At 35.6% G+C, this 144179-nt stretch overlaps 3 protein-coding genes across 3 annotated transcripts; 2 read left to right on the forward strand and 1 right to left on the reverse strand.

The window, feature by feature from the left end:
* Positions 1–32076: 32076 nt before the first annotated feature.
* Positions 32077–35656, reverse strand: LOC122280735 (LOB domain-containing protein 4-like). The gene is made up of 2 exons (XM_043091742.1): positions 35200–35656; positions 32077–32726 (listed from the first exon to the last, which is right to left on the reverse strand). The coding sequence occupies exons 1-2, from the start codon at positions 35374–35376 to the stop codon at positions 32367–32369; spliced, it is 537 nt and encodes a 178-aa protein (XP_042947676.1). The 5' UTR covers positions 35377–35656; the 3' UTR covers positions 32077–32366.
* An 11236-nt stretch (positions 35657–46892) lies between these two features.
* LOC122282244 lies at positions 46893–47801 on the forward strand. Its single transcript, XM_043094196.1, has 2 exons — positions 46893–47463; positions 47569–47801. Exons 1-2 carry the CDS (start codon positions 46893–46895, stop codon positions 47799–47801), a joined length of 804 nt encoding a protein of 267 aa, XP_042950130.1.
* A 19619-nt stretch (positions 47802–67420) lies between these two features.
* LOC122282245 lies at positions 67421–67948 on the forward strand. The gene has a single exon (XM_043094197.1). It carries the CDS (start codon positions 67421–67423, stop codon positions 67946–67948), a length of 528 nt encoding a protein of 175 aa, XP_042950131.1.
* Positions 67949–144179: the final 76231 nt, after the last annotated feature.

Here is a 144179-nt window from a genome sequence, read left to right on the forward strand (position 1 = left end):
AGCTCTTTTGCCTTTTTTTGTTGCGCTATTACCATCCAACTCCGTCACCATCAACCTTTGTGCCTTCTAACCTGAAGGCCATACTAGCAAGCCTTCCTCTCGCACTTTAGTCCTCTATTATCCCTCTTGCTTCTTTGTCTCCCGCTTTCTGTCTCTGTCTCTTTTTTTTCTCCACTATGACTTTTTTGTTGATGTTCCCTACCGTCAAAACTCCTTGTCATCATCGGTTGCAATTTCATCATGCCAATAAATTCCCATTCTCCTTCTTAATGTCCTATCTCTCGACTCTCCTCTCCCTTGCTCACTCTCTATCTCTGCACCTACTCTCGTGGCTGTGCCTCTACACCGCTCTTACTGAGCACAAGTACTCTACCAAGCCACTCCATCATGGCATTGTAGCAAGTCACTGACATCGCCTTGCCTCACCGGTGATTCTCTTTCTCTGGTTACTCTTTCGATTTCTCTATCCCTCTCTATTATGTTCATTCTCTCTCATTGTGTGTATTGACTCTCAAACCAAAATTATTACTCCTGTTTGCAGTGTCCCAGAGCACCATGGTCCATCTCTAATAGCACCGCCTCAAAGATTTGTGAGGTACTATCAAGCCCTAGCCTCATAAGCACCCTTTAAACTTCATGACTTATATGTTTGTTGTCTATTGGAAGTTTGGGATGTCCATGTTTGGAGGTTGGATGAAATATGGTTGTTTGACAAATTGGAGGTAGAGGTGGGCAAGTCTAGAAGAAGTATTGGTGAGATAAGGTGGAGTACTTTTGAGTTAATTTGGTATAAAAACGTGGTTTTGAAATTTGGTTGGCTGGATGTATTATTACCAATTATGAAAATGAGTCTTCTACAGAGAGATTTGATTTGTTCGTTGATTAATTTATATGACCATTGAGTAACTTATTTATTTATTTATTTATTTATTTTATTCTGATATGTTCATAATTTGCTAAGCGATATTTGGGAATCACCATCAATACCTCGGTGTAGGTCTGAGATAATCCTTTTTTCCGCAGTTTGGGACTATTTACAACTAGCCATTAAGAATTCTCAAAATGATCACTATGAGTCAGACTCCACAGAATTTGATCAATCATTTTTTCCGTCGTTAAGGTGGATTTTTTTTCTAGGAATTCCAAGAATTATTGCTATGCGCTCATTCACATATGTTGAGCTACCAAGGAAGTAGTAACCCCTAAAAGGACATGAAGATGCTCAATTAATTCTTCAAAATACTGAAAAAAGATTATGTGATTTTCATGTTATTAATTTTAATAATTATTATTTTAACATGTAGATAATTTATTGTCAAGATAAATATTATATGATCCAATTGGAATCATATTGAATTGAATATATCTAGGGATCTACTTGGAGAGCTTTATGAAAATTGTCAACTTTTTGGAATAAGAGTTGGAAATGTATTGAAGATATCTGGTTAGTCATGAGAAAAATGGGTCAACTCTTTGGTAGTGAGTGTTTGTAAAATATTAGAATGAGTATATTCATAATTGTAGTAGTTTCAACCAGTCTTGGAAGTCATTTGGATGACTCAAAGTTGTGTAGTAACAGGCTAGAAGGCTAGGGATTTTGGAGTTGGCACATTTTTTTGTATTTTAGAGGTACTAGTTAAATTTCTAAACTTATAGATTTTACTAATTTTTTTTTTTTTTTAGGTTTTAATTGGTTTTGGCTAAGTCTTGTCGTGAGACAAGCTTCGATAATGCTAAAAAGTCCAGGAAAGTAATACTCCTATGCTAGACTTTGCCTAAAAACGGTATGAGCTTGATTTCATGAAAAACTTGTATAATTTGTTATGAAACATTGGAAACAACCTCAGTCATTTTTTTGCATAACTCACTATTCGAATAAGAAAGAAAATATTTTCCATCATGATTATTGTAGGCATGAGCATTCGGTTAATAACTATATAAAAAGGAGCATTTATAAAATCTAAAAATTTTCATATGATTATATGACATGTATCTGCTCAGCACTCTGCCTTTTATATTAAATGTTACACCAGAAGACCTCTAGTGTGAAATTTTGTTTATGCTTTCGTCTCGACCTTACAATGGGTATAAATTTGTTTCCCTTGTTATCATGTTTGGTACCAACATCTCTATTTCTGGTGCATCTACTTTGGTAATAAAGTAGTCTTCTGCGTAGTCTTTCCTGTGTGCACATTCTGGGCTTTAAGAATAATAAGGGAAATATTTCACATTTTGTTTATGCTCAGTTGGCTGCCAAGGTTTGCACAACCCTACCATGAGGGTTAAACATGGTATACACTCTGTTATGATGTTGTTCATAAATACTTTGTAGTTTGCTCTGATATTTTAATAATCTGTTTTATTTTGCACTCTATAACTGGCTCATGTTTACATACTTGTATATGTTCACTGTGTATTGAATTGTTGATAACTCAATCACCTTTAATATTTTCAGATGATTTTGATGGTTCAGTTAAGAACGAAGAATAGGAAGTATGAACAAGATTAGTTGGGCATAGTAGTTTAAGTACGCAATGGTAATATGGATTATCAGAGTCTTCTTTGGAAAGTTTGTTTCTTTAATTAGTATTGTGGAACCTTGATGACTGTCTTAGATTGTGTGAAGTTCTTTATTATTATTATATGTTGAGGATTTCAATGATAATTGTGGATGAATGTATACTTTTGATTAAAGGATTTTATGAGTTAGTTTTGTTTTCTTGTGTTACGTGGACTCTCTCTCTCTCTCTATATATATATATATACTGTTGGATGTGAATTTAGACGGCAAGAATTAATTCACTGACCCTTCGAGTACAGGGTGTTACAAGTCCCCTTCTCAATGCCTTGAGCTAGCTCGCTCAACGATCGGATGGGAGTCACGAAAGGCCCTACTTTACTCTCCAAACCAGAACAAGCTGAGCCTTCTCAACATCCTCAATTGTGAATCACCACAACATCCCTTAAATCTGTGGTATTATTTCTATCTCTTTATCTCAAGGACTATTTTGTTTACGTAGATGGAATGTGTAATTAAGTGTTGGGGCAGAGAAAGATCTTGGTTTGGAATGAAATCATGTATTTGTGTTGGGCTGTAACATGGAAATGTGGAGGTATGGCTAAAAGGGTTATTGATTAAGTAAAGGGTTTGTGAAGGTTGGTTGGACAAAACTATATGTATTAAATATGTGGTCTATGAATGAAGTTTGGAAATAGTGTCGGTGACTTGAATGGACTATATATAGATCTTAGGTGATAAGTAAGTATAAGTATATTTTGGTTGGTTATATATATTTATATATATGGTTTTCAAATTTAATGTATCATGTGTGGATCGAGTTTGTGGAATATATGGTTGTGTGGTGAATTTATGTTGAACTTGAATGATAGATTAATGGAATATGAGTTCTTTGAGTTGGTTGTATGTATTCAACAGATTTTAAGGCAAGTCCTTAGTTTTACTTGTACTTGATATTTGAGCTTGGGAGTGGATTGTAATTGGTTGATTATGTTAAATTTTGAACCATGTTACTTAATTTATTGATATTGAGATGCTTGATGAGAATGTATGAAGTTTGGATTGAGAAGGATTGTCTTGAAGTGTTGGGATTAAATGATGGAGTTGTAAGTGAAGTTGTAAAATGAAATGGTTGTGTTGGTTCCTAGATAATGGACATATTTATATATTGGGTGAGTAGTGAATGAATGGAAATCATAAAGGTATGTAATTGTATTGGATTGATTTACATGGACAACGAGTATGTTAGTGTGTTTTATAAACTTGAGTTGTGTATAAGGAAGGGTTAAATGGAATGATGTGAATTAGTACTAAATATTAAAGTGACATTATTGGGACTTTTATGGAGCCATCAAGGAAATATATAAAGTTTTGGGATTGTGCTTGTGTTTGTGCCGGAGCATAGATGCTATGGAAAGACTTTATATATTGATGGTGTGGTGTTGGATTTCATGGATCAAGGGAGGTCATGGTTTGAGCTTGTATGGCTATGTAATTATGGTAGTTTACTGTATGTTGAGTTAAGTATGTAAGCTTTTTATGGTATGGACAGATTTATGACTTTGATACCATGTGATTGTGTTGGTTTGTTGTGCGATGATTTAAGTGATATATGGATGGATATGATTATGAGATTAAATGGTATTGTATTTAATTGCTTGGGTAGAGAATGATATGAAATTATGCATCTGCGTTGGGCTCAAGCGATTAATGAATAGAGTATGTGTACCTTTGTGTTTATTGATTTTTTGGTCCAGATTTATGAGAGAATGATGGATTTAGGTTCTGTTTTATGTTTGTAATGAGTTAATGTTGATGGTTATGCAAGTTGTACATGAGAATAATGTTACATGAAAGAGAATATTTTTTTCATGTTGTTTTTATGGAAAATGGTTAAGGTTGAGGTCAAATTACAATAGTAAAAGGTATAGGAGTTATTGAGTGATTAGAAAAAGTTCAAGGACCATTCAACAGAAAAGTCTTAGATAATATTAGAAATGATATTGTTCATTTTTTATAAAAAGTTCTTAAGTTGAGTCCTAACTCTGCATTATGATTATGTAGATCCGTGAAGACGAAACACATGCCAACGAGAGTATATAAGTTAAGTTCCAACTTAACTTATTGTGATTTATGAAAATCTCACTGTGGTAGTTCCAACTACCATTCCGCTCTCTTTCTCTTTTGAGTCTGAGTAGGGTTTAGTGCCATCGTTTTACGACAAACGGTGTGGTCTCACTGGCTGTGAGGTTGGCTTCTTTATTTCTCTCTCCCTGCGACAATGGTGGAGGAAGAATTAACTAACCGATGGGAACGACTCCATCTATCAGATGAAGAAACGTTTGTTATTTAGATTCACTCCAAAGGGCCAAAAGTTGCAATTGTTCGAGGAAAGTATTGTGTCATTGGTCGTGTTCTCTCTGAGAAATGTGTCAACAATGAAGCTTTTTGAACAACAATGGCCCAGATCTGGCGACTTGAAGGGTGGGTTCATTTTAAGGACTTGAGTGACCAATGCTTCTTGATAGAATTCCAAAGTATACAAGATAAAGAAAAAATCTTGAGTGGAAGACAGTGGTGTTTTGATAGGAGCCTGCTTACCCTCCAAGAAGTAGACGAGAAAATGTCCATCAATGCAGCTCAGTTTCGGTATGAACCTTTTTAGGTTCAGTGTCACAACCTCCCCCTGGCAGCTATGAATGAAGATATAGGGGAGAAACTGGGTTCTTGCCTTGGACATGTGATACGAGTGGATGCAAAGTCAGATGGATCGGCATGGGGTCGATGCCTCCGCATCAGGGCAGGAGTTGATCTACACAAGCCCCTGCTAAGGGGAAAATGGCTAGAGTTTGATGAACAAAGGTACTGGATCTCTTCTAAGTATGAACGATTGCAAAACTTTTGCTTCCATTGTGGTGTTTTTTTTCATAAAGGGAAAACCTGCTCTAGACCACGATATGATTCCCAATCAGATGAGAAACAATAGCAATTTGGCCCGTGCCTCAGGGCCCAACCTATGAACACATCTATCTTTGATAGTAGGAAGTATGGAGGTAGTCAAACCATTGAAGAATGGAGGAGACAAAAACTTGCAGGCAAAGGAGGTAGTGGGGATGAGAGGACATGTAACCAGAGAGAAAATAAGGATGTAAGCTCTAATGTGGTAGTAGAGGCTGAAAGAGCAAAACATGAGTCACCTATACCCGTGGAGGAAGATTCTGTTTACAAACCTGTCACAATAAACTATGTGGATGAGGAAAACAAAGTCCTAGAACCTCTTAAAACCTCCTACACATGGGTAGGTATTACCAGGGGACAAAAACATAATGGCATTGAGAAGGTGGGACATCATGAAGGGGACATTATCACTCCAGAGCTATTTATAATGGATCCAAAAGTCCCAGTTTGCATGATGGATTTGGATATGAAAAAGGACCAGGGTGCTAGTAGAGCTGAAAGAGGATTGTCCTTAACAACTAGAAATTCTCAAACTACTAGTCAAAGGAGGGGAAATTGCATCTTGTGACCATAGAGTACCCAGCAAAAGTACAAGAATCTCTGCTCTGTGACAACCCCTTTATGATTGAAATGGCCCATACAATGTTTAGTAATGACAAAGGAGAGAAAACTAGAGGTGGTAGATGGAAGAGAAAGGCAAGGGGAACAATTATTTCCACTACTACTCTAAAAGATGTCACAAATGTCCAAAACCAAACTGGCTAAAAAAGGAGAGGGTTGAGAGGCAAAAAAGAGGTGATTCCCTTACAAAAGAGAATCAAGAACAATGGTACTGTTATTGAGACCCAAGAACAAAAGGCAGTTGCTAGTTTCCAGCACAACCCATCCACATAATATTTAATATGGAATTGTCGAGGGCTTGGGAACCCTCACACAATTCGAATCCTTAGGAAGTTGATTAAGGAAAAGTGCCCCAAACTAGTTTTCCTTGTGGAAACTAAATTCAATAAATTTAGAATGAAGGAAGTGAGGAGAACTTTAAAACTCGATGCTTGCTTTGATGTAGAAAGTGTGGGACTAAGTGGGGGCATAGTCTTATTGTGGAAGGAGGAGTGGAAGATCAAAGTTGTAAACTATACTGGTGGCATATAAGTGCTATGATCACTGAACATGATGCAAACAGTCCCTAGTTATTTACTGGCTTCTATGGACACCCTGACAAAATGAAAAGAAAAGGCAGCTGGGAGCTCCTCAAGATGATTAAACCTGAACCAAAGATCCCTTGGCTGTGTGCAGGAGATTTTAATGAAATATTACATTAAAAAGAAAAGGTTGGTGGCCCCAGTAGACCCTATAGGTAGATTGAAAGTTTTAGATTGGCACTAGAACAATGTGGAATCAGAGACATACCTAGTTTAGGATAAAGATACTCCTGGTCAAATAACAGAAGAGGTGAAGACTTTACTAAGGAGAGAATAGATAGGGCCATGGCAAACAAAGAATGGTTGGACCAGTTCAACTTAGCAACTTGTAATGTGATAGTAGTGGTGAAATCTGACCACTCACCCCTTCATGTCAGCATACCAGACCAAGCTGAAAGGGGACGTGGGAGGCATAGGGTTTTCAGGTTTGAGGCAGCATGGGAAGTCAGAGACGGCAGTGGTGCAGTGATAGAGACAGAATGGAATAAGATGGTAGTGGGTAAAAACCTTGCTGAAACCCTGAGGAAAAAGCTTGAACTATGTCAAAAGGGACTCACATCCTAGAAAAACGACTTAAGCCAGAAAGAACATCAGGGTCCTAATCAAATTTGGGCCAAAATTAGTCACCTGCAAGACACAGGAGATGGAGCTCACATAGCAGAGATGCAGGAATTGCAACAAAAAGCTGAGACCTCTCTTGTAGAAAATGACTTGAAATGGAAACAACGTGCAAAGCAACATTGGCTGAGAAATGGAGACAGAAACACCAGCTAGTTCCATTTGCAAGCAACTCAAAGAAGGAAGGTTAACACCATCAAGTCCATAATTGGCCCATCTAGAAGAATAGCTACTGAGCAAGAGGAGATTGGTGCAATCTTCACAGGTTATTTCTCAACTTTATTCAATTCCTCTTTGCCCACTAATATTGAGTCCTGCTTGTCTGCACTACAACCAAAATTCACTATTGAGATGGAGACTTGCCTAAATAAACCATTCACTTAGGAGGAAGTTAAAGTGGCCATGTTCCAAATGAACCCATTGCGGTCTCCTGGCCCTAATGGGTTCCCTGCACAATTCTACCAGAAAAACTGGGAAGTGTTGGGGAGAGAAGTGTGTTGTTTTGTCCTTCAAGTTTTGAATCAAAAGGGATCTATGGATGAGGTGAATGACACCTTCATTACCCTCATCCCTAAGGTCAAAAACCCAAGGAAGGTAGCTGAATACAGGCCTATAAGCCTATGCAATGTGCTGTATAAAGTGGCCTTGAAAACACTAGCAAATAGAATGAAACTGATCCTCCCCCAGCTCATCTCAATGAATCAAAGCGCCTTTGTGCCTGGAAGGCTCATCTCAGACAACACTCTTGTAGCCTATGAGGTTCTCCACTCAATGACTTCGAGGATCAAAGGCAAAAAAGGTTTCATGGTACTCAAATTGGACATGAGCAAGGCTTATGACAGGGTATAATGGGTCTTTGTGAGAGTTGTGATGACCAAAATAGGCTTCCCTGCTCACTGGGTTCACCTGGTTCAGAAGTGCCTTAATTCTATCTATTACTCAATTTTGGTTAATGGAAAACCTCAACAGAATTTTAAGCCTTCTAGAGGTATTCATCAAGGGGACCCAATTTCCCCATTCATCTTTATCCTATGTGCAGAAGCCCTATCAACAATGCTACACAAAGCTGAAGAGAGGGGCGACATCACTAGTGCCCATATTGGAAGAGGCCCTACTAAAGTGAGTAATTTGTTCTTTGCAAATGACAGCTTACTTTTCTGTCAAGCTTCTCCCAAGGAGCTCTCAAAAGTCATTGTCATCTTGGATACATATGAGCATGCCTTGGGCCAAGTGCTTAACAGGGACAAGTCCTCAGTATTCTTTAGCAAGAACACAACGAAAGAGATGCAGACACACATTCTAGAACTTCTTGGGATGAAATCCACAGGAACTTTTGAGAAATATCTTGGCCTACCTGCAATATTGGGAAGAACTAAAGTAGCTGCATTTCACTGTCTCATAGACAGAACCTGGTCTCGTGTGGCAAATTGGAAAACAAACTAGCTATCCTCTGCAAGCAAATAAATCCTTCTCAAAGCAGTGCTTCAAGCCATCTCCCTTTACTCAATGGGAATGTTTCTTCTCCCTGAGTCCATCACCCTAAAGCTCAACCAGTTACTAAGAAAATTTTGGTGGGGTTTCAATGAGGACTCCTCTAAAATTTAGTGGATCCCTTGGGACCAACTTAGCTCAGCTAAGGAGCATGGAGGCCTCGGTTTTAGGGACTTCAAAGCTTTCAACTTGTCAATGCTTGCCAAGCAAAGCTGGAGAATGCTCCAAGACCCTTCCTCTCTTGTATCAAGAGTCCTTAAAAAAAATAATTCAAAGCAGGGAAGTTATTGGATGCCAAGCTAGGCTTGGGTCCCTTATTTGCTTGGAGAAGCATTATAGCTAGAATGCCTATCCTCAAGTCAGGCCTAATGTGGAGAGTTGGAAAAGGGTGGAGCATCAACATCTGGACTGAAAAGTGGATACCCTCCCTACCCTCCTTCCAAGTGACTACCCTTAGAGAAACTGATTGCTGGTGTGAAAAAGAATGTGATTTAATTGATCCAAGATAGAGAAGATGGAAGGAGGATCTCCTAATGGAGATGTTTTTAGAAGATGAGATCAAGGCCATAATTTCCATCCCTATCAGTGCTAGAGGCAGGGAAGACAGACTAACTTGGCCTCTAACAACTAATGGACAATACTTTGTAAAAAGTGGATACCACCACCAGAAGCAACTAGAGGCATAAGAGAAAGGGGAGAATTCAAATAGGCAAATGGAAATATGAGTGTGGAAGAGACTATGGAAAATGGATGTGACCCCAGTAGTCAAACATTTCATTTGGAGGGCATGTAAAGAAGCTCTACCCACCCTAGCAAATCTGAAAAGAAGGAAAATTATAGAAGATAGTGTATGCCCTATTTGCAAACTCGAACCCGAGACTTCTGGTCATGTCCTATGGGGTTGTGTAGTAGCTAGGGATATGTGTAGCCAGGGATGTATCAAGGTCCAAAAAATGTCCTTCCAAAGTGACCTCTTTTTCAAAATATAGGCAATCCTAGATCTAAAACTCGACACAAGTGAACTTGAGGAAACTGCACTTATGATGAGGGGCTTATGGTCTAGGAGAAATGACCTAATTCATGGCAAAGGTTTTAAGCATCCAAATCACCTTCTGCAAGGGGCTAAAACAGAAGCTCTTGCCTACAAAGATGCAAATATGCCTCAACGAGACCCCCAGTAGAAAGCTAATCAGAGGGTACAGTCATGGCAAAAACCAGCAAGTGGATGATCATACAAGGTCAATTGGGATGCAACTCTAAAAGTAGAATAAGTAAAAATGGGATTGAGTGTTCTAGTCAGGGATCACTAAGGCCATGTTAGAGGAGCACTAAGAGCAAGGAGATCACTAGTAGGGAAAGCTTTTAAAGCAAAAGCACACGGGTTAGTAGTGGCAACCACTTTTTGTAAAGAGTTAGGCCTTAACCAGATCAATATAGAAGGGTACTCTAAGCATGTTTCCAACCTACTTCATGGATTGGAAAAGAACAGGAGCCTAGGAGGCCTATTAGTTGAAGATGCAAAGTACATTTTGGCAAGAATTGGTAACTGTAAAGCTTCACATGTTTTTCGAGAAGCAAACAAAGCTGCTCACAAACTAGCGATATCTGCTTTATCCTTAGATGAAGATGTATATGACATTGAAGAATGCCCCTTGTGCATTCAATCGATTGTAACTTCTGAGCTATTTTCAGCATGATCAATGAGATTAGTTATCCAACTTAAAAAAAAAAAAAAATAAGAAACTACCATTCTGACCCCGAAATAGTAGAATCTGTGAGAAGGTATGAAGAGTCAGATCTTAATAAAGAAGAGACCTCAAGATTGGATGGAGTTGACTGAAAAGAATCTTTGCTTGGATGGAGGAATGTTGTTGTATATATGTTGTCAGTTATTTATGGTTTATTATGTTAAGTATGTGTCATGGGAGTAATGTGATGGTTCAACTTTGAAATGAAAAAGTATGCTACTCCAAGACAATGTGTTGTGACTTTTTTTTTTGTTTGTATATTGTATTCACTAACTGTTCGTACAATGTGTTATGTGTTTATGGTTACTATCAAATATTTGGGATTATATATAGTTTATTTTGGTACAAATCATAGATTGAGTTAATATTTTCCGCTACAATTATTGCATATTGCTAAAAGTTTATTAGGTGCATTGCATTCTTATCTATCACGTACAGGGATATGTAAGCATGTGTTACATGTCCTGACCCTTCAATCATCATTAAATATCAAGCAACGGTTGGGGCTGTCACTCTTTATTGTAAATTCTATCATTTTTAGTCACACATGTCGTATGTCAAGTGTATTTTTCAATCAACTACTTAAATGACACCTACTTGAATTTTGACAAGTCACCATGTGTGATTGAGAATGATAAAGATTAGAATGAAAAATCAGATTACTAACCAGATAAAATATGCTTCCAGGCACTTAATAGGTTATTCACAAGAAAACCGTGTTTTAATTTATCTCACGTGAAAAATACTTTGAACTATCTTTGGTCAGTGAGAAAATATTACATGGATAAGCTTTTCTCCCAAGTTCTTTTGTGAACGGTGGTTGTAACACTTACACTCATTTTATTAGTTTGATTGCTAATAAAGTCTGTTAATATTGCATTGGGGTCTTATGAATCTTATAGGACTTTGTTATGGGGAAGAATGGCTCCTACAAAGCTTATGTAGTATGGACCAACAATACTCTGTAGGCTTTGCTCAGAAAAACCCATCAAGACTTGCTCCAGTCTCAATTCTCAATATAATTTGATGTATAGATGCATTCTAACCAGCTTTTCAACCTTTACTAAGTCCCCTACGGTAAATTTGGGAAGAAACTTTGAGTTTCTACGTAAGTTTGGACGTATAGAGAGAACTTGTGTTTTCTCTACACAAATAATAGGAACTTTGTTGTTTTTATGTAACATGGACCATATCTATCATATCTCTTTAGACCATTAATTGAAGAAACTCCTTAAAAAACTCCTCCTCTTGCTTGCTCCCTACTTGGGGTCTTACATTTCTTCCCTCATTAAAAACTGTCCTCAAGAATATTTACTAACATGAATGAGAGTAGATAATTGGTTAATTAACGTTTTACTTTGAGTCAGGTGCATTACAAGAGATTAGGTTTTTTGAGACAAAAAAATTTGTCTCAAAAAACCCAAATTTCTCTAAACATTTTTGGAGATTATTTCGTGTCTGAAAGACTGTCTTAGAAAGTATTTGGAGACAAAATATCTTTTTTAGGGACGAAATTGGGCAGAACCAATCGAAACCATTCGAACAGGATTTTTTTTTTTTTATGTATTCTCAAACAACCGTTCAAATGGAAAAAGTTCGGTTCGAACTGACACTTCCATTCGAACAATATGGAATATCTATTTGAACTAATAACCATATTTGATCCTGTTCGAATGAACAGAGTGTTCAAAATAAATTTATGTGTTTGAACCACTATATTTTTTAAGTGACTTTTGTTCGAACATAAATTATATTAGTTTGAACAGACATTTTATTTTTGGAAATTCTCTATTTGAATGGGGTTTTGCATAATAACGTTGTTTGAAGAAATATTTTATTGTTTGAACGGACGTACAGACTGCATTTCTCGCATACCATTCGAATGGGTGAGTTTTTGTTCAAATGGGTCTATTTTTGTTCGAATGGATTTGTAAATGGAATTTCACCATTCGAATGGATTATTTACCATTCAAACTATATTTATCAAACAGATTGAAATTTAATTAATATACCATACTAATATTACACAAGTTGTAATCATATACATCAATTGTTCAAATGTTTGCGAACATCATAACATTATGATTGTGGTGGTGGTGGTGGCATAGAGTTTTGGGACATCATTGATTGAAACTGTTTAAACATTTTTTTGCTATTCAATTGGAGCCTCTCTTCTAATCTTGCCTCTAAATCTGCTGCTTGATCTAATAAGGTCAGTAACTCTTTTTCCTTGGATCTCAGTCGTTCTCTCTCAAGTGCTACTTTCTCTAATTCCTTAGTCTTGTTGTCATTCTATCTGGCTTTAGAAGAGGATGATGATGTTGAGGATGACTTTACGCAATGTCCTAAGCTCCTCAAATATCTAGAACGTGATCCAAGAACTTGATAAAGGATTTGAGCATCGTTGACAGATGATTCATTAGATGGATCTGTAGCAATTCCCTTAAGAGATATCATCTTGTTCTAAAAAAAAAGCATTAAAGTTAGTATAAGTAACAAAAATATCTTTAGACAATGGAATTAAATAAACTTAAACTTACATAATTTGCCTCTGCCTCAGGATTGCTCCAAACATCATCACGATTTTTATGTGCTTTAACATACAACTGGGTTAGATCATAGTCAGCAGGACTTTCTTCTTGCTGCAAAATGAAAATCTATATTAGAACTTAAATAAGAAAAGTGTATATGTTAATATTTAACGAAGACTAGAATAACTTACCATTTTTTTAGACAAGCGATGAAAAGATTGAGAACCCGCATGATGATGTATCATTAAATTTGATCTATTTGCTTTGTTCACCGTACTTTGTTGCTAAAAAAAAATTATAACTATATGTTTAATACATCTATCATATACTATTAAATTTTTAAAAAGTAGTGAAATTACCTGATAATCAGAATCTTCAAACATATCACAAACTTTCTCCCATTCATTTGGTGGCATTGCTTGGAATGGACTTTGACACAGTTATGTCATAGTACTGAACTTCTGATAGTGTGCATGACATCGACCTTTATACCTATGGAATACATTCAACATCAATTCCTCAACCGTTAGTCGATTCTCTCGCCAGCCAAAATTTAGTTCAAACTCGTCCTTCAAAAAATTATAAACAATTAGTATAAATACAAAGGTTCTTTAAATTAACATGCTATACAAAGTAGCTTATTACCAGGCAACGATTTTTGATGTGGTCTTTCACATCTTGGGAAATTTTAGCCCAGGAGGATATAGTCATTGGTACATAGGTGCGAGTAAGAGTACCAACATAAGAAGCAAGCCAAGTTGCCGATTCCCCGGAGCCACCGGTGTGGTAATCAGGTATGTCGACTTTAATTTTACCCACTTTCCTTACTTTCTCTAAGTAGACACCCTTCATAGTGCCTCTACCTCAGTGCTGGTTTACAATAGCTATATATACAATAATTAAAGCATATGTTTTAATTAAATTATTTTATTTTATAGATATACAGTGATAAAGTACCTTGTTATGTTTCTGGTGATGTTGGCCCACTATTGTTGGCAGGTGAACCATACAGGAAATTAGTAAGGGGTAGGGATGGCTTACATGTTCTTTTGTGTTTATGAGGCATATTTGTTTGAAATTATAATAAATTATTATTAGAAAAAGGTACATTATGAATTTTTATAAGAATTATACCTACACAAATATCTGTTTGAAAATCATTCAGAATCTATTTTGCTGGACTAGTCGCTCTCATCCTCAGTAGACACTTTAGTTGATTCATGTTCTTTCGACACTTCAGGTTGAACATCTTCTCTGCGTAATGGGACCATGTCACATTGGCTTAGATCAACTAATAGATTAGTGCATGATTCTTTTTCTTGATATGCTTCTTCATGGTCTGGACTATCAACTTATTCATGTGGTTCGTCTGCCTCTGGAATTTAATCATATACATTTCTCGGTATAATCATATACTTTGGAATGTAATCATATAAATAAAAAACTTGATTTGCTTGGAAAGCGAGAACGAACGGATCGTCCTCATACTATTTGTGAGATGTATTGACACTCACAAAACATTCATCATTACGCACTTCCAACCTAAGATTTGAGACATCCTAGCAATTACATTTAAACAACCAGACCATGTATCCCTTCACATACTTTAATGTTATGATATCTTTCACAATTCTGTAAAAATCAATATTATCATCCCATGGTTTTCTTCGACTACTACTCCACAATTTTGAGTTTTCCTATATAATTTTTTTTCTGCTGTGTGAAATCTATATTCACGCACCAACATCCTGAGTGTTGGATGGCCGGCTTGGATGGACCACATGCCAAAGCATACAGTTCTGGTAATATTTCACCTGAATTTTCACTATATTTCGATACAACCTATATCAATAAATATTATTCTAATTATATAAATATCATATATAAATATGGTGACATTCAAGGTATGAAGTTTGAAGAAATTGTGCATATTTTTTTTAGTAATACCGTATGTTCAAACCACGAGGCAAATTCTTCTTTGTGTGTCTTTTCTACGTCAGTTACACCATTCGTGCGAAGTAGTTGTATATGTTCATTGTGTATGTTAATGTGAACTATTAATTTGTATCAAGTTATACTATATTATTATACATGCGCTTAAAGTACTATTAATTTAGATGATCATCACTAACCTCAAATAGTGGTCAATCTCTTCACAGTTATTCAAGACATACCATCGAGCTCTTTCAAACTCTCGCCCACATAGGTCATAGCCCCCTTGTGCCCCTATGGGACGTACTTTCTAGGAAAACACAGTAAATACTAATGAAACTCCCATTTTTCCACCATTCTAATTTCGATCTGGTCTCATAAATCTAGTATTAACTCCATGGAAATATATTGAAAAAAATGTATACCACTCATTATCAATGTATGACTCTGCGATCGAGCCTTCCGGATGAGCCTTATCCCCATAGATCGCTTAAGCTTTCCTAGAAATCGTTCAATATAATACATCCATCTATACTAAATAGGGTCAGCAACTAAAGCCACATGAGGTATGTGAATAGCCAAATGAACCATTACATCAAAGAATGAAGGTGGGTACAAACTCTCCAACTTGCACAACATCACTGTAATGTCAGCTTTCATTTTTAATAAGGCATCAAATTTCAATGTTCTACTACAAATACCCCTGAAAAATTGCCCTAATTCTATGAGAGCTGTATGAACATCTCGAGTAAGCTTTTCGCGCACACCAATCGACAACAATCCTTGCAGAAATATATGGCAGTCATGACTTTTAAGACGGTTTATCTTCCAATCATGAGTTTGAACATATCTTGACATGTTTGCAGCATAACCATCAGGTAATTTGATTGTCATGAACCAATCTCAGAATTTCTTTCTCTCATCACTTGAAAGTCTATACCATCCAATGGGCATATAGGCTGATGGCCCATTATTTTGCAAATGCAACTCTGATCTTATCTCCAACTCCATCAAATCTTTACGAGAGTTAACTGTATCTTTTGTCTTCCCTTATTTTGACATCAGAGTGACCAAAATATTCCCACATATATTTTTTTCAATGTGCATAACATCTAGATTGTGGCAGAGTGTCAAGGTAGACCAATATGGCAACTTAAAGAAAATACTTTTTTTTTTGTTCAATTCAATTCCATTGCTTGTCATTTCCCCTTTCGAGCTCTTGCATCCTTCCCAAATCTATTATTTGGAACATCTTCCAATTGCGTGAGAATATCAACACTAGAATACTCTAGCAATGATGACCTGCGCTCAACTCTTCCATCAAACATTGTTCTATTTGAATGCTATCTATGATCATGAGGTAGATATCGATGGTATCCCATGAAATATAATTTCCTGCCATTTGTTAACCACTGAGACTATGTATCTTTGTTACAAACAGGACAAACCATTTTACCTTTTTTGCTCCACCTAGACAAGTTCTCGTATGCTAGGAAATCATTTATCGTCCAAAGTACTACAGCATGCATCTTGAATTCATGCGACAAGGCCGCATCATATGTACTGACACCCTATTCCCACAACTCTTTCAACTCTGCTATCATTGGCTGTAGATATACGTCTATTTCATTCCCTGGTGACCTTGGCTCTGAGATCAGTAGAGTCATCATAAGATAAAGATCCTTTATACACTTCCATGGTGGCAAATTATAGGGCTTTTGACTAGCCAAGTGCTCTGAGAAGTGCTAATGTTGCCAAATGGATTAAAGCCATCAGTTGCTAAACCAAGGCGTACATTGCAACGTTCTCTGGAAAACCATGGATATTCATCACCAAATTTCTTCCATTGTAAGGAATCTACAGGATGTGAGAGGAATTGATCATTTTGGACTCTTTCTATGTGATGCCAAGTCATATCTGTCGCAGTCATCTTGTAAGTAAACAATCTTTGGAGTCGAGGAATCAACGGAAAATGTCTTAGAACTTTATGGGATACATTATGCTTATCTGATGTCCATCTTTACTCATGACACATTGGACATGAATCAAATTCTACATATTGCTTTTAGAAGAGAACACAATCATTCTTATATGCGTGGATGATATTATAATCAAATCCTAGCCCTCGCTTCAATTTTTTCGCTTTATAAAAATTATGAGGTACTACGTTATCCTGTGGGAGAGCCACTTTAAATAATTCTAGTAGCATGTCGATAGCCTTTGTAGAAATACGACAAATAGACTTAATATGGAGCAACCTAACAGTGAATGACAACTTGCTATGATGGGTGCACCCTTCATACAGTTCTCGTTGTGCATCCTCCCACAGTCTTTCAAAGTTTTCATTTCCCTCAAATGATTGTGTAGATGTTCCTTCTCCATCCTTGCCACCAAATATGGTTGTGCCAAGATCCCCTAACATCTCAATCATATCCTCTCCATTATCATTAGAAACATCAATATTTATGTTGTCCATGTCAATCTTGGTACATTCCTCCATCTGATGGAAGAGATTTCCAAATTTAACTCCTTAAGGAAATGGTTCGACATGAAAGACCTAAGGTGAGTATTTAGAATCGATTTCATTTATGAATAAATAATCCTCCACTATGACCAAATTATATGAACTAAGGTTTTTGCACTTCTTGCATGGGCATCTTATAAATCTTCAACTATCAACACTCCCGCGAGCAAATTCTATAAAAGACTTCACCACTTGTGCATACTCCATATAGTCTCGACCAAGTCTATGATCTCCCAACAACATCTAACTCTTATCCATCTATAGGGAATCCAATTCATGGGATAAACACTATCAAGAGTATATTACACTATAAGTGTTTAATTTGGATTATTTTTAATGTAGTTGGTCATATCTCATTCGAGAGACTATCATCTATATCGCATATATACTCAGTCCAAAATTCTAATATTAGTAAAAATTTCGGCAGCATTTCCCTACAATTATCCAAGTATACTAGTTACGATAAGTTGTCGACCCTATTCATGGGATGAGAAATTTACGAATCACATATCTGAAGAATGTAAGAAAATGCTAAACCAAAAGTTTAATTGACTAATACAGGAGTTTTAATTGAATATATATGCCATATAGATGATAGAATCCCAAACTGTCCACTTTAGACAATTCAAAGTTATACCCAAACATTCTTTAAGAGAATATTTGGCCACAACTCTTGAATGGGTCTAAGGTTTAACTACATGTAAAAATAACTCTAAAATCCAGCAGCTAAGTCGTAAACCAACCATCTTTTAAATCACAAATACATTGTTATAATCACATTCCAAATCATAAATACATTGCAAAATTCTTATGTTTATTATTATTTAAGTATTAATACTTTTAATTAGAGTGCAAAAAGAGTTATAATTCAACATTATAGTTTATTAATTAAATATTTTATAAGTATATTTTAAGTATTACTAATTCTTATGTTTATTATTATTTAAGTATTAATAATTTTAATTAGAGTGCAAAAGAGTTATAATTCTACATTATAGTTTTTTAATTAAATATTTTTATAAGTATATTTTAAGAATTACTAATTCTTATGTTTATTATTACTTAATTATTAATAATTTTAATAAGTATGTTGGAACAGAATTCTGTTTGAGTGAGAATTATGTTTGAACTGGGTTGGTTTTATTTGAACTAACATCATAGTGTTCAAACTGGGTTGGTCTTATTCTAACAAACATCATAGTGTTCAATCGGGACCAACCCAACTTCCAGCCACGAAACAAAGCAAAAAACTGAAGTGCAAAACCTAATTTTCACTTACATAATATGAAAAGATGCATATTTTAATAGAATACATTGCATACGAGATTACCTCAAATTATTGCAATCTAATAAAAAATATAAATTATTGCAAACACACTTAGAAAAATTACCTCAAATTTTTGCAATCCAATAAAAATATGAATCTACAATACCTATACATGCAAACAACACATTACGAGAAAATCCTAAATCAAATGCAACAAACAAAGCCAAATGTCTATTTGAAATTTGAAAAAAAAAATAACAAACAAATAATGGGCTACCTTACTCTCTCTCAAGAATCACTTCTCTCTTACTATCAATGTTCCTCTCTCTATCCACAACACTCTCTCAAGAATCTCCTCTCCTAAGAAATCGTCTGGAACTCTCTCTCTCTCTCTCTCTCTCTCTCTCTCTCTCTCTCTCTCTCAAACTTTAATCCGAATGAAAATTAAATGAAGGGACCAGCTCAATAATCTGTGAAGTTCCGTTCAAAATCAACAACCCACTAAATTTTTTATTATGCAAGTAGAACTTTAAATAGTACTCAAATGAATTATTCAACAACTGAAAAAGAGCTACTTGCAGTAATTTTTACACTTGACAAATTTCGCTCTTATTTGATTGGGTCTCAAATTATCATTTTTACTAATCATGCTGCGTTGAAGTACCTTTTAGTGAAAAAAGATGCAAAACCCAGATTGCTTAGATGGATCCTTTTGCTACAAGAATTTGATTTGATAATTAAAGATAAAAAAGGAGTTGAGAATATTGTTGCTGATCATCTGTCTAGACTTGTTCTTTTAGATTCTATAGAGACAGTTCCTATTAGAGGCACATTTCCAGATGAGAAACTTTTTGGTATATCTCAATTACCTTGGTATGCTAACATTGCTAATTTTCTTGCTACAGATGAAATTCCTCACATTTGGACTCAACAAGATCAGAGGAAATTTTTTGTAGTGGTAAAAAAATTCTTTTGGGGTGATCCATATTTATTTAAATATTGTCCAGATCAGATAATTAGATGATGTATTCCCAATAGCAAATTTCAAAGTGTGATGTCTTTTTGTCACTTTGGGGCATGTGGTGGCCATTTATCTAGAAAGAAAATTGTTTTTAAAATTTTGCAATGTGGTTTCTATTGGCCTACCATTTTCAAGGACACCCATGAATTTTGTAGAACTTGTGAGCGTTGTCAAAAATTTGGAGGGATTACCTGCCGGAATATGATGCTATTAAATCTAATCTTGGTCGTTGAAATATTTGATTGTTGGGGCATCGATTCCATGGGACCCTTTCTAGTTTCTTTTGGCAATCTCTGCATTTTGGTAGCTGTGGATTATGTGTCCAAATGGATTGAGGCCATTCCATGCAAGAACAATGATCACAAAGTTGTACTGAAATTTCTGAAAGAAAATATTTTATCAAGGTTTGGAACACCTCGAGCTATTATCATTGATGGGGGTAAACATTTTTGCAATAAGCCTTTCGAGACCTTAATACGAAAATATGGTATTACTCATAAGGTTGCTACCCCTTATCATCCACAAACAGGTGACCAAGTTGAGGTATCTAATCGGGGAGATCAAAAATTTTTAGAAAAGACAGTTAACCCAAATCGCAAAGATTGGTCTTTACGACTAACCGACGCACTTTGGGCATACCGTACGGCTTTTAAACCCTCGATTGGTATATCCCCATATTGACTCATTTTTGGAAAGGCGTGTCACTTACCTGTGGAATTGGAACACAAAGCTTATTGGGCAATTAAGCAATTTAATTTTTATGTGGATAAAGCTTACTCTCTTCGTAAGTTTCAGCTTAATGATTTAGAGGAAATCAAGAATGAAGTTTACGAAAACTCTTGTATTTCCAGGGAGAGAATGAAAATTTTTCATGATAAAAATATTTTTCGAAAATCTTTTGAGCCTTCCCAAATAGTTTTGTTGTATAATTCAAGACTCCATTTGTTTCCTGGCAAGCTTCGATCCCGATGGATTGGTCCATTTGTTGTAAAAACTATTTATCCTTTTGGGGCCATTGAGATAGAAAATCCAGAAAATGGTAATATATTTAAAGTTAATGGACAAAGGTTGAAACCATTTTTGGGTAATTTTACTCTAGAGGTTAAGTCCACTACTCTGGAGGATCCTGCTTATCAGAATTAATTTCTAATTCCTCATTATATATACCGTATTTGTTTATTTTGTTTTTCTTTCTTTTGCTTTTTTGTCTTCTAACTTTGACAGAAATCTACTCCTTATGTGCACTCGAGTATTTCAGGTGACTTCTTTCCTCTTTGTTTAATAATTTTTGTCTCAATATATGTTCTGTAGTATTTATCTTGCTTCAATTCATGCATGAATAGCATACATCATCGAACATTCATTTGCTGAACATTGAGAACAATGTCACATATAGTCGGGGGAAGGGTTTTCTATTGAAAATGTGTTAGTACCAAAAAAAAAAAAAAATTGTTGTGAGGTGCATTGAAATATAAATGATTAACACACATTCCTATCATTTTTGTGAGATTTGAGCATCTTGGTGGAGTAATTGAGCGGAATTATTTTGTGAAGATTTGTTTTCAACCCTAAGCATAGAGCATGACTTATGATACATCATATTTTGTTGAAGAATGACTTGAAACATTGGGATGCGATATTTACAGAAATGAGAATTAGTATGATTTATATAGAATGAAGGGTAAGTTTTGAAAGAATAATTTGCACATACTTATACTTGTAGTGTTCCTCATTAATATTCATTGATTTAAAACAGGAGAAGTAAACTGCAGGACTACCAAACCTTATATGAAAAAAAAAATAAAAAGAAAAAAAAAAGAAAAGAAAAGAAAAAGAAGCTGAAATCGTGTAAGTTTTCCTAAATAAAGGGCTAGAAACAGTTACCCAAAACTTTGGAAGTTGATTGTTCAACCTTTAAACAAAGTTGGCGTGAAAACTGCTAGTCACTTAGGCTTTGAGGTAGTTAGAATCAATAATGATTAATCTTAAGGTTGAAAAATCCTATGATAAAACATGCTTATTAATGAGGAACACACAGAGGTTATCCATACACACATATCCGAGTTCTAAGACATTTGTCCCAATTCTATGTGAACAATTGTTGAGACTTTCCTTGTGGATACAACTCCTGGTGTTGAGTAGTCACGAATCGATTTTTTGTAAGAATTCAAAATTATGTTTGATTGTTTTTGTTTGAATTTCGAGCTTTATGCAATGTTCATCTCAATTAATTTTTACTATTTTGCTCAAGGATTAGAAAAAAGCTAATTGGGGGGGTGTGATTGTGCTGAAATATTGCATATTTTATATATTTAAAACCAATGTATTTTAATTGCTTTGTGACATTATTATTGGTTTTAGATGAAAAAATGGTTAATATGCATAAATGCGAGTTGTGATTTTTAATTGATTAATATCATGTTTATGCTTAATTTTATAACTATAATTTAATTGGACAATATTTCCTCACATATATAACATATTTTTGATAATCTATTTTTTCTTTTAATTTATTTTTGAGTGTTATTTTTCTCTCTTTATTTTTAACTTAAATAAAATTCACATGGGATCCGGTTGAAACATTTGATCAAAAGCACATGCTAATTGAGAGGAAATATAAAGAAAGATGCAGAAGATAAGACAGAGAAGGAAGGAGGCCGTAGACTTGGGCAGCTGAAAAAGACACAAAATGTAGATGATTTTGAATGTAAAAGAATTTTCGGCAAGAAGGAATCACGGAGACACATTGAAAAAGGAGGATTACGGGGAGTATGGGAGGCTGAACGTGAAAGTCATAGAAGGGGGCCCAGAAAGTCGTAAGAGCAGTTTTTTTTCAAAAGAAGAACATGGGTCTCCTTTTGGTGGGAACGAAAATTATGGAGAGAGGCATGTTGTCAACATAAAAGGTGGTTTTATGAATAATAATAATAATAATAATAATAATAATAATAATAATAATAATAATAATAATAATAATAATAATAATAATAATAATAATAATAATAATAATAATAATAATAATAATAATAAATAAATGTTGGATCTACGAAAAGCCAAATAAGGAGGACGTTTTACGGAGGGTGAGAAAAAGGAGAGAGCTAGGACGCAACATGGAAGGGAGAGGGATTTAGAGCTGAAACGGAGAGGAAGCTTACGAAAAAAAAACACACTGGGACTGAGATCAAACGAAAAAATAAGAAGAGTTCTGGTTTTGGACGTGAAAACGAAGGCTTGGATGGAGAGCAGAAACAAAAAAAAAAAGTGAAGTTTTACGTAAAGCTGAGAGGGATTTACATTTGATTGGTGAGCTTGCTGCTTTCCAGGAAGGAGGAACTCACTCTCTCGCTGGCTCTCGATGCTTATTGCGTGACTGGAACTTACTAACCAAGGAGCTTTTGGAATAGAGAAAAATAGGACTAAGATGCTCTGTTTTTAGAGAAAGAAAACAGAGAACTAGCGGAGACAGTGTTGGCCTGATGTTCAGCTGTTTCAGCATGGTTCAGTGGCAAAGTATAAGTTTGTAGAAGGAGGAGGAAGTTGAACGAAGCAATGAAAGTTTTCCTCTAGTTTTTAACAGACTAAAAGTGAGAGAGTTACGTTTCATTCAGGCTTGTATTCTTCTTCATTTGGGACGGCAGGGACTTTCCAAGCATTTGAGACTTGAACAAAAAAGATCTAGAGCGTCTTGGGTTGAGAGAAACCAAAGAGCTACGGACAGCAGAGAAATTTGAGATTTGAACATAAAGGGATGGTCTAAACTTCGAGTGGGGGTTTCTCTTTTGTTTGATCAAGGAATGTTGGACGACATGGGGTACGAGGGAGAGAGTTTGACCGAATGGACAGGGACTTTTATTTTCGTTTGTTGTTCTCATCTTTTCTTCACTTTTGCTTTATGTTTTAGATTATTTGTTTTAGTGTTAATTTGTGTATTTTATTTTTATAATTTTCAAAGCTCTTATGATGAACATGATTGGCTAAATTCTCGTACTAAGGTTAGAGGTGAAATTTAATGATTTAAACATTGTTTTCGGATCAACGTAAAATTTATTTTGTGAGTTTGATCGATTGAATGAATTTATTATTGGATATTTTGATTATTTATATATTTATCTTGATTCATTGTGATTTTCGAATACAGTGAATGTTTGAAAAAAATTCCTGTGATGTTCAAATGAGTTTGTAAAGGTTATAATCATCAATCATTCATGCTTAATCATTAGTAACTATTTTTTCTTGACTTTAAATGCTAAATCTTCTAATTAAACGGAATTATTATTCTAGTTTAATTGAAGTAAATCGATCGGGAACAACATTATAAATTATTAGACGAATCCTCGAAACCTTAGTCTTTCTCTATATCAATTCATTTTATCATTTTAGTTTTATTCAGTTATTTCAAAAATCTTTATCTCAGTAATTTTATTTTATATTCGATCACACGTTTCTTTTAGTAATTTCTTTTCATTGTGTGAGTTTATTTTATATATCACATAAGTCAATCCCTGTGGATTCGACCCTATGAGGTACTACAGCACCTGTATACTTGCAGGTAAAACTATACTAAATTTTTAGTTCATTAGTTTGAGTTAAAGTTTAGGCGCAACAATAACTAATAGTACTATAATACTTTATAATATATTCTAAGTACTTAGTATATTACTAATATACAGTATATTCAAGGCAGGATGATTATGGACAATGTTATTCTGGCTTTCGAAACTCTTCATTCAATGGCAACCAAAGGCAAAGGGAAGCAAGGATACATGGCTATAAAGCTTGGCATGAGCAAGGCCTATGATAGAGTGGTGTGCGTTTTCTTGAGGAAGGTCATGGGTAAGATGGGTTTCAGCAACAGATGGATTAACTTGGTCATGCAGTGTGTAACTACTATATCTTATTCTCTCCTTATTAATGGTAGTTCTCATTGCAAATTTATACCAACTAGAGGAATCAGACAGGGAGATCCTCTCTCCCCCTACCTTTTCATTTTGGTGGCCGAGGTGCTTAGTAGTTTAATGAACCATGCTGAAAGCACCAAGATGATTCACAGATTTCCTATTTGCAGGGGGAAGCTTAGCATCAATCACCTATTTTTTGCTGATGATAGCTTGATTTTTTGCAGAGCCAATGCAAGAGAGTGGTCATCTATTCATGTTTTGCTAAACCTCTATGAAGAAGCCTCTGGTCAGAAACTTAACAAGACTAAAACATCTATTTTCTTCAGCCCCAATACAAAGTCAGCTACAAAAGAATACATATTGAACCTGGCTGAAACTAGGTCTTCTTCATGTTATGGAAAGTATCTTGGATTACCAGCTCTCATTGGTAGATCCAAGCATGCTGCATTCAAGGATCTCATTGATAGAATCAGAGGAAAAATCAGTAACTGGAAAAACAAGTTTCTCTCTCAGGCAAGAAAGGAAATACTCCTTTAGGCTGTGATCCAAGCCCTCCCCACCTATTGCATGGGGGTCTTTAAACTGCCTAAATCCCTTTTGAATGAAGTCAACAAAATTATGAATCATTTTTGGTGGGGCCATCTACAAAATGAAAAAAGGGTGCATTGGGTATCTTGGGGTCAGATGGGAAGATCGAAAGCTGCAGGTGGCTTGGGCTTTAGAGATCTTGAGAGTTTTAATCTAGCTCTCTTGGCAAAGCAAGGGTGGAGAATCATCCAGCAAACCAATTCCCTTGCTGCACAAGTCCTAAAACTGAAATATTTTCCTAGTGTTAGCTTCCTTCAAGCCAGGTTAGGTAATAGGCCTTCATTTATATGGAGTAGTTTTTGTGCTGCAAAAGGCCTGATAGAAAAAGGCTCCATCTGGTGTATTGGTGATGGCCATAACACCAAAATTTGGAAGGATAGGTGGTTGCCACAACCTACAAGCTATAAAATCAAAGTACCAGTACATATTCTGCAGGAGGATGATAAAGTGGCAAGCCTCATACATAACGAAACTAAGCAATGGGATAGAGGTTTGATTACAGAAGTTTTTGGCTCTGAGTTAGCTGCAGTGATCCAGAGAATTCCCATTAGCTCTTCTGGTGCAATGGATAAACTAATCTGGTTAGGCTCCAAAGATGGCTCTTTCACTGTTAAGAGTGCCTACCATCTTTAGAAAGAGCATCTTGAATAGCTCAAGGGACAATCTTCTAGAGGGCTGCTAAGGCAGAGGGACTAGACGGATTTGTGGAAATTGCAGGTCCCTAATGCTACCAAAACCTTCATGTGGCGAGCATGCTTAGAAGCTCTCCCTACAAAACTCAATCTCTTCAAGAAAAAGATTGTGGACTCTCCTATTTGTCCTATCTGTTGCTTGGAAGAGGAAACCACCACTCATGCTCTTTGGAGCTGCAGCTCTACCATGGATGTTTGGAGTCAAGGCCATATAATATTCCAAAAAAGTTCTCTAAGGGTAGATAGTTTCAAGGAACTTTTCGAGCTCCTCAGCAAACAGTGTGTTCAACCTTTGATGGATTTGTTTTCAGTTACTGCCAGGAACATATGGCTTAGAAGGAATAAACTGTTTTTTGAGGGATCCTTTATGCATCCCAATCTGGTGGTGAAACAAGCCTTTATATCTCTTGCATCTTATAAGGAGGCCTAAGGCAATAGGAAAGCTACACCTCTTGCATCTCTTACTCATGCTTCTGTATGGTCCCCACCTTCTCCAGCTTCCATTAAAATTAATTGGGATGCTGCTGTGGATGTGTCCCAAGCTAGAGTTGGCATTGGTCTGGTGGCCCGAGACCATGAGGGCACTGTTTTAGTCACAAAACAACTTCTTATCCCCAGCATTCCTGATCCTCTTTTGGCTGAAGCTTTAGGAGCTTTTCATGCGGCTACCTTGGCTAAGGAATTGGAGCTCAGTTCTGTCGTCTTAGAAGGGGATGCCTTACAGATTGTGAATTGTATTAACCAACATGTTGAGAGATGGGATAGGGTGGGCATGGTTATGTATGACATTAGTTTGCTGCTTTCTAGTTTATGTCAATGTTCTATGAGCTTTGTTAGGAGAAGTGGAAATCAGATGGCTCACAACCTGGCTAAGGATTCCCTTAAGCTAGGAGAGAATTCTGTTGTTATGGTCACTAGACCTTCTTGTAATCGTGTATCTTCCCCTCCCCTGTTTTAATGGAATGGTTGTTGTTTCTCAAAAAATATATATATATATATATATACAGTATAAGTATATTAAATATAAGTATACTAAGTATCACTATAGAATACACTTATAGGTATATTATTTATATACTAGTTAAGTAAATTTTACAATATACTATATATATAGGTCTAATATATAATATATATACTATATTATATATGTACTAGTTACTTATTATATATATAGGATATATATATATATATACTCTATACTATATACTATATATAGTTATCTAATATATATGATATATACTATATTATATATATACTAGTTAAGAAATTTTTTATTAATACTAATATTAGTATTATACATTAGTATTAGTAATATAAAACATATTTTTTTTACCTTTTGTACTTATATATATATATATATATATTAGTATTATTATATATTTCGTTTGAACTAATGCCCTGTAAGTTCGAATGAATACCTTGTCTACTTGAACGAATAACGATTATATAACTCGTGATACAGTTTTTCTTCTCCGATTATTTCATTTTTTCCAAATCATTCGAATGAACCCAAATCTCATCTGCCGCACGTCCTCAAATCTCTTACTACAAGAGGTATGAGTCCTCATCCTATTCATTAAATTAGTTTTTTCTTTGAAATAAAATTAGGTTTTGAGGGGGTCAGATTTTGAATCAATCCAACCCCATTTTGTTGTTTTGGAGCCAAATCACAAGAAAATAATTGGTAGAAATGATGGGGCTTCACTCCTAAATTATTTCTACCGATTGAAACCAAGCATTATCAAGAATCCTTGGTTTTTAAATTCAAGGCTGAGTCAACTCAACCATGGCTATTTCGCTCAGTTCCCGTTCGAATGGAATTTAAGATTATTCGAATGAAAGATGTTGTCTGCCAGCGCTTATTCGAATGGATTGGATGTGAGTTGCCAAATAGCTTTATTTGAGTTCGAACAACAGCATGTTGAGTTCAAACGACCAAAAATGGTTGTTCGAACACAAATTCCAGTGTTCGAATGTAGATGTTGCCTATTCGAATGAACAAGATCCGTATGTTTGAACATAATATTTTTTGTTCGAACTAATTATTTCAATTAATTTCAATACAGTATACTTCTTCAACAATATAATTACATAATTATTTTAATTATATTCTTACTTTCCTTGTTGTTTTGTGGATCAACAGTATACTAATAGCAAGCAGCGAAAGAAAACTTTCTCGAGATTAGACAGGCTAAAGTAGCGGAGCTGCTGTTGCTCAGCAGACCATGAGGCCTATACTAGTTGAGCGGGAGATCAATCTGGATGACTTCCACGATCTTTCATGGGAGGGATGGAGCATACACAAAATCATCACCGATTGGGGATGGACACCGATCTGTATGTAGAGGCGCCAGCATTTCCTGAGATGGTCTATGAGTTTTACCGTGCCATGGGAGAGAAGCTTGGTGACGCTCTGTGCTACAACTTATCAATTCGGGGAGTGAGTATCATCTTCACTCCCCGCATTATTACTGAGTTCCTTGATCTACCATGCATGCCCGACACATATCTTGCAACGACTGCAGTGGTTACATCGAGTGTAGCGGCTACACCATCTGATGTGGACAGACCAGCCGCATCCTCATCGCCAGCGCCGGATGTAGAGATCAATGAGCTGGATGTTGGCTCAGATGATAGTGAGGGTGGTGATGAGGTAGCTGATGATAGTCTCACAAACAATCAGGTTCGTCAACTAGTGCAAGACCCTTCGGCTCCTCCATATGATGGCAACAAGGTGATCCGATAGGCCAACTGTATAGCATTTTCAGAATGCTTAATCTGATTGTTGGGTATAACATCGATCCGAAAAAATATAAGACTGATTTCGAGATTGAGTGAACCATATTTTTATTACAGATAGCACAAGGGGAGCCGATTGATCTGGCATTGTATTTCTTCCTTCGCATTCGATCAAAGTTATGGTATTTAGGTGGAGGAAGTCTACCATTCGCACTACTCATATCTAAAATCCTACTCCGATTAGGGGTTGCAGTGACTCCAAGTGAGCGGAGGTTTCCACAGATGGGGCCTCTTAACAAGATCACCTTCGGCAAGAGTAAGGGTCACTTGTTGAAGACTCCTGCAGTACATGATTTGCCTCTACCTATCGATCCAGTTGCTATCGGTGTTGAGAGACAGCCTACTAGGGCTACTTTGGATGAGGTACGAGTTCTATTGGCAGAGCACTGCCAAATTATGAAGGAGGAGTTCATTGAGCCCATTATGGAGAAGATTAAGGCGTTGTATGGATGCTTAACTACCTTACAGAATGATTTTGATTTATTGAACAAATAGATATTGTTAGTTATTATTTTACTTTTTTATGCTGTATTGAACATTAGAGTTTTGGGATGTAATTAATGTATAGTTTTTTTTTTTTTAATATTTGCTAGCCTCTTTATTGTTAATTATATTTTCTTTTCATTATACTTAACATTCACGATAATAGAAGAAATGACACTATCTTTAAAGTAATATTTATTTAACTAAAATATTTTTAAATTAATTACATAAAATTAATTTAAGAATTCGTAAACATTTTAATTCATTGTAAATCAAATATATAATATATAATATATACACATTTATTTTATTTTGAAAATTATAACAAATTAATGGAATAAATATGTATTACTTTAATATTTTGGACCTCTTTAACAATATATTATTACAATTAAACAATTTCATTTGAACGATTGTTTATGCATTCGAACAAGGTAATCACCGTTTGAACATTTATGTTCCGTTCGAACAAATTATTCACCCTTTGAACAGGCTTAATTATCTGTTTGAACAAAATTTGATCAGTTCAAATGGTTTATACTTTTTTAGACGATCTAATTCATCCTAGAATATCCAGTTCGAATGGATATTCTTCTGTTCGAACAGTTTTATATAGTTTTTCATGTTTTTAGACGGAATTTAAATTTTGTCTCCAAAGATTGAACAATATTTTGAACCTCTTTAACAATATATTATTACAATTAAACAATTCCGTTCAAACGATTGTTTATGCATTTGAACAAGGTAATCACCGTTCGAACATTTATGTTCCATCCGAACAGATTATTCACCCTTTGAACAGGCTTAATTATCTGTTTGAATAGAATTTGATGAGTTCAAATGGTTTATACTTTTTAGACGATTTAATTCATCCTAGAATATCCAATTCAAAAGGATATTCTTCCGTTCGAACGGTTTTATACAGTTTTTCATGTTTTGAGATGAAATTTAAATTTTGTCTCCAAAAAGTACATTTAGTCCCTAACAAATTTCATCCCTATCACATCCCATTTATTGATTTGTGGGGATGAGAAGATCTAACCACATTTCGTCCCATGGATCCGACTCTATGTCCTCCTACTTCTCATCGTTGAGGTCCTCTAATCTCCTTAAACTAGTTAACTGTGTGCATGATCTAGTTGCTCTCTAGGGCTTGTGATATGTACTGGGGTTCATGTCTCCAAGGTTTTTGGAAAAGGACAATGTTGAGTTGTGGAGTCTAGTTTGTTGATGTGTTGGTTTGATTTGATGATACGACATAACAAGAATGCATTATGGTTTTTTGGCAAATTTTCAAGGAGGCTAGAAAAACTTTTGGCATTGTTTGCGATCAAAGGAAACACTAACAGAAAGTTCACTCAATGTTCGCATAATAGGATGCTCGAGATAAGTTTAGGCAAAGAGTTTGCTTAATGCTCGCTCAAACTAAAGTCGAACAGAGAGTTTACTCGAGGTGCACTCAACACTTTGCTTGAGTGAATAATGCAGAAAAGTGAAAATTAAAGTTTCTATCATGTGACACTATAAATATGTAATTAATGAATAGTATATGTGTCCTGAGTCTTCTGAACAGTGAGATTTTGTCCTAAGGTGTTTTTTGTGATTTCTCAGTACAATAAAATCTTCAGCCGCGTGCAGCTTTGTGAATTAGGCACATTCCTAAACCATGTTAATTTTGTGTCGTGTGATTGATTTGCTTGTGTTTTCTTTTGCTTTATCTATCATCACTTTCAAAACAGACAAGTACTCTTATATATTGTTTCAGTTCAAATTTTTTTCCCATATGCATGGATAGTAACTAGTGTTTAAGTTTTAGGTCACTAAACCTCAAACAAGCTAAGTGTGGGTACTTATTTCTCATTTCTTGTACGTTCAGTTTCCTGAGAGGCTTCCTTCACTTAATTCATAGTTGTGACGCAGTATCTTAATGAGAACTATGGTTTTCGTTCGTAAAGGCTTGTAATTGATCACCTGGGTGGGGTCGTGCATATACTTTCTCAATACAGAAATGATTTGTGCAGTCGGGAAATGCAGTCGGCGTGCAGTCGGCTGTAAAAAAAAAATTAATACAGGACCTATATGAAAAAAAAAATTATTTTTATAACTTTTTATAATTCATGTAGGTCTCCCTGAATATAAAACAATTTTTTTATAATTTTTTTTATTCATTCCGTACAGCCGACTGCACGCCGACTGCATTTCCCGACTGTATGTAGCAAAGCCCTTCTCAATATTGTTGATATGAGGCCGAAAATATCGTAAATTCTAGCCCAACTTGGAGGCAGATTGACCTTGCATTGTATGCTTGGCCCAACTCTCTTTATATGTTGTATGCTATATCCCATGACCAAATGACCTATTTAACTTAATACTTTTCCAAGTACTGTTTCATCGATTCGGTTATGTTGTTGAGGGAAGTCACAACAGGGGAGATCGAAAACTTAGATTTCTATATATGGCCATTATATCATTGTGTTAAATACTTGGGGGGCAATGAAACTTGGTTAATGTTTAAAGTGCAATTTGTGAAACGTAAGCAATCTAAGATTGAGAGTCATGTGTAAAGGCGATCAGTTTAAGTTGGGCGCGCGCTTGCAAGGCTAATCATGAGGTTTTCTGTGTATACTTAGATGACCGTGAGTTTGATACCGCATGCAGGTGAGTGGCACAGAAGTTTTCCCTTAGCATGCGCAATATATACGAATATATATACTTAGCAAAAGTGATATCTTCCCAGCCAATAGTACTAGATCAAAATAATATTCATTGGCATTGACATGTGCGGAAAATTAAAAAGGCAAGCAACTATATATAATACACTAGTACTAATATAATATTGCTCATAATTACATGTTTAGAAATTTATGATATATGGTTAATGATCATGAACATCATCTGATCTAGATCATAAGGTAGAGATCTAGATCTTCTACAAAGTTATATATAATATGTTAAGAAGGATCGGAGGGGACAAAAATAAGTAAATATGAGAGGGGTAGGCCGGGGAGCTAGGCAATACATGAGCAAGCCCTATATATATAAGAAAATATATATCAATCTAATTGATCAAGGCAACCTAGCTAGCAAGATAGATAGCTAATATGACCACAAAGACTCTCCCATAGTGGCCTGATGGTCTATCTCATGCACCATGTCCATGGGAAAAAAGGACTTGGTTTGAGAAGGCAGGTCATGATGGTGATGATAATGGTGATTAATGGTTGAGGGTGGATAATTAGAGGTGCTGGGACTGGATATCGAAGAAGGTGGGTGCTGCCGCATTTTCATGTGTACAACCTCAGCCTGTGCAAGTGCCAACTGAGTTTGGAGATCATCAACCTGTTGTTGTAGAGATGAGATGGCTCCCACACAACCATACACAGGGTCTCTTACCCTAGCGTTTGCTTCGTACACCATTGAACTCACTGCATCACTTCTCTGGTCCTCCGGCAATTCCTGCATATTTAATTTTATTTATTTCACAACGTACCGCGTACCCCTAAGAGATCATGCACGCACGCGCGTACGCACGTACATGTTTTGAATGTAGAAAAACAGGAAATTAGAAACAAAATTAAAAGTTGGCTATATATAATATATTTTTTGAAGTGGGTACCTAGCTCCACGTTGTTATGACGTCATGATTCCTGTAGCACTAGGATCGATTAACATTTATAATCAGCCAATGAATCAAAGTCGTTACATGATCATGCATGTTCTTAAAGCAAAAGCTGGCAACATCGATGATTGGTGCGCAATCATGAATTATTACTTGCTTTGCCATTAATTAAATATTTAAGAATATTATATTAATGCTCAGTCGACCAAAAGGAAGGCTGTAATTGCATGATTCCAAAACAGACAGTACTAAATCATGTTAATGGTCGTAAAGTAGATCAAGTACTTAATTAAACTAAACCATCATAATCATGTGTACGTATGTGTTTCAAATAATTAAAGCTAATTTTATGAAGAAGATCCTTTATATATTCTCAAATCACTCAGAATCATGATATCTGTACGGCCTTAATTACTTTGGGTCGGGTCTCCAACTGAAATTAACCACTATAACAGATCCAAGTAGTAGTCATCATGAACGCTTAATTGCTTATGTATTTAAAAGAATTGGGAAGATCACTTTTTCGCTTTTTTGAATATATATTTTCTTCCTAATTAATTTAATTAGTCGCAAACGGTACTACTACTTGATAAAGAATTATATTAATGAAATGAGTTTTGTTGCGTATGAGTAAAGTCGCGTACTAATCTGTATATTAATACTGATTATTTCATATTTAAAATTTAAATTAACATTATTTTTAATAAAACTTATTTTTTCATCAATCATATATTAGATTAATGTAAATATTAATTAAAGTTGTACTTGTAACTAGATTTTTCTTACACACACATATATATATATACACACACACAAAAGAAAAGTAAAGACTAATTTACAATATATATGCATGTAAAAAATTAAGAAATTTAATGTATTAAGGTCTGAAATCATTAGAAATGAGCTCTAAAAAGATAAATAAAGCTTATCTAATCATAATTCTAAGTTTCTAACCACACAATTCTTCACATCAAACCATATAAATTAAATGAAAATTATTTTTATACAGTCATTCGTTTATAGTTGTACGTCATATTAAGTATATTTACATTTTACACACATATTTATATATATTATTGCATTCGTACGTCATCTACGATCCGGCCCGTACGTTCATGATTTATTAAATATCTGATGATCATGAGGGCCGGGCATCAAATACTAAAGATCAGGGATTGAGTATGACATGCATGATGCATGATCATATACTAGCTAGCAGCTTGATAAATTGGCTGTCAAATCGATCGGCGTGATCATGGTTCATGATCAGCTTAAGTACTACTAGTTCTGCTGATCTTGCCTTGAAACCAACCTATATATAGCACTACCCAATACGAACTTCATACATTTTTTATAAAATTTGAACCCTTTTTCACCCTCTATCTTTTTATGTTTCTACTTTTTTCTAGGCATCTTAATCGATCCATGGTTTATGATTAATTAAATGAGAAGATTTGTGTTATATTTATAAGCTTTTGCCAATTAGTTTCTACCGGGAATAATACAACATACATGAGTACTTTTGTGGCGAATCGCCGCAAATAAACTCAAAAATCGTCGAAGGGCAGCCTTGATCAGACTGATCTACTAATATTCTACGTTTCAAGGAAAAACACAGAAATAGATACAAATATATAAGAAGAAGTTAATATATATTAAACGGAAATTAAAGAATAAAAATAAAATTGGAATAGGAATAGGAAGTCCAAATTAGGATCTACATGATGATCAGAATTTTCTCTCTAGTTTTATATATCATGAAAGAAGCAAATGCAATCTCTACTTATTTTCCCCCCTAATTAAATATTTACCCATTTAATTAACTATCAAAGTACGTACGAATTTACTATTGAAACCCTAGTAGTCCTGATGCCATATCCATGAGAGCTCCAGCTAGCTAATATTTTAAAGGCTAGAAGGTTCGAACAATTAGGAGAGTAGGACAACTATTCAGTTGCGAGGAATTAAACACCAATATCAGGAGTAAGTCATTAGTAACTAGTCCTGGCAAGGCCAAGAGATAAATATATATATATATATATAGACAAAATTATTGAGTGTTGTTAATTAAACTAGTTAAGAAATTCGTCATCAAATGTTGAATATTAGGTTATAATCTGCGCCTTTCTACTCCATATATTAGATTATTTGAAAAGTCTAAGCGTTACCCAACATCACTAAATTAGACCACTTCTATGAAAATGACTTGAAGATAATAAAGCATTAATTACTAATATATATATATATATTTAGAGAGAGAGAGAGAGAGAGAGAGAGAGAGAGAGAGAGATGCGTGCATGGGATATGAACCTGTAACATCTTGTTGACATTGCTTGCTCCGAAAACCTTGTGCACGCTAGCAAACTTGTGCGGCTCGTCGGCTGGAAAATAAGGAGCGAACACGCAATCCTGCGCACATCTCCTTCGAAGAAGCTTACATGCCGCGCATGGCGACATTGCACCTTGTTTTCTTCCGCTCTCCTTCATTTAATTATATTCGTGGGTGATACCAATTAGACTCAATACATACAGTACTACTACAGCTTTAGGTTATAAATTTAATCAGCCAAAAAAACAAAGAAATAAGCTGCTGGAAGAATTAAGAATAAGGTCGAGGAGATAAAGTCTAGAAGGTAGGGCATTTTTTGCTTAGAATCACGCAGCTAGCTAGAAGACGAAAACAAAAGAAAGAAGAAAAAGTAAGTAACAAAAGTAAGTAACAAAAGCTTCATGTGCAACAAGAGAAGTTGAGAAAGCTGGAGAGTGGAGGGGGAGATCAAAAGGACAGTGGCGCGCGTTATATAGAGAGGTAAAGGGACAACAAATCTTAAGGGGTCCCACAAAAGAGGGCCCTTAGATTTTCTGGACAAAACATCTTTGTTGATTAGATCTTTTGACCCTACCTCAATATATATGATCGGTGTTTTTTTATTGGGTATAATATTTATAATCGATTTTTATTTTTTATTTCCGGCTAGAATATATTCACCAAGATATTTTTTATGGTGATGTCCTGTTCATTATATAGCTACCATATTTTATTCCACATAATTATCGTCCACTCCACTGATTTATAATTGCTTGAAAGTCTTATCTTCTTATGGAAAGTGTGATATTATCAGTTTCTGTTTTAAATAAAATATTATTTTTTAGATGGTTTATATATTTATAGAGAACTACAATAATAATTAAGACTATATCAATTATAAAGAAATTTGTGTATTAATAGAATTTTAAATACAATAGTCAGCTTGTGATCAGAAATTTCTTTTTTTATATGTATCTGGTTATATATATATAGATGTAACTTTTCTTTCATGAATAAATTTAGTCAATTTTTCATAAAAAAAAATAAAAATAAAAATAAAATTGCTTGAAAAATCGATGCTAGATATATACAAATTATTGCTTTATTTATTCACCAAAAAGAAAATTGGCATTCACTCTTCTTCTCGGTATAACCAAGTACAAAACGTACACAGTTCATTTACCCCCCCCCCCCCCCCCCCCCCCCCTTCTTTTTTTGGGTAACATTTTCTTTAAACATGGTAAAGAATTAGAAATCCTGTCTTTAATTAGTACTAAATATGCAAGGAATTAATCATTATTTTAGAAATTATGTAGGTCCGTATGATTAGACTTTAAAAGAAATGATATATGATGATGCAATCATGACCTAATACGGTCTGTACGTACTACGTAGATCTAGTACTACTACACCAGATCAGTGACAAACCAAAACACTCGATCGGAGTCTTGCCGGCGAGGGGCATTCTTCCATGCATCAAAGGAAATTCATGTGAATTGTTCAAAGAGGAAGATAAATCGTTTTTGGTGTGAAGATTAAGTATACCTGAAAAGAGCGGTACAAGGACCCTAGCTAGCTGATCTTTCAGACTATAGCTAGCATTCAATTCATTGCCAGTCACCCCGCGCGGCCTAAATATCGATCATGGGCAATCACGATCTTTGAGAGTACTTATTTCCACTTTATTCACTTAGCGGCGCTTGTGCTTATAAACAAGGTCGGTCGAGCTGTTTGGTTTGGTTTGGTTTTCCCTGAATATCTAGCCGTATCTCATCCATAGTCTATTATGCAGTTGAAATGTGATGAAATTAAATAAAATATTTTATTAAAAATTAAATAAAGTATTATTATAATTTTTTTTTATTTTTTTATTTTAAAATTTTAAAAAGGAAAAATTATTTATTATATTTTATGTAAAAAATTTTAAAAATTATAATAATTATATAAAATAAAATGAGATAAAATAATTATATTTATATAACCAAATTAGCCCTATTTCTTCTTTTAATCCCTCTCATCATGTGTACGGGTTGACATTCTAGTCGGGCTTTATGGTTCGAGCCCTATTGTCCTAACCAAATCCCATTTCTCCAACTGTAATATTCTCCGACTCAGATTGGTTGACCGTACTTACGTATAACTAGCTTATCTGGATGTGGTTCTTCATGTACGTACGTAGTACCATGACCGACCATTTTAAATCAAGATTTTGTATTCAATTATATCCACAGTACTCACATTTAAAGTTGTTGTTGATCATTTAAGTGATTAACATATAAGAAAATCACTTATAGTGCATCACATGATAAATAGTAATGTGACTGATCACGTGGATGTATGACAAAATCTAAATATGAAGATCAACATCATATATATATATATATATATATATATATATATATGAAAAAATCTAATTATAAACACAGCTGTGTATTAATATATGTATCAATCTAATATTATTAGTTAAAAAGTAAATTTTATTGAAAACAATATTAATTTAAATTTTGAACATAAAGAAATCAATATTAGTACACAAATTATTATGCAGTTTTACTTATACGTAACAAAACTCTATATATATATAATATATATATATATATATAGATTTTATTTGTGCCCGAAAAAAATCAAACGATGAAACCAAGATCTCATTCATGGTCCTGCAGGCCGGCCGCTGTTCTAATTAATTAGATTTTCCTCTCCTTCTGGTTAGAACTAAAGTGTTGGGTTTTGTAATCTGTGTAATTTTAGGTAAAAGCTTCAAATAGAAAAGTTTTATATAATTTTTTTTTGATAAAAAGATGGATCTCATTAATAAAAAATAAATTTTATCTATTTAAAATTTGAACAAATTATTTCTCTTTGTAACTATCTCTTTTATTTATATATATATGCACAATGGCAATCATGGTACGCAAGACAAGAGGGATAGATATAGTCCCTCGAAGTACCGCAAGTACCATTTCAGTCTTTTTAGGCACCAAATTCCAATACATTCCAAAATATTTAATTAGAGCAGTACTTAAATTAAATATCAATATATCTGTAAAGAAAAATTTTATTTCCTACACAATATATTCTTAATGTAATTTATTATTTTTATTTTTTATTTAAATATATATTAATATATAAATATGTGTGTTTAAATAAAATAATAAAAATAATAAATCATATATTAATATGTAATATAAAAAATAATAAATAACATTTCTCGTATAAAAAATAAATATTCTTGATGCTAAAATAAATATAAAATAAAATAATATTTCATTCACATGGCTATTATCAAATTAAACCCGACAGTAGAAAACATGCATATTGCGCGCAGTCATTCATTAATTAATTAGCTATTATCAAATTAACCCCGACAGTAGAAAACATGCATATTGCAGTCATTAAGTAATTAATTAATTAATTATATAATTAATTTAAGATGTAAACTTCATACTTACGTTCTCAATATATTTAATTAGTATATATAAAATTAATTACCTTTATTCTAGCTAATAATTAATTAGGGAATAATTATTAATTAAATGCATGCATGGGATGGATGCATGATGTAAGCAGATATTATGGATGGTTGCTTCTCAACTTGAATCTTAGGCTATATATAATTAAATATATATGATCATGTAGATTTAGTTATATATCTTGCCTAGCTATAATATTAATTAATTAATAATTACTAGTTAATTTATGGACCATTATTTTTCAAATTTTGTAGTGACCCAATTTCAAAGATCCTGCCAGGAGCTTTTACATACAGTTAGACAAGCTAGGGTTATATATATGTGAAGAAATTCAAAGCTGATCATAAAAACGATAGTACCATACTCCAAGCGATTAGATATAGACGACAAGATGGGGAATCAAAAATTTACAGATGCAACACACGAACTAACGCTCTGATTAGTGGAAAATCTTGCCGAAGTATATCATTTGCTTGCTCACCTCATTGATGTTGAATCATTTTGGAGGCAGCTGGTTACCATATTGACAACGACGCTAGCTTTGACACGACATATATATATATATATCTATACGTTTCTTAATTTATTATTACAAAATTACAAACACAACCCTTGTACTAATTTATATATAAAACTATATATGTTTTAAATCAACGATATTTTATAAAATAATTTACATATATTTATAAATACTATATTTTAAAGCATGATTATAAAAATAATTCTGTATATATAATTATCATGAGGTAGAAATTGGAACTGGGACGGTTCGAGGTCTTTTGCACACTAATTATTGGGGACTTCCTTATTTGTGTTTGTAATTCTTTGATTATTATTTTGGTCTATTTGGTAGTTCCTCCATCATAAGTGATGGTTTTTTAATAAAGATGGGAAGGGATCACTTTAGTCATGATAGGGTAAAAGTTAATATTAATATTAATATAAGACGTGCGTAGTTCTTGAGTTTTCAACGGCTAGCTAGCCATAATATATATGATTTCAATATTTTAGAATCAAATAGATTAATTATATCATGTTTCAAACTTATAAGAGATTGGATCATGAGCGCAAATTATTGCGTACACGTAAACGTGCGATTTGCACGTCATCCACGTAGTGGCAATATATTATATATATGGAGATCTAACGTCTACGTAACAGTAGTACTGATGATCATCATTGACAAAATGATTGAATTTATGAATGGCCGTATCCTTTCAATATTGGGTTTTTCATTGCCACTAATAATTTGTTTTTTTGGTAATAATTAAGGGAATTTAATCAGTCATGCATGTATAGATGCAGTATCCCGGCCTGCAACCAATACTAATATATATATATATATATATATAAAGAGGTCATGCATTATCATTGATGGAATTTGGAATGTACAAGTTGTACGTATTAATATATAATAGATTCCCATTCTTCTTTTAATATATAAAAATAGAATTAATATATAGATATTCATAATTATGATCAACTTCCATTAATTAGTCTCAACCACCGGCCTCCATGCATGCATCGCATTCTTTCCTAGTACATGCAATGAAGATCAATCAGCTGGAGATCGATGGGATTTGACTTTGAATATTTTCAATTTGGTTGGTGTAATTATCCTTTCAAGCTCTCTCTCTCTCTCTCCCCAAACCATATGTAAGCTTCTCATCGATCAATTACTCATTAATCTAATTAATTGAGGGTGGGTTTGAGTTAAAATTTTGTGGGTGACGTTGATTTATCTAATTGAAAAGCTACTGATCAAGGCCTCAAATATTGTAAGCGCAGAGCGGTTGCTCGCCGCCCGGCCACAGTACCCCACCACAGCTTAGATAATATATATATATATAAATATATATCAAACTCTACGTATTAACATGCTATTCAGGTATCAGCACTAGTCCGGGACCTAAGTTTCAGGTTTAAAACTACTCATAGCAAAAATATTGCAGGCACATAAACAGCAGGCGAAGACAGCATAAAAAGGAAACCATGACTGACTTAAAAAAAAAAAAAAAAATACATGCTTTATCTTCGCACACTATTTGTACTTTTGAGCAAAAAAAAAAAAATGAATTTTATTTTCTCTATATGGTCATATATAGTTCCACATATATTTGTTTATTTGGTATTTTATGAACAAGAAGAGATCAGTATAATTTATAAAGACTGGGTTAGGAGGAGTACTGCATGTCCTGGGGAAAGTCTAAGATGAAGTAGGAATCATCCTGACAAAAATAAAAAGGAAGAAGAAAATAGTGAGAGAGAAACAGAGGAAGTGGCCCCATTTTTTCAAACTCATGCAAACTTTCATCTGCAGTACTGTTGGGTAAGGGTTCGTGTAGCAGAATCTTCTTTTTATGCTGCAGATAGATGATGAGAATATAGTACTGGTTTTATGTAGAGAAGGGCCTAGAAGAAGAGCTCTAAAATAATGAGTCCCGGATTATTAGCTTAATTCTGTAGGGTGTAAGAAAGGCGGAATTATTACCACTGGGGTCTTATCTGTGGTAGGGTCTGTGAAGGGAATTATGTTTATAAGTGCTGTCTGAGTTTTTACGTGCAGCGGCTTATACGTAAGAAATGCGCAAAGCCACATCACAAATATTTACTTTCATTGAGTTGGCATCCACAAATGATTGTGTGGTATTCCTGTCTGCATATATGCCCAATCTGCATTCGTAGCTCGTCTATATAACATCTGTTGTGCCAAGGTTGGCCAGGGGACAAGATGTGGTATGACATTACTGTGTGCTGCCCTTTTATGGTTCATATCCCTGAAAAAGTCTAAAGCATTAATTGATGCCAATGATCGTGAAAAAAGCATGAAATGCAATCTTTCAAATTAATTTGAAGTTTGATGTAGGTCCATAGGGAGAACAGCTTTGGTCTACTCAGCCGTATAGGCGCATATATATATATATATATATATTAAAAATGACGTGTACCCTACTGGCTAGACTGTTCAAATTTCACATAGTTTATTTGAATTAAAAAAAGAAAAAAAAAAAGAAAAAGAAAAAAGAAGAAAGTAGACCGGACATAACCCATGTGCAAAATTTCACTTTCCCATGATAACAGAATTAATGCTACTATTATTATAAGAAAAATGACTTCTTTTCATCATTTAAATTCGTTATAAAAAATATAAAATTGGTTGTTAATAAATAATTGTGATGTATTTTGTATTTTTTGTGACGAATTTAAGTGACATAAAAAATCATTAATTTTCTTGCAGTGATATGTATGATTCCAGTTATACAATTTATTTTATTTTATAGAAGCGGTACATATTAAAAAAATTAAAAATTTAATTGGTTTTAGAGTTTCAATCTTTTTCTTTTTGTGAGTGGTATAACTAGGGCAGCATAGTAGTAATACTCTTCACGGTAAGCCAATTTATTTTTAAGGGACTGCAAGATTTACATATCTTAAAACTGTATCTAACATATATAATATATATATATATATTAAAACTGTTGTTTTAAGATACAGAACTAAATCCTGCCGTTTGGCCTTTTAAAAAGTGTTTGTTTCATTGTTTATATGGACATTATAAATTAGAACATATTATTAAGGATCTTTGAGTTGAAAACTAGAAATTCAGATGGGACAGCACTTGCAAGTGCTTAATTTCTTATATTTATTAATGATGATTGTATTATACATCCAATTTTTATAATCAAAGCGATAAGATGATATGAGTATAATATATATATATAATTGCAAATAATTGTATTTTGATGCTTAAAATTAAACCCTCAACATATCATACATGTCTAAAACCTAAATGGCCAGTCCTTGAATGTAATTTCCAAGAAGAAATGCAATTTAAACAAGTGATCAGCGCCCCCTCTGAAGTCTATATGACCAATTACGCCATATCCATCACACCTTATTATTTAAATTAATAAAGAAAAAAATTCAATAAACTTGCAAACGTTATCGAATCAAGGTTGGGTAATTCTAGAATAATCATATTCGCTAGCTCATCATCTTCTTGCCACAAAGAGTCAAAGGGTTAGTTTGGGAACACAAGTATTCTCAAGTATTTTAAAATATTTCATTATTAAACATAAAATATTTTTCAATTTCAAAACTTCAACTTTATTATCTAATTATTACCTAATCAATATTACAATTTTCAAAACTCTCAAACAAAACACAAAAAACTAAACAATTTTTTCAAATTTCAAAATAAAATTAATATTGAAAATTATATTCAAATAATATTTTTAACTTTTTAATTTTTGATTTAATTTTTTCTCTTTCGTTTCCCAAAATTCAATAAAATATCTTCACTCAAACAATTTCAATATTATTCACAAATATTCTGAGTGTCCAAAGGAGCCATAAGAGAACCTGGAAGTCTATTGCTTGATATTTAACTACCAGAAAAGCTAGCATTTATGATGAGTTATTTGCAATGAGAATGACTAAATAACGGGAATAAATCCATCTTGGTCAATCTTAATGATATTCATTGGTGGGAAGCTATTAATATTTCTTGTGAACTTATATGATTGCAACCATTTCATTTAACATCAGTGTTGTTGGTGGCAAAAAATTCAAATATCCAAAATATCCATAAGTACGATGTTGTGGGAAAAAACTTTTTTTTGCCATGACAAGTTCCTAGTGTCTACAGTTTTTGGAGTCTATTTGCTATTATGGTCTAATTTTTTCCCACGAATCGATTATGTGGGCAGTATATTTTTCCTACGAAACTGGTTTTCTATAAATAAGATTGTGAAAAAATCTATTTCTGCACCAACTAGACACTATATAAAAGTTTCTTATCACCAATGACAACTAGTAGAAATTAAACCTGTTAAATTCACTGTTATCCCAACAAACAATCCAAGTATATATATTGGTGAAGATACCACATCAAAATATAACAACCAAAATTGACTTTCATAATAACCTATCAATATACATATATAACCACAATCATATAGACAAATCTACCAACATTCATTGAAACACCCTCATATATACAAAATGTTTCCACATTCATTGAAACCAAATAGTTCAAGGCCATGAAACCTATAAATTATTTGCAACTCAAATCCAAGTACATGAGAGAATTATAAATTCTTGCTCTAACAGCATCTATAATAAGTGTCAGGACATATAGACAGATTACTAAGCGTTAATGTGATGTTGTTTTAATGTGTTCTCCAAACATTCAGATTTCAGGCTCTTGCTCCACAAAGCATGGTGCTAAATGTTTCTTGAAATTGTCAAAAAGAACTGTGTCAAACTAAGATATTGTTTTGGTGATCCATGACATGACATGGTGTGGGAGGCTTCTATAGTAATTGTGTATTCAGCCCTTGTACATTAATTTTAATTAATTAAATCTTGCCCATAAAGCATATACAAACTTTTAGAGTGAAAATTTTTACCTAAAAGATGAATTTGGAAAATGCCAATATCAATAGTTGATATTCCCATGGAATTATCAATATATACCTACTACCATTACTTTTATGCTATTGCAAGTATTGTAGTTGCATATTCTAAGAATAGAGTTTGCTATAGCCTTAGTCATTCTATAACAGAATATCAATTCAATATATCCCAAAACTTTGCAGCCCAATCTGAATTCTAGTAATCATGTACTATTGCAGGAAAACTTTTGTATAGAAATTCTACTTTTCCCATCTACCATAGCAAGGGATTGGCTATGAGAGTATAAACTATTTAATATATGTGCAACCAAATTATAGCATCATCACATGATGCACGAAATTTTTTCCATGTAGGAATTACTATCAGATTTGTTTCCCTACAACCTAACTCTGAAATCTAACCAACCACGCCCACCCACTGGCATTCTTCTGGGAATGGTAGTTCAGTAGACTTTGTGTGTATCACTTTAAACTACTCATGCTCCAAATAGCAAATTACTACCATTCTTTGAATAATCACAACTCTCTCTAGGGTGCTAGAATAGAGTTACAAACGTTTTAATTTTCATGTACATTTTTTCTCAACCAAGTCTAACATATACACATTAGTATTAATAATATCACAATTGGTATTTACCAAGCAACATGAGTAGTTTTCTGATTTGTACATATCCAAAGTAGTTAGAAATGGGTTTAACATACTTGTGCTACTTAGTGTGTAGGTTATCTTAGCATATAAACTAACCAAATTGTTGAGTTTATTAAAACATGAAACATATGGCCCACCAATTGAGGGAGTGTGTGATATTCATCATAACTGGAATTTTGCATACATAACTTGAAAAGCAGTAGCTGCAATTATTAATTCTTACTGCTAATGAAGAAATACAGCCATAGCGAAGACCTATTATATAAAACTGCTCTTCATCTCCAACAACTCTTGCTCTACATTCCATGATTCATATCACTGAGTTGATATTTGCTCCAACTTGTAATTTTTGGGAAACTGGTGATATTAGCCTACTTGGTCAGTTTTCAGCCTTATGCAAATCACAAATCCATGCATTAAACCAATAATCTGTCTATAAGAGAACTTACCCTTTCATAATAACCACATCTCTCCCTATCAAGCTAGTCAACCAAAAGTGATATCTTATCTCCGAACAATTCAAATTAGACTATCAACAACTCAAAAGTCAACTACACATCTTAATTTACTAGCATTAGTTTATAGATATCCACCCTAACTATAATATGCAACTACCAAAATCTTAATTGAGGGACATAAGTTCATGGCCATTGGATTGTTACATATCTAAAAAGGATGTGTAACAATCCCACATTTTTCTAGAAGGATAACCAATCTGTTATCATCATATTATTGTTGGAGAAATTTTAAATCAAAGTGCCTTTCTAAATGATTTTGTTCCAACTCAAAGTATTTTTTTTTTCCAAGGAGATTAATCTCAGATAATGTGATTGTTGCATATGAACTTTTGCACACTATGCAATCTAGACTAAAAGGGAAACTGAATGGTTTTATGGCCTTAAAACTTGACATGAATAAGGCCTATGACCCGGTGGAGTGGGACTTTTTGCAAAGACTCATGGAAAAGATGGGCTTTGCTGACAGGTGGGTAAGTTTGGTGATGGAATGTGTGTCTAGTGTTAGTTACTCACTGCTAATCAAGGGCAACCCTCAAGAGCCTTTCTCACATTCTAGAGGAATCAGGCAGGGAGATCCTCTATCTCCCTACCTTTTTATTATTTGCTCGGAATTCTTAAGCCACAGCCTTAACCAAGTTGAACTACAGGGCCTTATTTATGGTATCCCAGCTATTCGAGGGGGCCTACATGTAACTCACCTGCTTTTTGCAGATGATAGTCTGGTCTTCTGTAAATCAAATCCAGCTGACTGGAGTAGTTTACAGCAAGTTCTCAACAAGTATGAACAAGCCACTAGTCAAAGACTGAACCTGGACAAAACTTCTATCTTTTTCAGTAGCAACACCAAGCTAGAGGTCCAACAAACCATCCTTCAACAAGCAGGGATTAAAGCTTCTGGTCCTTTTGATAAGTACTTGGGGTTACCATCCTATGTGGGAAGACAAAAAACTAAAACCTTCAGTTCAGTGTTGGACAGAGTCAAGACTAAAATGGAAAATTGGAAGACTAATGTTTTGTCTCAAGCTGGGAAAGAGACCTTGCTGAAACCTGTGTTGCAATTAATCACAACCTATAGCATGGGAATTTTTAAACTTCCCAAATCTATCATAAGATGTCTCAATCAGCTATTGCGGTCATTTTGGTGGGGTAAAAAAGAAAACAGGTCGAAGATACACTAGCTGAGTTGGCAGGCCCTTGGAAAAACCCAAGAAAGAAGGGGGTTTGGGCTTTAGAGACTTTGAGTTCTTTAACCTTGCCTTGTTGGCCAAACAAGGGTGGAGGATCATCAAAAATCCATCCTCCCTTGTAACTCAGATCCTAAAAGCTAAATACTTGCTGAACTCAGAATCTTTCTCAGTCAAACCAAGAGCTAATGATTCCTTTGTTTGGAGGAGCTTCCTCTCAGCAAGATCTGTTCTCAAGGAGGGACTTATATGGAGACTAGGAGATGGACAAAAAGTTAAGATTTGGCAAGACAGGTAGCTTCCATGCCTTTCCACTTACCAAGCGCAATCTCCTATCACCATCCTAACTGATGATGCAATAGTCTTTGAACTCATTAATCGAGATACTATGCAATGGGATCTACCCCTCATTCAAGCTATCTTTTCAAAAACTGAGGCTAACTCAATCTGCAAGATGACCCTTAGCCCATGCAGGAGCCAAGATGTTTTGACATGGAGATGCTCAAGTAATGGAAAATTCTCAGTGAGAAGTGCCTATCATCTACAAGGCACCATTAAAGAAGACAACAAGGGTCAATCCTCAGAACAACCCTACTTTTCAAGCTTCTGGAACAAACTTTGGGGTATCCAAGCCCCTCAAACCACCAAGTCCTTCCTGTGGAGGGCTGCAAAAGAGTCCCTTGCTACGAATCTGAACTTGCACAAGAGAAAGGTGGTGGAATCTCCACTATGCCCAATCTGCTTTAGGTATCTTGAATCAGTCTCACATGCCCTCTGGACCTGTGCAGCAACTCAAGATGTATGGTCAAAAAGCTCAAGAAGGATACAAAAACTGGACATTCTAAATGGCTCTTTCAAAGTGATCCTAATGCCCTTTCGGAACCAACTGTCCAAGCGAGAACTCACAGAAATTGCAGTCACTGTAAAGGCAATTTGGCATAGGAGGAATAGTAGGATTTTTAAAAAACAGTTGCAGTCCCCTTCTCAGGTGTCAAAGCAGGTTCATGCAGAGATGACAACCATTGGTACATGGTTAGAAAATGAGGGAAAATAGGTTAAGCACCAAGTGGCTCCTAGCACTATATGGTCTACTCCTCCACCAGCCTTTTTCAAACCTAACTGGGATGCAGCCATTGATAAAGACAATTCTAAAGTAGGAATTGGTGTGATTGTAAGAGATTTGGATGGCCTGGGTATTGCCTCTCTATGTTCTTCTATTACACTAACTCCTAATCCAAAGATTGGGGAAGCTATAGCAGTAAGAGCAACTACATTGTGTGTTGAACTGGGATTAAGTCAAATCATACTAGAAGAAGATGCTCTCAATGTGGTTCAGACTGTTCAACATAAAGAAGAAAACTAGAGCGCCTTTGGAATGGTGATTAGAGATATCAAATCCTTATTGTCAAAGGTCCGAGAATGGTCAATTCAACATACTCTTAGGGAATTCAATGTAATTGCCCATACTCTAGCAAAATATGCTTTGACTTGTTCAGAGGATTGTATCATTCTAGAGGACTACCCTCCATGTATCCAGCATTTACTCTAATGAAATGCATTTGATCCTTTCAAAAAAAAAAAAAAAAAATTCTATTGTTGTTATGTTTTGGGATAAACTTAAGTGGAAGGAAGCCATGTGGGCTTCCCCTCTATATTGATTTTTAGATTAAACTATTAGTAAAGCATTGTTGTTGTTTTCATCACTATTGCAAGTATGGTGGTGTCCTATATGAACTGTTTTATGGTGAATAACAATAATATATATCCTTTAATAATTTCGTATGAATGGATTTAAGACTGACTACACATTCCAAGAGTTAGGGGGATGAATTTCTTGAGAAACCTTGGTGTTGGATGAGTTTGAAGGGGCTGGATGCAACCTTTTATCTTGCTTCTTGTGGTTACTAGGTTTCAACAAAGCCTACTAGGATTTGGAGTCCTAGTTTAGCTAGGAATTACTAATGGCTCAATTTCTTGAACCTTTCTAAGTGAGAAAAAGGAAGTATATGTTATTTGGGAAATTATGCAACTTGAAGTCCTAAGCCTGCTAGGACAACCACTTAATACAGTGTAATAATGTAGGAGTAGGTCTATAGCATTATGGGTCTTGTGGGCAAGCATGAGATGGGACTAAAAGGGTCTTGAGAGAGAGAGAGAGAGAGAGAGAGAGAGAGAGAGAGAGAGAGCAAATGAGAGAAAGAGGGGTATGAGCTCGGTTTTTTTTTTCTTTTTTTTTTAAATAATTGATTGATGAGCCGGTAGCCACATGTCCAATAGTGGCCTCATCCCAAGGTTATTAATAATGGGCTCAGGTTGAATGTTGGGGTCGCAGAGCAGACAGAAGATAGGAAGAAAAAAAAAAAAAATTTGGAAGGGTAGTAGACCGATAGTAGCAAGTCGAAGGGTATCATTAACCATATTGATTAACCAACGAATGCATTATATGTTGTGTTTTATTCAATCAAATTAAATACAAATCACTTACTCCACAAAGAGATGACTATCAAAACTATAAGCAGAATCCATGATAGCAGAATTCAAGAATATTGATTAACAAAGGGAAAAATCCATGATAGCAGCAAATCAAAACTATAAGCAGAACTAATCACTTCTGAAACTAAGCAGCATATTATGAAAAAAAACAAAACACCGAAAAATCCATGCAGTAGAATAACAAGAAAGAGATTGCTACTAGAAACGACGTGTAAATTGAATCCTAGATTCGCATGAAATGCAATAAGGAATATGGAAAAACTAACCCTAAAATCCAACAGAAAATGATACGGGTTAAAGCATTAATCGAAAACTTACAAACGATGGGTGTCGGGGTGGGCGTGAGGAAGAGAAAATTGACGCGTGAAGAGGAATTCCTTGGTGGAAGCGGGGCTGCATGAAAGGGAGGTGGTGGACAAATTGGGGCTGCGAGAGAGGGAGGGGGTGGGGATATTGGCTGTGCGAGGGGGAGGGGGAAGAGCAACTGGGAGGAGGAAGATGGAGGGAAGGGTTTCTAAAGTGAGGAAGAAATCGTAGGGGGACTAGCTTGCAGTCGGACGACAAGAGTCAGAGGTAATCGCAAAGCTGGTTAGGGGGGTTGGGGTGGGCTTCGAGAGTGAAAGGTAATTTTTCTTTTGTTTTTTTTTCTTTTTTGGAAGAGGAGATTATCGCTGGGGCAGGGGGATGTAGTTTTTATATAATCACCTTTTACGACGAGAAACAGTAGCCGGAATTTGAAAATATTTCTCCATAAAAAATGTTTCCCGATAACCAAAAAATGCCATCAACATTTTTGCATTCCATGATATAATTTCATTGTAAAAAATGGGTTTCTCGCTAAAAAAATGTTTTTTCTCACCAATATTTGTCCACCATGATCATCTCGTGGAAAAAAAATCAGGTTTTACTCCCACTAGGAATTTTCGTGTCAACAGCCCACTTTTTGCCACTAATGTATACTGCTTAAAAAGAACACGCGGCAAAAGAACCTATTTGTTGTAGTGAATATATTGTTGACCCCAGTGTATTAGGGTTAGAGAACCTTGTGGTCATGGATCTTCTCGGTACAACCAAGTTAATTAGAACCAGCTTGTTCTTTTGCAAGATGATCATCACTAGGTACACAGACACTAAACCAGTTGGGCGTTGTAATCTTCCCCTCAAATAGTATTGTATCCTTAATTATGGCCTTGTTAAACATTTTAAACCTACATTCATTCACTCACTCACAAAAAAATTCATTTCTTTTCCTTTCCTTTCCCTTGAATACATAAATATATCATATATGTATGTACATATAAATACATACATAAAATATATATATATATATATATATATGAAAACCTAGACATTTCATTCATGTATTCATCAAAGTAATAACAATTAATGGAACTTTTGTAAAAGGCTTCCAAAGAAAGGCTTATACATCGTATATCCTTTAAAACACTTACTTATCATATACTTATTGCAAAAAGAGCAATTTTGTTTTTAATAAAACACTTATAAATTATGATTGATTATATATATAGTTTGTAAAATATCATTATGCTTGCATCAAATACTTTGAAATGTATAATCATGGTTATTCATTTAACATGCTTTTGCAAAAATAGCATTCTTGTTTACAAGAATCAATTCAAAAGGCATGGTCATATCTGCTTATCTCAAAGCTTTACAAAAAATGTAACTTTGAAAAAATTAATCACAAGCATGTCAATAGGTTCTTGTGCAAACATGCCATCGCATTAACAATTTACTCAATCAAACGATTTATAGGAACTTTCCTAATGAACCTATTGTTTTGAATATGGACTAGATAATTGCTATCTTCATGATTTATGGCATCTAGGCTAGCATACAACTCCAGAAACTTACCCAACTATATTCTCTTAAAACTTTCAAGAATGATACCTATTCTATGTCATGCATTAACCCATATCCCTCTAGCTCTTTTTAGGCCTCTATATCATGCTTAATCTACTATATCATGGCATACACATCTTTACATTTAATCTTCAACATTCATACTATGGATGCTTTAATCAATGCCTTTATGCCTTAATCTATATTTGTACACATATTCTCTTAAAAGTATCATGCACTCCTTTTGAAAAAAGTAAGTAAATATAGGACTGACATGAAAAAAAAAAAAATTTAATAGTGGACCCCACTATTTTTAAAAAGGAGTGCGCAGCGCTTGCTCAACCTAATAGTGCATTTAGCATTACTCATGGCACAAAGAGTTAGTGTATAGCAAGAGAGGAAGAAAGAAAGAGAGAGAGCTATTTTTCTAAGGAGCATGTGATTTTAAGTGCATGGAGATGAAAGATGAGTAGATGGAGTCTGACTAGAGAGGTGTTTTGGCTAGGATGATGATCGAGTGGGAGAGATTCCCTAATTTTGAATGGTGGAGAGGCTCGCCCCATGTTGTCCCATCAAGTGACATATGTCTATGTGACGAATATCTATGTGACGATGTTGAATGGTGGTGTGATTTGTGTTATGGCCTTTATGAGCTTGGAAAGAGGGTGATTACTCGCCTTGGCGACATACATAACTATATATACATGTATTAAGGTTTGTGTAGAGGTTAACTCCTCAAAGGGTGATTCCTCACCATGCTTATTTAGACATAATTTATTGAGGGGGTAACTCCTATCCATGTTTTACGAATACATGTGTTTCTACCTGAGAGGGTCATTCTTCGCCATGCACTAATGCATGCGTTCACCCCCTTTTTTTTTTTGCGTAAAAATATTCCTTGCATATTCACGAGCACTGTATCAAGACCGAAGGTTTTAATGTAGAGTTAGATCCAAGAGTACCTGAGGAAGAAGAGCCAATACTGCCTGAGCAATAGGCTTGTAGGCCGTTTTCTGTTGTAGAATTTGTTGATCATGGAAGCTGCATTTGTAACTATTACAAAGAGACCACATGTGCTCGATTGGCCTTATTTTGGAGTTAAAAATTAAACAGCTGATTATGTGTATGAACATTAAGGACTTGTGGTGCCCTCAACCCCTAAGTGTGATTTGGTGGGAGTCATGACATCGGGGTGATGGCTGCTCGAGTCATGCACCCCAATGAAGAGTTCAAGTGTGTCTAGACATGCAACATGTGTACAATTATAAATGTAGCAGAAAATAATATGGCAATCAAAAAACTATGTACCAAAAAATTTAAAGACAATCCAACAAGAAGTCTTCCATAAGGTTATTACAGACATCAAGCTAAATAAAATAAAAAGGAGAGTCTAATCAACAATAATGGGGATAAACCTCAGGTTATCACTCCTTAGGTGGGGTCGGTCCTCCATGCTTATATTCGTCCTCTACATGATTATGGTGGGAACACTATAATGAGATTTTGCAAACTCAACAAGTAAATATAGATCAACACCAAGAAATACAAACAATGGAAATAGACAACCACACGCACCCAACAAGCATAGAAAGGTATTTCAAATTTTCTTTTTCCTTTCTCTTTACCAAAAACATTTACACATAACCTACTCACAACAAAACCCCATTTTATGCCTAAAAAATATTCATTTTATTACAGTATGCACCATGGTCTCCCCTGGGGACCATCCACACACTCTGGCTCCCTTTGTCACACCACGAATAACGACCATGCGTGTGACTTCACAATAAACAATGCCCAGCTCTGCGCTCAATGCATACGTTACCAGGCATCCTCTAGCCTCCGCCAGCAGAAAGGCCACGAAGTTGGCACCACAGCATTACCGTGTTGTCCGAGCTCATACTTGTTCGGTGAAAACCCAAAAGACTTCACTCAGTTTTACACGATCCTGAGTGACCAGAGGAGCTCTACCAAAATAATGTCTCATCTCAGCTTTGGGTCATAAAACGTACACACCCACAAAATCCCATTAGCCTTTTTACACCAAAAGAGCACAGTTTTCCAAATTTACAGCACAGACATCAAGCAGATCATAGTTAATATGGTAAAGATAAATTATGACAAAAATGTAGATGCGTGAACAGACAATTATTGGATGACATGAAAATAAATACATGAACCAATGGCAAAACAACACACAGATTCACATATCACAACTACACAAGATTCCCAACACTCTACATAGCCCCCGACCACTTTTCATTCACAACCAAACTACAAAAACATTTAGATAATAAGTTATTCCACATTAGTATTTCAAGGGTCAATCCAAGATTTACTTTCAATGCGAAAGGGTAATTCTGGATGATCAAGCACGCCAACTTAAAGTATTCCTCTCTAATTGAGAGAAAATTGTGAGTGTGCACATGCACAGGTCACTACGTAGATAGGAAAGATGGTTGCAAATCTACATGGTGCCTAAAAATTAAAGGGGCTTGTTGTTGTGGTGTCTAGAGGGGCAGAGCACAGTGACAAGGGTGGATCTGGAGAGATTAAAGGGGATATACGATTAGGAAAAATTAAAGGGTGGCAGATATGACGTGACAGAGGGTAGAGAAGGTAAATTTTGGTAGTGGAGGATGGTGGAGCATGGCGGAGTAGTGCCTAAGTGAGCCTTAGTTCATGGGTTGGGTGAAATCAAGGAAGGAGGAGGTCAGGAATGGGAAGGGGAAGGGAAAGGCAGGGGGTGGTCAAACGACCATTGGAAGATGGCTCGGAGGGGTGAATTGTGGTGGCGCATGACAGCGCTAGTTAACAACTTCTCTTAAAGGTACGAGAAGGTAGATTTAGGAAAGAAAAGCGACAGCAAATAGTGTGGATACAAATGCCATACAATGATAGATTTGAGAGGCTAACTGAGAATCCTAGTAGATCTGCCATCCTTGAGATCAAACAGCGACTAGCGTTGGTGGTGGCGACACTAAAGCCAAGGGAAGAAGAGAAGAGAGAGATAGACAGACATGAAGAAATCCAAGGCGAAGGAAGGGCTTGGCGAAGATAGAAGGTGGTGAGATGTGGACGATGACGACGATAGCAAGGGATGGACGACGGAAACGTGGTATTTTGGCTAGCGGCGAAGATCCACAGAGGAAGAAAGAAGGGGATGGAGTGGAGGAGCTACCGACGAGGAAGAGTTATGGTGGTCAGACAGTGGCAAACGGGAAAGAGGGGTTGCTCGGCAGACATGCTGTGACAGCACAGTGGCAACACTGATAGCAATGCATGTGGGTTGCACAGAGAGAGAGAGAGAGAGAGAGAGAGAGAGAGAGAGAGAGAGAGAGAGAGAGAGAGAAATTTCTAATTTCACAGAGGGCTTTTATAGAGGGGCTTGCAGCGCTGGACAAAGAGAAGGGAGGAAAGAAATTCCCCTTAGGCCAAAACGACGCTATATAGAGGGAGGGGTTGGGCTATTGTTTTCAACTTATGGGTTCACTTACACGAGTTGGGCCCGTCTCTCAAACACCTACACACAATAAAATCCATTTAAACAACCTGATGGGCTTCATCTTACTAAAAAAGGACATGCATTTCTAGACTTGGGCTTCACATGGATTGAGCTTCATAGGACTAATGTGACTTATGAATATTGTGAGAATTTAATTATTGTGTTTAGACTTTGAAAACTATAATGATAAGTTGTTTGGCTAAACCTTTTCTTTTTTTTTCTGTGAATTATATACATTTTTCCTACAAGTGCACATCCTAGCAAGTGTTGCACGCCTAACCCGATTCAAATCTTCGGTGTTGCCGTGAGGTTAGCACCCTTGGCACCAAGGATCATTGCCAGGCTCTTTATTGAGGAACATGGCGCCATAGCTTGGTATCAGAGTCTGTCTATATGGGTCAGGGTAAATCTATATTGTCACATAGGAAGGGTACCATAAACATAGGATTGATCTTCAGTCACAAGCTTGAATCTTGGAACGTAATATGTTCAAACTGTGTTTAGGGAGCAGAAGTTGGATCAAGAAATGATAAGTTTGGGTTCTGTAGCAGGGTCTAAGCATGGTGTGACTGAGAGTTATGTGAGTGAGTGACAACGAGTGTCCAATGCCAACCTGTTTTCAAGTTTTTTTGGATTTATATGTGTAAAAAGCCCATTTGAGTTTTTAAATATTTTTTTCTAAGTAGACTACGAGCCTAAAATCTCTCTTTTGGTGAATTACGATTTCCTTCAGCTTTGATATTTATGTTAAAAATATTTTTAAGGGCAGAGATAATTTTTGAACAAGTCGGATTATTATTTTTTTTTTGAGTTTGAGTCAAGGTCCAAAATTCAAGGAAAAGCCCATTTTTTATTTTTTTTTAGCACTTTATATTCACGTGTTACACAAGTTCATGCACAGCCCTCACAGACTTTTCTACATGCACGGCTTCATTATCACATTTGTTTTCCACGACATGCTTGATGCACATCTCCTTCCTTTCTCCTCTAGGGTTTTCTATTTTTAACCACCTATAAATACATGTATTCTCCCATGCACTTGAGAAACGACCACTGCCATAATCGTAGACCCACATTATCGTGACCCAAAGCCTTTCGTCGCTGCATCTAGATTGACCAAAAGAAAAGGGTGCAAAGCCACGGTTTACTACACATTCAATGTTACACCACCATCACCAAAGGGTAGTCAATTGCTCAGCACATGAAACTGCTACCACACACATGCATGGAAACACCACCACATGCAAGTTGCCCGCCCATTTGTCCCCTGTTTTTAGCCCCCAAAACAAAGCTTTTTGACTCAACCAACCCACCAAGCATGAGCCACAAACCAGCCCCACGTGGGGGCTAAAAACAAAGAGTGCCATCAGTCACCTCTTAGCCAACCCCCACCCTCTCTCTCTCTCTTGGTAACTGCTTTTTGATCCCTCAAGTCATGCTCTCTCTCTCTCTCAGTGTTCAGTCACCCCACTCACAGCCCAGCACTTTCGCAGCTCTTCCCCTTAGATCTTTATTCCCATTTCACTCCTGGGTATGTACGGCTCCTGCTTATCATTTTTGTCTCTTTGTGTTTTACTTCTAAATGAGTTTTATATTATTTAAGCTACTGTGACTCTAGCAGATGAAAGGGATAGTTTTTATGTGTAATTACTTTGATGCCTTTTTATTTTAAAAGATTTAGCCAAATATTTTTGAACGGTGTTTTATGGGTTTCATGTTCTACTTGTTGGCCTTATTGTAAATGGATTGTGTTTTAAATCGATTTGGGTTGAGTTTTTATATTTCTAAGATAGTAAGAATATTTTTTAACGGATTGTCTTTTATAAGTTTGATGTTTAAAACTGGTTCGTGTATTTTTAGAAATGATGTTAGCAACTCTTAACGGATTTTGCTTTTTTTATTAAGAAACTAGTCTATTATTTTATTTTGGGGTGGGGATAAGTATTTTTAATTATGTAATTATTTACTTTATTCTGAATTCAATTAAGTGAAGATTAAGGAATTTAGAAAGTGATAGTATATTTGGGTTAAGAGAAAATCTAGGTCTTTGAAGAATTTAAAATAGCAAATTTGAATATTGCAGGTGTGATTATAAGTTACATGTTCAATTGGAGATTTATGCAAGTTATATGATTTGCTATAGGTGAGAAATTTCTAAAAGACTAAGAAGTTCGGGTAAGCAGGGTTCCTATGCTAGACTTTGCATAAAAATAAAATGAAATGAGGTTAATTTATGGAAATGTGCATTATATGTTATGAAAAGAATTATGAAAACAACCTCAGTTATTTGTCCGGTGTCATTCATGAACTCTGATGAAAGAGAGAGCATTTTTTACATGACAGGTGTAGACATGAGCTTATTTTTTTGGCATTCAGTTTCTGAACTATGCGAAAGATAGCGAATATGAAATTTTGTGCATAAATTAAGATTTTGTGATTTGATTCTGTTATGTTTCGGAGATGTTCTATACTATGATATGATATGATGTGATTTCTAATAACTTTTGGCATGACATTTTGAATTTGGATATGGTTTATGGATAGTGATCTGTTTTACCTACCACGAGTGCTAATAGTGGCTTCTATTTGGGTTGGTACCAACTGTTCTGTTTCTAGTGCACTCACTTTGGAAACCAAGTGGTTTTTTGATGGTCTTTCTTATGTGCACACTCGGGGCTCCAAGAATAAATAAGGAAAAGATTCACATTCTATTTTTGCTTGGTTAGCTACCGCAACTTGCACAACCCTACCACAGGGGTTAAACATGGCATTTGATGTGATATGATGTTCTAGTATGATGGTGATTAGTTATGTTATGCCAAAAGACTTTCAATAAAAATATTTTTGAATATGAAGATGATATGATTCTTGTTAGTACTCTGTTTTGATAGGATGTGGTATCTGAAAAATCTTTGGCATAACTATCTGGTTTTAAATCTAATTCTATCTCTGCTTTGTTCAATTAAGGGACCCAACCACAGGGGATGTACATGGTATATATTTTTGTGAGGTGTCACGGGAAAGAATAGTGGTAACCTATTTGAGTTTTGATATGCACTTGCTTGGGTATTCGCATATACACAACCTTACCACTAGGGTTAAACATAGCCTCTGATTTGATATGATGCTTTAATTTGATGATGATGATGAATTAGATACGTTATGCCAAAGTACTTTTGATATGAATATTTCTGAAACTTCACTCTGATTTTTTATAACATGTTTCTACTTTCACACTCTGAAAATGGAAATGAAAATGTTCTATTATGCCTTATAATCTCTATAAATGCTCACGTTTACATACTAGTATATGTCCTCTGCTTATTAAGTCGTTAATAACTCACCCCTTATCTCCATAATATTTTTCAGATGATTTTGAAATAGTTTAGCCAAGGATCAGGATTATAGAGCATGGGCGAGATGATTATTTAAGTATAGTAGATCACTCATAGCAGATCTCCGAGGATTGGCGGATTCTATTAAGAGATTTTTTTAGTATTCTGATGACTTTAAATTTTGGAGTCTGTAAATATCTTGATGAAATGTGAGTTTTATGTTACACGAAGTAACTCTCTGACCCTTGTGGGATCGGGGCATTACAGTTTATATCAAAGCCAGGTTTGAGATTCTGCAAACTTTATGGATTGATGTTTGGGAATTTGAGGTTTTAGATTTGATTGGCTTATCTTCGTAACATTTTTTTAAATATTTTTTATGGTTCAGCTGGAGAACACGAGTAGGAAGTATTGGAAAATTTCGATGATCATATATAAATTAGTGCTAAAGGTTCAAGTATTTTTGGAGGATCACATTTTGTAGGTTTAACTTTGGCGGTTATTTTGGTACGTCGAGTTATGGGTAATTCAAGTCTTTGTGGAGTTGTTATTCTATTTTATTTAGGATTTTGGTTAGTATTTTTGTGAAGAGATATAGATATTTGTATTGAATGAATAAATTAGTGTTTTGTGGAATGCTTGGCTTATTTTTATCTTGTTGGTGGATATAAAGTAAAAGGAGCTAACTCTTTGGTCCAACGAATTAGCGAGGGCACTTAATCGTATTTCAGATGTACTGCAGTACGAAGTTTACACTTGATATGTGGAGAACCAGTAGGTTAACTCCCCTAGGGAGGAATGGTGAGGCTATTTTTATGAGTCATTTTTTATTTATTGTTACCCAAGATTTTTCGGTAACAAAGGTCCAATGAAGGCATAAAGGTGGATTATGGATATTGAAAGGACTTTCAAGGTGAGTAGATGCACCAAAAGTTAGAAAGTTCTATACGTGAGCTATTTGCTCCAAGGAGAAATGGCATTGTGGTGGGGTGCCAAAAGGAAACTCCTTACCATGCAATTGGAAACCATGGAAAGGATCTTGTGGGAATGATTTAATAAGGAGTTTGACAATCTGTACTTTTCCACTATTGTAAGGCAACAAAATTCAAATGACTTGACCGAAAGTTAGAAAGTCCTATACATGAGCTATTGGCTCCAAGGAGAAATGGCACTGTGGTGGGGTGCCAAAAGGAAACTCCTTACCATGGAATTGGAAACCATGGAAAGGATCTTGTGGGAATGATTTAATAAGGAGTTTGACAATCTGTGCTTTTCCACTATTGTAAGGTAACAAAATTCGAATGGCTTCACTAACTTGGTTCAAGGAAATATGTCTGTAGAGCAGTATGCTGCAAAGTTTATAGAGTTAGGAAGGTTTGCCCCCACACCTTATTCCACCAAGAGCATAAGGGTGGAACAATTTCAGGTGGGTTTCAGACTTGAATTAGGACTCAAGTAGTGTGCCTAAAGATTCAAGATTTCTAGAAATTGGTGCACGTGGCCTCCATAGCTAAGCAAGAGCAACTTAATGCATTAGTCACACCTTTGAGCAATGTAATGTGTTAGTTTGTATCTAGGATGGGAGGCCGACTGCCAACTACCCCCAAAGCGCATATGGGAGGAAGAACACCCATGTGTGGTAGTTATCATAGAGCTCATGAAGGGAATGTCGTCTTATTCCAACCCAATGTTATCACTGTAAGCGAACAAGAAACTACCCCAAATATTGCCCCCAAGCAATGTCGGTGCAACAAGTATGGTATGATGGAGGACGTGGAGATCACAGGTAGACGAAGCAAGCAAGATTGTACGCTCTCACTCCTAGAGAAGCCAACGAGGAGGACACAGAGACCCAGAAAGCATGCATCATCTCAGGTACGGGACCTCAATCCATGGTTGACTAGTCATATTCATAGGAATGTAGGATAAAGGAGTAAGGTAGTTGTCCATTTTCGGGCGAGTTAGGGTGTCACATTTCTATGCGAGTGCACTTTGACTAGTCATTCACTCATGAAACATTTAATTTCCTTTCTTTTCCTTTCCCTTGAATACATAAATGTATCATATATGTATGTACATATACATACATACATAATATATATATATATATATATATATATGAAAACATAGACATTTCATTCGCGTATTCATCAAAATAATAGCAATTAATGGAACTCATGTAAAAAGATTGCAAAGAAAGGCTTATACTGTATATCCTTTAAAACACTTACTTATCATATACTTCTTGCAAAAAAAGCAATTTGATTTTAATAAAACACTTAGAAAATTATGATTATATATATACTTTGTAATATATCATTATGCAATTTATGATTATATATATACTTTTTAATATATCATTATGCTTGCATCAAACACTTTGAAATGTATAATCATGGTTATTCATATAACATGATTTTGCAAAAATAGCATTCTTGTTTACAATAATCGATTCGAAAGGCATGGTCATAGCAGCTTACCTCAAAGCTTTATACAAAATGTAACTATGGAAAAATTAATCACAAGCATGTCAATAGGTTCTTGTGCAAACATGCCATCGCATTAACATTCTACTCAATCAAACGATTTATAGGAACCTTCCTAATGAACCTATTGTTTTGAATATTGACTAGATAATTGCCGTCTTCATGATTTATGGCATCTAGGCAAGCATACAAATCCTGAAACTTACCCAACTATATTATCTTAAAAATTTCAAGAATGGTACCTATTCTATGTCATGCAACCCATGTCCCTCTAGCTCTTTTTAGGCCTCTATATCATGGTTAATCTACTATGTCATGGCATACACATCTTTACATTCAATCTTCAACATTCATGCTATGGATGCTTTAATCTATACCTTGTTGCCTTAATGCATAATTCAATAATGTAAATTTCATGATATTCAAGCCTAATGTTTGTATGAAATTCAATAACCATGTAGGGAAGAGATATACCTTGAAGGATGGAGACAAAATGAAGGTTGTAGTGTCACAAGATGGTTGTTGTGGGTGGTAGTTTGGGTTGCTTCTATTTGCTTCAACTATGGTGTAAGAGAAATGATATTTATTGTCATAGAGTGTGAAAGTGTCGCACACTCCTTTTAAAAAAAGTAAGTAAATATGAGATCGACATAAAAAAACAATTGTTTAATTGTGGACCCCTCTATTTTTGGAAATGAGTGCGCGGTGCTTATACAACCCATAATTGTATTTAGTATTACTCATGGTGTAAATAGTGTATAGCAAGACAAGAAGAGAGAGAAAGAGAGAGCTATTTTTCTAACGAGCGTTTGACTTTAAGTGCATGGAGATTGAAGATGAGTAGATGGAGTTTGACTAAAGAGGTGTCCTCGATTTCAAATGGTGAAGCGGCTCATCCCCCTCCCCCGGTTGTCCCATCAGGCGACGTATGTCTGTGTGATGACTATCTATATGATGATGGTGAACGGTTGTGTGATTTGTGTTATGGCCTTTATGAGCTTGAGAAGAGGTTGATTCCTCACCTCGACAACATACATAACTAAATATATTTATATATATTAAGGTTTGCACAGAGGGTAACTCCTGAGAGAGTGACTCTTTGCCGTGCCTATTTAGATATACTTTGTACTTTACTAAGAGGATGACCATCCATGTTTTACGAATGCATGTGTTTCTACCTAAGAGGGTCATTCTTCACCATGCACTAATGCATGCATTCACTCGTTTTTTCTGCATAAAATTGTTCATTGCATATTAAGGAGCATTGTTTCTCATTAGCAGTCTTATTATAACTACCTAACCTACTTATGACCATCCGTGTATCAAGACCATAGGCTTTAATGTAGAGTTAGATCTAAAAGTACTTGAGAAGGAAGAGCCAACACCACCTAAGCAATAGGCGCATAGGCCATTTTCTGTTGTAGAATTTGTTGATCATGGAAGCTACATTTGTAACTATTAGGTAGGAAACCATATGTGTTCAGTCGGACTTATTTTGGAGTTACAAATTAAACAGTTGGTTATGTGTATGAACATTAAGGGCTTTTGGTGCCCTTATCCCTCATGTGTGATTAGGGGAGAGTCATGACACTGGGATGATGGCCACTCGAGTCACACACCCCAATGCAGTCCAAGTGTGTGCGAACATGCAATATGTGTACAGTTATAAATGCAACATAAAATATTAAGGCAATCCAAAATAAGTACCAGAAAATGTAAATACAATCCAACAAGAAGTCTTTCATAAAGTCATTACAGTCATCCAGCTAAATAAAATAAAAAGGAGGGTCCAATCAACTACAATGGGGATGAACCCTAGGTTATCACTCCTTAGGTAAGGTCTATCCTCCATGCTCATGTCCGTCCTTTGCATCCAAGTCTTCAATTCCATGAAACGGAACCACAGGTGGGAACACCATAATGAGATTTTGCAATCTCAGCAAGTAAATCCACAAATCAACCACCAAGAAATACTAACAATGGAAACAGACAACCACATGCACTTGACAAGCATAAACAGATATTTCAAAATTTACTTTTCTTTTCCCTTTACTAGAAAAATTTACAGATAACCCACTGACACCAATTATGTACTTGAAAATGAAATGTGACATGACATGGTGTGCACCAGTTATAATGGTATGACATGATAGAACATGTAACCGACAATTATGTACTTGAAAATGAAACATGACATGACATGATATGACAAAATGTGTAATAGATAAATTATGTACTTCAAAACATTTCTTTTAACAAGTAAAAATATTATGTATACATATATCATTAGGAGTAACCAAGTACACTAGACATATATAAGAAAACACCTAACCCATACTAGAGAGTCCCTAATGACCCGAAAAGCCCATGAATACTACCCAAAATACACCAAGCAGAATTGGAATGTAACACCTCCCCAAACCCAACCCCTAATGACCCAAAAATCCCACTACAAGAACATCTTCACAATCCCTCCCTTTTGTCCTCCCTCCGCTTGAGTTACCTCCCTTAGCATCGTAGTTGATTGCTCATGAAAAACACTTTAACTCCTCTTTCCTTAAAATGCGATTTGGTTTTAAGCACATGGGTCGCCTCAATCACAGTGATTAGTACTTTAAATTGATCTTCATATTCTCCATGTGAAAGCCCTAGGATTTGCTAAAACCTGTTAACTTTATTCAAAACCCAATCTGATGGTGAATCTGTTAAATCATTTATCGGAGAAAGTGAAACCAGGGGAACGACATTATCCCCAGACATAATACCTAACTGCACTCCCGACTCTAAACCTTCCTCTACATGAGTCACTGACAACAAATTGATAATTTCCTTCCCACCATATTGTTGCTCGACAGCTATATGGTTACTGTCCATTGTTTCTATCACCATTACAGGTTCCTCCCCTCCATCAACTTTGCTTGTATGTGCTCCACCCCCCGACGATCCTTGCCATGCCACTTTGTTAGACCCTACTGCTCCCTTAGGAGACATACAATAGGTAGGGATACAACCTTCTGTTACCTTGTTTGCATCTTCTAAAAGAGGCTTGACATTTTCTTCCTAAGTACTCAAGACTCTGGAGGAACCCCAATCTTCAACTAAAAATTAACAAAAGAACCAACCCCATATGCAACTAGTGCCTGAGGCCCTACTACTCCCTTAGGAGGCATAGTGACACTGGCATGGACAAAGATGCTAATGTCTAATGACCCTATCTGTGATGGCGTTGAATCGCCCTTTGCCTAAACACTTGTGGCCTTCAAACCTGAAGTATCTACCCCTCGCCCTTGCTCATCCATTCTCGACCCACCATCAAAACCCATGACTAGGTCCAGCCCCTTATCCACTTTAATCATCAGATCTCTCACATACTCCCTAACTCCCTTCAGGTGAGCTTTAACATCCCACAAAACCCCCTCCACTTCTTCCAATGTCACCTGACGGCCATTGTCTCTTATAAGTGCCTTCCCCTTTCCTTATGCCGCTGAGCTAATCTCAACCGAACTACTTGCCAGTGACCTCAACATCGCAATGTAAGAAGCACCTTTGATTGAGGAAGGCCTTCCCACTATTTTTCCATCAATAAACTCCCTACTGTTTGCATACTTCAAAATTGCGGCTTTGGATCCAGTAACACTTTGAATGGTTTGCAGAAATCCTTTACATCCCAAGCCATTTGTGCCTTCTGGAATCACCAACAAACCTTCCTCCTTCCATTCTAGAATTCTTTGAGTTGCAGAAAGATGCCCCTTGTGTTAACATGATGCTAAATGATAAAAAAATCCATTACCCATCCTAAGCTCTCTGAAGAAATCTTTATGATAGTTAAGTTCTAAACAATCCTCTATCCCCTTGGCCACCCTTGAATCTGCCATCCCACCTAGACACATGAACCTAGTTATCCTTTTGCTACGTTCAAAGATACGAAAACTATTACCTCCCTCTCACCTTCCAAATAATATGAATCCACATCGTGCGTTGTCATCGTCAGATCCCAAATCCCAATTCAGAGATACCCTACTGCTCCAACTTCATCCTCTTAATGAAAAAAAAAACATTAATTAGGCAAAGACACAAAATGAACTCCTAGTCACTAGAGGAGAACCGATAATTGAGTCACTGGAGTCTGTGGTGATGGCGGATGCAAAGGCTCAGGTCACAGTGTCCCTTAACTGTGTTAACGAGAAAAAACAAGAAAAATAAAAATAAAACTCCCAGTCCCTGGAGGAGGACTGACGTTGGAAGCCCCACAATGGAGTCTCTGGAGTCCATCAATCAATTCTATGGCAGTAATAGAGGCAAAGGCTTAGGTCATCGGAGAAGAAAACTCATGATCAATGGAATAGAACTAATGTTGGAAGCCCTCAACGGAGTCACCGGAGACCGTTAGTCAAGTTTGTGATGGTGGCGAAGGTAGATGCTCGGTGACATTCGTCGACACCTCTGACAAAGAGAAATAAAGAAAAAAAATCAGTTTGTCGAAGAGGACTGACGCCAGACGACCCTCAGTGAGGACACTGGGGCCCATCAGTATCATCTATGATGGAGGTGAGGTTTCACTCTCCGGCCGATGGTGGTTGAGGGGTGGCAAAGGGATGGATGTATTTGGGTTCTCTTGCTCAGTGTGTTAGGGTTCTCTTAGTAAAGTCACAACGTCAGCGATATAAAAACATAACTATGTACTTCAAAAGATAACATGGTATAACATAAGTTAACGCATATATATATATATATATATATATATATATATATAAACCTATCCACATTAATGATGATTTCTTACTACCATACATAGACAAGTATCCTGAGAGTAAGTTAGAGGTCAACTTATAGTAATTATAGCACGACATAATAAAGTGTGAAATAATGGGAACTATAATGAGATATTTCTAAAGGTTAGAAACTCCTTAATAATATACATAGAAATATAAAATCACTGACTCATGAAAAAATTACTATTTTATCCCTCTATATGTGGGAAATGACCTTTTTTCCCATAATTTAATGATTTTGCATCTTAACTCCAAAACTCACCAAAGTTTACATTCTTCGTGTAAAATTTTTCCTAAATCCAAATATCTAATTAAAAAATTTAAAACACAATGTAGCTATAAGAACCAAGCATAGGCAGAAACATACAAATGCTAAAATCCTTGATTTTGGTTGCAATTCTTTCAAACTCTAACTTTCATGCTAAAACTGAATCATGAAACATACAAAAATCATATTCTATATTTTAATATCATTCTGGGACATTAACAAAATAAATATCATAAAAACCACAATTTCTTACATCAAGAAATATGCCAAAACATCAAGTTTTGACCACAAAGAACATCTCTTGATGTTCTTGGTCTAACACTCTTTAAATCAACTCCGAAAAGTCCAAAAATTAATAACTATACTCTCAACATGTTCATACATCAATCCTAATGATTATCATGCTTGAAAAAATAAATCAAAGACCACAAAAGTCACAAAATAAATATCATCCAATATAATCAGTTTGCACATTGAGCTTTGCTACTCATCATGCCCACACACCACAGTTATTTTTTTAAGATTTTTTTCTTCCTAAACGAATTGAGTTCTTCTATTCATTATCCATATACCACATACTTAGTAAGAGAAAAAATAAAAATAAAAAAATAAATTATGTGTGGTATGGTGTGAGGATTATTAGTAGAATATTTCTTGCACATTTACTTCAAAACCGAGTACTATATGTTTTAGTTTTTGATCAAGCCACTAGATCTTAGTTTTTCATGAAGTAAACAATCACGAAACAACATCATATACTTCATATTCAAGTCCTAAAATTGATCTAAGAATTAAACTCAATATCACATGAAAAAAGTTGCATAGAAACACAACACAACTTGTGAGCCTCGAGTTTGGGTTCCAACCAAACCTTAACTTGAATAAAAAACTCATTCCCTTAAGATCACAACCATAAATCTTCAAAATGACTTCCTAACACATAGATCAAAATCCTAAGAACAACATATCTAAATATCAAGACCATAGGAGCATGCTTCCATATCAAATGACCCAAGCTTACTCAAAACAGAAACTGTTTTCACACCTCCAATTTCCAACTTTCTCATATTATGCAAAAGTCTTAGTAAAAACTCTTAATATGCAAAAACTTTAACTCCAACCTGCATGTTAATATGTTAACTCTAGACCATAAAAAGATAGGACCAAGATCTTGACAAGAACTTCATCAAAAATATCAAAGAATCACACACTGTCTAGATTATGGTCCAGTATGAACTTTGCATGTTTAAACAAACTTTTCACTAAGAGGGAAGTTGACACATTAATGAAGGAAGAGGATTTAAGATGGAAGTAAAGGGCAAAGCAACAGTGGTTGAAAGAGGGTGATAGAAATACTAAATTTTTTCACAAGTGTGCTTCCCAAAGAAGGAAAGTTAACTCTATAAAATGTATAACAGATGATGAGGGGCGTATAGTTGAAAATCCAGAAGAGATGAGCTCCTTATTTCATTCTTTCTTCAGTCATCTATTTACTTCTACTGAGCCTGCCAATTTTGAAGAATGCCTCCAGAATATACAGCCTGTGGTCACTCAAGAAATGAATTTTGTTCTTACAAAAGGGATCTCTAATGAAGAAATTGAAAGGGTTGTATTTAATATGAATGGTCTTGGTTCTCCAGGACCTGATGATTTTTCTGCTATTTTTTACCAAAATCATTGGGGAGTGATTGGTCCTGACATATGTGCAACTATCAAGAATGCTTTTCTAGCTACTGAGTGGCCTAAAGACTTCAATGTAACTTATATTACTCTCATCCCCAAAGTAAAAAATCCTTCAAGAGTAACTAAGTTTAGGCCTATAAGCCTTTGTAATGTAATATACAAGATCTAGGCTAAGGTTCTAGCCAACAGACTTAAAATTTTCTTATCTCAGTTGATCTCTAACACTCAAAGTGCCTTTGTTCCCAACAAGTTGATCACTGATAATGTAATGGTGGCTTTTGAAGCTATGCACTCTATGCAAACTCAGATCAAAGGGAAAGAATGATTCATGGCTCTAAAGTTGGATATGAGCAAGGCATATGATAGGATTAAATGGTCATTTCTTCAAGCTGTCATGATAAGGATGGGATTTGATTCTAAATGGATTGAGGTGATTCTGAGACGTGTTTCTACTGTGTCATATTCTGTTCTTTTAAATGGAATCCCACAAAACTCCTTTATTCCTTCTTGAGGGATAAGGCAAGGAGACCCTTTGTCTCCTTACCTTTTTATTATTTGTGCTGAATCTCTAAGTAAAATGATCCAAAGTGCTGAAGGGATTGGTGCTATTACAGGTGTTCCTCTGGGTAGAAATCAGGTGAGGATAAGTCATCTATTTTTTGCAGATGACTGTCTTCTTTTCTGTAATGTAAACCCCTTGAAGTGGTCTAGGTTATCTCATCTTCTAGACACCTATGAGCAGGCAAGTGGTCAAAGACTTAATAAGGAAAAAGCCTTAATTCTGTTCAGCAAAAATACTAAAGCTGAAGCTCGAGATCTAATCACTCAAGTGGCAGGCATTCAATCCTCTCAACCTTATGACAAATATTTAGGTCTTCTTGTGGAGATTGGAAGATCGAAAACCAAAGCCTTTAGAAGTGTTATTGACAAAGTTAGAGGGAGGATTAGCAACTGCAAATTGAAGTATTTATCTCAGGCTGGCAAAGAAATCCTTATCAAGTCTATTATCCAAGTTATCCCTACTTATTGCATGGGTGTGTTTAAGATTCCTAAGTCTCTCCTATTAGAAATTGGTCGAATGACTCAACAGTTCTGGTGGGGTTAGAAAGCTAAGGAGAGGAAGATGCATTGGTGTCACTGGGATAAGATGGTTAAGGCTAAAGCAGTGGGGGGCTTAAGATTCAGAGACCTTGAACATTTTAATCATGCAATGCTGGCTAAACAAGGATGGAGATTACTTCATTTCCCTGATTCTCTTGCTGCAAAAGTTCTCTCTTCTAAATACTATCCTGATGGGCAGTTCTTAAAAGCTACAACTCCAAGGCACTCATCCCTTATATGGAGGAGTCTCATGGCTACTAAACCTTTGTTGGAAGAAGGCTTACTCTGGCGTATTGGTAATGGAGCAGACACTAAGATATGACACCATAAGTGGTTGCCTATTCCAACTTCATTCAAAGTTCAAAGTCCTATTAGTTGTTTTGATCCTAAGGAGACTGTTTCTGCACTTATTGATCATGAAGCCAAAACTTGGAAGACATATGTGATTGATCAAGTTTTTCTTCAAAGTGAAGCTGAAATAATTAGACAAATTCCAATAAGTTTATGCAACAGTCCTGATAAAGTTGTCTGGAGATGTACTTCTAATGGGATTTTTTCTATTAGAAGGGCATATTATCTACAACTTGAGCTTCATCAGAGAGTTAAAGGTCAGCATTCTCAAGCCTTTGTTGATAGTGAAAACTGGAACAAGCTTTGGAGGATTAAAGTTGCAAATGCAGAGAAATTATTTTTGTGGAAAGCATATCATAATAGCCTTCCAACAAAGCTAAATCTTTTTAAGAGAAAGGTTGTAAAAGATCCTTGGTGTCCTATTTGTAATCAACATGAAGAATCTGTGGAACACGTCTTATGGGAGTGCATGACAGCTAGGGATGTGTGGTGTCTTTGCTCATCAAAACTGCAGAAACAATGTAAGAACCAGATTAATTTCAGGAGCCTATTGATGCAAATGATGCAAAAACTTGAAGATGAAGTTTTAATGGAAGTAGCTGTGGTGGCATGGAAAATTTGGAGAAGAATGAATGATTTGGTTTTTAACCAAACTTTTTCTACCCCTCAATTGATTGTGAGACAGGCAAATCAGAAACTTGAAGATCTCACTGCTCTTTTCTCTCAACAGACAACTAATCCTACAACCACCATCCCTCAGACGATCCAATGGAGTGTTCCCCCTGCTGATGTGTACAAAGTCAACTGGGATTCTGCAGTGGATAAAGTGAATTGCAAAGTGGGTGTTGGGACTATTATTCGAGATTGGGAAGGAAGAGTGATTGCTTGTATGAGGATGTGTAGACCTCTATTTCCTGACCGTTACTTGGCTGAGGTTTTTGGAGCTCTACATTCTGTTAAGTTGGCTTTAGAAATTGGACTGAAATAGATCAAACTTGAAGGGGATGCAATGAATGTAGTAAATGACATCAAAGGCAACAAAGATTGCTAGAAACAAACTGGTTTGATCATTACTGATATCAAACAGATGCTGCTGAGTTTTGATTCATTTTCAGTTGATTTTACACCTAGAAGTTGTAATAGGTTGGCTCATTGCTTAGCTAGAGATGCTTTACACATCACTGATGTCCTTGTTGATATTGAGGATGTCCCTTATTGTATTGCTTCTCTACTGTAATCGGCTGATGCTTAATACAAATGTTCCTTTCAAAAAAAAACAAACAAACAAACTTTTCACTAATCAAAACTCCATGAAAAGTCCCACCAAATATACCAATAGAAACTAGAGTAAAGAGGAACAACTTATATGAAGAGAGCTTCATGAGAATCTACTTACAAAGGTTTTAAAACATATCCTAAACTATTCACAAGCGTGGCCAAGATCTTGCCAAGTGTCCAAATGAAACTCCTTTGGGCTAATTTGGACAATCCACAATATGATCTGAAAACAACTAGACTACATGCTAACATTGGTGTTACTATTCACTCCAAAAATGGTGAAAATAAATTTACACCTTAAAATCCTAAACAATCATATGAAACTAGGAGTGCAATTCATTCCACGAATTTTGACTCCTAAGTGCCTCGAATAAATCAAAAAGCATTTTCGAGCTACTGTTGTCCGAAAAACAAAAATAATTTTATTGTGCCATAAAATGCACAATAAAATTCTAAATATGAATCTGAGACTAATGGAACAAATAGCTGCTCATTATAACACTCATAAGTACCTCAAATAAATAAAATTATGTTTTTTACACCAAAATAGTAAGAAACTGACTATGCTATCATATTAAAACCTACGCGATTACTCGATTCATGAGACCTTTTTAGGGTTTTCTCATCATTCCTAAAGCCTAAAGAAATTCATCTACTAAATTTCTGACAAACTGTTACATCTGGGAACTAGCAAAATAATGGACCAATTTTGCAACTAGTGGTAAAAGACCTATGACGTCTTTGTTTTCCATTTTATTCTCCACGACAACCATTTCTTTCCCCCATCTTCCTTCTAAAAACATAGTCTTTCTCTGTCTCTTTCTCTCGCTCATTCACTCCAGACTTCGTTTCAGAAAAAAGAACCCTACTTCCCTAAGACTTAAGCTTACTTACATTAGGACGCTTGAGGTTATCCTCGGACTAACTTGGAAGGCCAACTCAACAACTACCAAGCTTAGGGAAAAGTTTCTAACATTTAGGTAAGTTTAAGTTTTTGGCATTAAGATACTTACAAAATATGTGGATGGTTGTGAAGTATGCCTATCTTGTGTACATGTTAAGAAGGGACCTCGTTATTTAGTATCTCATCTTGCCACTTTTATGTTCTACATGCTATCTTGCTCTTAGAATACCCACGCAAAGGTTGTTCAAGCATTTTATAACTTTCCCAGTTATGTTTATGAAGTAGTTTTCCCATAAATTTTACTTAGATTTCACAAAGCCTTATGGTATTATATCTCAATTTTCTGTTGATGTTTGAAAGAGAGATATTGATTGTTTTTAACAGATAGGGGGGTGTGTGTGTGGGTGTGTGTGTGTTTCTCATGACTCCAAGCTGAAATGGGGTATTATCTTAGTGGAGCTCCCCTAGTCACTTAGAAGCGTGTAGTAAGGAAGTGACATCCCCTAGATTGACGATGGGCAATCAACAAGTTCAGTTGAGATGGCATCGCTTACAAATCACAGTCATTGTCTCTCTTCTAGTAGAGGCTAGAGGATGCTTTGGTGAAGGACGGATACTCAAAGCCAAGTGTTGCTTGGTATGAAATCATAAACACGATCGTTACCCATGACGTGACGAAGAAAGCTAGGGCGTTGTAACATCCCAAGAAAAGAATTTCGATAAAAGAATTTGTTTAGACCTTAGAAACATCATAAAGTTTCAAAAGGGTTTTATGAATCGAGCAATCGATTAGGTTTTAGTCTATTAACATAATCGAATTACGATTAGCTACGAAGAAGGATTGACTTTTTATTTATATAAGGCACTTAGGGGTATAATCTGGCGAAACGAAGCTCATATGAATATTTAAGATTTTATGGTGTAATAAAAAGTTTTGAATTTTTTCTTTCAGGTGAATAGTAGACCTTTGGGAGAGCACGTTTGGTACAAACAGCTGTCAAATCACCATCTAGAACATCCAAATTAACCTAAAATCACTAGAAAACCTTTTTGGACACATAGCACCGTCACAACCATCCATTTGGAGATGTACTTGACACTTGTCAAGAGGAGTACTAATGTGTACGGTGAATGGAGTGAAAACCAAGCAAGTCAACATGCTTCTTACACAATTCACTATTCCATCCACTCAAACACTATTTGGCCAACCACAAAGAGGGTTTCAACCCTAATTAAAACTCAAACTTGATGGAAACTGAAACGAAACCCTAAATCTCCAAACCCTAAACATTGTAACTAGTTTTGACTAAGTGTTTCCATCTTGGTTTAAACCACTTCCATAGGCAACCAACGACTATTACACTATCCAACTCATCTACTCCCTTGGACCTTGGTACTTTCATTTGAGCAAGAAAATTGGATGTGGATTGAAACACTAACCAAAACTTCATCTTAACCCTAAATAAATGCCATTCAATTTACCCCATTTAGTTCCATTCCAGTCGAAACCTTTAGTTTCCCCCCAAACTTCTCCCACTTACATGACCATTCCATGGCTGACATTACCCCTCATTTTCAGCCCCAAATATTGCCATTTATGGAATGTTAAACAAGCAACACATCTGTCCTCAAAATCACCATCTCAATAGAACAAAATCCAACCCCTTTGTAGTTGAATTGTTTCTCCTCTTGCATAAGCCACCCTCACATCTTGTGTCATAGAACTCACCCACTCCAAGTCAGCTTCTATACCCCTAACACCACCCCTCTCATTTCTCCCACACTTGCATTTTTTTTATCCCTTTTCCTAGAGAGAAACCGTGTGAGCATTATAGGGAAACAAATTTATGGTGCTTTGCTTCTTGTGCTCCAGCCCATGTAAGTTTATTTTTCCTAGCTCAAATATCTTATATTTTGTTAAGTTTTGAGTCTTGAATGTGTGGGAGAGGGTTGGTGAATTTTATTAGAGATTTGAAGGTTGAATGTTGCTATTTTACTAGGATGATGTTCTGTTTTGGGAGTATGATGTTAGGCTGGGAAGTTTTGGTTATTTTGTTGGAAATTTTTTTTAAGGTCGGTTTGGTTTCACAACCTTTTCAAACAATCTCATCCCATATCATCTCAACATCCAAACACCATTAAAAAATAAACATTTTTCAATTTTAAATTTCTAACCTTTCAACTTTTTCATCTAATCATTATCTAATAATTACAACTTTTCTAAACTTCCAAACAAAATATAAAAAATAATTCAATTTTTTCAAATCTCAAAACAAAAATTATATTAAAAAATTATGTTCTAACCCTCTTCTAAATTTACAAGTTTTTTACTCAACTTTTTCTCTCTCATTTCCCAAAGCTCCATAAAAATCTTAACTCAAATCATTTCACTACCATTCACATATTTATCATCGCATCTCATCTGATTTGTGTAAATAAACAAAATCTCAGTTCCATGATGTGTTGACATGATTTTTGTGTAAGTTAATGGTTTGATTAAAAGCATATTAGGTTTTAATAAAATGGTTTTTGCTTAATCCACAAAGTGTTATAACTAAATTCTTCAAAATGTTTTTTGTTGGTTTAGTTGGTCTTTTTAACCTTAGGATCTTGAACCTTTGTTTTTAATTTTTGTAAATCTTATTCTTAAAGTTTTGAGCTATGAAGTAAGTTAGATTTTCAAAGTTTTATGGCTTAGCTCTTTCTTGAATTTTTTATAAACATGCAAAGAGTATGTTAGTATGCATGATTTAGAGGCTCTCGAGTTTAGGTTTGTTTTTGTGGGATTATTTGATGTGATACGTTGGATTTGATGCTTATATCAAGTTAGGACTTAAATGTGAGATATATGGATGTATTGTTTCAAGCTTTTATGCATGTATATCAAGGATTTCGTCTCTATGTTCAAGGTCATGCATGCTAAATTTCGGTTTCCATGTTTTTTATGCAAGCCAATTAATATTTGATACATTAGTGGATTTTGGTTGTTAGTCAAGCATGTTAAAAATTCTGTATGAATGATAAACTTGTTAGAAATGAGATTTGTGGACTTTTAGAGTCCTTGGTGTTGGAAAGATTAGGTTTGGATTAACCTAATCCTTATGTCTTGTGTGATTCTTTGAGATTGTGAGTCTATGATTTTGTGTAATGCTTGAATTAGTATTTTTATATGATATTAGAACTAGGGATTTGATATTTGTGAGTTGTTAAATTTGGTTAAGCATGATGATGTGTTTAATGGCCAAATAGCAAGCAAAATATCATTTTTACCCCAAGTATGGTTTGGCCTAGAGGATTTCATGTAGTAGGATTTAGTTTTTGTAAATTCGAATGAAATTTGCATGAGGTATATAAATTTCGATAGGTATTGTGTTCCATTTGCAATTTTCTTAAGTTTAGGGACTAATTTGTAATTTCTTATAAGTTAAGGGATAATTTTGCAAATTAAGCCCTAAGTTAGTGAATTATGTTTTTATGAGGATTAATTGAAAAATTCTAACCCTATAATGTATCTCATTTCAGCACATGCTACGCTTACTTTACGCACAAAATTTTGTAAGTTTGCTTCTAACCTACTTGTGGTATTTTTATATATGTAAGGTGGTAAGGTGGATTAATTATATTCATGTTTTATCTATGCTTATTTAATTGCTTTATGATATACCATGCCATGTCATTTTAATCTATTACATGAATATCAGTTACATGTCATGAGTGCCATGTCATAAGCATACAAGTATGTAATGCAAATATCTCTAAGTCATACATGAGTCATTTTGTTTTATCATGACTCCAAATGCTAGGATAGAGGATTCTCCATGGAGCTTCTCCGTCCACTTTCGAGTGTTTAAAATTGAGTGGAATTTCCTAGGTTAACAAAATATAGTCAATAGACTTTGAATAGGACCTAAGTAACTGGTTTCCAGAGCAAAGTCAGGCACCAAACATCAGTGGGTGTTGAAACATGCTACAAGTACAAGCTATGGATTTATCTACAGGTAAAGCCTTCATGAATGACATATTCACAGCTAGTGCAAGGACCTCTAATGTGATTCAGTATCGGCAGAAACACATGGCTTATGGGGAACTATGGTGTTTCGATTATCACATAATCAAACATGCATAAGAATGAGTGTTTCATGTTTATGCAAGCAAGTAGCCCTGTTCATGTCAAGTTATAATGTTTCTAAGTTATGTCATGCATAAATTCATGTTCATCAAGCATACATGTCATGTTACTATCATGCATGCTTATTTACACTGTTGATAGTTTAGAAACTTTACTTGTTGAGATTTTATAATCACAATGTGGTAGTCTCAACTACCATTCTTCTCGAAATGATAGACGATGTGTCAGGGAGTGGAGGAACAGCGCGTGACCAACTAGATGAGATTGAGTAGGCTGAGAAGGAGCCTCAGAGAGCTCTTGGACTCAATCCCCCTATTTCTGGATATTATTTTGGAGCTTATCGCTAAGACGTATGAGCGACTTAGCATTTAGATTAGATTTCTATCTTGGTTTGTAACCATGGAGTTCTGCCTGCAATACTATGTTATTTTGTTTACAAACTTGTTGGATGGATGATATGACTTTTGATTTATGAATATTAATGGAAAAGTATTTATGGTTTTGGGATTAGCATTTTGGTACATTGTGTGTTGCTAAAAACATTATTCGTTGCATTTACTGCATATTGTTAGAAGCATGTTAGATGCATTGCATTCTCAATTGTCATAAACGGGGATATATGACCTTGTGTTCCATGTTTCAACGCTTTAAGTTCCAGCAAATCCTAAACGAAGTTTGGGGGCATCACAGGCGTGCACACAATCATTATAAGGGAGGCCGTGGTGCATGCATATTAAGGAAAATGAGTTGAGAGATGTTTAACTTGGCTAAAGGAGGGCCTTGGGTCCTCAATTAATTTGGTTTATGGAGAGCCTATCATATGTTCATGAGCTTAATGCTTTATGTTGTTGGATACCAAGAAAACATTTATGGTGTTGGGAATTATATTGATTACATATGCTTAATGTTTTGAGATCATTATATATTAGTATATGTAACCATTTGATCGTGTTGTTCGGGGTGCTGTATATCTCAAAGTGAGCATTGGTTTCTTTGTTCGAATTTCCAAATATTTCATTTCCTTTATACTTCTTGTCATCATATATGTTGTATGCCTTGTCATAGCTCTTAACTTACTACTTACCATAGTAGTCTCACTATGGTTTTGCTCGTCGGAACCATAGACTTTGATTCAGATCTAGACAACAAAGGTGGTTATGAGCAAGAAGACCCTTTACGACTCGAAGAATGAGGCAAGGCCCTGTCGCTGTCCTTGTTGGACTTTGTATGTGTAGTTGATTTAGTTGTCTTGATCCCAAGTGAGTTGATGAGAATTTTTATGGGTTGTAATAAGTTAGGTTCTTTGAAGTTAAAGTATGATGACTTATGGTGCTTGTAATATTATCTTTGCTACTCTAAACGGATAGTTAATTTTATGACTTTGGTATTTTCATGCTGCGTTTCTTTTACACACATGTGCTTAACAAATGAGCATGCAAGATTCTCATTTAAGGGAGTTGAGGTATGTGACTTGTGCAGTTTGCATCCCCAGTACCGCAATACCCCACCAAAAAATAATTGGGGGCCAGGGGCACCGCATATTGTATGTGCTATAGACGATTATATAAAGGAGTGATTGGATGGATTCATATTTCATCACTATTGTGAGCACTAATGGATCAATGGATGATCTATCCATATACCTTTGAACCTGAAAGTATGTCATGAAAAGAGGTATGTTACTTTAGCATATTATCTAAAGGATATGATTAATATAGTCTCATAGAGCATATATAAGTAAATGGTCAAGTCTAAATGAGGTGACATGAGTGTATAGGGAAGATTATTTGTATACTCAACGTTATTCTATAACTTATAACCAAAATTTTGTTTTGATCTAATCATGAGCATATTGTATAATATGAAGTAAAATATTGCTTTAAGCTTTAAATTCGTGAGGGATTATAGATACTTGACCTAGTGTGATTGCATAGTTAATTTGTGGCATAGACAAGATCTCATGAGTGAAGTAATATTTAAGTTGGATGGCACTTAATGTAGTATTCCTACCATATGTCATCTCATTAGGTTCTACGTGTCATTTTCTATTTGAGAGATTAATAAGAGATTAGAAATGATATTTACAGTCTTACAGTATGCAAATCACACGCACTCATTTGAAAAAATGGTTAAATTTAGGACTCTCATGGAAAAATAATTTTTTTAATAGTAAATCTTATTTTTTTTCAAAGGAAATACACCAGACTTATAAACTCTAGACCAAACTGTATTTACATTACTCGATAGGAGATAATCTATGTGCATGACATCTATTGTGGACAAGTGGGAGCAATTAGTACTAGTTGGGTTAAAATCCATGACCCATGGAGTTTTCACGTGTTAAGATGATTGGTGTAGTGATTCTAATAACTCCGCATTAGTTGAACAACTCTCCATTATTAATTTAACTCATACTAGTTTAAAAGAATGAGCCTCTTGTTAGTTTTTTTAATGTGTGAAAAAGAACGAAATAGCCTCTCCTCTCTAGATCTATGATTTTTCTAGAGCAATATCTCAATCTCGTGATCATGAAGTGTATAATTAATTTGGAATACTCTAAGCCTCCCAAGTGATATAAAAGTGAAATCCTAACTATAGGAATTAAGATTCGCTTGAGGTAATACTATGAAACTTCTTACGGTTCAAATGAATGTTTTAGCTCGTGTTGGAGTGGCTTTCTCCAATCATAGCATTCGAAAAAGCGGTGATTAATTCATAAGATAATTTTGATATCAAGGTTGAATTTCTAGATTCGAAAAAGTGATGAACTTGATGATGATTGGTTTCATATCGTTGAAAGTCTTTGATACAATGATCTATTAAAACATCAATGTTAAGGTGAAGATCAGTCATGTTGTAATTATAATTACAGTCATGATCACAACATGACTGATCAAGAAACAAAGGGCCCACAAGGAGAGAGTGCAAAGAGACGTACGTTCAGCAGCCTCGTGGGGAATTACTAGAAGTGGGCCAAATAGAGAAAAAAGTCTAAATGAAAGTAATCATATTGCAGCAGCAGATTGAGAGGTTTATCTGTCTGTCCGTCGAATCATAATGGGCATTATTATTTATGTTGTCTCCATCCACCTAATTTAGATGGACACTGCAACCAAATGCATGCATTTACCCAAAACTCTTGGCCATATATATGATTATCAACACTAAAAAGATGTACCAGACAGCATCGACAAAGAGGGGGGGACAAAAGAAAATGGCATGCATTTTCAACAAGCTTGGCTTACTCTTGTTCATAATTGATCTCTTGTCTGGCAAAAATATGTCACGATCATTAATTTTGGCCATAACAATGAGAATTAAGTGCCAAGGAAAAGAATCAAGAAGTTGAACATAATAATTAATAAAAAATTTTATGTACAGTCATTTTTGCGTATTCTTTATAAATATTATATATGTTTTCAATGGCTTTATCTTTCTTGAAAAATAGAGTTTTCTGAGTCCAAGTTCTTTGAAATTATATTATAATAATTTTTATAGGAATTTTGCATTGTTTTCATCCAATGTAATTTAAGACTAATAGATCATCAGCATCTTGTTTTTTTCATTTAGAATTTGAGTAATACTACATGTACTTATAATTTTATTTATAATTTTATGTACAAAATTCATTTTGTCAAATTCAAATTTTAAATTTTTAAACTTTATAATTTTCAACATATCAATAACTGACACATGGAGAATCGAAATAAGTTTATTATAAGTTTTTTTTTTAGGTATAATTAGCATTTCTCTTAAAATTTTGCCAAATGTTAGCTAAGAAAAACTCCTTTTCTCTATTTTTAGTTTTAAATGCACTTTTCGTAAGCACAATAATGCAAGAACTTCGATGCCATTTCTTGGAAATATTCATTGCGTGGGGAGTTGAATGAAAAAATCATATAAAAAACCCAGTTGCTACAATTGCTCTCCAATTATAGGGAACAACCGTTGCAATCTTAGAATTTGCTCTAGAATTTAAAAACTCCCAAGATTGAACCTATAAATTTTATTTAATGGGCCATATGAGCTATAAATTTTTTAGGTTGATTGAGAATTTTATATATGAGTAATTTTATATACAATCGTGAAGTGCGTAAACGTCGAGTAATTGCTTTGAAAAATAGTAAGATTTACTATTAAAAATTTAATTTTTTATGTGAATCTCATGTTTTATTCATTTTTTTAAAAATGATTACACGATGGTTGTACAATTCACGGATACAAATATATTTTCTCTTTATATATTAGATCTACTTTATAATAAAAAGATCGAGCTTTACAATCTAATAGAATATATCAAACCACAACAATTTATGCAATTTCTTCTATTAGATTTATTTATGAACTTAACATTCTCTTTTTTATTTAAGAGCCGTACGTGTATTTCCGTGGCAAAGTCTCGCCGTTCTTTAGTCTTAATTTGATAGAGGAAGGATAAGGCAAAAAGTGGGAAAATTGAGAGACGTATTGAACAAACTTCCATCCTAGTCGTTTCCTTTTGACTTTGGTAAATTTAAAGAAAAATGGCCTAATTATTAAGTGGAAAAGAGCACTCTTCCTGCAGCAAAGCATGCATGCATGTTGGCTCCTTCACGCATATGAGAGCTTTTGACAGAATTCCATGAATAAATGCTTAAAATGTCATTGTCTTAACGATTATTAGCTCATGTTTATCTTTTACTTTAGACTTGTACACCCACGTTTAATAATAAAGTTTTTATTTATTATTTTTCTAATTATCATTATTTAATTATTCCTCAACATGATATTAAATAATTAAATATATTTTATTTATAATTTGATATCGGAGATGATGAACAGATAATAAATAGAAAATGCACGTGAGTAAAGAAACCTAGACGAGTGAAAGATTATATGGGCTTGAAAATTTAAAGCCTTTCTTAGGAGATGTCTTGCTTGCTTAGAATCTTGGTGGTGTTGGCTCAAGAAAGCCTTGAACTTGACTTATTTCCATTGGTCCTAAGTAGTATTGATATATAAATATATAAGGTTTAATTGGACTTGTAATTAAGTGTGCAGGTCGGTTCGTTTGGGTGAAATAGGCTTAAGTGGACTTAATGGGCTTTAGGTGAAAAGAGCTTGATGGACCTAAGTAGCTTAATGGGCTTTGTAGTTTAGAAGGAGCATTCGGCATAATAGATATCTATTTAAATAATAATAATAATAATACATAAAGACTAATATTACTCTCCATCTCTTGTATCAGCATTCTCTTATGATATTATCATCCTATAATATAATATTAAATAATTAAAAATTATTTATTATATTTTACTTATGAATTTATCATTTAATATCATATTAAAAAATATTGTGAGGATGATAATAAAAATAATGATAAATAATATTTTCTATAAAAGAAAAAAAATTTGATAAACTGAAAACCGAAATCAGACGAGGGTGAATGGTGAATTGGAGCTTCGAAACTTGCAGGATCCATGAACTCTTTGCACTGTAAACTAGTTTGTTAGGTTCCACCTTCTTCCTCGTTCAATTTACGAGTACCGCATTGAACGATTCGTAGTACAAGATGTCGTGAACTCTTTGCATTAAGGCAAATCCTGTTTATTTTTAGTATTGAGTGATACAATACTATTTTTTACTCTTTTAATTAGTGTTGTTAACGTTTTTATTCTAGAGGTTTTCTTTCTAAAAAGTACCATGATTTTATGAATTTTTATTATGTAATATTTTATATGTAACAGCCCGTTAGAAATTTACGTTGAAATTTCTATTAACTTTAGGAATCTCATGAAAACTCCATAAGTTTTTACGAATCGACTAATCACATAAATTTTAGTCTATCAATATAGTCGGTGTTATCACTCACTACGGTGCCATAAATGCAATTCTAAATATTTGATGTAGTTAAAAGTGTTAGAATACTTTATGGTCTGTACCAATTGATTCAATTGATTATTTAAGATTTTATAATACAATAACTCATTTTCATAATTTTGGACGAAACGCTTGTTAGAAACTATAAAATTATTTTTTGGGGCACTTCGGGATTGAGTTTTGGTAAACAATTTTTACTATAGGTTAATATGAATATTTATGATTTTTTAGTACTAAGTTTATTATGCATTTTTTTGAAGTAAATAGTAACCTCGATAAGCACGATAAGTGTAGTGTTTTCAAAATCACAGCGTGGAATGTTTAAATTAGGTTTGAGAAGTTTTATTCGAACACTTGGCAAGATTTTAGCCACACATAATGAATAGTATTAGACACTTGGAACAAAAATGAACTATTAGATAGATTTGTGAAGAAAATTAAGGTGTAAGATCGTACCACCTAAGCAAAAAAAATATATATATATCTGATCAACCAAATTGTCTCAGATCAAAGAGGGTTTCAACCCTAGCGAGGCCCTACATGGTCAATTGAAACTCCAAAAGTTTGGTTGAAAACCAAAACGCTAAACGGTTTCCCTAAATCTTAAAGTTGGCCTCTAAACCCCTTTTGATTTGATTTCTAGTATTGTGTTTAATCAATTAATTAAATCACTTCCACGTACTATTAATTCATCAGATCTTTGTTATGACATCATTATCCAACCTTTTAAACCTTATAAATTTGATTGAGTCAAGAAAAAATTGGATTTGAGTTTTATAGCATCTCAAACCCTAACCAAACCCCTTTAAACTCCAAATTGAAGCCCACTTAGTTGAGGCCCACCAATGCCCATGAATTTGGCCACCTTGGTAAAGTTTCTTAAAAAGGTTTCCTCCCCCACGTGGCAGACCATCCACTGCCCTTGGCTGCACCTAATAGTGCCTTGGTGTGAAAGAGAAATCCACCTCATCAACCTCCATATCTCACAACTTTTATTTTCCCCTCATTATTCTCCACTTTATGTCACATAACCACCTCCAATCAAGGGTCATTCAAGCTCATATCTCCCCCTCCAGAAGTCTAAAGTCGTGCAAAATACATTTCTTTCCCTTTCATCACTTCTTCACCATGTTCTTAAAGAGAAACCCAAAAGAGCTATCTAGGGCAGATTTCTGGGTCTTTTTGTGTAGAGCTTTTCAACCCTTTATAAGTATTTTCACAATATGGATCCTTCATAACAGTTGTTCATCTTTGAGTTTAGTTTTCGTAAATATATTATTCGTCTTATTCCATGGTTATTTGATTAGTCAAAAGTATTTTTAACCATAGAAAGGTCATTCTAGGCTTAAAACTAGAGAGTATGTTATGTTTTGAAATTTTTGACTAAGCTAATATACATAACTTGATCCAAAACTTTTATGGATTTTTGTTAGCATGTGTTTATAAATTTTTATTGAGGTTTTGTTGTATGACTAAAGCTTTTGATGATAGATTTTCTTCGATCTAAAAACTTAAAAACAGGAAGTGGAAAAACAGTTTTTGTTTGGAAAAAGTTTGAACATTTTGTGGTTTGATCTTACTCTAAAGATTTTGATATTTTTATATGATGATCCTAAGTATCTTATTTTCATGTTAGAATGTTATTTTGAAGATATTTAGTATTGTTTTGAAAGATATAATTTTTCTATGCAAGAAGATTTCGGTTAGGCCTAAGATTTGATGTTTTTGGGTTAGATTCATGTTTTATTGAGTTTTAGCCATGTGATTTTAATTTTGATGGTTGTATCTTATTTAGGACATATTTTTAAACCATGTGATATTTTAGTTTGAAGATATCGTCTTTTTAAGCCATGGATCAAGAGATTAATGAAAACTAGTAAAGAAAAAGTGTTTTTATTTTTGGACTAAGTGTAAAACTAAAAACTGCAAGTGTTATTTTATAATTTTGGTGACTTTAGTTTGATGATTTAAAGCATAGTTGATCTTAGTATGATGTTATGAATATGTTATAAGTAAGATTTGATTTTTTTGAATTCTTTGAGATGTTTTAATTTAAGGTCAAAACTTGTGATTCAAGGGCTTGGATCTTTTTATAAAAAATTTTGGTGTTGATTATTAGATTTTTCTAAATGGATGTTTTTAAGAATGGTTTTAAACTTAGGATCAAAAGATCTTTGTTGCAAAATTTTGGTTTAAGCATGAGTTTTGAAGTTGGAAGGAATTGCAACAAAAATCAAGGGAAATGGCCTATGGATGTTTCGGCCATAGTGTGTTTTCCATGGTTGTGATTTTTTTAAAAATTTTTTCTAAGTTGATATTTGAATTTAGTACAAAATTTACATGAGGAATCTAAGTTTTGAAAATTTTTGGAGTTAGGATGTAAAATCTTTAATTTAGGGGTAAAATGGTCATTTTCCTAAATGTAGGGTAATTTTACTCTAATTTAGCTTGTTTTAATGTTTCTAATTGTTAGTAATTAAATTTCTAATTTTTAAGATACCCTCTTATAGCTCCTCATGTTTTGCACTTTATTATCGTAGAACACAACGATCGAGGTAAGTTAACTTTTAACTTATTAGCAGTTTACTATATATGGATGATAAGTAAAGGAACTACAGTGTATGTATGTATGTTATCATATATGCCATGCCATGTTAAGTTCTCACATATTTTTCTTTACACATAATTTATTCTGTCACGAATTATTCATCAATTACACAAGATATTTTGTCACGTATTGCTATGTAGTGCAAGTATATCATGTTAAGTATGTCATTTGTTACTGTAAGTCATGTCATGTAAAGTACATTATTGCAAGTATGCTATGTTACGAAATGTTGTCTGTTGCATGCCATGTCAAGTTATGAAATGTTTCTGTCCCATGTATGTCCTCGTATAGTTAAGTTATTGTTCAGTTTATGGTGACAACACAATCATGGTAACCACATAAGATAAAAATACACCATCATGGCAATTCCATTAGATAAGAATAAGCAATTATGGTAAACCCATGAGATAAGAATAAGCAATCATGATAACCCCATGAGATAAGAATACACCATCATGGTAAATCCATGAGATAAGAATAAGCAATCATGGTGACCCCATGAGATAAGAATAAGCAATTATGGTAAACCCATGAGATAAGAATAAGCAATCATGGTAACCTCATGAGATAAGAATACACCAATATGATAACCCCATGAGAAAAAAATAAGCAATCATGGTAAACCCATGAGATAAGAATAAGAAATCATGGTAACCCCATGAGATAAGAATACATCATCATGGTAACCCATGAGATAAGAATAAACAATCATGGTGAACTCATGAGATAAGAATAAGCAATCATAGTAACCCCATGAGATAAGAATATATCATCATGGTAACCCCATGAGATAAGAATAAGTAATCGTGGTAACCCCATGAAATAAGAATAAGTTTCAGGTGAAGTCCACGTTAAGTCAAGTTTCAGATGAAGTTCATGTTATGTTCACGTACATGTTATGTTCATGTTCACGTTAAGTTTCAAATTGATGTTCATATCATGTTATATTCACATCTATAATATGTTCAAGCTCAAGTTCATGTTATATTATGTTCATGTTCACGTTAAGTTCAAAGTTCATGTTCATATCATGTTATGTTCACGTTTATGTTATGTTCAAGCTCACGTTCATGTTATCTTATGTTCATGTTCACGTTATGTTTCAAGTTCACGTTCATGTCATGTTATGCTCACGTATATGTTATGTTCAAGGTCATGTTCATATTTACATTATGTCTCAAGTTCACGTTTATGTTATGTTATGCTCACATTTATGTTAAGTTCAAGTTCATGTTTATATTATATATGCTCACGTTCATGCTATGATTCAAGTCCATGTTATGTTTCAAATTCAAATTCATGTTATGTTGCTAGTCCATGTTATGTTGCTAGTCCATATTATGTTTTAAGTTCAAGTTCATATCATGTCAACTCAAGTTTAGTTCACGTTTCAGTTCAGGTTATGTCAGTTATGCCATCCTATATGTCAAGTTATATTATGCCTACTTATGACTTTAATTATGCATCCATACTTTTACTGTCATGCATGCATCATTAACCTGTGTGGAAGTTTCCTATTAACTTGTTGAAATTTGTAATCAAATCTCACCGTGGTAGTCCCAACTACCATTCCCCCGAATAGTAGGCATTGTGTCAGGATCAAAGCAGGGAGCGAACACCGATAGACTGGAGGAGGTGATTAGACACCGCAGACATGATGCGAAGCTTACAGCTTCTATAGTTGGGTTTTTTTTTTTTTTTTTTTTTTTTTTTTACAGTATTCTGGTCTCATTAGTCGAGTTACACGAGTTAGTCGATAAACTGACTCAATAGTATATTTTGGTAATGTAAATATAGAGTCTAGTCTTCCATGTTTTGAGATTACAGTCTTCTGAGACCTATACTGTAATCGTGGATGTTTATTTTATTAAATATGCATGAATTATGCTTTAACTATTTGAGATATTATAAGTTTGGTGTATAGTATTGTTCAAGAAAAAACATTATCCACTACGAATATTACATAATGGGTTCTGCTTGGCCACTAAGAATTCTCAGATAAGAATTTTGAGTTTTAAAATTAAATATTAAAATATTATTATTATTTTGAAATTTGAAAAAGTATAGAAAAAGTTAAATTGTTTATTATATTTTATATGAAAATTTGAAAAAGTTGTAATGATGAAATGAGAATTTTATATTTGAGATGAAAATTTTGTGTGGCCAAACAATACCTAAATGTATGTTAGGAATATTACATCTTATATGTCATGAATGGGAACAGGTAATTTTGTGTTGCATGTCCTAACGTTTTGAATGTTTGTCCGATCCCAAACGGAATCTGGGGGCGTCACATTATACCTAGTGCTAAATCGAGATTTTTTTTTTTTTTTTATAACTAATAATAGAATTTTATTGATAAGTAAATAGGTACAGCTCAACTACATAAGAATAATATAAAAGAAAACACATAAATACAAGTTATGAACTCTAAAAGGCTAAAAATAAATCATGAATATTATCTCCATTCAATACAAGAGTCGCTCATGCTATTTGGTCCTATAATGCAGCTCAAGATGTGTGGTCTATGAGCTCAAGAAGAATTCAAAAGCTAAGTATCCTGGAAGATTCCTTCAAGGACATCCTGATGCCTATCCTTACCCATTTACTTCCCATGGAAATCACTGAAGTTGCTGCCACAACTAATGAAATTTGGCATAGAAGGAATACCTGACTATTTGAGCAACAGTTTAACCCTCCTTCCCAAGTCTCCAAGCAGGCACATGAGCTGATTTACTCAATCAAGTCTTGGCTAAAGGGTGGATCAAAACAGGCTAAGGTCCTTGTGCCACCAAGCACCAATTGGGCTACTCACCCACCAAATGTTTTCAAAGTTAATTGGGATGCAACCATAACAAAGGCAACTCAAAACTGGGAATTGGAGTGGTCATTAGGGACTCAGATGACTCCATTGTTGCTTTCCTTTATTCATCTATCGACCTAGAAACCTCCTTTTGTGCTGAACTGTGGTTGAATGATATTATCAATGTAATTGCTCATCACTTGGCTAAGTTTGGCCTTACTTGCTCGAAAGACTATATACTTATTGAGGATTATCCTCCATCTATTCAGCATTTGCTCTAATGAATGAAATGTTTCCTTTCAAAAAAAAAAAATAAGAGCCTTAGCCCAAAAATACAAAGTACTTAAGAAAGACTATCTAAGTTCTCCCATTAAGCGTTCCCTATCTTCAAAGCACCACACATTTCTTTACAACTGTAAGCACCACATCAAACATGAAAGTATCATTTTCAATACGGAAACTAGGGGTGTACAGAGAACCGTAGAACCGACCTCCACCGATGGCAACTGACCGCCAGACGTTGAAACCGGCCTGAACCGGTCCATCAGCGGTAGAAAATAATGAAAACTGACTTCAGTTGGCTCGGTTCCAGTTCGACCCCATAGAAAACTGTTGAACCGACCGACCATATATTATTATATTTTTTTTATATATACCTTATATAAAATGATGTTGTTTTATATGAAACGGCTTCGTTTTGTTTAAAATGTCTAAGCAAAGAAAATTAAATGCAACGACGGTGTCGTTTCTCAGGAACAGGTTAGGGTTACCTTCCCCCTTCCCACCCCCCCCCCCCCCCCCCCCCCCCCTTTCTCTCTTCTACTAGAGTTTAACTCCGCCACCCCCCCAATTTTCTCTCACTCTCTCGTGTGTTGTGACCTTGACTGCAAACTCCCATTCAAGATTCAACGGTGCCTCCTTGATTGAGTGGTGACCTCCATTCAACGGCGCTGCAGACAAACCCGTGACTCCATCACACCTCCATATTTATTGTTAACTTATATATATATATATATATATATATATATATATATAAATATTTACGTATATACTATATAATCTGTTATCAGTCATTGTTAATTGTATATATAATCATAATGTTATCGAGTCGTGCTTGCTTTGACTTACATATATTTTTAACTTGTATTTGTTAACTTATATATATATATATTAATGTATATATTATATAAACGTGGACCTTTGGATAGATACCAAAAAACATTGACAAATGAGGCACCACCTAAGGAAGGGGTTAGAGAGAGTGATGGTAGTACATTAAAGACTCTTATAACCCACAAATATAGTGAAGAGATTGTGAGGTTGGTTATTGCAGAAATGGTAATTATTGATGAGATGCCATTTAGGGTTGTTGAAGGACAGAGATTTAGAAAATTTGCTTGGTCTCTTGAACCTCGGTTTAAAGTGTCATGTCATGTTACAGTTGCAAGATATTGTATGAAGTTGTATGAAGTAGAAAAGGGGAAACTTAAAAAAGTGTTTAAAGATGGTGACATGAGGATTTCCTTGACGACAAATACATGGACATTGATACAGAATTTGAATTATATATGTCTAACTGCACACTTCATTGATAAGAATTGAAAATTGCAGAAAAAATAATTAATTTTTGTTTAATCCCTAATTATCGAGGGGATACTATTGGAAGATATGTTGAGTCGTGCTTGCTTGATTAAGGCATTGATAGAATATTTACTGTAACTATTGATAATGCAAGTTCAAATGATACTGTAATTTCCTATTTGAAACAGTTTTTGATAGGGAATATGTTAGGGGGTAAGTATATGCGCATGAGATGTTGTGCTCATATATTGAATATTATTATAAGTGAGGGTTTGAATGAGTGTAATGACGCCATTACAAAGATTAGAAATGCAGTTAGATATGTGCATTCATCCCCCATAAGATTAGACAAGTTTAAGAGATGTGCAGAAAAGAAAAAATTGATTATAAGAAAATATTGTGTCTTGATGTACAAACACAATGGAACTCAACCTATTTGATGTTGAAGGCGGCTAAGAAGTTTAAGAAAGCTTTCAGGCGGATAGAAAGTGAGGATTATAATTTCCTCTCTTACTTTGATGATGGGCACATGGAACCTCATAAAGTTACAGAGTGGGAGACAGTGTGGGTGTTTGTCAAGTTTTTGGAGATGTTTTATGAAGCTACTACTAGATTTTCTGAATCTTTATATGTGATAGCCAACACCAATTTTTAAGAGATTTGTGATCTCAAAACTGAATTGATTATGCTGAGCAAGTATTGGGGGTCATTAGATAGGATGAATTTGTTCATGTTAATTGTTGTTGTGCTTGATCCACAAAACAAGTTAGGACTTCTTACTTTCCACTTAAAGAAAATTCATGATGAGTTTCATGCTGAGGAGTTGGTTTCGAAAGTGAGACAGGTATTAGCAGATTTGTATGCAGAGTATAATGCTACATTCAGTTCCACCACGAGTACTCCAATTTCTCAACCCCCTCTAACATCTAGATCCATGAATGAAGGTGATGGCAATGTTATTAGTATTTTTCATAATATGAATTTACTAATATTGGTATTTTATTCTTATTTATTCTTATAGAATTGGCCACACAATCAAACGTGACAACTATTGACGATTGAAGATTAAAGGCTTGAAGCAGCAATAAGCGAAAATGAAGATCAATATTTTTAATTTTTTTGCATTGTTGCTATGTTTAAGTCTTTAATACAATTTATTTTCATTTATTTATGTTATTTTTTTACTTGCATTTTGGTATGCTTAAGACAACTTGGCTTGTTTTGTAAATTTATAATATGTAATACTAAATATCTAGTTAAGTTATTTTATTTATTTTTAATTATGTAGTAAGTAATATAGTAATTAGTTACTTAATATGATGAATGATGAATGCTTCAGTTATTTATTATTTTTATTTATTTTTAATATGATGAATGATGAATTTACAAAATCTTGGATGATGAATTGAATGACTAGTTAAAAACAAAAACTTAAAAAGATATTGGATGATGAATTGAGGGGAAAAAAAAAAAAGAAAAGCCCAAACCAACCAAAAAGAAGCCCAAAAATGTAATGGATAAAAGGCCCAAAACCCACAGCCCAAACCGACCATGCAAACCAAAACCGACCGTGACCGGTCGACAAAGGAACCGGCTGGTTTTCTACCCCATACACGGTCAATTTTGGGCAGTTTCCACCCTCAATGTTCAAAAGCCGGTCGGTTTCGGTTTAGGCAAAAAACCGAATCATATAGTTCCGTTTTCAGCCCTAATGGCAACAATGCAATGACCCCCATTAAAACCTTACCAACATGAAAAAGATCCACCACTTGCTTAGGATCTAAGTAATACTCATCCTACCAAAAATCTCATCCCACAAAGTCTTGGCTACCTCACAATGAAAAAATAGATAGTCAACAGATTCACCATCTTTTTTATATATGAAGTATCAATCCACAACAAATAATCCATGCTTATCAAATTATTTGTTGTCAAAATTTTTTCAAGGGATGCCAACCAGCAGAAAAATGCAGCCTTACTAGGCACCTTAGATCTCCAAATACACTTCCTAAGAAATTTATTGACACAATGATAAGTTAATACCTTATAAAAGGGGCGAACCAAAAATCTAGAATTTTCAGCATGACTCCACAGCAAACTATCCTCCCTTCCCTAAACAATCGTCATATCATACAATCTTCTAAAAAAATCATAAATAGCATTCACTTCTCAATCATGAACATCTCTAATAAAATATATATTCCACTGGAGATTGTAGTTTACAAAAATAAAGGAATCAGCCACTATAGCTTCTTGATCTCTTGCAATCCTAAAGAGGGAGGGATAAACATTATTAAGGGTCATATCCCCACACCAAATATCATGCAAAAAATTAACCCCTGTCCCATCACCCACCTTATATTTAAAATGATTGACAAGTTCTCCTCAACGCATTTGAATAGACATACACAAACACAACCCATACACTCCTCCAACTTCATTAGAATAGTGACTCCCCCACATCCCCTCAGATCTAACATCAATAATATTTTCCATAATGCATTCCTCTCAACGTAATACCACCATAGCCATTTCCAATTAGAGCTTTGTTGAAATATCTCAAATTTCAAATCCCTTTCCATAAGCAACTGTTAAGCATACCTTGTTCCAACTTAACAAGTGAAAGTCTCTTTCCTCCCCGTTACCGCCTCACAAGAAATTTCAAAAAATTCTTTCAATTCTATCAGTTGTCCTTGAAAAAGAGAAAGGAAATATGTTGAAAGATTAGACAATTTACTCGTAATCAAAGTAATTCTTCCCCCTTTAGACAAATATATCATTTTTCAACGAGCCAACCACCTCTCAAACTTCTCAATCACACCATCCCAAATCATCAAAGATTTATGAGCAGCGCCCAAAGAAAGACCAAGATATTTCATAGATAATGATGAGACCTTACAACTCAAGATATTAACCAAATCCAAAATATTCAATACATAACGTCTCGTTGGAACTATTTCAAACTTAGATAAGGTAACTCTAAGACTATAAACAACTTCAAAACATAACATGAGTTTAAAGAACTATTCAATTGAGCTATTTTAAACTTAATATCATTCGGTTCCTATAGATTTTCAACCCAAGAGGGACAAAGTGTTACAAAGGGTGATAGTTAAAAACTGGTATGTGTGTGTGCATGTGTGTATATATATACTAGGTGTCAAAACAACTTTTCTTTAGGCAATATTTAGGATATGATTGGATCAACCACTCTTCAATGTTTCTTGATAAACTACTTAGATTAAAGAAGAAAAAAAGACATCCGTTCATCATCATCATTATTATTATTATTGAAATCAAGATAACTTTCATTAATTAAAGCATGTTGTTACAAAGATCTAATTGAACAACATGTCTAATACACTTAGGTATCTCCTCTAATTCATTGAGATCACACTCATTTAATAGGGCATCCTTGGCAAGCATGTGGGCTGCCATTTTTGAATCCCTCTTTGTGTGGCAAAAAGTACTCCAAGAAGCAAACTCTTGTAAAACTTGTTTTGTATCCTCGATGATAAGTCCTCCTTAGCTCCAATCAATTACTGTCTTCTGCATTCTTTCCACCACTTGATGTAAGTCCCCTTCTAATATGATAAAGTGGAAACCAACCTCTTTGTAGAATAACACAGCCATCATCATTGCATAAGTTTCAGTCGTGAATGGGGAGAGGTTTAGGCTCCTTCTTGCTCAGATGGTGCCAAGGACTTGGGCCATTACAGTCACTTAGAATTGCACCAATACCCATTAGACCCAAGGATTGGTTTATTGCAGCATCCCAATTTAGCTTATGAAGCCTCTTAGGAGGTGTGTTCCATCTTTCATTACTTCCAGAGAAAACTGTAGCATGTCCATTTGAATCCTTATGTTTTGTAGTTTTGAAACATTTGAGGTCATCCTGGGCCTTGTGAATGACGAAATTTGGATGTCTAAATTCCTTGCCATGCACTATCTCGTTCCTTCATGTCCATACTAGTCTCATAATTGAGCCTGCTTCCTCCATCATTATTTTTGTTAGCTTTCCTATCATTTGCTGCTAGATTTCTTTTAGGGACCTCTCTTTTAGGGAGAGTTTTTGTATTGGTTTGCTTACTTGGCTCCAGACATATCGGGTTGCACTGCAATTCCACAGGACATGACATGAGGTTTCTTCTTCAAGACCACATATTGGGTAGCTGCTGTCCTCCATTATTTTCCTCTTGAATAAATTGGAAAAAGTTGGTAGAACTTCATTACATGCCCTCCAGAGGAAGATTTTAACTCCATTTGGAATCTACAGGTTCTATATCCCTTTCCAAAGGTCATTATCGTCACTAGTAGTTGAGGGGCCAACTACTTGGTTGGATTGGAGTTCTCTGTGAAGACGATAGCCACTCTTCATAGAGAATATGCCATTTTGTGTGCCACCTCAAACCAATCGATCTCCTCTATTTTCCAAGCTGATTGGGATGGTCTTTATTAGCTCTACCTCTTGCTGAGTAAACCGGTCAATGAGGATTTTATCATCCCATTTCTTGGGTGAGGGATCAATTAAGTCAGCAACTACCCTCCTCTAAGTTAAGAAATCTAGCCTTTGCCTTGGGGTAAGAAAATATGGTCTAGAGAGCCATCTATCCTCCCAAATCTTCACCTGTGAGCCATGTCCAATCCTCCATTGCAAACCTTCTTTTAATAAATCAAAACTAGCATGCAGGCTCCTCCAAGCTAGTGAGCATTGTGCACCTACTCTTGCATCTAACATGGAGTCATGTGGGAAGTATTTCTATTTGAAAATTATGGCAAGGAGTGATGTTGGGCATTGCAACATTTTCCACCTATTTTTGGCCAAGAGAGCTATATTAAAACTGTTAAAATTTATGAAGCCCAAGCCTTCTTGATCTTTTGCTTTGCTAATCTGACTCCACTTTACCTATTGTATCTTGGTTTGATCATCACTGAAGCCCCACCAAAACTTCCTTAGAACCTGGTCTAGCCTGTTGGTGATGGACTTGGGAAGAAGAAAAATTCCCATTGTGTATGTGGAAATGGCCTGTAGCACAAATTTTAGTAACACTTCCTTTCCAGCAGCTGACAATTTATTTGTCTTCCAGTTGTTAATCTTTGACCATACTCTATCAATCAGTACATGAAAGCATGCCACCTTTGCTCTTCCCACCATGGCAGGTAAGTCTAAGTATTTCTCCAATGATCTTGTGGGAGTAACACCTGTTATTCGAATAATGTTAGCTTTGCAGTTATTTTTTGTGTTTTTGCTAAAATAGATGGCTGACTTTTCTTTGTTTGGTAGCTGGCCAGAAGCTTGCTCATATACATTCAGAATGCTCATCAGTCTTCTCCATTCAAGTGTGTTAGCTTTGCAAAAAAGCATACTGTCATCAGCAAAGAATAGGTGGCTAATTTTAACAGACCCTCTTCCCACTGGTACACTTGAAATCCTGCCATTCATCTCTGCCTGATAGGAGATTTGAGAGGGCCTCTACACAGATGATAAACAAGTAAGGGGACATGTGGTCCCCCTGCCTTAGACCTCGAGTTGGTTTGAAAGTGGTCTGAGCTTCACCATTGAGTAGGATCGAGTAGGAGACAGATTTGATGTAGTTCATCACCAAGGCAATCCATCTACTGTCAAACCCCATTTTGCACATCACTAACGATAGAAAATGTCACTCCACTCGATCATAGGCTTTGCTCATGTCGAGTTTTAAAGTCATGTAAGCTAACCAGCCTTTCATTCTTATGGACATGGTGTGGAGGGTTTCATATGCCACCAAAATGTTGTCTGTTATAGCCCTACTTGGAACAAAAGTACTTTGGTTCACAGAAATTATGTCAGGCAATATAAGTTTACATCTATTTGATAGCACTTTTGCTACAACTTTGTAAATTATATTGCATAGACATATAGGTCTATAATCAGAGACTTTGTTGGGATTTTTGACTTTTGGGATCAAGGATATATAAGTGTCGTTCACTCCTTCTAAAGAACCTACATTGTTAAGGATATTGAGCACAAATTTGTCACTTCCTTTCTTGTGATGTCCCAATTGGATTGGTAGAATAGGGCTGGGAAACCATCAGGACTTGGAGATCCCATCTCTTTCATTTGGAAGACAACACACTTGACTTCATCTTCTGTGAATTTATGGAGAAGAAAATCATTCTTCTATGCCAGATGGAGAGGAAGTAGTAAAGAGTTATGAGAAGTAACTTGTGAAAATAGCTCCAATCTGTTCTTTGTCTGTGATCATCAGGTTCCTGTGGTCCATAATCTGTGAGTTCTTGTCAATTTTCCTTCTGTGAGAGGCATGCAAGTGGTAATAAGTTGTATTCCTATCCCCTTTTTGTAGCCAACGTTGGTTGGCTGACTCGTGGTCGAATGTGCTCCCAAGTGTAGAAGTGTTAAGTTGTATCAAGGATAAGTCCAGGATCGTATTCCACAGGGATAATGGGTTATCAAAGCGTATAAGAGATTTGTGAATAACAAATGAATCAAGTATGAGAGATGAAAATAAAATTCAAATGCAATGCAAAAAGATAATCGAAGTTGAAATTAGAGTTTCTAAAAGAAAACAAATTAACGAACACTTGGGTTGGGTATGAGACTCTCTTTATTTTGGATTCTAGATAATTTTCTCGATTAACAATCCAGTCAAGGCATTGATAAACGGAAGATAAAAAGTTATGCTCAAGTTTTGCAATATTTTCCTAAGGGATTTTCTACTTTACTAGTCGAACAAACATTAACAAACAACTGAGAGAGGCCTTGATAGTTTTCAAGCTTTTGTTGTGCCTTACGTCAACAACAAAATAAGAGCAAGAGCCGCAATCTATTTTCAATTTAAATCCGTCTAGTAACATAGTGAAATCAACAATTATCAACAAAATATTGCATCGATCTAGAATCCAAAACAAATCACGTCCCATTCCACAACCCAAGCTTAAGAAATTAGCTACGCATAATATTTCTAGCAATAAAAAGTAATCAAAGTAAACTCATATTAAAAATTAAAGAAAATACTAACATAGAATAAATCTTAAAATGCAAAATAGATGATCTATAAAATACCCAGCAGCTCAAACGGTCAAAGCTCAAAGGAATAAAACAAATCAAAACTAAATAAATGAATAAAACTAAGAAAATTAAATGAAGCTTAACGCTGCCCAAAGGAAATGAAAAGAGATCATCATCTACTCTACTGTGCTGCCAAATGTAAACCAAAAGAAAGCTATGAAAATCTGCTGCTAGCATCCAAAACAACAAGCAAGAATGAAAAAAATAAACTATATACCAGCCGCCTCTCTAAACTAGAAGAAAAGAAATAAATTTCAAAACTACCTACTGCTATGAACTAAAGACTCAAACGAAAAGCAAGAAAAACTTCCAAGCTAAACTACTGCTGTAGCCGAATGAAATATGAAAGAAAGTAACAGACTCCAAGCTAAGCTATTGCTATAGCCGAATGAAAATGAAAGAAAGTAACAAACTCCAAGCTAAGCTACTGCTGTAGCCGAATGAAAATGAAAGAAACAAACTACAAGCTAAGCTACTGCTGTAGCCGAATGAAAAATGAAAGAAACAGCAAACTCCAAGCTAAGCTACTACTGTAGCCGAATGAAAATGAAAGAAACAGCAAGAAAGATAAGCTGGTTGCCCAGCGTCTAAAACAAAAGAAAGACAATAAAAATACAAGCGAAGCTACTCTCCCCCGTAGCATTTCAGCCTTCTTTCATTTTATAGCTGTGTGTTTGTGAGCTGTACATGTGATGCCGTGGTGACCTTCCATGTGCAGAAGCAAGAAAGCTGAAATGAACAGCTTGCCTTCCATGATCCCATGTGATCTCCTGTTGCTCCAGCTTCTAAAACAAAAGAAAGAAGGTAATAAACTCTCTGCTGCTGCACGTTCAACTTCTGGAAAAGAAAGAGAGAAATAATTCTGCTGCTGTCCGAGTGTCTGCAACGTGTTGCTTTCCAAGTGTGTTGTCTGCTGTGTTTGTTCTGCTGGTCTGCATGTGTGAGAGTTCGAATGAGTGCTGTCCGAGTGAGGCTGCTGTCTGCTGTGTTGCTAAATGTGTGAGTTGCTGTCACGTTTTTGCATGTGTGAGTTGCTGTCACTTTTCTGCATGTGTGAGCTGTGTGGTTTATTGCATGTGTGAGTTTGTATGAGTGCTATCCGAGTGAGTTTCTTTCTGCATGTGTGATTGGCTGCTGTCCTGCATGTGTGAGCTGGTCTGCATGTTTATTGCATGTGTGAGTGGCTGTTGTCCTGCATGTGTGAGCTGGTCTGCATGTTTATTGCATGTGTGAGTTCGGCTGTGTGCTGTCCAAATGAGGCTGGTCTACATGTGTGCATTCACATTTGAATGATATCTTTGCTGTGTATTGCCCAAACTACCCTTGTTATGAGAGGAATAAAAATGAAATATTTATTTTCATGTGAAACAATTGCATTATAAATCTTTTTAAGCACAAAAATACCAGAATTTATCAATTGACTCAAGTATTATGATCTATTGCATAATTAAGTACTTAAATCATTTTTTTATTAAACAATTTATTCGCTTAAGTAACTTAATCATGCAGTTTTAGCGCTTCATCACACTCCCCAACTAGCTTTTTGCTAGACTCTAGCAAATAAAGTGAATGAATTCATGCGAAGGTGAGATTTCCAACTACAATTTCAAAAGATCCAAGAATCACATGCTATGAAATAGACTTGTTGAGTTTAAAAACATTGGAAATAGATTAATCTGAATTTTGTATCAACTGAGAGATTTATACACAATTTAGTTAATCAAGCAAGGGAATTACATGTAACAAAGCTTGCTTTCTTTCAAGTGCATGGAAATGGAGTTAGAATTCCAAGATCGACTACCAAGAGACATTAACAGTTTCAATCACAACAACCAATCTGAGAAAACCACATGGTCTTACTCTAATTCAAAACCATTGTAGTGGCGGCTTTCACGCTATTACACTTTGAAAGGCGCCTACTTTTTTTTTTTTTTTTGTAAAGACCCCGGTAATAGGCAGCCTTTTTCACTACACAGATGTAATTTATGTTTTTAGATTTTCTAGTGGGGGAATCGGACCTATGAATGTGCGCCTACCCACACTTTCACAAGTCAGCCCTTACCACTAGTTTACCTAAAGGATTTTTTTTTTTTTTGGATCCCTGGCTTGTCCCTTTTCTCATTTAATTCATTTCAGATTTCTTCCTAAGCCATTAGGATATGGTTCATTAGAGTCTCAAACAATTGAAGTATAAATCAACCAACAATGACTCAATGTAGTCTTTCTAGGCCTTCTGGGTATGTGTTGGGTGCGTTTTAGCAAAACTTTTAACATCTTTCCCTTGGTTTAACAACTAAATAAAATGGATAAGTCCCTTTTTTGACATATACTCATATTTGTACTAGATTCCACATGTTCCATGACCTCAACAAATCATTTTTTTTTTCTTTTTTGAATCACTTTCCAGCATGTAAAATTCAAAAATGAGGGACTTAATCTGCTTTCAACTCATTACTAACACTCCCCCAAAGTGGACCAACAAAAGTGTAAGGCATGCAAACAGAAAAATAAATTCTCTTCCATCCCCCAACTAGATTGTAGCATTGTCCTCAATGGTGCAAGAAAAACGAAAGAATTTACACAAAGAGAGCAGTTAAGGGGCAAAACAACTAAAAGAAGAACTGAAAATTCAAAGAAAAACTAAAGGAAAGAGGAAAAGGAAGTACCTGGATAGCTTTGAAAGGAATGCGGCCAAAATAAAAGATAAAAACTGAAGAACAAAAGAAGACAATGAAAAGAAATGGATAGATCAAGAACCATCAATTAGGATCAAGCAAATGTAGAGTAGATTCCTCAGGTCCAAAGTTAGAAATAAAAGGCTTGAGCCTTTGACCATTAACCTTAAAAATGTTACCATTGAGAGGATTCATTATCTCTATAGCACCGTAAGGAAAAACAGTTTGTACCACATAAGGCCCACTCCATCGAGACCTTAACTTACCAAGGAACAAGTGTAATCGAGAGTTGTATAATAACACTTTTTTATTAGACTTAAAAGTCTTACGTTGGATGTGTTTGTCATGGAAGTTCTTCATTCTTTCTTTGGACAACTTAGAGTTGTTGTAGGCATCTATCCTCAACTCATCCAACTCAGACAACTGCAATTTTCTCACACAACCAGCTTTATTAATATTAAAATTGCATTGCTTAATGGCCCAATACACTCTATGTTCCAACTCTACAGGCAAATGACAAGCCTTACCATACTGCAGGAGGATGTCGTGTAATAATTAGGAATAAATTCTTAGATCGTCTCCTCAGGAAAAGTTACTTAAAAATCAAACTCGTTTAAAATGGTGGAAATATTCAAAAAGATAAAAATAAAAATCATGGTATGTGCAATGGATGGAAGAGTGCAATAAGAATGAAAAAGGGTACTAGTCATAGACTAGATTCATATTTTTAGATTTTTGAGTGTCGAAATGAAATGTAAAAGACTAACAAATTGAAATTATTAATCAAAGAGTCAACTAAATTGAACAATCTTAATTAATCTAACAATTAAACAATGAAACTGAAATTATTTAAATCCTATTTAAACTTTAATCAATCTAATATGCAATTGAACTAAGAAATTAATAAAACTAAGCTAAGATTAAACTAGATTAGAAAGTAATTGATAAAACACAAACTAAAAATTGAAAATGCCCAAAACCAAGATTCTAGAATTCATCTTTGTATTCAAATCATAAATTCTCAAAATTAATCCATAACAATTGTAATCACTATTAAATGAAAACTTAAAGAAGTGAGAAAAATAGATAACACAAAATAAGTAAACAACAAATAAATTGCCCAACTAAAACAAAAACAAAAACTCTCTCATTCACTCTCTGAAAAATATAATTCAAATCAACTAAAACTCCTTCAGAAAAATAAATCTAACCCGACTCACTTCACTTCACGAATGAAAAGCTCAACTCCCTTTACTCCTCATGTATCATATTTACCCAAACTTCTAAGCCAAAAAAAATCTCAAAGGTATTCCATAAACTTTAAACTGAAGTTAAATAAAAATAGAGAACGAAAAGTTTGGACGAAAACTCCCCTTCACCATTCAATTGAAATTCAAAACAAAAAGAACCAACTTCTCACGTATCACTCTTGAAAATTAATCTCCAAACCTTTAATGAAAACTCTAGAACAACTCCTCTACTCCCCAAGTATGATGTCTCAGAAAAAATCAAAAACAAAAGCTTACAACCAAACCTTTCTTGCAATAAATTAAGGTAACAGACTTAATGAGAACTTCTAGAACAATTCTTTGGTTGCATGGAACCAACTAGCATACTTAATTAAAACTTCTAAAACAATTCTTTTGTTGCATGGAACCAACTAGCACACTTAATTAAAACTTCTAAAACAATTCTTTTGTTGCATGAAACCAACTAGCACACTTGTAAGAAATTAAGGTATTACACTTAATGAAATAAAATTCTAAAACAATTCTTAGCACACTTAATAAAAAAAACTCCAAAACACCAAAGCATTTCAGCCCCCCAAAACTGCCGAACATGCACCAAAGCATTTCAACCCTCTTCTCCCCCTTCCTATCTCTTTGTTCTCTAAGGGCTTTTTATAGCCGTGTGTCTCAACCATCCAGCTGTCTTCCTTCTCCAATATTGTCCAATTCAGTGGAAAGGCAGCAGTCTTTAATGACTTCCATGTCAAATTCGGTGGAGAGGCAGCAGCCTACTTCTTCAATGTATAATTTCGGTGGACAACAGCCTTCAATGACTTTCAGCTCATTCATTCCCTTTTTTTTATTCAATCACATGCACATCACAATCTCCCTCTTCTCTCCAACTCATCCACATTTTCAGCTAGCTCAAAATCAGCCTCTTCTCTTCTTGCTTTCACTTCTTTTCACATTTTTTATTCAATCATGCACCGGCTCCTTTTCATTTCTTCCATGGGATCACGTTTCAGCTCCTTCTTCCAGCTTGCCAAGTTGTTGCCATGTGAATGGATTAAATTCATGTGATATGCAACCACTTGGAAGACAAAAGAGGTATTTTTCTGTTGGTTGGAAAGGAGTTGGTGGATTTATTTAAGTGTGAAAAAGGGATCCGTGAGGTTTGAAGGGCATCTAGGGTTATGAGACTAAGTGTGAGGTGGCATGAGTATTCAGTGGGGTGAGCTTAAGGCTTCACATGGGTAGTGGGAAGGTAGGGTTTTCCGAATGATGAGGGGTGACTTGATTAGTGGAAAGGCAAATTGGTTGGTTACCACTCATAGGTGTCGGCTAGAGTTGGATGGTGAAGGGATCCGTGTGTGAGAGAGTAGGGTGATTAGGATTTCCTTATTTGAGAGGGGCAACTTTTGCTAAAGTTAAAGGAAGGTGTCTAGGGGTCTCTTTCAGGTAAGTGGACTAGAGTTTTGTGGAAAAGGGAGCTTTGTTGGCTGGCAAATGGGGCTTGGGTTTAATGATGTGTAGGTGAGTGGAGGTAAGCTAAAAGGGACCATGTGAGTGATAGGTAGGTGCCGAATTGTTAAAGAAAAAGGCAAGATGAGTAGGGCTGGTTCTTGGTGAGGGGTTGCCGAGTGGATGGGAATAAAGAAATGGAAAAGCTTGCTTTTTTGGCCTTTTGGGAAAACAAGTGTGTAGTGGTGTTATGTTTCCAGAAATTAGGAGTGGAAAGCTTGCTTTTTTGGCCTTTTGGAAAAGCAATTTTTGTAGGCATCCTTTTGAGGTGGCGGTTTAGGGTCATCCTAGGTTGATGGGCAATGGGATGGATGGTTAGGATTTATGGATGAAGGGATCCATTGGTGAGATGGTAGCTAGCCGAAATGACTAAGGGCAAATTAGCTAATGGAAAAGCAAATGACCACTTTTTAGGTGGTGGCTAAGTTTGAGGGAAATGAGGGATGGGTTGGACGGCAAGTGGAGGCTAGGCTTTGGAAGTTTGGTGGCTTGTTGGAGGGCAATGGTGGGTCACGGTTTAAGTGAGCATGATGTGGGGTGATTGGTGTGGCCGTGTATGAGGTTAGATGGAGTTGGGAGTGTTTGAATGGTGGGAAAGCTCAAGACAAAGTATGAACAAGGCATGAACATAATGAACCATGGTATGCATGAAAAATGGAGATGGAGATTAAAAAAAAAAAACACTCAACAGCAAAATAACACAATGAAAGATTAGCTTGAACAACTTCCATTCACGGATGGCAAGAAGTGCTTCTATCTTTTGAGGTTCATGGATTGAACCCAAAAGATGGAAAGATAGCTCAAGAAACTTTATGAACATGAAGAACAAGAAGAACAATGGTACAAACGCAAATGATAATGGAAAGCAAGAAAAATTATGGACTAGAATGCACAGTAATCAATAGTTGGTAGAATTCAAGCAGAAATTCATATTTTTAATCAATTAAAATCACAACTTTGATTTATTCATTTTTCCATATAAAACCAATGATAAAGTAATGAAAGAATTAAGATATATTGGTTCTAAAAGCATTAAAAATGCAATAATTCAGCTCAATCACACCCCCCAACTAGCATTTTGCTAATCCTTGAGCAAAATAGTGAAAATTAATTGAGATGAATATTGCATAAAGATCGAAATTCAAACAAAAACAATCAAACAAAATTCTGAATTCTCACAAAAGTGACATGTTACTACTCAACCCCCAAGGGTTATACCCACCAAGACTATCTCAACAATCTTTCACATAGAATTAAGGCAAATATCTCAGGACTCAAATGTGTGTGTGGAGCTAGACCAGTTGTGTGTTCCTCATTACTAGCCATGATTTGCCATAGGATTTTTCAACCTTAAGATTAATCATTGCTGATTCTAACTACCTCAAAGCCCAAGGGACTAGCAATTTTCACGCTAGCTCTGTTTTTAAAGGTTGGACACTCAACCCCCAAAGTCTTGGGTAACTGTTTCTAGCCATTTTTACTTAGGAAAGTTCACTAAGTCACCTTTATTCATTTTCTCTCTGTTTTTTTTTTTCTTCTTTTCTTTTCATTTTAATCTTTTCAAATCTTTTTCCCTTTTTTTTGTTTCCTTTTTGGCATGGCTCGGTAGTCCTGCAGTTTACTTCTCTAGTGTTAAATCAATGAATGGTAAATAAGGAACACTACAAGCGTAAGCATGTGCAAAATGTTCTTCAAAATTTGCCTTTCATTCTACAAAAATTTTATCAAGTTTCATCTCAATAAGCATAACATCCTGGTGTTTCAAGCCACATATCAACAAAATATGATGCATCAAAAATCATGCTCTATGTTTAAGCTTGAAAATAAATCTTCACAAATGATCCCGCTCAACTACTCCACCAAGATGCTCAAATTTCACAAATCTTATATTTTGTTTTTTTTTTTATATGTGCACACATGCTACCCCCAACTAGTGAGAGACATAGTCCTCAATGAATCGAACGAAAGAAAACAAAGTGCACAGAACTAAGCAAGCAAAACAAACAATCAACATGAAATATAAAACCAAAGCAAAAGAACAAATAAAATAAATGCAAGTAAAGAAAACTGTAAAGAAGGAAAAGCAACTTAAAACACTTCCCTGGGGTCTTGCACAAGCAAGATCTCTTTATGTGGATCAAAGATCTTCAGAAATGACTTTAGACATTGTCCGTTGACAATGAAGCTATTACCATTCTTTGGATTGACAATGTCTACCGCACTATGAGGATGAATGGTCTTTACAATGTATGGCCCACTCCATCGGGATTTTAACTTTCCAGGAAAAATGTGCAAGCGAGAGTTGTAAAGAAGAACTTCCTGGCCAAGTGTGAAATGCTTTGGATGAATTTTCTGATCATGTAAAATTTTCATGCATTCCTTTGCCAACTGAGCGTTGTCATAAGCATTCCGTTGAACTTCATCCAATTCATTGATCTGCAATTTTCTCAACCCTGAAGCTTCATCAAGTGACAAGTTAACATGTTTTATGGCCCACAAAGCTCGATGCTGAATATCAACAGGTAAATGACAAGTTTTACCATAAACTAATCGATAGGGAGACATCCCTAGATTTGTTTTAAAAGCTGTCCTATAAGCCCACAAAGCATCAAGAAGTTTAATCGACCAATCTTTCCTATTAGGCTTGATGGTTTTCTCTAAAATGATTTTTATCTCTCTATTTGCCAATTCAGCTTGCCCATTTGTTTGAGGGTGATAAGGGGTAGAAACTCTGTGTGTAATACCATATTTCTTCACAAGTGTAGAAAATGGTTTGTTGCAAAAATGAGAACCCCCATCGCTTATGATAACTTTAGGCATGCCAGAACGAGCAAACAGAGATTGTAAAAATTTTAGAACAACATGATGGTCATTTTTTTTGCAAACAATGGCCTCCACCCATTTTGAAACATAATCCACAGCTAAAAGAATATATGTGTTTCCAAAAGAAACTGGAAAAGGTCCCATGAAGTCTATTCCCCAACAATCAAAAATTTCTAAAGTCAGAATAGGGGAAAGAGGCATCATGTTTCTTTTGCTAATGGATCCCAATTTTTGACAAGGCTCGCAAGCCTTACAAAAATTATAAGCATCTTTAAACATGGAAGGCCAGTAAAAACCGCTTTGCAAAATTTTTGATACTGTTTTCTTTGCTGAAAAATGGCCACCACATGCACCCATATGACAAAATCTGAAAACCGAAGAAAACTCATCATCAAGAATGCATCTTCGAATCAATTGGTTCGAACAATATTTGAAAAGATATGGATCATCAAAGTAAAAATGTCATACCTCATAGAGAAATCGACGCTTATCTTGGGTGGACCATTCAGAATGCATTCACTCAGTTACCAGATAATTGACTATGTCAGCATACCAGGGAGCTTTATTTACCACAAACAGCTGCTCATCCGGGAAACTATCATCAAGAGGGAGGCTGACATGTGAAGAAGAAGATGATGACAATCTAGAGAGGTGGTCAGCTACCACATTTTCAACTCATTTCTTGTCCTTAATGTTGATGTTGAACCTTGAAGTAATAAAATCCAGCGAATCAAGCGTGGTTTTGCATCTTTCTTAGCCAACAAATACTTAAGAGCAGAGTGATAAGTGAAAATAGTAAAAGGAAAACCAAGAATATAAGCCTGGAATTTATCAAGTGCAAAAACTACTGCAACCAATTCTTTTTCAGTAGTGGTATAATTTTGCTGGGCATCATTCAAGGTTCTACTAGCATAATAAATCACAAATGGCCTATTATCCACCCGCTGCCCCAAAATAGCTCCTAAGGCATAGTCACTAGCATCTGTCATAATCTCAAAGGGAAGGTCCCACTATGGAGGTTGCACAATAGGTGCAGTGGTAAGCGATTTCTTAAGGGTATCAAAAGATTTTTGGCACTCATCAGTCCAAACAAATTCAATATCATTTTGTAAAAGAGTGCACAAAGGTTTTGCTATAGAACTAAACCCTTGAATAAACCGCCTATAAAAGCCAGCATGACCAAGAAAAGAACGAATATCCCTAACTGTCCTAGGGATAGGAAGTTTAGATATTAATTCAATCTTTGCCTTGTCAACCTTTATACCCTCAGAAGAAACAATATGCCCCAATACAATGCCCTGAGTAACCATAAATTGACATTTCTCCCAATTAAGTAACAGATTTTTTTCCTCACATCTCTGGATAATACGTGCCACATTATGCAAACAACTCTCAAAGGATTTTCCAAAAACAGAGAAATCATCCATGAATATTTCACAAATATCATCAATCATGTCAGAAAAAATACTCATCGTGCATCTCTGAAAAGTAGCTGGAGCATTACACAAACCAAAAGGCATTCTAGTAAAAGCAAAAGTGCCAAAAGGACATGTGAAAGTGGTTTTCTCCTAATCCTCAGGCGTTACAGCAATTTGATAATAACCAGAGTAACCATCCAAGAAACAATAATATGCATTACCAGCTACTCTTTCCAAAATTTGATCCAAGAATGGTAAAGGAAAATGATCCTTCCTACTTGCTGAATTAAGTTTTCTATAATCAATGCACATTCTCCAGCCAATAACCATTCTAGTTGGAATCAACTCATTTTTATCATTTTTTATGATAGTCAAACCAGATTTCTTTGGTACCACTTAAGTTAGACTTACCCACTTACTGCCTGAGATGGGGTAAATGATTACCACTGCGAGTAGCTTAAGCACTTCCTCTTTCACGTCTTCCTTCATTGTAGGATTGAGCCTACGTTGACCATCACGAACCGGTCTAGCATCGTCTTCAAGATGGATTATGTGGGTACATACAGCGGCATCAATGCGTTTGATGTTAGCTATTGTTCAACCAATTGCACCTTGATGCTTTCTTAATACTTCAATCAACTGGGCTTCATCCTTCTGATTTAGCTTTGAGGAAATCACCACCGGAAAAGTGCCTTCTTAAGGTTCAAGAAACGCATACTTTAAATCTTGAGGAAATGGTTTCAGTTCCAACTGGGGAACTTCTTCCTCTGAAGATCTAAGTATGTCTGGTGATGGTAGAGCTTCAAATTGGGGTTTCCATCTTGCTCCTGCAAATTGTACTTCAAGTGGTAAAGAAGAATCTGCAAAACAATCAAAAAAATCAAAGTCATCTTCATTGATATGATCAATTTTCTCATCAAGTAAAAATTCAGGTGTCTAAAAAATATAATCATCATCAGAGAAGGGAGAAGTTGAGCAAATAAAATATGTTGGTGTCAAACTCTCCACAGCATTCAAATCACTTGTGTCATCAAAATGTGCTGGCATCTTGCAAGCATTGAAAACGTTCAACTCAAGTGCCATGTTCCCAAAGGTAAGCTTCAAAACTCCACTTCTGCAATTGATCAAAGCATTTGATGTAGCTAGAAATGGTCTTCCTAGGATGACAGGAGCTTGGTAAATAGTGGAGACCGGCTGCTGCATGTCAAGAACCACAAAATCCACTGGGTAGTAGAATTTGTCCACCTGGACCAACACGTCCTCTACAATACCCCTCGGTACCTTAACTGATCTGTCAACCAACTGTAGCATGATGGAGGTCTTTTTCAGCTCACCCAATCCCAACTGCTCATATACTGAGAACGGTAACAAGTTCACACTACTCCCTAAATCAAGTAAAGCTCTCCCAATGCGTGATTCACCGATCATAATGGAAATATTGGGAGAGCCGGGATCTCCAAACTTCTGAAGAGTCTCGCTCAATATCAATGCACTAACTTGCTCCGTTAGGAAAGCTTTCTTCTTTACATTCAGCTTCCTCTTCACTGTGCACAAGTCCTTCAAAAATTTTTCATATGAAGGTACTTGTTGTATGCATCCAAGAGTGGAATATTGATCTTCACTTGCTTGGAAATGTCTTGAATCTCCGTGTGATACTTGTTCTTTTGGCCAGCTGCCAATCTCTGAGGATAGGGAACCACAGGTTGGTATCCCTTACTAGTTTCAGCATCTGCACTCATAGGTTTCTTCAGTTCTAGTCTTACTACCTCTGGTTCTTTTTCAACTTTATCTGTCTCTACTGCATCTTTAGGTGTAGGAGCAACTACCTCTGTGTCTATGGTCATCTCAAGTCGGAGAATTTCCTTCCCACTTCTCAAAGTAAGAACAGCTTTCACTGTCTCAATAACGTCCCCTGAGACATTATGCACTTGATGTTGTTGTTGTCTGTATACTTGAGGATTAGGCTGAGGCTGTGCTAGAAATTTCCCTTTCTCTAGGGTGCTCAAGGTCGTGCTCATCTTATTAATAGTACCTCGTAACTCATTTATGGCCTGAGTATTTTGATTATTTGTGGTGGCCTGAATCTGCATGAATTGCTGAAGTGTATTGGCCATCTGTGCCATACTGTCATCTAGAGTCTTCTTTGCAGATGATGAAGGCTGAGAACTCTGTACAGCTACATGAGGCTGAAATCCAGGATGAGCTACATGAGGATAACTCTGAGGATTCTGATATGACGGATACTGATGCTGAGGAGCACCCTAATGAATTGGATGCTGCTGAGGCGGTGGGGACCGACCAGGCTGATCATTTTTCCATGAGAAATTTGGGTGATTCCTCCACCCTAGATTATATGTGTTGGAGAAAGGCTGATTCTGTACTCTATTGACCCAGTTAGCTGATTGCTTCTGCTCAGACCCACTTTCTTGAAATGCTGGCATTATCGGGCAGTCTTGGGTCTTATGGGTTGAATCAGCACATATATAACATGCCTCTACTACTTTCACAGCCTTCACTTTTTCCATTTCCATGACCTCCAGTCTTCTAGTCAATGCAGTTATTCGGGCTTGAACATCAGTGTCTTCCTTAAGCTCATATCTACCCCCTCCAGAAATAGCCCTCAGTGGCTGTGCTGCTAATGGAACTCGATCAGTACGAGTGTTCCACTGTTATGCGCTCTTAGCAAGGTAGTCAAAAAATGATAGTGCTTCATCAGGTTCCTTGCTAAAGAACTCCCATTGCACATTGTCTGAACAAACTGCTTGCATTCTGAAGTGAGACCAGTGTAAAAATAGCTCACCAACCTCCAAAATTCAAAACCATGATGTGGACAGATGTTCATCAGATCCTTAAATTTTTCCCAACTGGCCTGAAAGGTCTCATCAGGTCTCTGATTGAACTGGCTGATTTGCTCTTGCAAAAACTGAGTTCTCTGAAAAGGAAAAATTTTTTGTAAAAATTCACGCTGCATATCAGACCAACTAGAAATAGAATTAGGTCTTAAAGAGTTAAACCAAATCTTCGCTTTATCCTTTAAAGAGAAAGGAAATAAACGAAGTCTAATGAATTCATCAGTAACAGCCCTAGTGATAAAAGTAGCACAAGCCAACTTAAAATCTGTCAAGTGTTGGTAAGGACTCTTAGAATCCATCCCGTGGAACTGAGGTATCACTAACATCATGCCATGCTTAATAGAGAAATTAGGTGCATTTTCTAGTAAAACTATGCATGAAGGTGCAGCGGTGCGAGTGGGTTGCAAATAATCCTTAAGAGTGCGTTTTGTAGGTGCAGTCATGTTTTCTGGTTCAATTTCAATTTCGTCACCTGGCTCACTCAAAGAAAAGACAGACGAGCTATCTATCTCCAAGCTGTGTATACTACTACTCTCAACACTCGATGTGACTCTAAGCAACCTATTTGAAGTGTCTCTCACCCATGACATGAAACATCAATTTAAAGAGCATAACAAAAATAACGAGTTTAAATTTAAGCTAAAATACTTTCCCAGGCAACGGCGCCAAAAACTTGACTCGTGGTCAAATGTGCTTCCAAGTGTAGAAGTGTCAAATTGTATCAAGGATAAGTCCAGGATCGTATTCCACAAGGACAATGGGATATCAAAGCGTATAAGAGATTTGTGAGTAACAAATGAATCAAGTATAAGAGATGAAAATAAAATTCAAATGCAATGCAAAAAAATAATCGAAGTTGAAACTAGAGTTTCTAAAAAAAAACAAATTAACGAACACTTGGGTTGGGTATGAGACTCTCTTTATTTCAGATTCTAGATAATTTTCTCGATTAACAACCCAGTCAAGGCATTGATAAACGGAAGATAAAAAGTTATGCTCAAGTTTTACAATATTTTCCTAAGGGATTCTCTATTTTACTAGTCGAACATACATTAACAAATAACTAAGAGAGGCCTTGATAGTTTTTAAGCTTTTGTTGTGCCTTATGTCAACAACAAAACAAGAGCAAGAGCCGCAATCTATTTTCAATTTAAATCCGACTAGTAACATAGTGAAATCAACAATTATCAACAAAATATTGCATCGATCTAGAATCCAAAACAAATCACGTCCCATTCCACAACCCAAGATTAAGAAATTAGCTACGCATAATATTTCTAGCAATAAAAAGTAATCTAAGTAAACTCATATTAAAATTAAAGAAAATACTAACATAGAATACATCTTAAAATGCAAAATAGATGATCTATAAAATACCCAGCAGTTCAAACGGTCAAAGCTCAAAGAAATAAAACAAATCAAAACTAAATAAATGAATAAAACTAAGAAAATTAAATGAAGCTTCACGCTGCCTAAAGGAAATGAAAAGAGATCATCATCTACTCTATTGTGCTGCCGAATGTAAACCAAAATAAAGCTATGAAAATCTGCTGCTAACGTCCAAAACAACAAGCAAGAATCAAAAAATAAACTAGATACCAGCCGCCTCTCTAAACGAGAAGAAAAGAAATAAATTTCAAAACTACCTACTGCTATGAACTAAAGACTCAAACGAAAAGCAAGAAAAACTTCCAAGCTAAACTACTGCTGTAGCCGAATGAAATATGAAAGAAAGTAACAAACTCCAAGCTAAGCTACTGCTGTAGCCGAATGAAAATGAAAGAAAGTAACAAACTCCAAGCTAAGCTACTGTTGTAGCCTAATGAAAATGAAAGAAACAAACTCCAAGCTAAGCTACTGCTGTAGCTGAATGAAAAATGAAAGAAACAGCAAACTCCAAGCTAAGCTACTACTGTAGCCGAATGAAAATGAAAGAAATAGCAAGAAAGATAAGCTGGCTGCCCAGCATCTAAAACAAAAGAAAGAAAATAAAAATACAAGCTTAGCTACTCTCCCTCGTAGCATTTCAGCCTTCTTTCATTTTATAGCCATGTGTTTGTGAGCTGTACATGTGATGCCGTGGTTACCTTCCATGCGCAGAAGCAAGAAAGCTGAAATGAACAGCTTGCCTTCCATGATCCCATGTGATCTCCTATTGCTCCAGCTTCTAAAACAAAAGAAAGAAGGTAATAAACTCTCTGCTGCTGCACTTTCAACTTCCAGAAAGAAAGAGAGAAATAATTCTGCTGCTGTCTGAGTGTCTGCAACGTGCTGCTTTCCAAGTGTGCTGTCTGCTATGTTTGTTCTGCTGGTCTGCATGTGTGAGAGTTCGAATGAGTACTGTCCGAGTGAGGCTTCTGTCTGCTGTGTTTCTGAATGTGTGAGTTGCTGTCACGTTTTCTGCATGTGTGAGTTGCTGTCACTTTTCTGCATGTGTGAGCTGGTGTGGTTTATTGCATGTGTGAGTTTGTATGAGTGCTGTTCGAGTGAGTTTCTTTCTACATGTGTATTGCATGTGTGAGTGGCTGCTGTCCTGCATGTGTGAGCTGGTCTACATGTTTATTGCATGTGTGAGTGGCTGTTGTCCTGCATGTGTGAGCTGGTCTGCATGTTTATTGCATGTGTGAGTCCGGCTGTGTGCTGTCCGAATGAGGCTGGTCTGCATGTGTGCATTCACATTTGAATGATATCTTTGTTGTGTATTGCCCAAACTACCCCTGTTATGAGAGGAATAAAAATGAAATATTTATTTTCATGTGAAACAATTGCATTATAAATCTTCTTAAGCACAAAAATACCAGAATTTATGAATTGACTCAAGTATTGTGATCTACTGCATAATTAAGTACTTAAATCATTTTTTTATTAAACAATTTATTCACTTAAGTAACTTAATCATACAGTTTTAGCGCTTCATCATTGGCTCTTTGTTTCCATCTCAAATCATCCTCAGCTATAGCTTGATCAATTTCACTTTGTAGCTTTTTGACAGTTTCCACATGATCTCCTCTACCTGCTTCTTGTAGCTCTTCTAGCCTTTTAAGTTTCTGTCTAATGTTGTTTGGAGCTCTCTTGTTGAATTGTCATTCCATTTTCTTAAACCAGTTCCACAATTCACCAGTCTTCTTCTCATGGTCTCAGTGGTATTCTCCCCATGTGCTGGTTTACACTAGGCCTCTTTAATAGTTGTAGCACAAGGACCACGTTGCTTCATATCTGAAACGCTTAGTTTGAAAACTTGGTTGCTCTCGATGAGAGCCCATAAAAATGAGTAGGGGGGAGTGGTTTGACTTCAAGGTTAGGAGTACATTGCAGCATGACTCATTAAACCTTTCCATCCATTTTGGATTAGCTAGAGCTTGATCCAACCTTTCCTTAGTGAAGAAAGGTTCACTTCTATTATTAGCCCAAGTAAATTTGGGTCCTTTTGTCAGGATTGAGTTCAAGGAGCACCATTCAAGGGTGGTTCTGAAGGATTCCATCTTATTGTAGGGTCGACGGGCCCCTCCCATCTTCTCAGCTTGGCAAACAATTTCATTAAAATCCACACAGTAGAGCCAAGGTGTTTGGGTTTGAGGGACTTGAGAAAATCCCAGCTTAGGTGCCTCTTAGAATTTTTTGGGTTACCAAAGAAGCTCGTGAAGAGCCATGGTTGCTCAGTTCCAGTTACTACATATGCACTAATATGCCATTTCGAGTAATTATGGACTACTACATTGTCCTTTGTTTTCCAAATCAAGGCTAGTCCCCCACTTCTCCCTCTACTGTCCACAACTAGACATCCATCGAAACTCAATCTATGACACACCTCTTCAATTCTTACTTTAGCGCATTTTGTTTCCATGAGAAATATCATGGTTGGGCACTTGTCTTTAACAATGAGGTTAAGGGATCTAACTGACCGAGGGTTCCCAAGCCCTCAGCAGTTCCAAGCAACGATGCTCATTGAGTTTGGCAGGGCGGGGGACCAGCATCTATCTTAGATGTGATATTCTCATTAGTGTCCTCCTGCTTCCTTAATCTCTTTTGTTCATGCATCTCTTTGTTGGTTTTTTTTACTGCCCCCCCCCCCCTCTTGATTCCAGTTCGTAGGAAATAATTGGAGATATTAGCTAGTGCTCCCCTCTCATTTTCTACATTTTTAGATTTCCTCACTCTAGCTAGCCTCTTCCATTTCCTGGTATTGGGCTCTACAAGATTCATGCCAGGCTGCTTGTTAGGATCTGTCACAGGCACATGGCATATTCTTTCTTTGTTGGTCTATCTTTAAACTAAGCCCCATATTACTACTCAGTCATCCCCTCTCACTACTTTTCACTCCCTCTTGGCCTTCTCGGATTGTGACCATACTCTTTAGCTTTTCATTAAGAAACAAAGGTTCATGGTCAAAGTCAAGGTCCATTTTAGTACAAGTACTTGATGTAATAGCCCGCTAAAAATTTAACGGTTGAATCTCTATAGAATTTAGGAACCTCGTGAAAACTCCGTAAGTTTTCACGAATCGATCAATCACAGAAGTTTTAATCTGTCAACATGGTTAGTGTTATCACTCACTATAATGCCATAAATGGGATTTTATTTGTTTGAGGTAATTAGAAGTATCAAAATACGTTATGGTCTGTGCCACTGGACTCATTTGAATATTTAGGATTTTATAGCGCAATAACCATTTTTATAATTTCGGACAAAACAACTGAGTGTGAATTTATTTATAGGGGCACTTCGGGATTGGGTTTTGGTAAACAATTTTCACTGTAGGTTAATATGAATATTTATGATTTTTCAGTACTAAGTTTATCATGCATTATTTTGGAGTGAATAGTAACCTCAATAAGTGTACTAAGTGCAGTGTTTTCAAAATCACAGTGTGGAATGTCCAAATTAGGTTAGAGAAGTTTTATTTGGACACTTGGCAAGATCTTAGCCACACATAATGAATAGTATTAGACACTTGGCACAAAAAGGAACCATTAGATAGATTTGTGAAGAAAATCAAGGTTGCCATCTAAGCAAAACTTTTTTTATCTGATCAACCAAATTGAGCCAGATCAAAGAGGGTTTCAACTCTAGTGAAACCCTAAATGGTTGGAATCCAATTGCAACCCCAAAAGTTTGGTTGAAACTGAAACCCTAAACGGTTTCCCCAAACCCTAAATTTGGCCTTCAAACCCTTTTTGATCTAATTTCTAGTATTGTATTTAATCACTTGATTAAATCACTTCCACATGCTATTAATTTCTCAAATTATTGTTATGGCATCATTATCCAACATTTTAAACCTTAGAATTTGATTGGGCTAGTAAAAATTGGATTTGAGCTTGATAGCATCTCAAACCCTAACCAAACCCCATTTAAATCCTAAATTGAAGCCCACTTGGTTGAGGCCCACCAAGAACCACAAATTTGGCCACCTTGGCAAAGTTTCTTGAAGAAGTTTCCTCCCCCACATGGCAGACCATCCACTGCCCTTTGCTGTACCCAATAGTGCCTTGATGAGATGGAGAAACCCACCCCATCATCCTCCATACCTCATAACTTCTGCAAGCAGTCCTTTCCCCTCCACTATTCTCCACTTTATGTCACATAGCCACCTCAAATCAAGGTTCATCCAAGTCCATATCTTCCCCCTCCAGAATTCGTGAGTCATGCAAGACACACTTCCTTCCCTTTCATTACTTCTTCACCCCGTTTTTAGAGAGAAACCCAGAAGAGCTCTCTCGGGTAGATTTCTGGGTCTTTTTGCGTGGAGCTTTTTGACCCTTTTCAAGTATTTTCACACGATGAATCTTTCATAAAAGTTGTTCCTCTTTGAGTATAGTTTCCTTTTATATATTATTCGTATCATTCCATGATCATTTAGTTAGTTAAAAGTATTTTTAACCATGGAAAGGTCATTCTGGGTGTGAAACTTAAGAGTATGTTATGTTTTGGAGTTTTGACCAAGCTAATGGACACATCTTGGTCCGAAAATTTTTTGGAGTGTTTGTAGCATGTTTTTAAGAGTGGTAATTGAGGTTTTGTTGCATGAATAAAGCTTTTGATGATATATTTTCTTAGATCTAGAAACTTGAAAACTGGAAGTGGCAAAACAGTTTTTACTTGGAGAAAGTTTGAATATTTCGAGGTTTGATCTTGCTCTAAAGGTTTTGATATTTTTATATGATGATCCCAAGTCTCTTATTTTCATGTTAGAATGTTATTTTAAAGATATTTAGTATTAGTTTCAAATATATGATTTTTCTATGCAAGAGGATTTTGGTTAGGCCTAAGATTTGATGTTTTTGGATTAGATCCATGTCTACTTTATTTTTAGCCATTTGATTTTAATTTTTATGGTTGGATATTCTTTTGGACACATTTTTAAACCGTGCGATTCTTTATTTCGAAGATCTCACCTTCTTAAACCATTAATCAAGATATTTATCAAAGCTAGTTGGGGACTAAGTTAAGACCAAAGAACTCCAAGTGTTATTTTGTGATTTTGGTGACTTTAGTTTAATGATTTAAAGCATTTTTTTATCTTAAGATGATGTTATGAATATGTTAGAAGTAAGATTTTATTTTTTGGAATTCTTGGAGATGTTTTGATTTAGGGTCAAAGCTTGTGATTCAAGTGTTTGAATCTTTTTACAAAACATTTTGGTGTTAATTATTAGCTTTTTCTAAATGGATGTTTTAAGTATGGTTTCAAACTTAGAATAGGAAGATCCTTGTTGCAAAATTTTGGTTTAAGCATGAGTTTTGAAGTTGGAAGGAATTGCAACAAAAATCAAGAGAAATGGCCTATGAATGTTTCGGCCATAGTGTGTTTTCCTTATTGTGATTTTTTTTAAATTTTTCTGAGTTGATATTTGAGTTAGGACAAAATTTACATGAGGAATGTAAATTGTGAAAATTTTTGGAAGTTAGGATGTGAAATCCTTAAGTTAGGGGTAAAATGGTCATTTTTCCACATGTAGAGGGTAAAATGGTAATTTTATTCTAAGTTATCTCTTTTACACATTTCTATTTGTTAGTAATTAAATTTCTAACTCTTAGAATACCTTCTTACAGTTCCTTGTGTTTTGCATTTTATTCTCGTAGAACGTGACGATCGAGGTAAGTTAGCTTCTAATTTACTATCAGTTTACTATGTATGTATGATGGGTAAGGGAATTACAATTTATGTATGTATGTTATCATATATGTCATGTCATGCCACGTCATTACATGTTTATTTGTTACGCATGATTTATTCTGTCATGAATATTTATCTGTTACACAATCTATTCTGTCATGTATTACTGTATGTTATAAGTATGCCAAGTTAAGTATGCCATATGTTACATGTATGTCATATCATATAATATAATATTCACTTTTGCAAGTATGTCATGTCAAGTATGATAACTATTACATGTTCGGTCATGTTACGAAGTGTTTCCATCTCAAGTAAGTCATGTTTTTCGAGTTACATTTAAGTTAGTAATGTCTAGCATACTCGTGATGTAATCATTATGATTGTCTGAGCATCTCTACTTGTAATTCACAGGAGGTACTTTTGGTGAAATCATTTTGATTGTTAGATTGCCGTTCAAGTTCAGTTATGCAGATACTCCTAGCATAATCATTCTGATTGTTAGGGTATCTTATTTAAAATACTCGTGATGGAATCATTCTAATTGTCAAAGTATTACTAGGTACTCCTGGTGTAATCATTCTGATTACTAGGGTACGTGCTTTAAAATACTCTTGATGGAATTATTCTGATTTTCAGAGTATTACTAGGTACTCCTGGTATAATCATTCTGATTGCTAGGGTACATATTTTAAAATACTCATGATGGAATCATTCTAATTGTCAGAATATTACAAGGTACTCCTGGTGTAATCATTGTGATTCCTAGGGTACGTGTTTTAAAATACTCATGATGGAATCATTCTGATTCTCTGAGTATCTCTGATGGAATATGTTGGGTGGAATCATTCTGATTGTTCAATATTCTTGAAGAAATGACTGGTGGAATCATTTTGATTATCAGAATTCAAGTCCAAGTTCATGTTAAGTAAAGAAGCAAGATTCCAAGTTTATGTTACGTCAAGTTTCAGATCAAGTGCATGTTAAGTCAAGTTTCAGATCAAGTTCAATTATGTTATGTTATGTCCACGTTCATGTTAAGTTTCAAGTTTATGTTCATATCATGTTATGTTCACGTTTATATTATGTTTAAGGTCATGTTCATGTTATGTTATGTTCATGTTCACGTCAAGTTTCAAGTTCATGTTCATATCATGCTATGTTCACGTTTATGTTATGTTCAAGTTCACGTTCATGTCATGTTATGTTCACATACATATTATGTTCAAGTTCAAGCTCATGTTATGTTATATTCATGTTTATATTATATCTCAAGTTCACATTTATGTCCTGTTATGCTCAGGTTTATGTTAAGTTCATGTTCATGCTATGTATGTTCAGATTTATGAACCGTTATGCTCAAGTTTATGTTATGTATGTTCATGTTCATGCTATGTTTTAAGTCCGTGTTATGTTTCAAGTTCATGTTCATGTTATGCTGCTAGTCCATGTTATGTTTTAAGTTGAAGCTCATGTCATGTCAAGTAAAATTCAGTTTACGTTTTAGTTTAGGTTATGTCAGTTATGCCATGCTATATGTCAAGTTATGCTATTCTTACTTACGACTTTAATTATGTATTCATGTTTTTACTGCCATGCATGCATCATTAACCTGTGTGGGAGTTTCTTGTTAACTTACTGAGATTTGTAATCAAATCTCATTGTGGTAGTCCCAACTACCATTTCTCTCGAATGGTAGATCTTGTTACAGGACCTGAAGGAGAATCAGAATCCGACCAATGAACACAGTCGACTAAGCTACGATGCGATGTCGATGATGGCATAGTATTTAACTTAGGTTACTACTTGTACTTATGGAGTTGTATCTCCAATACTCATTTGATCACAACCATTTTGGACTAGTGTTGTGATCATGGTTGTTTAGTATGCCTTTATGTATGAAGTATGTTTCAAGTATTTGGGATATTTTTAGTTTGGTGCATAGTATTGCTAAAAGAAAAAACATGTATCTGCTGTGAATATTGCATAATGCTAGATGCATGTTAGGAACATTGTATCTTATATGTCATGAACGGGGGCAGGTAACCTTGTGTTGCATGTCCCAACGTTCAGATGTCCGTTTGATCCCAAGCGGAATCTGGGGGCATCACACTTGATAGGCTTTTGGTCCCTGGTTCAACTTCAACTAGAACCAACTTGTTTGAATTGTTGCTTCTTTGGATCCTGATGGTTGACTTCCATTTTGAGTTCTATCGAGGGACTCGAGGATAAAGTCTATACTTTTACTGACTTTTGTGGTTTCCTCTATTGCTAAAATACCTTAGCAGTCACGAGTTCATGTTTCTAGGTTTGTTGCTGCTCCTTTCTACTGTAGGTCTGCTGAAAAAGCCTGCTGGCTAGTTCTGTTGCTTGTCCTAGGTTCTTCCCTATCACCACCTTCCTTCTCGCCATGCTGCCCACTCTGGTGGTGGTTGTTCCCTAGTGGACCACTATACATGCAGTTGTCGAAGATGTTTTTGTTCTTGGGTTGAGCTCGTAAACATGAACCAAATTGTCGAGGATTATGTTCATCACTCTGTTAATCAGTACATGGTCTCATGCAAGATCTTCCTTTATGTGACAGTATACTACACTAAAAACAAAAATTCTGCAATTGCTCGTATTTGAAGGGGATCCAGTTTTATTTTTCATCGACCAGGAGCCATTTACCTCGCATCAGTGGTTTGTGGAGATCCACAGGCACCCTTACTCAACGACATCTTCCCCATACAAGTTTGTCTGCCCCTGCTTCAACTCTTATCACAGGTCCAATCGAGGAAGCAAAATCCTCGCCAAAAGCATTGTCATGGTGACTAGAGGAAGGTTATGGAGCTGAACCCAAAACAGCTCTTATTGAAATTGTAGCGCATTAATGGACAAGGTTTCATCAACCTCTTGAATAGCTAGCAGACTCCTGTCAAAGAACCAAGGTCGTCCATTGAGTACTTTCTCCTTGTCCACCATCTTTTGGAACTCTATCAGGAAACTCTGGTTTCCTAATTCTTAGAACTTGACCCATCCCTCGAGCCTCCACACCTGGGCTATGGTGATCCAAAAGGCTTCACTGTTAACACTCTTGTTCACCATTGCCTTACCCACTATGCATTGTTTTCCATGTCCTTCAAAACCTTGATGACTTTCCTATTTAACATGAAAGCAAGAACTTTCTTCTTTTGACAACAGCAATTTCTCCCAATGTTTAACCAAATCCTTAGCTGCGTCCATTTTAGACTAGGAAAACTAGTAACAGAAAAAACTCAGCTCACACTATGTGAGACCTAAACCTTTGAGACCTCAAACGTACTAGAACCTTACCCTTTCTCACAAGAGGAATGAACTACAGTTGTTGCGTTCATTAGTACTTAAATCTATATAAGTATTGGTCTAGCCATTCTTGATCATTCAAAATTCATTGCGTTCTTCTTTTGAGCTTATCAATTAGCTTCCAACTGTCCAACCAATCTTGTTGATCTTGAACTACAAAAAGAGGTGAATGAGGTAAAAGTTACAACTATAATAAAAATTTAGTTAAAAATAACACAAAAGAGATGCGACCTATAGTAATACTCAGATTTGTACATAAGTTGTAGTGCTTAAGTAGTGAAGGTGCAAATGAATGATAAACGTAGTTAGTCTTTACTTGTGTAGGAAATAAAACAGCTCTTATATTTTTTTATGTGTATATTCACGTACTCTTAGGATATGTTTGAGTATTGAGATAAGAAGAAAAAATTCTTAAAACTTCTCATAATTTATTTATCAAACATCACTTGAATATAAAACATTTTTTAATTTTAAAACTTTAACCTTTTTATTTAATTATTATCTAATCATTATAATTTTTAGACATTCCAAAACAAAACACAAAAATCAATATGACTTTTTTAAATTTTAAAATAAAAATTATATTAAAAAATTATATTCAAACAATCTTAATTTTATAATATTTTTATATTCAATAAAATATCTTAACTCAAATTATTTCACTATTATTTATAGACCATTTTATTACTATTTATAAAATTATAAAATTATAAAATATTCCATGTATCTAAACAATCCATTGGTTGCATGTTATATATGATGCTGAAAACTGAGATGACTATTGGTGAAGCATAGTTAGAGATTAGAGTAATGCATTTGCCTCTAAAAGATTGTAAATGTTTTTGTATTCGAAAGTAAAAAGGCATGATAGCTGTAAATTTTCAAAAAATGAAAATTATTCTTAAGTCTAAATTTAAGGCTACGTTTAGGTAGTGAGATGATCTGTGAATAGTAATAAAAAATAATGATAGAATATTAAATAATAGTGAATAGTAATAAAAAAATATGTAAAAAAATAATAGGGAAATATATCCAAACATAACATAAGACTTTATCATCGCACATTCCATTCGTATGGATCATGAGCTATGTTATTATGCATTGCAGAATATTTTCTGCGAGCTGGCCAAAAAGTGAAGTAGTTAATGGCTCGGTATCATCCTCAAATTCAACGTCGACTTGACAGTTGAAAAAAACTGAAATTGTTATTTCCAGCATGCCATGAGAAAATTAATTAGCATTAATACGAGAGCTAGGGATCAAAGTGATACAATTATAAAAAGTTTTTATAAAAATAAATTTATAAATTAAAATGACTATTTTTTATGATACGTTAAATCTGTTTTACAATAAAAATAATTTTATAATATAATGTACTATATTAAGCCACCTTAATTGCTAAATTTATTTTTGTTACAGTTAAAACATTTTTCTTAGATACGTAAGATGGTATATTTCTATTAAAAAAAAAAAGATATGTAAGATGGTATAAAGTAGATTTATAGTTTGACCATCGTGGCTCTGCAGTTGTCATCTATTCTTCTTTCAGGTTGGGCACGAAACGGAATAATTCAAAAGCTGTTGTTTTGTAATAGCCCTTACATGCCATATACAAACCTTTTGGTGAAGATTGCCCAGGATGATTTTTGTCTTGACCCAAAAGTCTGTTTGTTGCTGTAAACTCAATAAAGTGAAAGACATTAGTAATATGTCCATCTCTTTTTTCTTTCTTGTTTTTATCTGCTTAGCAATGTTAAATTTGTTTTAGAAAATCCTCTAACCATAAAAGAATTACATATAAACTCACAAATTAACGTAAGTTGATGTGATATGCACAGATTGTAAAATTATTTGTATTGTAAATTAGATCTAATGGATTATATAAAATCGCATCAGTTTGTAAATCTACTTTTATATAATTTCGTTTTATCTATAATATGTCTCTTGTTTTATTATTGAAAAGGCCTACCCTTTGCAACAAATATGAAATTCCAGTTATGTTAATTACATAGCTTGATCCAGATTCCATGTGTAGGAAAAGAAATTGTAACGCCCATTCTTGTAGTGAGTTATTTAGAAAATGAGTTTATGAATAAAGACGGAAATTACTGTTCGTTTTGAAACAACTTTTCATTTCATGCCAGAATACAAAAGACTCCACATTTATAAAATAAAACTTGTTTTTTAATTAAAAGGGTTATAGGGGAAAACATTAAATTCCATAAATTAAAGTCTCTCATACAGAATGTTATGCCTAGGCTTCCGTGCCCTTCCCCTTGGATCGTGTTCCTCCTGATGCGTCATGCTCATCTTGTCCCTGCGAGGGCACACATAAAAAAAAAAAAAAAAGTTGATGACTCGTAAGCATTATTTCATATAATTAAAATATAACAGCATAGGTTTTTATTCATGCATTTATCATTCCATACATACAATACATAGACATTCATTCGTTTAAAATGTTACGAGGTGAGATTTGTCTTTAAAAAGGGTTTTCTTTTGTAAAACAGTTCCCCATGCTTCGCTGCCTTCATTTCTTAAAAAGTCTGACCATACATACATTCTTTATTAACATGTATACATTCTTTCTTATTACTTTCATTGACTGTAGCACACTGTTATGTCCCTTGTGCAAGAGTTAGCAGTCTTTTGGACCTTGATTCCACTCGTGGCCATGGGTTAGGAATCCATTCCATCAAGGTTCAGCACTGGGTGTACTACCAGTACTACTTACCCGACATTGCAATCTGCCCAGTCAAGTCCTTTGGTACACATTCATACATTCATGTGGCCGTTATGTATTTTTATACATTAAAATATTCAGTCCTTTCATTCATTTCAGTCCTTTTCAGTTCTTTCAGTCTTTCAGTCTGTTCATTCATAAAAGTAATTTAAAAGCATGAGTTTAAACATCATCTTTCATAGCATCATTTAAAGCATCAGTTCATGGCATCATTTATAAAGCATTATATTTCTTAGGGGCATTTTAAAACATTTTCTTCGCGTCCTTTAAAGCATCACTTAAAGCATGAGGCATAAGCCTCGCATTTCATTTCGTGAAAATACATCCAGTACTTACTACGTATAACATCCATTCACATGCATACACTTACTTACTTGGTTGTGTAAAAAGGGGATGCCAAGGAGGGTCATTACATACTTATACTTGAAAATTTATACTTAGCATTCTTTCTTAAAGCATCATCCGTGTCATTTTGTAAAGCATCGTAAAGGAAAATCATTTCATTTTCATTTTCATTTATTTAGAAAACTCTAGAAAAGTATGAACATAATACTTACCTGGACTCCATGCCATACTCATTTCATGCAGTCCATTCATGTGCATGTCAGATGGTAATCTCCATGCATACACATAACCTTAACGTCATTCTCTATCTTAGTACATAAGCAACTAAACTAAAAATAAAACTAAACTTTGCTTGGAACACTCTCTTCTATCTCATGTTCTTACATGCCATTTACTATACTAAAACTTTCGGGATTCATTTATAGTCACTACCTTTGTCTTTTATGTCTTCCTTATCACGTTTCTCTCTTTGGAACCCATTTGGGTTACCTTTTCCAAATTCAACATTCTACTTCGAGATCTTATCCACTGAAGTGAATCTCCATGATTCACCTTAAAATTAAGGTACTAAGACCTTCATCTTACTCTCTTATTAACCACATACCAATGCATGACTCAGACCAACTAAGTCATGCATCCCAATCCCAAACAACATACCCATTACTACCTTCATGCATCCTAGCTCATACTCAATCCTCATTCCCAATCATGCATGCCGTAACAACCCGCTAGAAATTCAATGGTAGAATTTCTATAGACTTTAGGAAGCTCGTGAAAATTCTGTAAGTTTTCACGAATCGACTAATCCCAAAGGTTTTAGTCTGTCAATATAATCAGTATTATCACATACTATAGTGTCAGAAATGCAATTTCAATTGTTTGAGGTAGTTAGAAGTATCACAATACATTATAGTCTGCACCACAAGACTCAGTTGATTATTTAGGATTTTATGGTATAATAACTCATTTTCATAATTTCGAATGAAATGCCTGTTCAAAACTGTGAAATCTTTTTTAAGGGCACTTCGGGGTTGAATTTTGGTAAAAAAAATTTCACTGTAGGTTAATATGAATATTTAGGATTTTTCAGTACTAAGTTTATTATGCATTTTTTTGGAGTGAATAGTAATCTCGATAAGCATACTAAATGCAGTGTTTTCAAAATCACAATATGGAATGTCCAAATTAGGTTAAAGAAGTTTTATTTAGATACTTAACAAGATCTTAGCCACACATAGTGAATAGTATTAGACACTTGGCACAAAAATGAACCATTAGATGGATTTGTGAAGGAAATCAAGGTGTGAGATCATGTTATCTAAACAAAACTTGTTTTCATCTGATCAACCAAATTGAGCCAGATCAAAGAGGGTTTCAACCCTAGTGGAACTCTAAATGGTTGAAATCTAATTGAAACCCCAAAAGTTTGGTTGAAACCGAAACCCTAAACAGTTCCCCAAATCCTAAAATTGGCCTTCAAACCCATTTTGATCCAATTTCTAGCATTGTGTTTAATCACTTGATTAAATCACTTCCACATGCTATTAATTTCTAAAATTCTTGTTATGACATCATTATCTAATCTTTTAAACCTTAAAAATTTGATTGGATGAAAAAAAATTAGATTTGAGCTTGATAGCATCTCAAACCCTAATCAAACACCCTTTAAACCCCAAATTGAAGCCCACTTGGTTATGGCCCACCAAGGCTCACGAATTTGGCCACCTTGGCAAAGCTTCTTGAAGAAGTTTCCTCCCCCACATGGCATACCATCCACTACCCTTGGCTGCACCCAATAGTGCCTTGATAAGATGGAGAAACCCACCCCATCAACCTCCATACCTCACAGCTTCTGCAGGCAGTCCTTTTCCCTCACTATTCTCCACTTTATGTCACATAGCCACCTCAAATCAAGGTTCACTCAAGTCCATATCTTCTCCCTCCAGAAGTCTTGAGTCGTGCAAGACATACTTCCTTCCCTTTCATCACTTATTCACCCTGTTCTTAGAGAGAAACCCAAAAGAGCTCTATGGGACAGATTTCTGGGTCTTTTTTGCGTGGAGCTTTCTACCCTTTGTAAGTATTTTCTCACGATAAATCCTCATAAAAGTTGTTCCTATTTGAGTATAGTTTCCGTAGATATATTATTCATATCATTCCATGGTTATTTGGTTGGTCAAAAGTATTTTTAATCATAGAAAGGTCATTATAGGCATGAAACTGGAGAGTATTTTATGTTTTGGAGTTTTTAACCAAGCTAATGGACATATCTTGGTCCGAACATTTTATGGAGTGTTGTTAGCATGTGTTTAAGAGTGTTCATTGAGGTTTTGTTGCATGACTAAAGCTTTTGACGATAGATTTTCTTAAATCTAGAAACTTGAAAATTAGAAGTGGAAAAACAGTTTTATTTGGAGAAAGTCTGAATATTTCGAGGTTTGATCTTACTCTAATGACTTTGATATTTTTATATGATGATCCCAAGTCTCTTATTTTCATGTTAGAATGTTATTTTGAAGATATTTAGTATTATTTTCAAATATATAATTTTTCTACGCAAGAGAATTTCAGTTAGCCTAAGATTTGATTTTTTGGATTAGATTCATATTTTATTGATTTTTTAGCCATGTGATTTTAAGTTTGATGGTTGGATATTATTTAGGATACATTTTTAAACCATGTGATGCTTTATTTCAAAGATCTTACCTTCTTAAGCCATTGATCAAGAGATTTATCAAAACTAGTTGAGGAAAAGGTTTTTGTTTTTGGACTAAGTGTAAAACCAAAAACTCCAAGTGTTATTTTGTGATTTTAGTGACTTTAGTTTGATGATTTAAAGCATGGTTGATCTTAGGATGATGTTATGAATATGTTTGAAGTAAGATTTTATTTTTTTGAACTCTTGGAGATATTTTGATTTAGGGTCAAAACTTGTAATTCAAGTGTTTGGATCTTTTTACAAAAATTTGGTGTTGATTATTAGCTTTTCCTAAATGAATGTTTTAAGTATGGTTTTAAACTCAGGATAGGATGATCCTTGTTATAAAATTTTGGGTTAAGCATGAGTTTTGAAGTTGGAAAGAATTGCAACAAAAATCAAGAGAAATGACCTATGGATATTTCGGCCATAATATGTTTTCCATAGTTGTGATTTGTTTCAAATTTTTCTGAGTTAATATTTGAGTTTAGGACAAAATTTACACGAGGAATGTAAGTTTCGGAAATTTTTGGAGTTAAAATGTGAAATCCTTAAGTTATAGGTAAAATAGTCATTTTCTCACATATAGAGGGTAAAATGGTAATTTTACTCTAACTTGTCTCTTTTACATATTTCTAATTATTAGTAATTAAATTTCTAACTTTTAGAATACCTTCTTACAATTTCTTGTATTTTGCACTTTATTCTCTTAGAATGAGACGATCGAGATAATTTATCTTCTAACTTACTATCAGTTTATTGTATATGTACAATGGGTAAGAGAACTATAATTTATGTATGTATGTTATCATATATGTCATGTCATGCCACGTCATTACATGTTTACCGGTTATACATGATTTATTCTGTCATGAATATTTATCTGTTACACAATCTATTCTGTCACATATTGCTATATGTTATAAGTATGCCATGTTAAGTATGCCACATGTTACATGTATGTTATATCATGTAATATTCATCATTGCAAGTATGTCATGTTAAGTAAGTCATATCAAGTTTATGTTAACTCAAGTTTCAGATCACATTCGTATTAAGTTATTCATGTCAATGACGACCCTAAGTGCCAGGATGGAGTAATATCCTAGTGGAACTCCTTTGTTCACATTGGATTGTCTAAATAGGTGTGAAATTCCCTAGGTTGACGAAGTATAGTCAACAATTTAGGAATGGAGCCTAACTAGTTGGTCACCAGAGCACGCTGGGTACTAATGCTGATGGAGCCATATTTTATTTTACGTGTATCCACAGCAAGTGCGGCACAAACAATTCATGGGGCCACAACAACTATAGAGCATGAAGTATGGGGCTATAACAACTATGGAGCATACACTACGTGAGACACAGCATGTGACTCTCCCAAATCCCCACATACGGACACGGGGAAATCGAGACGTTCGGATGATGACAACATGGGTTACCACCCTACTAACGAGTGCCAAGTGTGTGTATAAGCAACAAATGTGCACGAAAAAACATGCAACGGATAACGAAAGTCATATAACTAAGTACCAGAATTTTTCTTAGCTTAATAGAAAGCTGTTCAAAACATACATAATAAAATATTACAAACCACAGATATAGTTTCAAAACAAACTACAAAGCATAAATTCCAACTCAAAACTCCGGCGAAGCCGCATCCTCGGGCTCAGCCTCCTCCTCCTCCTTGAACTCTGCACCAAAATCTACGGCACCAAAAATGGTGCCGCAGGTAAGTAAGATCCAAACACCACTAGATAAAAATATATTAACTCAAACAACATGCATGAAAGAATGCAATGCACATAACCCATAAAACACATTTTTCCACGCACACCAAAAACCCTTTTGACCCAAAAACATAACCTTTAAAACCAGTCCTCGCCATTATCCCAGATAATGGCCCAAATCAAAACCACCATTTTCCCAGAAAATGGATCACATAGCCTCAATCATACCTCACCATTTTCCCAGAAAATGGCCCGCAACCAAAACCATAAAATCGATCTAGTTATTGAATGCACCATGATCTCCCCTAGGGATCATCTGCACACCCTGGCTCTGTGCCACACCGTAGGTAACGTCTACGCGTGTGACACCTAAACGAGTGATGCCCAGTACTCACGCCCAGCGTGTCCCTGGCCAGGCCATCCTCTAGTCCCCGCCACTTTAGGGACCAAGGAGTCGACACGACAGTGTTACCGTATCGTGCGATCCGATCATCGCCCTGCGACAACCCAGGGGATGTCACTTAGTATTATCCACTCCCGAGTGACTAGAGGAGCTCCACCGAGATAATAACTCATCCCGGCTTGGGGTCATGATACACACGCACCCGAAAATCCATTTACGCCAACAAAACATGATTTTTCTCAATTAAATAAAATGCACGTAAATGCACCATGTAAATGCAATCTCAAGGCACAAAACAACCAACCATTCACAAATCAACAAACCAAGCAACTCCGTCCTCAATCCATCAGACCTCTGAACTCCTCGGACTCAGTCCGGAATCAACCAACTAGTAGTCAAATAATTATTATAAGAGCAAAATATATTCAAATTTAAAAGTATAGTTTGGAAAATACTTACGGTGCTATACGGTATTTTTCAAAAGCTCGAGGCATTGTAAACGGTGGAGAAAAAGCAACGTAACGGTATATTTTACACTGTGGCCGTGGGTAATAATTTACCAACTTTCGAACGGGGACAAACCAAGACATGAAATTGATAGGGAATGGCCTTGAGATATTTATGAAGCTAAAGGAAGTAAGCTTTGGCCGTGGGTGGCGGTGGAAACAGTGGTAGAAGAGCTTAAAGGGGCTGAACGGAGTTGAGCTCGTGGGAGCTGCTCCGACAATGGATCAAGGTCGAAATTGGGTGGGTTAGGTCGGCAAGAGGTAGGGAAAAAAGCTGTGAAGAAGTGGTGGCCAGAGGTGGAGCAACGGCGCCAGAAACGTCAAAAATCTGTGTGGAAAAAAATGGCTCAAGGTGGTGATCGGCGGCTCGAATGGTGGTGATATTTAGTGGGAGTGATCACTGGCCGGAGGGGAAGATTTTGGTGGGGGTGGTTGCCACGCTGGTCGGACGGCGGCAGTCTGGGCGGGTCAACGGGTCGGTGATGGGAAGGGAAGGGGAGAGCAGCTGGGCATGAGCGGGATAGAAGAGAAAAAGAAGAAGAAAAAAGAAAGAAAGAAGAAGGAAAGAAAAGGGAAAAGGAAAAAAAAAAAGAGAAAAAAAAAAGAAATGAGGTCCAATCCTCACTCCGAAAACTAAAAACTGATCCACCGAAAACGATTTAAAAAAAAAAACATAAAACGACTAAAATAAATTAAACACCACGTCAAATAAAATAAAACCAATGAAAATCCAATAATTTAAAATAAAAGAGCTAATATATAATTAAATTAAAAAAAACTCCTTCAGCGAAAATACACATAAAAACTGGTCATCACACAGCAATTGTGATATGTAGAATATATTGAGCCACAATAACTGTGGAGTACTTATTAACGCACTCACAGCTGGTATAGATACCTGTGTTGTGATACTGTAATTAGCAGGGACACACGGCTCAAGGGGACCCGTGTAGCACTCATGTAGTCATATTATTAATTAAGTCTATTGAACAAGATTCAAAGTTCATGTCAAGAAGATAAGAATAAGTAATCATGGTTAACCCCATGAGATAAAAATAAGTTTCAAATCAAGTTCATGTTATGTTATGTTATGTTATGTTTACGTACATGTTATGTTCATGTTCACATTAAGTTTCAAGTTCATGTTCATGTTCATATCATGTTATGTTCACGTTTATGTTATGTTATATTCATGTTCACATTATGTTATATTCAGGTTCACGTTATGTTTCAAGCTCACGTTCATGTCATGTTATATTCACGAACATGTTATGTTCAAGTTCACATTCATATTATATTATATTCATGTTTACATTATGTCATGTTATGTCTCAAGTTCACGTTTATGTCATGTTATACTCAGGTTTATGTTAAATTTAAGTTCATGTTTATGTTATGTATGTTCACATTCATGCTATGATTTAAGTTCATGTTATATTTCAAGTTCACATTCATATTATGTGGCTAGCCCATGTTATATTATAAGTTCAAGTTCATGTCATGTCAAGTCAAGTTCAGTTCACGTTTCAGGTCAGGTTATGTTAGTTATGCCATGCTATATGTCAAGCTATGTTATCCTTATTTACGATTTTAATTATGCATTCATGCTTTTATTGCCATGTATGTATCATTAATCTGTGTGGGAGTTTCATGTTAAATTATTCAGATTTGTAATCAAATCTCACCATGGTAGTCCTAACTACCATTCCCCCAGAATGGTAGACGATGTGTCAGGATCAAAGTAGGGAGCAAATATTGGTAGACTGAAGGAGGTTGACTAGACGTCGCAGACATGACATGGAGCTTACAGCTTTCATAGTTTGTTTTTGGATGGTATTCTAGCCTAGTTAGTCAAGTTACACGAGTTACTCGATGAACTTCCTCAATAGTGTATTTTGGTAATGTAAATATAGAGTCTTGCCTCCAATGTTTTTGAGATTACAGTCTTCTGAGACTCGTACTGAAATCATGGATGTTTATTTTGTTTAGTATGCTTGGATTACAATTTAACTATTTGGGATATTACAAGTTTTGTGCATAGTAATGCTAAAAAAAAAAATTATCCGCTACGAGTATTGCATAATGCTATATGCATGTTAGGAACATTACATCTTATATGTCATGAATGGGGGCAGGTGACCTTCTGTTGCATGTCTCGATGCTTCGGATGTCCGTCCGATCCCAAACAGAAATCTGAGGGTGTCACACATGCCACATGACTTGCAGCCAACTATGAGGCTTAAACATCATGCAACCATGCTTAGGACAGATTACCCATTACATATAGTAAATTCGTCTGGCACATGTGTCTCATTAGATGTACATGTACCTTACCCCCTTATCACATAAGATCAACTTATAGTTCATTGAACACCCGCTTGTATAAACAAGCTCCATACTCCGATACCATACTCTGATACCAACTTCTATTCAAACTTGGTCAACAGGACCTTCCAACTTCCTAGCCGTTTACAAGTTCATCTCAACACTTGACACGATAGGGCCTCATTCACAACTACATCTCTATCACGTTGCGTAGCTCGAGACAACTCCCAAGCTACATTGTGACTTTGTCACATCACCTCACATCCCACTACGTCATTCTTAACCTAACTCCTCACCCATTACAAGCACAACTGCTAGTTTAACCATGTCACTTTGTGACATTCCCTCATCATGCTTCCGCTATGCTACTCTTACACTATTCCGCCACTTCACACGTACTTTCAGCCATAAGTTTACTACAAGGCAACACCTATCATCTCAGACTACAAGCCACATCACAGCTATTTCGGGACACTATTGCACAGTTCTCGACACTACTCACATGCTCTATGCTCCTCAACTATAGCATTCAAACCTTCATGACACGTCATCCGGTGCATCACAACACCACATAGAGCATTGCTTCACCTCATTGAGTACACTCCACATGTACTCCTTTCACAACACTATGCTGTATCACAACTATGACACGCACCTCACACCCATACTTCATAGCACAATTCACAATAGTACACAGCACACTACACAATTAAGCCCCACACTTCACTACACAGCGAACTCCACAATATTAACAGCATAGTCCACAACCTATCAACTAACAATCATAAATAATAAGGGACAGAGAGTTATACCATCAACGGGATAACCGGTACATTGCTCACTGCCAGTCACGGTCAAAGGCGTCAGAAGGGTTGTATGTGGCGACTAAACCATGTATGGTGGTTGTTTTAGGCATTTGGGAGCTGTTTGGGCTTTGGGCTAGACTACTAGGTGCTGGGTTAAGGTTCTAGAGTGATGGTCTCGTGGTGGTGCCGAGGTGGCACACGTCAAAGACATGGTGGTCCATGGAGGAGTTTAGGTTGTGTATTAGGGGTGAAAACCGACCCCTTCAATGCGGTTTTTGGGCAGAACTGCCGCCAAATGATGAGAGGGGAAACGGTGGACGGACCGACCGTAACCGGTCGATGAGGAGGAGGACAACCGGCCGTATCGACTCCGGTGGTTCTCTGGCAGTTTACGGTCGGTTCTCGGTTCCCCTCTGGCAGCGGCGTTCGTCTGAGAGAGTAGAGAAAGAGAGAGTTGCAGAGGAGAGAGAGAGAGAGAGAGAGAGAGAGAGAGAGAGAGAGAGAGAGAGAGAGAGAGAGAGAGTGAGGGTTACTGAAACGCAAAAAGGGGAAGAAGGCGAAGAGGACGACTGTGTAATTTCGAAACGGCGTTGTCTGGTTTAAAACCAGACGACGCCTTTCTAATTTTTTTTCTCACCTTATAGACAAAACGACACCGTTTGGTTTAATAATAAACGGCGTCGTTTAATCTGTGTGAGAAACAAAAACCAAGGGTAAAACGACATCGTTCCACTTAAACTTAAGTGGAACGGCGTCGTTTCATATTAAGAAAATTTAAAAAAAAAAAAAAAAGTATTATGACATCAACCGGTTCAGCGGTTTGAGCCGGCCTCAAACCGCAACCGAACCGATGATAGTCGATTTTGCTAAATCGTTGCCGCCCACCGACCAATTCTTTGGCGGTTTCGGCCGGTTCCGGCCTCCGACGGCCGGTCTGAGTCGGTCACGAGCGGTTCCATGGTTGCTTGTACACCCCTATTGTGTATGGCTAAATTGGAAAATTCGTGACTTTCAAGGCGGGGACTATGGCTGGCCATGGAAGGGCTTGAGGGAGGTGTGGTGGAGCTGTGGTGGCGAGGTGAAGGTGGCATGTTGGTTGGAGGAGGTGGATCTAGCCGCAAGGTGGAGAAACACCCGTGAGAGAGTGGGGGAGAGTGTGGGAAGATGGAGGCTCAGCTGGGAATGGGGGTGGCTAGGGGAGGTCGCTGATGAGAAGGGAAGCCGTTGGCAGCTGAGTGGTGGCCTGGGTTGCCACGTATCGCGGCGTAGGTGGAGAACCCATATGGGTTTCATGCATTTTGTGTGGAGTGATCCAAGGGAGGAGAGAAGGTTGTGGGGAAGGGAGGCCATGGAGGTGGAGCTGGTGAGGAGGTAGAGCTGCTAGAGGTGCTAAGAAGTGACGTTGGCTGCGTACGAAGGCGCAAGGGAGGAGAAATGGGTTTTGAAACCCATTTTGGTTGGGTTGCCATGAGAGGAGAGAGAGGGCGGCATGGAGCTCACCGTTGGTAGGGTTGGACTCGCCGGCGGGGAAGGAAGCTACTAGTGGTGGAGGTGAGGCTGGGCGACACGCGGCAGCACCGGGCTGGAAAGGAGAAGGGTACGGGTGAGAGGGGGAAGGTGTACCATTAGACTGGGAGAAAGGGAGAGGAAAGAGGGAGAGAGGAGAGAGAGAGAGGGAAAGAGGAAATGAGGGAAAACGGCTGGGGCTTGGGTATATTAATCCAGGCCCTTTGTCTTGGAATCTTCAAATTGATCTAATGGTTGAGATTTAAATACTAATTTGAAAATGCGTAGACATTAATTTAATTAAAAACACTGAGAGGAATTAAGATATAATATTATTTTACGAACTAAAGTTCATAAAATAATATTCCTTCATCATTAATCAAAATGATGAAGTCTTATTAATAACTTGAAGATAATAAAACTATTTAAATTAATTTAGAGTTTTCAACGTAGTTTAAATCTCATAATATTTTAAATGACTGAAATAATTTAATTTAAATAATTTTTCACAATTATAATATTTTTGGATCTCTTCAAAAATATTATAATTTTATTATTTAAAATTAAATTTATTCGAATAACACTAAAAATCTCCCATATAAATATTTTCAGGATATTTAAAATATTCATTGGCTTTAAAATATTGTGCTTACTTTAAAAATCACTTGATATCTTTTAAAAACATGGCATCAAGGTTTGGCACGCAGAACGAATCTCATAACTATTAAAAAAAAGAATGAGTGGGATGTTACAGTAATCTATGATGATCCAATAACCCAAATAATGCAAGAAAACTCAAGAGAGTCCAAGAACACATGTGAAGAAGAAACTGAATCTTCTATATTATGAAAAAGTAAAAATGAAGTACACAACAGTTTATATTTATATATATACAAGGGAAGTGTGCATGTGCATCACACATGCAATAAATTAAATTTACAATTGAAGTAACTATCTACAAACTGACTACTAACTAATTATTTACAAATGATTATTGACATATTTCAATACTCCCCTTCAAGATGGAGTGTAAATCTCAAGAACATCCATCTTGAAAAGAAGATAAAGAAACTGAGTAAAAGGCAAGGCTTTTGTGAATATGTCTGCTAGAGGGTACCGAGAACTAACATGTAGAGTTTGAAGTACACCATATCGTATCTTCTCATACACCAGATGACAATCAATTTCTAAATGCTTAGTTATCTCATGAAAATAGGGTTTGTTGCTATATGAAGTGCAACTTTGCTGTCACAGAATAATAACACCTACATACTAATGAGTAATGCCAAAATCTTGAAGTAAAGCAATTAACCAAGTTAGTTCACAAGCAGTGGAAGCCAAGGCTCTATATTCAGCTTTGGCTGAAGATTGTGAAACTATACACCGTTTCTTTGATTTCCAAGAAACAAAAGAGTCACAAAAAATTACACAAAACTCAGTCACTAATTTTCTAGTGTCTAGACAAGTTGCCCTGTCGAAATTCGTGAAGGCCTTTAAGTGTAATGAGAAGGAAAATGAAAGAAAGATTCCCTAACCAGATTTACCTTTGAGATACGTTAACATATGATGTGCAACATCTAAATGTACTTGGGCAAGTTTATCCATGAATCGACTCAAGATTTGTATAGAATAAGCCAAATCAGGTCTTGTTATTGTCAAATAAAGTAGCCTCCCTACCAATCTTCTATATACTATGGGATCTTCCAACAACACAAAATCTATCTTGGCCAAATAAAGGTTAGAGCTCATAGAAACTTTAGCTACTTTACAACCAAGGAAACTAGTATCAGCCAGGATTTTCAAGGCATAATGCCCTTGATATATTGAAATTCCTTTAAAAGTTCTAGCCACTTCTAATCCAAGGAAATACTTAAGATCTCCAAGATCTTTAATCTAAAAAGTACTATGGAGAATGGATTTTATGTCTTGGACAGCCTTAAGATCATTGCTAGCCACAATCACATCATCAACATACATCAAGAGGGTAAGAAATGTAGAACCGGAAACTTGAGTGAACAAGGAATAATCACCCTTGGACTATGTAAAACCATGTTGTGAAAGACAGTTAGTATGTTTACAATACCATTGCCTTGAACCTGTATTAGGCCATATGGTGATTTGGTTAACCTACATATCCGAGTCTCCCTCTTGTTGCCATACCCTTGAGGCAGTGTCATATACATTTCCTCATCCAAATCTCTATGCAAAAATATATTGTTTACATCCAATTGATGTAAATGCTAATTCTGTGATGAAGCAACAACAATCAAACATCATACACTTGTAAGTTTGGCCACAGGAGAAAAAGTATCAATAAAATCCAACCCCTCTTGTTGAGTGTACCCCTTAGCTACAAGCCTAAATTTGTAACGCTTGTCCTTGTGGTGGGTCTTTTTTTAAAATGATTTGATAAAAATCGACGGGAAATACGATTCCTTTTAAAAAAAAAAATCATTTTCTTAATGAAAAGATTATAATGGAAAACATTACATTTTTATAATTAAAGTTTCTAGTACAAAATATCTTACCTAGGCCTTCGTGCTCTTTCCCTTGGGCTGTACCTGTCCTGACCTAGCATGCTCATCTTGTCCCTGGGAGGGCACACATAAAAATTAAAATGAGTCGATGACTCGTAAACATTATTTCATACAGTTAAAATATAATAACATAGGTTTTCAGTCATGCAGTTATCATTCCATACATACATATCATACATAGCATGCATAGACATTATTTTCGTTTTAAAATATTGCAAGGTGGGGTTTTTCTTTAAAAACATGGTTTCTTCTTTAAAATAGTTCCTCACTCATCATTGCCTTCATTTCTTAAAGAGTCTGTTCATGCATACGTCTTTTTACATACATACATGCATACATACATTCATGCATTCATCTTTTCTTACTTACTTACATTCATGCATACGTCTTTTCATACATACATGCATTCTTTCTTAACATGCATTCTTTCTTTCTCATCACTTCCATTGGTTGTGTAGAACACTGTTGTGCCCCGTGTGCTGGGGTTAGCAGTCTTTTGGACCTGATTCCTCCCATGGCCACGGGTTGAAAATCCATTATATCAGGGTGCAGCACTGGGTGCACTACCAGTACTGCTTACCTGGCATTGCAATTTGCCTAGTCCAGTCCATTGGTACCTTTTTCATTTTCCATTCATTTGGCCATTATGTATTTTCATACATCATCCATTCATTTTAGTCATTTCATTCCTTTATAGTCATTTCCTTTCCTTTTCAGTCCATTCAGTCATTTACATTTCTTTACAGTCCTTTCTTACAACTCTTTAGTTCATAAAGTTATTTTAAAAGAAAATGGTTTTCGTTCTTTTTGTAAAAGTCGTTTTAAAAGAAGTTTCTCTTTTCATAAAAGTCATTTTAGAAAAAGCAATTTTCTATCTTTTCCTTTTAAAAACGTTTGTTCTTGCATCTTTTAAACCTTCCTATCATTTCCTTTCGTAAACCTACATACAATATGTGTCACTTATAGCATCCATCCACATGCATACACGTACATACTTTGGGTGCGTGAAAAGGGCTACCAAGGAGGGCCAGCTACATACTTATACTTGAAAACTTAAGTTTTATTTTCTTTTATTTAAAGTGTGTCTCGTAGAGAAAAGTTCCATTTTCCTTTTAGAGAAAAGCTTTCGTTTTCTTCTTCGTTTATTTAAGAAAACTCTAGAAGAGTATGAATGCAATACTTACCTAAACTTCATGCCATACTCATTCCATGCAATCCATTCGTGTGAGTGTCAGATGGCAACCTACATGCATACACATAACATTATGTCATCATCTATCTAATGCATAAGCAACTATACTAAAATAGAACTATGCCTCACTTGGAACACTCTTCATCCATCCCTAGGCTCTTACGTGCCATTTACTATGCTAAAACCTTTAGGGTCCTATTCCTTAAAGTGAACCTCCGTGAGTCACCTTAGGGTTAAGACATTAAGACCTCCGTCTTGTTCTTCTATTTCCACATTCCTAAGCATGATTTCGACTGACAGAGTCATGCATCCCGACCTTAGACGATATACTCATCACTACCTTCACATATCCTAACCCATACTAAATCCTCATTCCCAACCAGTTAGGCTACATGAATTCAAGCCAACTTTGGGGCTAAAACACTATGTAACTATGCTCAAGACAAATTACCCATTACATATGGTGAACCTGTCAGACAGACGTGTCTTGCCAGAGGCACATGTACCCTATCCCTTTTTTATACCTTAAGAGCAACTTATAATTTCAATGAACACTGCTTGTATAAACAAGCTCCATATTCCGATACCAACTTGCTCAGACTCAGTTGGTAGGATGCTTCCTACTTCCTGGCCCTATACAAGTTCATCCCAACACTTGATAGGAGAGGATTGCATCCACAAATGCACCTCTATCACTTCATGTAGCTCGAGACCAACTTCCCGAGTTACGACATGACACCCATCATACTTTCACTGCACTCTCTGATACTTTTCCACCACTTCCATATACTCTCAACCATAAGTCAACCACAAGGTGACACCCGTCACCTCGGACTACAGGCCATGTCACAGCTATTTTGCGACACTGTTACACATTTTCTGCCACTTAACAAAAGGACTACATCCACAAATTCGCCTATGTCACATCATGTAGCTCGAGACAAATTCCTGAGTTACAGTAGATGCCCATCATACTTCCACTGCACTCTATGATACCTTTTCACCACTTCACATATACTTTCAGCTGCAAGTCAACCACAAGGTGACACCTATCACCTCGGACTACAGGCCACATCACCACTACTCGGAGACGCTGTTATACAGTTCTCGACACTACAACATACACTGCACGCTTCTCTGCTATGCCATCCAACCCTTTGTAACACGCCGTTCGGTGTAGCAAGACATAGTACGAAGTACACTCACATGAACTCTCTTCCATCCACACTACGACACACATCACTATGATACAAACCTCACAGTGCATTGCTACACAACGTGGAGTACACTCCATGTATACTCCCTTTATTCTACACCACACGTCACTACAGCACCTATCACACAGCACATCACTGCACTACAAGGAGTATGCTCCACACGTACTCCCTTCACACTTCACGCCGCATCAAAACTACAGCATCCATCTCACACCCATACTCACAGCACAGTCCACAACACTATACAGTCAAGCTCAATACTTTACAACTACACTTCACTTCACAACTACGCAGCAAACTTCACAATTACTAACTAAACAATCTACAGTCCAACCAACTAACTAATATAACATAAATAACAAGAGATGGAGGGTTATACCATCGATGGGATAACCTATGTATTGCTCGCTACTCGTCACGATCAAGGCATGGGAGGAGTAGTACGTGGCTATAACACCACGTACAGTGGTTGCCCACCACGTAAAGTGGTGGTCTAGCATGAGAATAGCTAGGCGTGGTCTTGTAAAGGCTCAAGGTGGCCTCATGGTGGTCAAAGGTGGTGGAGCACGGCAGCATCACGCCATGAACAATGCATCCGAAAGGGAGGGAGGTTGCTTGAGGCAGAGAAAGACTATGGAACTTCATGGGAAGCTAGGGAGAGGTAGAGGAAGATGTGGTGGAGCTATGGTGGCCAGGTGGTGGCCAGGCGGTGGCTCACAGTAGCGGATCGGCCAATAATAGTGCAACCCATGCCTTGGAGAGTGAGGGAGAGTGAGAGATGTACAAAGCTTGGTTGGGCATGAAAATTATTGGGGAAGGTCGTGGTGATGAGAGGAACAAGATGGTGGTGGTGAGACGCCATGTACGGCGGTGCAACCAAACCTATGGTTGTGGAGACCCATCGGACAAAGAGAGAGAGGTAGAGGAAAAGGAGGACATTGGAAGGAAGCCCATGATGTGGTGGTGCTGGTGGAAGTGCTCGTCAGCCGTTTTGGCCCTGTATGGCGATACTAGGTGGAGCAAATGAGTGTAACATACATTTTGAAGATGATGTCGAGGAGGGAGGAGGAAGGCACGTGGAGGCTCGCCGGTGGGAGTGAATGTTGGCCGAAGGGTGGTGGTCAGTTGGTGACTGGCAGTGAGGGCATAACTACCGTGTACGATGCCGTGGAGGTGGATGATTGGTTTTTTATCCATTTCGGTTAAGGAGGATGTGGAAGGAGAGAGGGAGAGCATATGGCTTGCCGGCTAGAAGGAAGTGACAAACGGGGTGGTAGAGTTGTGGTGGTGGCGCGGTGAAGCTAAGCACGACAGCAAGGGGTTGAGCTGGGAGGAGGAAGGAGTTGCACGGTGAGGGTAGGCGCGACGTGCATGGGACAGAGAGAGGAGAGAGAAGAAGAAAAGGAAAAGAGAAGGGTTTGGGTATTTAATCCAAGTCTTTCATTTCGGGATCCTTAAAACGATCTAAGGATGAGCTTAAACATTGATTTGAAAACACGTAAGTGTTTTATTTAAACTGAAATTTAGAACAAAACACTGAGAGGAATTAAGATAGAATATTATTTAAAAAAATAATATTTTTTCATCATTATTTAAAACGATGAAGTATCGTTAATTACTCAAAGAGAATAAATCATTTAAATTTATTTAGAGTTTTCAATGAAAAGTTAAATCTCTTAATATTTTAAAATAACTAAAATATTTAATTTAAGTAATTATCTACAATTATAATATTTTTTAGAACTCATTAAAATATTATAATTGTGTTATTTTAAAAATAAGCATATCTAATAGTACTGGAAATATTTCATATAAATATTTCTAGAATATTTAAAATATCCGTAAGTTTTAAAATATCTATCTTACTTTAAAATCCGTTGGATATCTTTAAAAACACACCATCGGGGTTCGGCATGTAGAACGAGGCTCATAATTAAAGAAAAAGAAAGAATGAGCAAATATCACAAAATTTATATTGTTCAATAGTACCATCTGATTTGTATTTAATTTTGTAAATCCATTTATAGCCAATAGGATATTATCAGGAGGCAAGTTAGTGAGAATCCAAGTATTATTTTTCTCAAGTGTAGATAATTTTGCTGCCATAACGTCTTGCCGATGAGGAAATTTCATTGATTGATGGTAGTATTTAGGTTCAAATTAAGATGAAAGATTAATAGTGAAAGCATGATGTGAGGGAGAGATTTTATTATAAGAAAGGTAAGTAGACAAAGAATAAGGAGTGCTTACCTTGGAAGGAGTCGTAGCAATGGAAGAGTTAGTGTTTGACAAAGAAGAAGTGATTAAATCACAATGATATTGTTGCAAATATTGTGGTGGATGTTTGGTTCTAGTAGACCTTCTGATAGAAGGATTATTAAGGGAAGGATTAGAATCTAAAGCTTGTTGTGACTGATCGATGGGCACAAAATGAGAAGAATTTCCTGCAGTATTAATGGGATATGAAGCAACAAGTGTATTAGAAGCAGGAATAAGTAGCAAAAAGGAATCTAAAGAGACTGATTAAGGATCTAAAGAAATGGTGTTGTTTTTATATGGAAAGAGATGTTCATAGAATCAACATCTCTAAAAAGAAAAATTGATTTGGACTGCAAATAATATAATTTGTACCCTTTGACTCCAAATGGATAGCCCATTTTTTCTAGCTCTAGAACCACATTTTGATCTTTGTGCAATAAGGATGCTAGCATATTATAAACAACCAAACACTTTTAAATGGGAGTAATTGGGTTTTTGAGAGAAAATAAGTTCATAAGGAGATTTGTTGGAACGGATAGAAGTAGGCAACCTATTTATGATATAAGCTTTGCTAGAACACAATCACCCCATAAACAAAGAGGTAAATGGGCTTGAAACCTTAAGGCATGTACAACTTCTAGTAAATATCTGTCTTCTTTCTACTACTCCATTCTGTTGAGAAGTAGGTACACAACTCTTTTGATGAATGATACATTTAGCAGAAAAATAAGTAAACATATCAAACTCTAAGCCATTATCACTCCTAAGGATTTTTACTTCAAAACTGAATGGTGTTTCTATAAGGGCAATATAAGACATTAGTTTGGATTTATTTTTAGATTTGGTTTTCATTAAGTATACCCAAGTTACTATTGTGAAATCATCAAAAATGGTTAAAAAATAGTAAAAAAACATCTAAAGTAGGAGTAGAGAATGGGCCCCATATATCATAGTGGATTGTTTCAAAGGACAAGAAGTATGTGATTCACTATAAGAAAAAACTAATCTGGATTGTTTTGCATAATAATATACATCACAGTTTATATGTCTTAAAGGAGTTACAATAGGAAAAAATCTATGTATGAAACTTTGTTTGAGAAAAGAAGGATTGCTTGGTCCAAATTGATAGAAGTACAAATAGAAGGCACAATATTGAATTTACAAGAATCAATTGCATAAGATATTGATGCTTTATTGTGCATGAAATAGTAAAGATCACTTCTTTCTTCACCCAGACCAATCATCTTCCATGCATATAGGTCCTGAATGAAGTAGAATTTGTTTAAGAAAATTAGGCAACAGTAAGAAGAATGGATAAGTTGACTACCTGATAAGTGATTAAGGGAAAACTAGGGAACACACTGAACGTTATTAAGAACCAAGGAATCTAAAATTTTAACTACTCTTGTGTGTGTGTAATTGGTGCTTTATGGCCATTTGGAAGTGTAACAAAAGCTGATTTAGCAAAGGTATAAAAGAAAAATAATGACACTAAGCTAATCATATGGTCAATAGCTGCAGTGTTGATAATTTGTGGTATATCAAGATCTGAATGGTATTGTTTAATAGAGAAAAAACAAGGATCAAAATTCACAATAAAGCAGTGTCGATAATTTGTGGAATATCAAGATCTGAATGGTATTGTTTAACAGAGAACAAACAATGATCAAAATTCACAATAGATAAGAATTTACCTGACTGATTGAAAAATGTCTGAGGATTTGGCCTATATGTGGTACCTACTAAATGAGCTTAAGTAGATTCTTCAGATGAATTATGTATCTCAAGCAAAAAAAGTAATTGTTGACATTGTTCTTAAGTAAATGGCAATGAAGGTATCTCACTAACTTGTTTATCTTGTGAAACGATGCCAGTTGGGTTAACATCAACAGAATTGATTCTAAGTTTTGTGTTCTTGTAGCCAAAAGGATACCCATGTAATTTGTAACACTTTTCTTTCATGTGTCCTGTCATTCCACAATAGTTACAAATAGGCTTTGATTTTTGCAAAGAAGACTTGAATTTTGGAACAGATTATTGAGAATGATGTGTAGTAGAAGCCAAAGTAGTGGACTCCAAATTAGAAGGTTTATGAATGTTAATACTACAATGGCACTCTTCTTATAAAATTAGGGAAAAAACTCTATTTATGGATGGCAAAGGATCTAGCAAGAGAATTTGGGCTCTAACATGAGAATATGTATCACTAAGCCCCATTAAAAATCTCATCATGTACTCTTGTTGTTGGTATTCTAGTACTCCTTTCAACATACCACAATTACAATTCGGTCCACAACCACAATTCAACAAGGGTTTAAAATTCAACAAATCATCCCATAAAGTTTTCAATTGAGTGTGGTAATCACTTACATACATGTCTTCTTGGAGTAAAGACGAGATTTCCTTTTAAAGTTGGAAAATTTGTAGCCCATTCAATAGTGAAAACCTCTCTTTAAGATTAGCCCAAAGTGTAGTAGCCGTATCAATATAAATGCAACTTGCTGCGATGGAATTTCTAGAATCCATGAAAAAATCATTCCTTTGCATCAAAGCCAAGTATTATGCGTAGGATCAAATGAATTTAAAGGAAAACTCAAACTACCATTGATAACCCTAGTTTGTTCTTTGCTATGAGAGCAATCCTCATAGATCTACTTCAATAATTGTAATTATCTCCATCCAGCAACTGAGAAATGAGAATAACCCCTAGATTGTTGCCATGATGAAGAAAATACAAACATGTGGAATCATTTGTGAGGTTCACATTCACAAAAAAGAAGAAGCCATCAAGAATCAATAAATTTCTTTTGATACCATGTAGGAAAAATAATCTAGGATGATCCAATCACCTAAATAATACAAGAAAGCTCAAAAGAGTCCAAGAACATGTGTGAAAAAGCAATTGAATCTTCTGTATTATGAAAAGTAAAAATGAAGTACAAAGTAGTTCATACATATATATATATATATATATATATACACACACACAAGAGAAGTGTACATGTGCAGCACACCTACAATAAACTAAATTTACAACTGAAGTAACTATTTACAAACTTACTACCAAATGACTATTTACATATTTCAATACCACGTGCGGATTCCTTTGTCTAGTGTCATTGAGCAAGAGTGTTGTTTAATATGGCCATATGAGACAAACAAACAAATGAAAGCAAGTAAACTCTACTGCTTCCACACCTCACTAAGCCACAAAATATGTTGTCGCTATGGCCTCTGCAAAATATTTTGTGACACCCCAGATTTTTCTTAGGGAACCTCGTTTACATTTTGTATGGAAGACGATTTTTCTCTTTGGATTTTTGATTAAGCTTTGGAAGAGTTCATTAGGCCTTTTCTATTTTTAGGTTGGGTTTGGATCTTTTGGTGTATAGTTCTCTAGCCTGCAAGAAGAAATAGATCCAAGAGGGAATTTGCTTTAGAAGGCCCAAAATTTAGCCATTGGACAAGGAAGAGGCGCCACTTGGCAAAAGAGGGAGTTTTTGGTCTTTTTTGAAGAGAACTCATCATTTGGAACCTTGGGAAGAAGCAAGGATAACACTTGTCAAGCATGCATTGGATTTCTAGAAGAAAAGTGAAAGAAGCATAATAGGATTCTGAAATTTGAAGGGTTTTTAGGCACCACTTTGCAAGGCACAAGCTTCTAAAATGGACACTTATCCAGCTTAGAGCAAAAGAGACTTTTAGAGTTCCAAGATGTATCATACTTAGGAAGATAAAATGGCATGTTTCTAGAAGAATTCTGGTGAAAAGCAAAGGGGTAGCAGATGACAAAAAGGTCAGAAAAATGGTTCAAGGGTCACCTAGGGAATGAACAAAAAGTTATCTCAAGTGACATGTCCATTTCAGCACCCAAGAACACACACTCTTATGCCACTTGTCACTCATACATTGGAGGAATATATTAGGAAAATTGGGGTTTTTAGTGAAATAATTTATGGACTCCTAAGTACATTGAACCTAGACAAGGGAGGAATGACAAAATGGGAAATGGAGGCATGAGAGAGTTTCAGTTTTGAGGAATAAAGACCACACGACAAAAGCATCATTTGGTCTTCCCCATGCCATCCCGTCATGAGGGAAATGGAAGGAGGTTGTGACACTTGTCTTTCATGCAATGATTGGAGAAAACATGGAGAGACCCTATATAAAGAGATAGCTGAAATAGGGGAGGTCTTTTTGCTCAAAATTCTTTTTGTCTCCCTAGTATACTTCAGCCACCACACACATTCTCTCTCCATTTTCTATTTTCTCTTATTTTCTCACTAGCCAAACACTTCCACAAACACCACCATTTTTGCATATTACCAAGAAACCACTCTCAATATTTTGAGTAGGAGCTCAACACTTGGAGGTAAGAACCTTTTTCACTCTTTCATGTTGGGCATGCATGGCCAAATTGAAGAAATAACCTCTTTATTTTTGGTTTTAGGTCTTCTCACACACTCTCACTCTAGAAATTAGGGTTTTCTCTTCATGGAAGATGGAACCCTAAGTGTTTTAAGTCTTTTGAACATGTGAACTCGAGTTTTTAGAGGGATTTGTGTTTCGATTTTTACTTTGAAAGAAAACTAGGGTTTTGAATTTTAAAAGGTTTCAACCCTAGGGTTTTAGTTTAAAGGAAAAGATTTTGAAATGCCCTTACACTCACATTCACTCACATTTCAAAATCTAGGGTTTTGAGTAATTGATTTCTAATATGCTACGTTATAATTTCAGATTTTTGCTATTATTATCATTGGATTCTTATAAGTAAACTTTCAACCTACTCTTGATAACACTTGTATATATCGTGTAAACTTTTATTTGTTTATTTTGCTTGAATATTGCCATCTTATTCTATGTATGTATTCGGTTTATATGATGTGTAAGCCTTTATATGAACTTTGTTGTTTGAATCTTGTTATTCTATGGTGTTATATTCAGCTCTTGGTTAGACGTGATGAGATGCCATATTTTGTGATGCTTTGATTGAAGAAGATTTCAAATATGCTATATAAGGGTTTCGGTTTTACCTTATATATGTGCTATGCGTGTTTGTTTAAGTGAAAGATTGAATAGAAACATAAGTTTATGAGTTGTGATGATGAAAATCCATGTATTGAAAGGCTTGGATAAATTGGCCAAGGCCCATTTTGGGTTTTAAAATTCTGTTTTGATGTTGGCCAGTATTATGTTTGCATGTATTCGACATCGATTGCATGTTCTAATATTTTCAAGCCATATTGCAAGATGCATGTTATTGTTTGAGCAATATGGTTTGGCTTTTGCATGTTGCATAAGTAAGATAAGTGCTTCATCATGAGTTCATGTCTCATGCATTTGAGTCCATGTTTTCAAAAGAAAGAGTCAATGTATGTTCTATCATGACCCCAAATGCTAGGATGAGAAAATGTCCTAGTGAAACTCTCTGTCCACTCTGGAGTGTTTAAAGTCAAGTGGAGACCCCTATGTCGACGAAATACAGTCAACGGGCCTCGAAAGGTTCTTATGGAAGTATAGTGAGGTTGTACCTAAAGCTAGTGGGTGAGTATTAAGGTGAAGGCAAAAAATGTGAACTGTCATACATGAATATGTTTATGATATGACGTAGTCACCTTGATCAAATGAATCATTGGTTGATATGGTAACTAGTGGAGAACACACGGTGCTTAGGGGAGCCGTGAGGTGCCAAAAATGTGAACTATATCATATGAATAAGGCATTTGAGCTCCATGGTATGATATGTATGACATGCCATGAGATGATTTGATATGTATAACATACCATGAGTTGATATGATATGATATGTATGACATGGCATGAGATGATATGGCATGTTATGATATGGATGAAATGATTGAAATGATGAGACTTGGTCTCAATATGACATGCTATGAAATGATAAAGAGATGGTATGATGTTATGATATGAACAAGAATTTGAGCTTAAATGGTATGAACATGTGCTAAGAGTTTAAAAGATAAAAAGTTGTTTTATGAAAGAGTTCATGTTGCACATGCCAAAGTTTTACGTCAATATACATGTCCATGCATTCATTTGTGGTTTGCTTTTATATATGCTTGTGATATTTGTGGTATGTTGACGGTTTACTTGCTGAAATTTCTTGAAATTTTACTGTTGTAATTTTCACTATCATTCCCTTATCTGAAATGGTAGAAGTTGTGACAGGAACCTAGGTAGATAGTAATGGGAAAGTGCAGAGATGCGAGGTCTCTGAAGAGCCATCTATTTTGGAAAGGTTGGAAGCTGCCGACCAATTTATCACCGAGGTTTTGCAACTTTTTGAGCAATAAATGAGAGTTTTGAATCAAGACAAGGCCAAGTGGGATCGACTTTACTGAAGGACTTTGGTCATGGGGACCATTTTGATGGATGTTTGTCTCAATGATATATTTTGGATCTGATA

This window comes from Carya illinoinensis, chromosome 11 (genome assembly GCF_018687715.1).
Source record: "Carya illinoinensis cultivar Pawnee chromosome 11, C.illinoinensisPawnee_v1, whole genome shotgun sequence".
Taxonomy (NCBI): Eukaryota; Viridiplantae; Streptophyta; class Magnoliopsida; order Fagales; family Juglandaceae; genus Carya; species Carya illinoinensis.

What these genes read in the sequence shown, in the direction of transcription:
- LOC122282244 (XM_043094196.1), top strand. Translation starts at nt 46,893, where the DNA reads ATGACCCTTAGCCCATGCAGGAGCCAAGATGTTTTGACATGGAGATGC. An exon ending in TGCAGAGATGACAACCATTG is followed by an intron (nt 47,464 to 47,568) that starts GTACATGGTTAG and finishes ACTGGGATGCAG; the next exon opens with CCATTGATAAAGACAATTCT.
- LOC122282245 (XM_043094197.1), top strand. Translation starts at nt 67,421, where the DNA reads ATGATCCAAAGTGCTGAAGGGATTGGTGCTATTACAGGTGTTCCTCTG.
- LOC122280735 (XM_043091742.1), bottom strand. Translation starts at nt 35,376, where the DNA reads ATGAAGGAGAGCGGAAGAAAACAAGGTGCAATGTCGCCATGCGCGGCA. An exon ending in ATGTCAACAAGATGTTACAG is followed by an intron (nt 32,727 to 35,199) that starts GTTCATATCCCA and finishes TTAAATATGCAG; the next exon opens with GAATTGCCGGAGGACCAGAG.